We start from the raw sequence: 137,500 nt of genomic DNA, 5'->3' as shown, positions 1-137,500 counted from the left end.
TGACCCTGCTTCCCTTCATCACTGGAAGTGTGGTCTGGAGGAAGAGAGATGTGCCCATAGCCTTGGTATGAAGGAAGGAGCTCTGCTCATAGCCTTTTGGCCTGGAGGAAGGGACTCTGTTTATAGCCTATTCCTGGATGAAGGGGCTCTGCTCATAACCTTTTGGCCTGGAGGAAGGGACTCTGTTTATAGCCTTGGCCTGGAAGAAGGGACTCTATTCATAGCCTTGGCCTGGAAGAAGGGGCTCTGCTCATAGCCTTTTCAGGTGCTCCAAGACTTGTGGGACTGATGTCATAAATTTTTCTCGTGAACCATTACGGCAATTACTGAATATAAGACTAATGAGATGGTGGTGGTGGTAGTTGTGGCCTCAGCTCAACCTTAATTGACCAGTGCTATGATTAAAGACATTCCAGCCATGATTATCCTGTATTATCTTTTTCTGATATAGTGAATGTAGAACTACTACATTTAATGTGTCTTTTAAGTTATGATTTGAGGGATATTTGGTTGTTATTTCTAACAGGTCAAGCAAAGTGGTGTATTGGCAGAGTTATTAAAAATTAGATATAATGTCTTGTGGCATTTGTTCCAGCCAACTCCTGCATTCTGAATTCAAATCCTAGTGAGGTGAACTGTGTCTTTCGTCCTTTTGGGGATCAGTAAATAAATTATAAATTCCAGGTTAAAGGTATGACAGAAATATTGGAGCATCTGACAGGGTACCTTATTTCTCTTCCAGTTGTTTGCATTCTGAGTTCAAATTCTGCCTTGGCCTACTTAGTCCATAGCCCAGTTTAGCACCAGAACCTGGCTCTTGGATGCCTTTAGTGGACTGTCCTCTGTTTAGCAAGCATTCAGGTCATGTGATGGAAAATGGGACCTTCAGGGTCTTAAAACAACTGGAGTTAGACATTGATATATTGATAGCAGCAACATCTTGGTCACATCAATATGTGTGAATGCAAAATAGACCCAATGCCTGCACTACAAATAGCTAAAACAGAAAATGGCATTTCTATCAGGTTGAGAAACTTTGGAGGGTGTGAGTTTTTTTGTTTGTCTGGGTTGAAATAAAGGAAAATATTATTAGAACGGAATTGATATCGCTGTTTTGAAAGGTGTTGATGTGTCTGGGGCTATTTGCACCTCTTCACCTGGTCACTTAGTATGTTAGCAGTAGCAACTATGTCTCTCTCTCTTCAGCTACCACCAGCAAACCATCTCAAAATCAGGAAATGAAGCATCATCATGATTATTATTCAGTGTCCGTTTTTCCATGCTGGCACCATTGTCTGTTCTGGCATGGTTTCTATGGTGGGACGCCCTTCCTAACACCAACCACTTCAAAGAGTGTACTTGGTACTTTTAACATGGCACCAGTACTGTCAGGTTCACCAAGTAACTTGTAAGACAAGTAGCAATTCTGCTGTGGCGGATAGATCTTCTTGAGTACAGCAATGTGCCAGATATCAGTTCTTGGTCGTCATCTTCATAAGGCTCAATGTCTTGAGATTGGCTTTCAGTACTTTGTCCCATGTCTACCTGGGTTTCCTTCTTCCACAAGTTCCATTCACTTTAAGTGATTGGCACTTCTGTATGCAACTGTCTTCATCCATATTTATCACATGACCAAACCAGCATAGTCCTCTCTCTTGCACACTGCATCTAATTTCTCTTATGCCCAACTTTTCCTTTCTAAACACTAGCTCTTTGTCATACATGTACAAGGTGGGATTAAAAGGTTCCCGGACTAGTTATGTTTTATAAAAATAACTTATTTTCCTAAGTTTTAACATCTGTTCCCTAAAAATAGTCATCTTGCACAGCAATACACCAGTCTCAGCATTCCTACCACTTTTGGAATCCAGCCTGGAAATTGTTTTCCATAAGTAAGTCAAGGACATTCTGCAGTTTGCTCTGGATCTCAACAACAGTGTTAAAACGGCAACTTTTGAGCTGCGTTTTCATCTTGGAGGAAGAAATGGCAATCCATAAGTGCTGAATCAGGTGAATAAGGCAGGTGCAGGAGTGATATCATGTTGTTTTTGGTGAGAAACTGATGAGTGAGGAGATCTCAGTGAAGAATCCAGTTCTTTGCACCCCACAGATCCAGTCGCTTTCAGTGAATGTCCTGTCAAATGCTTCAAAATGTCGTAGTAGAACTCTTGATTGATGGTCTGGCCCTTGGGAATGAATTCTCAATGTATGATACCACATTTCTGGTGGTGATGCTCATGGCAGGTTTTCCAGATCATTCATTGTCTTCCAGGGATGTTCTTCCACTTTTGAAGTTCCTGTGCCACTTGAAACATTGTGTACGATCCATTGCCTCATCGCTGTAAGCTTGCCAAAGCATGCTCAATATCCCTGTAGCAAGACTTCCTAAGTTTAACGTAAAATTTCACATTGGCTGTTTATTCTTGTCCATGACAAAATTACAGGCTATGGCTACATGTGATGACAAAACTACAAATTTCGTAAGTTGTGAAGTAAACACAGTAATGTCACTCAGCACACTGTCTCATGAAGGTCACTGCGAGTTCTCACTGTGCACGCAATGGTATGCTGCCATCTGTTGGCTGACTACAGAACTAGTCTCACTACCACGTAGCATTGCTGGTCATATACATGTATCATACAATCTTCTTTTCTTATGGAGAGAGAGAGAGAGACCCTTTGGTTGCCAACAGAGGTAAAAGTTCTCAAAATTTTCTGTATCCTATTCTTATTCTAGTGATTACACTGTCTGTGCATCCTCCCTCACAGTTAATTAGATCCCCGAGGTAGCAAAAATTATCCACTACCTCTAAAGAGCCTCCAGGGCATTTGAGAAAATTGATCTGTAGTTTTTATGACTCCTGTGCATCTTCCACATACAAACGCTATCTTCTCTGATAACCATACTGAAACATATTGGAAATTTAAGTCTAGAAATATTATGCATGAGAAATTAAGATGGTTGGCTATAACTGGAATGCTAATTAACCTGTAAAGCAGTGGAGAAGGAAGAAGACTAACTTATAGTTTAGCACCAAGTATGAACACCACCAAATGGCAGTGCCTCTTCGCAGCTATTTCCTTGTGTATCTTGGTTTAAAAATAGATACACTATGTCCTTGTAGAGGCAACTAAAATATTTAGCTGTAGGGAGGGCATTTGGTTGTCAGACATTACCCTTAAAACCTGTCTGAAAAAGCATGGAAAACGGATGTTAAAAGAAAAAACAAAACAATGTTGACGTTATTGCTAATTTTGTTGATCTCTTTTGAACTGTCTGTGAATTGTCTGATAATGAAGTGATATGTTAAAAATAACATAAGAAAGATCGGTCAAAGTATCTGCTTAAAGATAAGTAGACAAACCACATTGTTTATTAATTACAAACGAGGGATTGTTCTTGATTAGTCATGATTGTGCTGTTTATGATGACATTACATTCAGCACTCACTCACATTAAAATAACAACAAAAAAATAGGAGAGAACTCAGACGAGATTCAATAATTTATACAAGCAGTTATCAACATTTTGCACCACCTTTTACAGAATGTCATGGTTTTCTACATAATACCGGATTATCTTAAACAAGAGCTATACTCTCTTTAGATATTTGCATATTCTAGTGACCCCTTTGTTAACTTTTGTATGAATTACTAAAAAAAATGAAGATTATAATGTAATGAAATCCTATTGGGTCTTGATGCATCATCAGTCATGTTCTCTACTCACTGATAACTATCTAACTCATATGTAAGCTTGATAAAGAGTTGTTTTGAAAATATGTTTAAAACCTATGTACTGTACTTGGTTTAAATATTCTAAGAGAAATCATAATCCTTTAAACATTCATTGCCCCCACTTGTTACCTTTTTATGAGCTCACAAGGCTTTTAAGGGAGTACTTTTACCCAGATTAAGGACTCCTTAGGACCAGCATCCAATCATATATATCTGTCACACATCTTTGCTTCCCTTCATTCTTTCCTCCTTATCTCTCTATGTCTCTACACACACATACACACACACACATACAAACAAAACATTAACACCAATCTCAAAGGGAAGAATGGCATAGTTGACTTTGGCAAGATTTGAACTCAGAGCACAGAGAACTGTATGGTATTCTGATATTTTAGCAATTCAGTCAATTCACTGTTTTCAATGGAGTTAAGGATCATCCATCTTTAGAGAAAGGGGTTTGAAATGACTTCACTGAGGATCAAACTTACAAATCTGGCATGTTATAAACCTTTTATCACTCTTGTATGTGTGTTTGTGTTCCGAGTTCCAATTCTGTCAAGGCCAAATTTTACTTTCATCCTTTCAGGGTTGTTAAAATAAAGTATCAGGTAATTACTGGGATTGATGGTATTGACTAACCCCATCCCCTCAAAATTGCTGGCCTTGTGCCAAAATTAGAAAGAATTATTTTTATTGAAGCCCTGGACCAACCACTACTACTACTACTACTACTGTAGTGAGCTTGCAGAATCACTAATATGCTGGACAAAATGCTTAATGGTTTTTCTTCTGGCTTTGCTTTCTGAGTTCAAATCCTGTCTACATCGAATTTGCCTTTCATCTTTTCAGGGGTGGTTAAATAAGTATCAGTCGAGTACTGGGGTCAATGAAATTGTCTAGTCTCCTTCCTCAAAATTTCACTACAAGTGGAGTGGATTTCAAGCAGAAGTCAAGTTACCATACAGTGGCTTTCCATTTTGGTTTAATATATTTCTTGCATTGTTTGTTGTAGGTGTAGGCATGACTGAATAGTTAAGATGCTTGCTTCCCAATCATTTGGTTTCAGAGGGCTTTGGGCAAGTGTCTTCTCCTATAGCTCAAGGCTAATTAAAGCCTTGTGATTGGATTTGATTGACTGAATGTGAAATAAGCTTGTTTTTGTGAGTATGTCTGTGTCTGTTTACATTTTCACTTCTCTGAAAATCACAAGCGACAAGTGGTGGTGGTGTTGTCATTTCTCCTATCAACCAACCATCTGCTGGCTTTTGACCTTCAAAGACATATGAAATAAGAAAACCCTTACTTGAAAAACAGATAAGGGTTAGTGACAAGAAGGGTATCCAACCATAAAAACAATGCCTACATAATATTTTTTTCTCCATAATGTATATGAAGAAACAGATGAGAACAAAAATATTTAGAAAATGTTTTGACCGGGAAATTAGTATTGGTAGTGATGTGATCAGTAGAACTGTGAATAGCAAAACATTCTAAAATTCAAATCCTGATGATGGAGCAAGTTTGTTTTTTTATTCAGCTAGGGTTCCATAAAATTATCAGTGATACTATACTAGGACATCATCCTTCCACAAAAATTACAACCTGTACCAAATAGATGGAACTCGTTTTTCTGACATAGACCAGGTATGGCAAAGTCCAGTGGTCATGGCCAGAGCATGTAGTGAAATATTTGGAAGGAATAAATTAGTGAACATTAAGCATCACACACACACACACACACACACACACACACACACGCACATGTATATACATATATGCACACACATACACAGGCACACCAGACAGTAAACTAGACATATACACATTAAATTTGATACCACATAAGCATATTTGTTTTAGCTATAAAATATTAGTCACAAGAATAAACCAAACCACTAGCTTGGGAAAATTTGGTGAAAAGCAGCCCCTGAAAATAATATGCATACACTTACATTTGCACATATAGCAGCTTGTATACACACATGCATACTCACTCACACACACATATCTACACACAAGTGTGTGAGTATATAAATAAATACACACACACACACACACACACACACACACAGAATCACCAGCTTGAGTCACACATTATTATTTGTCACCGCATTACACCTTTTTGTGAGAGACTTTTACTCACACACACACAAGACATCCTTAATACTCTATTGACTTCAGATAAACTGGGAGCTACCCAAAAGGCACTAAAAACTGCTAGGTACCACTGTTTACTGTTGTTGGATATAAGTCAAGGTTAAAGAAACTTTTCATAACTCATAAAAACCAGTAAGGCCAGTTTATAGTGACAATAAACAGTTCCTCCTCCTGTTTTATGGCATTCTTTTCTTTCCATGCTAGCATGGGTTCACCAGATATATTATTGGAGCATTATTTTACAACCAAGATGCCCTTTTTGTTGTTATCCATTATCTGTTTTTGAAGTAAGAGTTTCCCTATTTCATATGTCTTTCAAAGAATGAAGCAAGCAGACAATTTTATTGACAGGAGTGACAACACTGCTTGCTGTTGGTGACTTTCACAAAGCACATTTATTTTTCATATTTTATCTGTTTCATTCTTTCAACTGTGGCCATGTTAGGGCACTGCCTTGAAGGGTTTAGATGAACAAATCGCTCACAATACTTAAGCCTGGTATTTATTTTCTTCCATTTGGGCCCCAATATCTTTTACTGTGTCATCCTCCCATCATTTTGGAAGTCTTGTGATTGGTCTTTAAAAATCTCTTAGAAACCACTAAATGATTGCATGTGCCCAGCTGTTGTTTCGGAGTTTTGCAACATGCCCAACCCAGCAGAGGTTGTGCATTTGGTATTCCACAATCACATCATCTGTTCCACTCTGTTCTTGAATTCTCTTATTTTTGATATACTCCCACAATAATACTCCAAACATGGATATTTCCATGGCCAGTTGTATCAGAGCTAGTTTTTTTTATTTTTATGCAGTAGTCCATGTTTCACATGCATATAAGAGCACAGGTAGGGCTGTGTTATTGAAGAGATTAGCACATAGGGTCATGTCCAGATATCATCATCATCATCATCATCGTTTAACGTCCGCTTTCCATGCTAGCATGGGTTGGACGATTTGACTGAGGACTGGTGAACCAGATGGCTACACCAGGCTCCAATCTGATTTGGCAGAGTTTCTACAACTGGATGCCCTTCCTAACGCCAACCACTCCAAGAGTGTAGTGGGTGCTTTTACGTGCCACCGGCACAAAGGCCAGTCAGGCGGTACTGGCAACAGCCACGCTCAAAATGGTATATTTTATGTGCCACCTGCACAGGAGCCAGTCCAGCAGCACTGGCAACGATCTCGCTCTAATGTCTTTACACGTGCCACCGGCACAAGTGCCAGGAAGGCGACGCTGGGCACAGGTGCCATCCCGATTTCGCTTTCGCTTGCCCTAACAGGTCTTCGCAAGCCGAGTTTCGTGTCCAGCTTCTACACTATTCTTACATTGTGACATTCCAGTGTTCATGTCTTGGCATATATTTTCTATTTATTCCAGGTAAATGTACTTCTTCACTTCCTCAAGTTCATTACTTCTCACCACTATTATTCTTATGCTTTATTTTCAGACCTCATGTATTTTGTTTCCATAAGGTCCACTGATGAACTTTGGGTATCCAACTCTATCTGTATGATCTGCAGCAAATATGCAGGAGTCTAGAAGTTTGATTTGTTACTTAGACAAATGTTCTTCATAAAATTCTTGTTGCTTTCTTTCACTCATTCTTTTTTCTTTTTATTTGTTTTTTTTAAATAATTTATTTTCTTTCTTTATCTATTCTAGAGTCACTCAGCCGAGATTACCTCGAAAAAAGCAAGCCTCCATTGCAGATGGCTCTTCATCCTCTGATGAAGATGGTGATATAACAATGGTGAGTATCACACACACACACACTACTATTATTTTCATGTCATATAAACACACATGTATAACTACTATTCTTATATCATATAAATATACTTGCACATGAGTGTATGTATATATATATATATATATATATATATATATATATATATATGAATTCTCAGATTCAGTATGATCATGTGAAGAAAGTATACTCATGGCTCATCAGTTCAAATTCTCTGATGATTCCTTTGTTTCTGAGCAAAACTCTCAGACCATGAAACACAAACCTATTACCAACCAGATGTTGGTAACAGGTCCTTGATTTCTTCATGTTTTTCTTTTAAAGGAAAACCTTGGTAAGGATGATCTTTCATTGATATCTTGATGACTTGTAGACACACATTATTTCTTTATGCAACCATTATATGCTAAAAAGTATATTAAACATTTGAGTTAGCAGTGCTCTTAGACCACGTGTTAAGGTCAATGCTACAGAGTTTTTATAGAAATTATAGCCAGCTCTGATTTTGAGATGTCTTGGATACAAAACATCATAACAAAATCAGTGCCGGCTATAATTCTATAGAAAATTTGTAGAGATGACTTTAATACACATCATTGATATCTGTTATGGTGAAATTTCAAGATTTGTCTCTGTCTGTCCATAACTGGAAAACTGTTTATAATTCCTAACCTATAAATTGTGTTGTTTCCACATAACCTTCACTGTTTGTTGTCACAGCAGAGACAACACTCAGTTTAACTAGATGTTAATAAGTCCATCAAGTCAAGTGGTGGTAGTAGTGGTGGATGACAAACACAAAGACACCTGCACACACATATATGGTCCTTGTTTGTCCCCTCTGTATGTAGCCCCTTGTGGGCAGTAAAGAAATAAGAAACTGTTCTATATAATAGAGTGCTCACACACTTTGTCTGGTGAGCGCAATAACTTTAATTACTCAAGGCTATAATCTTTATCAAGGTGAGGTACACATTATTGAACAAAACTTAAAGCAACCAAACATTGGAAAGGGAAACAACTCTCTAGAGTTCCAATTTAATTAATACTGAAATTGGCAATATGGTGGGAAGAGGGTTAACTTTCCTTTCTTGAATTTCCTCATAGCAGGAAATACATCTTGTAATTTTTATGCATACTTATTTCTGCTGTTGTATTTATTACTTGTAATTTACTAAGCTACAACTGTTACTTACTCTCTTTTATTTAATCTGATGGTCTGAAAAGGGTGCTCTGTTCTCCTTATCACCATACCTACAGCAGTCATGGGTCTCTGTGTCAAAGCTGAAGATTCAAGACATTTTCTTGGGAAAGATACAGCAGTGGTGTTGCTTTCTACCATTTTATTTAATGTTTACACTGATAGTCTCCTGCTTTTCTGAGTTTACTTTTCAGAGACAGGCCCTACTTAACCTGTAGGCAAAGGGACTGATTCACACGACATCAGGGCATGTCCACACATCAGTGAGCCTATGTGACACATTTCTAGGGATCAGCCCTCCTCTGCATCCTGTTTGCCTTGACCATAGGACCATCTTCTGCAATTTGACCTGTAGGTGTGGCCCTTGACAGGTACTGCCCTCCTAGGCCAGAACAGACTTGAGAGTAAGAGTAAAGGTAATGGGATAATGAAGGTGTAACCCTCTCCTCCCCAAAACTTCTGAATTGGAACCTCATCACAGAACAAGACAAAACATAAATTACAAGCTTTCATTAAAAAGGACTTTATGGACACCTTGTGTGTGTGTGTCTGTAGTCTTTTATTTGTTTGCCATTTGACTGTAGCCATGCTGGAGCACTGCCTTGATGCATTCTAGTTGAACAAATTGACCCCAGGACTTGCTTTTTAAGCCTATAGTACTTATTCTATCGGGCTTTTTTGTCAAATTGCTAAGTTACGGAGATGTAAGCACACCAATACCAATTGTGATGGGGTGACAAACAGAGACACACACACACACACATAAATATATACATATATATATACGTATGTATATATATATAAACAACGGGCTTCTTTCAGTTGCCATCTACCAAATCCACTCACAAGGCTTTGGGCGGCCTGAGACCATAGTAGAAAATACTTGCCCAAGGTGCCACACAGTGGAACTGAACCTGGAACCATGTGGTTGGGAAGCAAGTTTCTTACCACACAGCAATTCATATATATAAATAAAATCATCATTTAACAGCAACGTTTCCATGGTTGTATGAGTTTGATGGTATTTGTTGAGGCAGATATTTCTACTTCTGGATACCTTTCTTGTCACCGACCCTCACCTCGACTGTTTCTGAGCAAGGCAATATTTCTTCATGGTCACACATAAGACAGGGTACATGCAAATACATACATATCTAGTCAATGGGCTCCTTTCAGTTTCCATTCACCAAATCCACTCACAAAGCTTTGGTTGGCCCCAGGACTACAGTAGAATGCATTTCCCAAAGATGTCATGCAGCAGGACTGACCCCCATGGCTGGCAAGCAAACTTCTTTCCCACACAGCCACGCCTGCACACACACCTCTCTCTCTCTATATATATATATATATCTCTCTCTCTCTCTCTCTATATATATATATCTCTCTCCCTCTCTCTATATATATCTCTCTCTCCCTCTCTCTATATATATATATATCTCTCTCTCCCTCTCTCTATATATATATATATCTCTCTCTCCCTCTCTCTATATATATATATATCTCTCTCTCCCTCTCTCTATATATATATATCTCTCTCTATATATATCTCTCTCTCCCTCTCTCTATATATATCTCTCCCTCCCTCTCTCTATATATATCTCTCTCTCCCTCTCTCTCTATATATATCTCTCTCTCCCTCTCTCTATCTATATCTATCTCTCTCTCCCTCTCTCTATCTATATCTATCTCTCTCTCCCTCTCTCTATCTATATCTATATCTCTCTCTCTATCTATATCTCTCTATCTCTCTCTCTCTATCTCTACCTCTCTCTATCTCTCTACCTCTCTCTCTCTCTCTACCTCTCTCTCTCTATATATCTCTACCTCTCTCTCTCTCTATATCTCTATCTCTCTCTATATCTCTATCCCTCTCTCTCTCTCTACCTCTCCCTCTCTCTATCTCTCTCTCTCTCTCTATCTCCCTCTCCCTCTCCCTCTCTCTCTCTCTCTCTCTCTCTCTCTCGAGAGAGAGAGAGAGAGAGACTATGTGTGTATATTCCACACAATTAGATATAATTGATATTGTTTGTCTTCTATAATAAGGATTTCTTACTCGAATATACAGAGCACCACATAAATTTATGAGAGAGAAATAATTTGTTGTAAAATGCCAATTCAAATCTGATTAAGCAAACTAATAATCAAAGATATTCCAACCATGACTATCCTATGTTATTTTCATTTTCAGAGACCTACATTTAAGACTGTATCATTTAATGTGTTCTTTCTTAACATGTCTAGTTAGTCAAACTACAATTTTCAAACTTTTTCAATCCATGGCACATTGAATGAGGAGGTGCTAAAAGTGTTAGATCACACTATCAGGTCGTTGTAAAAGTTTGATTTTTAATAAAAATATAACTAGTACAATTGAAATTATTTTAGAACAGATGCATGCATGCATTGCACTTTGTTACAAAGGATTTGGCTCAGGTGCCAGCTGTAGAAACCAAACCAAATCACACTGGAATCTGGTGCAGCTCTCCAGCTTGCCAACTCTGGTCAAACCATCTAGCCCATGCCAGCATGGAAAATGAATGTTAAAGGATGATGATGATAAATATACATACACTGGTGCAGTGCATTAAAGAACAACCCAGTTTTCTGAATATCCTAGCACTTTCTGATTTGTCACAAAGACTTGTGATGCATCTTGAGACTATTGTGGTGTAAGTATACCATGACCTAATGGTCAAAAACATGAGAGAGATGTTCTCTTGTTAGATTGCAGTTAGTTAGTTGAACCCCAATTATGATTGAATAGAGATACCACCATCTGCCACCTGAGCACATAATTTTCCATTGAAATAGATGCTTTATGTCCTCCTTTGACCATACTTACATATTCCAATCTGATGAGAGATAAAGTGTTTTTAAAGTTTTCCTCTCTTGTATGCATTCAATCACATAACTTGTTACATAAGTATTCAATATCAAAGTTTTCTCTCTGTATATATAGATAACATATATTTTCTTTTTCTCAGTCTAAACAAGGAATGCGTCAGATATTACCAGCACCAGGTAAACCCGACTGCGGAGAGTTGAAATACTTGGACTTAAGACTTGACGACACTGCTGAGACCCCAAGTGGACCTCCTCCTTCTTGTGAATATCGGGAGATAGACTTTGTAAAGACCAATGCTTTGAGAAATGTAAAAAATGCCAGGGTGCTGGAATAATGATGATGGAATTTAATAAAAAAAAAAAGGGGGGAACAGAAAAGCAAAAAAAAAAAAAAAAAAGACAATTGCTGTAGGGTCCTTCAACTGTCATATTTTTAAATGTATATATACATATGTATATGTGTGTGTGTATATATGTGTGCATGTTTGTGTGTGTGTGTGTGTGTGTGTGTAACTACAGCTGCAGTCAAGGATGATTTGATAGCATTTCCTATACTTTTGCTAATGGTTTTTAGGCCCATGTAGTCGCAATAATGTATATACAGATACATATATATATATATACATATGCACACGCACATACAATCATTCATAGATTTCTGTATATATATACAATCACACACATGTATTTATACATACTTTTATGTATATATACAAATATATATGCACATGCATACACAGATTTATACATACATTCATATGTATATGTATATAGAAACACACACACACATGTATACAGATATACATACTTCAGATTACTTCAATGAGAGGAAAAAAAAAATTCCTTTTTTATCATAAAAACTAAAAAAAACAAGCAACAAAAATTATCCCACCGAAAAATGAAGGGAGAAGCTCAGAAGTGAAACTTTTTTTGTATATTTTCAAAAAAAAAAACCCACAAAAGTCATTCTTGATTGAGGACAAGAGAAATAAAGAACATGGTATTATTAATGATAATAATAATAATAATAATAATAATATCCTTTTTACACTTTCCTTACATGTTGCTGTTTTATTATTCCTTTTCCTACACTATCATCACATCTACCTGTAAAAGAAAAAGACAGATATTATTTTTGTTTTGAAATTCCAAGAAATGAATAATTGTCCAATTCCAACTTTGTGATGGTAAATCTTCAACTGACTTTTTTTCATTTTTTTTTTTGTCTTCTTAATTTTCAGCCAGTCCAGCCCACCCCAACAATAACAACTAAGCATAAGAAAATACATTGTTTCTGAAACACACACACTTCCTTGTTTTTGTTATTTTTTAATGCGTGTGTGTGTGAGAAAAGCAAAGGATAAGTTCAACAGTCAATAAACAGAAAAAAAAGTGATGAGGGTTTTTGAGTGGGGGTGGGGTGGGGTGGTGCAGTGATTGATTCGTTAATGTGTGCATGTGTGTATTTACACGTGTATAGATAGACACGTATAATGAAGTATTTAATATACACGTATATCTGTGTGCATGTACATGTAAAAGGTCTTTTGGTGTGTGTATGTATGTATGTATGTATGTATTTATAGATTTATACCAAAATTTGGTAAAAATATTGTATCTGTTATCAAACGTAGCAAAATACTCACATGTGAATTTTTGTATATATATCGATTTAAATAAGAGCTAAAAGATGATCCATTTTTTTTTTACAATAGATCATATTTTAGCTCTTATTTAAATCGATATATATATACACATACATACACACACACACACACTTAAATTTACAAGTATTTACACCATCCAACAAATACACATCCTTACACAATTACCCACGTGTATCCAAGTTTTTCAGAATTATTTTTTACCAAAACCAGCAGCATCACTTATAAATTGTCAGTATTTGTTCTGGTTTCTGAGTTCAAATCCTGCCTAGCTGAACTTTACCTTTCAACTCTGCTAGGTTGATAAAATAAACTACCCTGAAAATTACTCTGTCAAAAGCATTAAATAATACTAGTAGTAATCATGATTTTAAAATATTGGCACCAGGTCACATATTTTGGAGAAGGGAGTAACCAAACAGAAAGCCCTAGTAGATGACTGGTACATGTTTTATCAAACCCAGAAACATGAATTTTTTTTTTCTTTTAAATGGTATATTTCTAAAGAAAAAAAATAGGTAAAAGTCAACTTCATTAACCTCAGAATATTGTTTTTTGTTTTTTTTTAATAATTTTATCAATGATGAAAGACAAAATTGGTCTTAGTGGAATTTGAAATTAAAAAATAAAGAGTTGTAACAAAACAGCCAGCACAATTCTGTCATCCACAGACAAGCTAAAAATAATGATTCTTTCTAAATTTAGTAATTAAAGTGCAAATGAAATATATTTTTGTGTGTGTGTATATATACAATATATATGTGTGTGTGTGTTTTGCAGCTTTAAATCCTTTCACCTTAACCAGTTTCTGATTAGAAAAAGACATTTTCCTTCACTTGCTTCAGTCATAATGATGTGACCATGTTGGGGATTTTTAGTCAATCATATTGACTCCTGTACTTGTTCTGTCTTTCTGCCAAATCACTAAGTTATGAGAGCATAAACAAGCCTACACTATTTGTGAAACAGTGGGAGACAAACACACACACTCATATATATTTATGCACATACACATATGTCTTAATTAGTAAATGACAAAAGACTTTGTTAATGAAAATGATCATGTGACTCCTGTTCTTTTGTCATTAAATAATTGATATTATGCTCTGTACTGACCTAACTTTACTCTAAAGCATAAGTTCTAACAACAGGTTATTAGTATCGCTATCCCTAAGCAAATTCATAATATATGTATATATAATATACACATACATACATATATATATATATATGACTGGCTTCCACACAATTTCTATCTACTGAGTCCACTTACAAACCCATAGTAGGAGGTAATTACCCAAGTTGCCACACAATGGGACTGAACCTGAAACAACTTGGTTGTGAAGCAAACTTCTCAGCCACACAACAATATCTTCCCTGGTTATTCTTAAACATTTTTCCTTTGTATGTTTCTAAGATTCCAAATCTCTGATATCCAGAACATAAGAAGGAAAGTTTTTCTTTGAAAAAAATAATAAAAGAAAGAAAGGGAGAATTTAAAGAATCCATGCTAAATCCAAGAAGGGGGTTATTCAATCACTTTTATTCTTTCCCAAAATGTGTTACTTTGTGCCAATTAGGATTGTTGGCAAAAATGGTAGTTACAATTTTTTTTTCTTTTAGTTTTCTAATTGTTGTCTTATAGTTTTGTGAAGAAAATGGAGAGCATCTATCCATGGCACCACTTCTGTATTGTTTTTCAGGGCTTACTAGAATGCCCTGAATGCAATAAGGGTGAACTCTGCTGAATGTATCCAATGATTAGGTGGTGGTAGGTGTAAGGGTGATGGATTAAATCTACCCACGAACAAGGGTGTGGTACAGCTTCCATTTACTCAATTTCACTTTCGCACCTGATCTGCTGCAAATCGCAGTCAAATCTCTCACAAATCACATTATCTATAATGAGAAAAGATATGTTAATGTAATTCTGTCACACACCCAAAACAGATGGCATGGTCACTGATGGACAGCCTCTGACCATAAGTTTTGCTCTATCAAGATTAACCTCAGGTTAACAATCCAATTCCACTCACAAGTTTACTTATGTAGAAGACATTTGTTCAAGGTGCCACACAAGACTGAATCCAAAACCACTTGATTACATAAACTTATGAATCACCTGGCCCATCTCTGCACTCGTAGACATGCTTAATGAACTTGACTTTTATTTGGCATAGATTTATGACACTGGTTGAAGGCTATAAATTGTAGAGGTAACATTAGTCAAATTGATCATTATTTAATCAATCGAACATCAATCAATCAATCACTAACTGAAACTGCTCTCTCAATTCCATTATTCACCATTCTTGCTTTTAGTAGGTGCATTGACAACATTAATGAAAAAGGTTCACTTAATAAACATTTACGAAGAATTCTGACAATTCATCAATTTAAGTTGTAAGTCATTGCACTTACTATCATCTTTAACATCATTTTATGTCTATTTTCCATGCTGGCATGGGTTGGACAAGTTGTGACAGTCTGGATCAGTTCTCATTTGGAGTTTCTGCCTTCCTAGATGCATTGACATCCACATTTCACTTATACATGTCATTTGGTTGGATGCCCTTTCCAACATCAATCCCTTTACAGTGGACTAGGTGCATTTTATTGTAGCACCAGCACTAGAGGAGATGTCTTGCCTCAGCAAGATTAAAGAGTTCTCACATCTCTGTTCATTCATCAATCATTTTACAAACTGCATCAATTAGTGACACCAGCATAGAGAGGTTGATGACTAAAGGTACCTTACTACTCCTAAGTTATCTATTCAATGTAGACATAATAGAGTGAGTATGAGCATAAGTATGAATAGATTAGATAGTTATTTGGATTATTGAGGAGGGAGTAATAGAAGAGAAACAGTGATAGGTGGCTTCATGCTGGGTGAAGACAGGATGATGAAAGAATGAGTAAGATGTGTGTGGGTGGGGAGTCAACAATGATTTGAAAAATGGTGATTGACTGGTGAAAGGATAACAGTAAAGATGGTGATGGTAAGAGTGTGTGGTGGTGTGGGAGAACAATGACTAACCATGTCTCTTCACATAAACACCATGATGATAGAGTAATAGTTGAAAGCAACAAAAAGGGAAGTAGAGAATTAACAGAAATAGCAAAATAATAATAAAAATATACATCCTAATCTCTTTCACGACTACCATTTACATGCATGTGTGTGCATATCTTTCATTTCAGTCATTGGACAGCCATGATACAGTACATCCTTAAAGAATTTAGTTGGACAAATTGACCCCCAGTACTAATTTATTTTTGTTTAAGTATGGTACTTATTCTGTCAGTCTCTTTTGCTGAACCACTAAGTTACAGGGATGTAAATAAACCACATGGTTACATAACAAGCTTATGAATCAGGTGTTAAGTAGTGAGGAGACAAGCAGATACACGCATTATATATATACACACTTTCTACTAACTTCTACACAGTTTCTGTGTACCAAATCCACTCACAAGGCTTTAGTCAGCTTGGGGCTATAGTAGAAGATATTTGCCCAAGATGCTATGCAGTGGGACTGAACCTGAAATTATATGATTGGGACTGAAGCTGCTTACCACACAGCCATGCCCATACATATATTTTTGAATGTATGTAAAATCTCTTTCCTTTCAGGTGAAGAAATAGACCCAATATATTAGAACTGTCATCTCTCCCCTAACATCATACAAACATATCTAACTTGATGGTAGTCAGAGCTGATACAGACCAAAATCAATTTTCTCAGACTCCATTTTGTATGTACATACATGTAGGTTTTAATATTTTTAAAACTTCCGAGGTCTGGGGGGAAAGGACAGTACTCATGGTCTTTGATGATCTCTGCAAGACTTCCTAGACTGATGAGATTGAAGAACCTTTCTAAGTCAGCCCCTGTGAAAATGATATGAGCATAAAAGAAATTCCAGAGTGCTGACGTCTTGTGGGGGAAAAGACTAGGTGTAGTGATTAGTGTAGGGCTTGGAGTGAAAAGAAAATGTGTGATATTTATGCTGCACTTCATTAATAATATAAAATGGAAATGCATCTGCTGGAATCAGAACAAGACTGATTACTTTATGTTCTGTGTCCAAACCTAAAGAAGGTCTACATTATCTTTCAGGGATGGGAGGGTTAGATGTTTGATAAATTAGGGACAGGTTGAACTCCTCAACTATACTGGTCACCCAAATATCTATGACCATAAGCCTCTGTTAGAAATAACAATTATAATAATTTAAGATTTTGGCATAAGGCCAGCAGTTTTAGTGAGAGAGGTAAGTTGGTTACATTGACATACCCACCTGCCCAGAAAGATGAAAAGCACAGTCAACCTCAGCAGGGATTTGAAATCAGAACAAAGAGCAAGAACAAATACCATTAAGCATTTTGTCCAACATGCTAACAATTCTGCTAGCTCACTGCCTTAGTAGTAGTAATAATAATAATAATAATAATAATAATCCTTTCTATTATGGGCACAAGGCCTGAAATTTTGTGGGGAGGGGAGCTCGGTGGAATAATAATAATCCTTTCTACTAAAGTCACAAGGCCTGAAATTTTGTGGGAGGGGACTAGTTGATTACGATTGACCCCAGTGTTTCAAAGGCACTTAATTTATCAACCCAGAAAGGATGAAAGGCAAAATCAACCTCAGTGGAATATGAACCACTAAGAATTTCATCCAGTGTGCTGCTTTTGTAATAATTATTATTATTATTATTAATAAGGGCAGTTGGTATGCAGAATCGTTACAAGTGTCGGAAGAAAAAGCTTAGTGGTATTTGTTCTAGCTCTTTCCATTCTGATTTCAAATCCCATTGAGGTCGACTTTATCTTCCCTCCTTTTAAGGTTGATAAAAAAAAGTACGAATCAAGAACTGGGGAGGGGGTCAATGGTATCAACTACCTCCTTCTTTAAAAACTGCTGGCTTTGCACCTAAATCAGAAACAATCGTCATTGTTATTGTATCCCCACCACCAAATTTCAGGCCTTATGCTTATATCAGAAACTATTATTATTATTACTGAGTGAGAGAGCAGTGCATACCATCAAAGTGACACTGGAGTACAAATATACGAAGCCCAATATACCCAAAACGACTACCAGTCTCATAAGGGTACACCAGGCACATGCATCACAACCATATATATATGATTTGGTGATCTCATATCAAGATAAAGAGTGCATGACCTTGCCAGTGGGGACCAGTTAGAATTTTCTTCAGGTCAAATAGCCCATTCCACTCAAAAGGTCCCTGAATAAGGATTCTTTAAGGATGTTAAACGAAACACCTATGTTTCCAGAAGTGAATTATTCAAACCATAAAGAATTCCTATCAACACATGGCTATGATGCTTCCCCACTACTTCTACTCATGATCAGAGATGCACATAATGTCATCATTATTGTTATTATTATTATTATTAAGGTGGTGAGCTGGGATTGATGTAATTGACTTACCCCCTCCCCTAAAATTGCTGGCCGTGTGCCAAAAATTTGGAATAATCATCATCATTATTATTATTATTATTATTATTACTACTACTACTATTACTGTTGTGGTTGATGGCAGAACTGTTAGGGCACTGGATTGTGATAGTTTGCTAAATCCCTTTAGATTCTGAGTTCAAACCCCATCATAGTTCACTTTTTCTTTCATCCCTCCAAAGATCAGTATAATAACCAATAATCAAGCATTGTGGTTGGTTGATTAAATCAGCCACATTCCTTTCCTCAAATTAGTGGTTGTGTGCCTTAAACATTATTATTATTATTATTATTATTATATTATGATTATTACAATTAAGGTGGTGGATTGACAGAATCATTAGTTTTGGGTATAATACCTTGTGGTATTTAGTTACACCTCTTTTCATTCTGAGCTCAAATTTCGCCATGGTCATCATTGCCTGTCATCCTTGTGGGGTTGATAAAATAATATACCAGTCACATACTGGGTTTGATATGACTAACTGTTGTCCCTTATTAAAATTGTTGGCTTTTTTGCCTGTGTTGGAAATTGTCCCATTTTCCATAATAATAACAATGATTTCTGTTGTCATAGAGGCATCATTTGAGGGAGACATCACAAGAATAGTTTACAATTTGAGTGTACGGTGGTGGTGGTGGTGGTGGGTTTTTTTATAAAAGATGAGTGGAAAAAAGGGAGATGAGGGAAAATAGGATAATAGTATACAAAATATGTGAGCACATCTTTGAAGCAGTCCTCCTAATGCAAGAGGGCCTCCAGCTAAAGCCAGTCAAGGAACTCCACAGGCTCCAGGATCACCTTGACCACTGATAGAGGAGAACATGCAGCTAAGTACAATCAAGGAACTCTACATATCCAGGATTACATTGACTGCTAATAGTACAAGCCCATGCCTGACTGTTATTTTCTAGTCTACAGGTACATGCTTAGAGTAAGTCTGGTTTCCAGTTTAGGCCCAAGACCAGCAATTCTGAGTATAATAGGTGTAATCAAACCATCAACCCCAGTACTTCACTGGTACTACATTTTATTAACCCCACAAAGATGAAGGGTAAAGCTGACTTCTGTGGGATTTGAACTCAGAATGGAAAGATCTGTAACTCATTTAAAAATTATGTAAGCCAGTCATATCTGAAATCTGTCCCTGTCCTCAAATGAACTCCTACTTCACAGAACTGAATATTCTATTTTACTCAGACAAACAAGCCCCCTTTCATTGGTCTTAACTCTTCTACAATTTTCTTTTTATGTCTCATCAATATGCAATGCTATAAAATTTCACCAAATTTCTGTAAAATAAGTCTATGCCGCTGTACCATCAAAATGGTATTTACATTTTCAGTATTTTTATAACAATTTATGGTTATGCATGTGTAGACAACACATGCACACATGGCCAAACACACACACACAAGTTCAACTGTGGTTTTTAGTCAGAACAAGCACTGACCTATATGAAGATAGTAAAGGTGTATAAAATAGTTTAATGAGTTATACTCCAAAGGTGATCTCCTATACTCTGTACATAGATACACATACATGCACATATGTATCTATAAGGGTGTTTGGGTGAGTATATATGTGTGTGTGTGATGCTGATAAAGTATCTTTGTAAAAATGAATTACATGTGAGCAAAGGTTTATACAAAGAATAATGCATATGAGCATACAAACACACACGCATATATATATGAGAGTGTGTATGTCAGCATAACTTATGTGTAAATATATGTAATCACAAGTAGATGAATGATTGTATGATATAAGTGTCTATTGAATGCTTGTGCACAACTCTGGCAGCATATACACACTGGATTCTTTGACCAAATATACAGGAGTTGATTTCATTGTATATGTTGTTACCTGTATAGTGTATTAACTGTTGTAATATATGAGAGAAGTGCTCTTGTAAAACCATTTTCTTCATATTTCCTCCACACATCTTATATTGTGTTACTCCCTCTCTTTCCTTTCTTCCTTCCTTTCTCACACACACATTCTCTCGTTACTGTTTCCCAATGTGATATTGGAGAGATACATGTAATTAGTCATGCAAAGTGTGATCAGCACTGTTGAATGAGCATCAGAGACTATGGCTATTCCAGAGAAAGGGTCAGCAAAGCTGGTGTGAACAACAAAACTCTACACTAAATGCAATAAAATACTTAGTTTCAATCCCCAAACTTGCAGTGATCAACTTTACTTTTGTATCCTGCCAAGTTGGATAGATTAAGTAAAAGTAATGATGTACCAGGAGTCAATTCAGACATCATCCCTTCATCATCATCATCATCATCATTTAGTGGCTGTTTTCAATGCTGGCATGGGTTAGACAGTTTGACTAGAAGTGGTAAGCTGGAGAGCTGTACTAGGCTCCAGTCTGGTTTAGTACGATTTCCATAGCTGGATGCTCCTCTTAATGTCAACTACTCCCAGAGTATAGTGTGTGCCCTTTAACTGTCACTGGCACAATTGCCTTTTACATGTCACCAGCACACACACACACACACACACACACATATGACAAGTTTCTTTTGCAGTTTTCATCCATTGATTCATTGAAAATTTAATCTTTTGCTTAAATAAGAATGTAATCTTATTATATCAGAGGTTTAAGAGATAGAAGTAACCTCTCTTACTAGGTCCTCAACTCTTTAGATACCAACCTGTCTGAGACAGTCCCTGGTTCTTTGATACAAACTGATGAAAAAATTTAATTTAGATTACTTTTAAGACAAAGTTTCATGTTAAATTTAAGTGCTAAAACCCAGCTTGATAATGACAAAGTTACTTTAATAAATTCTTTATTATTTTCAAAATTAAATAAATGCAGAATATATAAATAGAAATATGGTAACAAAATGGTTTTATTTGTAGGGCATCTGTAGCTGATTCAAAACCCTACCAAAAGAAAAGTTCACTTTTCTTTTAAACATGATGCTTTCTTTGTGAAGATGGGTAACCCATAAAAAGTTTCCCCTTAAAACTTTAATATCTATGTATATATATATATATATATGTTATTTCTACCAGATGAAAAAATATGTCCTATATAATTCTTCCATGTTTAGTTTCCTCACATGTCTGTGTGATTTATTCAGAATTTTATAATATATGAATGTGCTAGAAATTATGAAGTACTGACATATACATTATAATCGTTTTAATGACCACTTTTCCATGCTTGCATGGATCAGACAATTTATTGATGCAGAATTTCTATGGAGCTGGATGCCCTTCCTGTCACCAACTCTCAGTTAGGTAATATTTTCCTTATGTCCAGATATATTTTCATGGAAGATTGGAAATGAATGACACCACTTGCATAACAGTGACACTCGTTTACAACCACCATACAATGTCAAGGTAAGGAGACAGTAATACACATACAAGCACATATACACACACACACGACAGGTTTCTTTCAGTTTCCATCTACCAAATCCACTCACAAAGCTTTTGTTGGCCTGGGGTACTATAGTACAAGATACTTGCCCAAAGTGCCATGCAGTGAGACTGAACCCAAAACTATACATTTAGGAAGCAAACTTTTTACCATATATATATCATCATCATGGGTTGAGACAGCTCGATAGGATCCAATAAGTTGGAGGATGGCATCTTACTCAAGTGTCTCAGTTTTGGCATGGTTTCTATGGCTGGATGCTCACCTTAACAATAACCACTTTACAGAATGTACTAGGTGGGTTTTCCTATAGTACCATTACTACAGAGGTTGCCTTGCCATTAGCAAGTATAAAGAACCTTCTCAAGCCTGCTTTGTCACAACTCAATTTGGTTTAGCAACACACCAAAATGGCTTGCCGGTAATAACAGTTTCTCTCTTAGCTCTTGCATTATTTTCTGTTTTATATTTGATAAATGGAAGCTTTCTCCAAAATATATTAGAAGCATTAAATAAGCTGCATAAGGTAATACAAAAGCTTATCTTTGTCTTCATTTCTTGGCATCACCTTATACATATTTTACTTAATTTCTTGCCTGCATTGCTAAAGTAGTTTTTCAAACAGTTATACCATTTACACACACACACACACACACACACACACACAAGATGTAGTTGTGTGGCCAAGAAGCTTGCTTCCCAATTACATGGTCTCAGGTATAGTCACATCGCATGGCACCTTGGGCAAGTATTTTCTACTATAACCCCAAGCCAACTGAGTCAACAGAAACTGAAGCTTGTCGTGTGTGTGTGTGTGTATATGTGTGTGCATACTCTTGTCGTCATGTCATATGATGGTTGTAAACGAGCATCACCATCATACAAGCACTGTTGTTCGTTTCCTGTCTTCTGTGAAAGCATGTGTGGTCATGGGAAAATATTAACTTGCTTGGCAAGAAGTGAAGGTTAACAATAGGAAGGACATTTGGCCATAGAAAATCAGCCTCAACAAATTCCTTCTGACCCAAGCAAGTATGGAAAAGTGGACACTAAATGATGATGATGATGTGTTGAAAATCTTGAAGAATTATATGGAATCACTATTGATTTAGATAAGTATTAAAATGGATAAGAAACCCCCATAATATGATTTATGGAAAAGATCATGTACTCTCCTCACTCTCCATGTATAAGTAAGAATTTATATATTTGTAAAGATTAATTAATAAATGTTCTTAAATTCAATAATTAACAAGTCAAATACATTGAAATGGTGACTCAGTATTGAAATATGTATTAATTAATGTAAATTATTAATAATTAGTGGATGACTGTTACTTCAGCATTTTAAAATTAACTGCTCCAAATTTATTTTCTTACATTTATTAAATTATACATAATTAACAATGCTAACATAGGATGGTTGTGTTCTCTGTGTGATTACGTGGCCTGTGAGAAACAACAGCTAAATTTCTCTCAATTTACATTTTACTGTTTCGGAAGAGAAACAAATATATGGTTTGGCAGAAAATCCTCTGATATTTTAGACAGCCATTGGTGTGGCACTAGTGAAGTTAGGTAGCTGGTAGTAGTGTCTTTGTGTAGCTAATGCTTAACCATTTTCTTTTAGTTACCATCATGGTTTGATTTGGTGCATATCATATATTTGCTGTTGAAAAATATGTAAGGTTTTTGTGACACACCCTGCATATCCAAGATACATTTTGCTTTGAACAAAAACTGAATAAAAGTTGATCACAACTTGTATTTATTTGAATAATATGTCTTTATAACCAGATATGAGCCAGAGTTTAACTACAACAACAATAGTAATCTAGCTCATGCATTCTGAGTTCAAATTCTTCTAAGGTCATCTTTGACTTTCATCTCTCTGGCATGAGTAAAATAAAGTACCAATCAAGTACTGAGGTTAATATAATTGCATATTTCCCTTCCTGTCACAATTTCAGGCCTTGTACCATGGAAACAGAGGTAGCAAATTGACGGAACCATTAGTCAGGAAAAAATACTTAGTAACATTCTTCTGGTTCTTTACGTACATAAGTTCAAATCCTGCCTAGGTCTACATTATCTGTCATCCTTTAGGGTTGATAATAATCAGTACCAGTTGAACATTGAAGTCGATATAATTGACGTTTCCCTCTCATTAAAATTCCTGGCCTTGTATCAAAATTATAAAATTATTATTATTATTTAACTGTATTTGATCAAGGTCAGTATGGAGGGAGATATAATAGCACTCCCCCCACCCCCCACTACACACACACACAAATTGACAGAGGAATTATTTGACAGAATTGTTAGAACCATATTTCTTTCAGTTCTTGAGATTCTGAGTTCAAATTTCACTGAGGTCAAATTTACCTTTCATTCTTCTGGAGGTCAATAAAGTCCCAGTCAGGTACTGGGATTATTTTAATCAACTAGTCCTTCTCCCAACATTTCTGGAATTTTGCCTATGTTACCAACAATTATTATCATTTAAAAAAACAAAAAAAGAAATCATCATCATAATTATTACTGCGATTATTATCGTCATGTACCCTCACCATCATTGCCCTAATTATTATTATTATTATTGTTAAGGTGGCAAACTGGCAGAATTGATAGCACACTGGATGAAATCATCATCGTCATCGTTTAACGTCTGGTTTCCATGCTAGCATGGGTTGGACGATTTGACTGAGGACTGGCAAGCCAGAAGGCTGCACCAGGCTCCAATCTAAATGCTTAGTGGTATTTCACCTGTCACTACATTCCGAGGTTAACTTTGCTTTTCATCCTTTCGGGGTTGATAAATTAAGTACCAGTCAAATACTGGGGTTGTTGTAATTGACTATCCCCTCCCCCAAATTTCAAGCCTTGTGTCTATAATAGAAAGGATTATTATTATTATTGTTATGTACCCTCACCCTGTTATTGCCATCATCATCATCGTTATTATCATTAAGGTAGTGAGTTGGCAGAATTGTTAGCACTTCATGCAAAATGCTTAGTAGCATTTTTTTACTGACTATGTTCTAAGTTCAAATCCCACCAAGGTCAACTTTGCCTTTCATCTTTTTGGGGTCAATGTAATCAACTTGCTCCATCCCCTCAAAACTACTGGTCTTGTGCTAAAATTATTATTATTATCATCATCATCATCATTATGTTATCCCTCTATATTCTCTGAAAAATTGCAGAAGTACAAAACAATAGTCAACTAATATGAATTCTATCCATACCTTTCCTTCCAAATGACAACAGCTTAAAACATTTAAGTATGTTAAACCAAACCAATGGCTCACCATACCTTATTATACATTACTACTTTAATATGACCAAGGAGAATATGGGTAGCCCAGTGGTTAAGTTATATAGCTCATGATTAGAAATTCATGGGTACAGTTCTTTTCCTTTGAAGCTGTCACATCCTTGATATTTTGCTACGTGAAGAGTGAAAATGACCAAGAGTTTGTTTGGTTGCAACTGCATAAAAGTATGGTAGAGGGTACCAAACATTACTTGTGTGTATGGCTCGATAATAGCAGTGTTTGTACTCTCTTTTCTATTATCTCTTTCGGTCTCTACTTTTTCCCATATGTATTACTATCTCTCTCTATCTCTCATACTTGTTTTTTTTTTCTTTATTGTAATGGCAGAATCATTAGAGTATTGAACAAAATGCCTTGCAGTGTTTGCTATGGTTCTCTATGTTTTAATTTCAAACCTCACTGGCATTGTTTTTGCCTTTCATCCCTCTGAGGTTGAGAGCATAAGATACCCCAGTTAAGTACTGGGTCAATATAACTGACTGTTGTACCCTCTCCCACCCAGTTTCAGCCTCTGTGTCTAAATTAAAAATTATTGTTAGTAAACTGTAAGAGCATTCCAAAGAAAGAGAAAGACATTGCACATGCATATATATATATATATCATCATCATCATCATCATCATTGTTTAACGTCCGCTTTCCATGCTAGCATGGGTTGGACAATTTGACTGAGGACTGGTGAAACCGGATGGCAACACCAGGCTCCAATCTAATTTGGCAGAGTTTCTACAGCTGGATGCCCTTCCTAATGCCAACCACTCAGAGAGTGTAGTGGGTGCTTTTACGTGTCACCCGCACAAAAACGTCCACGCTCGAAATGGTGTCTTTTATGTGCCACCTGCACAAGAGCCAGTCCAGGGGCACTGGCAACGATCTTACTTGGCTTGCTGGGTCTTCTCACGCACAGCACATTTCCAAAGGTCTCGGTCAGTAGTCATCGCCTCAGTGATATATATATATATATATATATTAATTAAAATCAAGGATAAAATCTATATGTGATTTTATCAGGTAATTAGCATGTAATAACCAGTTAAGGTAAAGATTAATAGAGTACATAATTTTATAAGTATAATTATAAAACTACATTAAGGGCAACTGGTGAGTATTTCGACAGGCTAGCACACATGCTAAAAGATTCCAAATTCTCTCTCTCTCTGTATATATATATATATATATATATATATACGCCATGATTAATCGCTGACCAAACACCATTCAATTTTTTTTCTCCTTGTTTTCTCCGTATTCTTTCTGTTGAAGAGCGTAGCTCAAAACGTTAAAGACTTTCTGTATTCCCAAGCATCAAACTAATACATCCTTTTGTTGTTTACACCACCTGTCCTCGTCTGTTGTTGTTTTTTTTCGTACATTCTCCCATATATATATATATATATATATATATATATATATATATATATATATATATTATATCTCCCTCCATACCCACTACCTTAAATATCATATAAATGTGCGCTGAAAGTGAGGGATTAAATAAAAAAAGATTTATGAAGAGGTTCAGTTTTGTATCAATTGATTTCAGGATTACAGAGGAATACTCATTTTCCTTCTTCAGTGTGTGTTTATGTGATATTTAAGGTAGTTTAGGGCCATTTGGTGTCTTCTTTTAGCATGTGGCCTGGCATGTTGAAATACTCACTAGTTTCCCTTAATATAGTTTTGTAATTATACTTATAAAATTATGTACTCTCTCTCTCTCTCTCTATATATATATATATATATATATATATATATATATATATATATATATATATATATATATATATATATATATATATATATATATATATATATATATATATATATATATATATATATATATATATATATATATATATATATATATATATATACGCACACAATCACCCAAATATACATATGTATACATATATGTATGAACTGAACTGGCATTGTCAGTTATGATGACGAGTGTTCCACTTGATCCAATTAACTGAAAAGCCTGCTTGTGAAATTAACATGTAAGTGGCTGAGCACTCCACAGACAAGTGTAGCCTTAATGCAGTTTTCAAGGAGATTCAGTATGACAGAAAATGTGACAAGGCCGGCCCTTTGAATTACAGGTACGATTCATTTCTGCCAGCTGAGTGGGCTGGAGCATTATGAAATAAAGTGTCTTGCTCAAGGACATAGTGTGCTGCCAGGTATTGAACTCATGATCTTACAATCAGGAGCCAAATACACTAATCATTAAGCCATGCAACTTCATACATATATGCAAATACATACATACACATATCCAAAATGGAGACAGATTTCCAACATTTTTAAGTTGAATGTTTGATAATTGCAATGTATCACATGAAACCAATGATAGTATTGTAAATCCTCAAATTATATATATATATATATATATATATATATATATATATATATATTCTTTTACTTGTTTCAGTCATATGACTGCGGCCATACTGGAGCATCGCCTTTAGTCGAGCTAATCAATCCTAGGACTTATTCTTTGTAAGCCTACTTATTCTATCAGTTTCTTTTGCTGAACTGCTAAGTTATAGGGACGTAAACATACCAACATCAGTTAATGGTGGTGGGGGGAACAAACACAGACACACAAAGATATATATATATATATATATATATATATATATACGATGGGCTTCTTTCAATTTCCATCTATCAAATCCTCTCACAAGGCTTTGGTTGGCCTGAGGCTATAGTAGAAGACACTTGCTGAAGGTGCCACGCAGTGGGACTGAACTTAGAACTATGTGGCTGGGAAGCAAGCTTCTTACCACGCAGCCATACCTGTGCCTATATATGTATATATATGTGTGAGTGTATATATATATATATATATATATATATATATATATATACACACACACACACAAAGACAAAAATATATCTATGCATACTTATACATACACACTTATACACACAAGCACTTTTGTGTACACACAAATACCCTACCTTCTCACACATCCCAATCCTTCTCACTCCCCCACAAACATACCTAATTCTGTAATGTTACAACCTTGTTTCATTGTCCTAGTGTGAGTTTTTTTTTTGTTGCTTTTGTTGGGGATTTTTTTTTCAGTTGTTTAATATTTTCCAAATCTTGTTTCTTTCATTGATCATCAATAAACACTGTTGGAAGGGGAATTTTTGTTTTATATTTTTTGCTTGTTTTTATTTCTATTCCTCCACCCTCACCTTTTCCCAGTTTTTATTTTAGTTATCCATTTACTTATTTCTCAACAGTTCATGGGTATTTTCCCAATCAGTGGTTCAATTCATGTTGGTTTATTTGTCATCAGTTATTGTTAGCATAAGATATGTGTAGTAATATGGTAAGAGGTTTGCTTTCCCAACCACATGGTCCAGTTCTACTGCATAACACCTTGGACAAGTCTCTTCTGCTATAACCTCAGGCTGACCAAAGCCTTGTCAGTATATTTAGTTGGCAGAAACTGAAAGAAGCTTGTATATCCGAGTGTGATCATTGCCTGAGCAGCTGCCTGGCTTCCGTGCCGGTGGCATGTAAAAAGCATCATTTGAATGTGATTGTTACCAGCGTCGCCTTAGTGGAACTTGTGCCAGTGGAACGTGAAAAAAAAAACATTTGAGCCAGGTCGTTGCCAGTGCTGCTGGACTGGCTCCGGTGCAGGTGGCACATAAAAAACACCATTTGAGCGTGGCTGTTGCCAGTATCACTTGACTGGCTCTCGTGCCAGTGGCACGTAAAAGCACCCACTACACTCTCGGAGTGGTTGGCGTTAGGAAGGGCATCCAGCTGTAGAAACTCTGCCAAATCAGATTGGAGCCTGGTGTAGCCATCTGGTTTACCAGTCCTCAGTCAAATCGTCCAACCCATGCTAGCATGGAAAGCGGACGTTAAACGATGATGAGGATAAGGGACTGGCAGATGTGGTAATTTGCTGTACTTGATAAGACATGTCAAGCTAAGTAAAATCACTGTCTTCCACACATACAGGTCTGTCCTTTCAGGTGTCGGTGCCACTTAAAAAGCACCCATGATGGCACTGCATTAACACACCCATACCAGTAGCATGTCAAAAGCACCTAGCACACTCTGCTAAGTGGTTGGTGTTAGGAAGGGCATTCAGCCATAGAAACCATGCCAGCTCTCTGCTAGCCAGCTCTATGTCAAACTGTCCAACCCATGCCAGCATGGAGAGTGGACGTTAAACAATGATGATGATGGTGTATGTGTGTGCATGTGCGTGTGTATCTTCATATTTATTCCTCACCACTGTTTGACAACTGGTATTTATTTATGTTCCCTCTAACTTAGTGGTTTAGCATAAGAGATCAATAGTACCAGGCTTTAAAAAAAATTAAGTACTTGGGTTGGTTCATTCACCTAAAACCTTTCAAGGCGGTACCCTAGCATGGCCACAGTCTGGAGATGGAAGAAATAAAAGATACACACACACACGCACACACATATCATGTGATAGTTGTAAACAAGTGTCACTGTCATATAAGCAGTGTTAATTTCCAATTTTCTGTAAAAACTTGTCTGATCATGTGGAAATATTACCTTGCTTGGAAACAGCTGAGGATTGGTGACAGAAAGGGCATCTAACCATAAGAAATCTGCCTCAACAAATTCTGTTTGACTCATGCCAAGCATAGAAAAGTGGACATTAAAATGAGCCTAGCAGAAATTGCACCAATAATGATTATTTTTCAACTTAAAATAAATTCTTCACCAGAAACACCAAATGTACCCCTAGAATTCTAACATTTCTCTCAGGTTAGGAATTGTTGATCTAAACATATATCAACATGGTTGTAGTAAGACTTGAACCCACAACCTGTTGATTAACAATCTATATGTGTTATATAGAGATTTCTGGTATCAATATAAGACTAGAAATTTATGAGTGCAATAATTAATTGAATTAACCTCATTATATAGCTGATATTTATTTTGCTAACCCAGAAGGCAAAGTCGACTTCATAAAGGGATACCAGGTATTTAGTCTAGCGCTCTACTGTTTATGCCAATCCACAAGCCTTTGTGATTGTAGAATAGAAAACAACGTTTCCAGTAACCTGAAGGTATAAAAAGCTGGTGTTTTTAAGACCCAACATCAAAAGACAAGGTGGATGTAAATGCTAAATGTCTTTCCAGCCATCATACTATACACTTAGACAAGCAATCTGTCAGCAGACAAGTCTGTTGTTTACTTTAAATGATGCTACTGGTCTTACATCCCCAGCTAGAAGTAGCAACCAGATCTTCCTCAATCACAGTGTACTCGCTTAAATAAAAAAGATATAATGAACAGAATATCAAAATATCATTATCCAACAGATGGTTTCTCTAACGGTCTGGTGAATGTGAGGAAAATATCCATTTATAGTTGGTCCCAGTCCCCATCCACCCTGTCATAAGTTGAACACCTCTGATGATAGTCTTGCTCAATCAGAACAGACTTTCGGTGGGGTAAACAACATGTAGGACCCATCAACTTGTGTTCTGGCCACATTTACATGTCAAAATATCGAATTCAACACTGCATGCCAACTAAATAGTTGTTTCTTTTATACCCGACAAAAGGAACATAACAGAGTACAAATAAAAACCATATCAAGGTAGACATTTGGAGCATGACACAGTTCTTGAATCCATTGGATTCTGTCAAACTGTCCAACCCATGCTAGCATGGAACATGAATGTTAAATGATGATGATGAAACAATCTGTGTATATATGTATGTGTTTTTTTAAAGAAATTATTTTTTAAAATTATACAAAGCAGACATGTTGCCTAGATAGGCAGTGCTTACTTTGAATAAAATAGATCAATAGCAATATTTTCCTTTTATGGCAAAATATGCACCTTATTCAATGAAATTATGAAGGTTACTCTGATTACTATGCATAAAATACAAAATATTTTATATTTTTGTAGATTAGGCAGGCATAATTCACCCCTGCTTTTCAATCTCAGTATTTAAGCTACACATAGTACTGCTGTGGTACATGTACTGTGTACACTCGTACAACACCGTTTTCTTTACATGTTATAAAGGCAGAAGTAAATCCACTTTCAACTCAGTTGCGTGCCTATGTTTCGCTTATTTTTTGTGTGTTTTACTACATAAAATGTGGAGGTGCAATGGCCCAGTGGTTAGGGCAGCGGACTCACAGTCATAGGATCGTGGTTTCGATTCCCAGACTGGGCGTTGTGAGAGTTTATTGAGCGAAAACACCTAAAAGCTCCATGAGGCTCTGGCAGGGGATGGTGGCGAACCCTGCTGTACTCTTCCACCACAACTTTCTCTCACTTTTACTTCCTGTTTCTGTTGTGCCTGTAATTCAAAGGGTCAGCCTTGTCACACTGTGTCACACTGAATATCCCCGAGAACTACGTTAGGGGTACACGTGTCTGTGGAGTGCTCAGCCACATGCATGTTAATTTCATGAGCAGGCTGTTCCGTTGATCAGATCAACTGGAACCCTCGACGTCGTAAGCGACGGAGTGCCAACACACACACACACACACACACACATTACTACATAAAGGTCACCAACTGCCTACCCTGAGTAATTACTGATGGTACATGCCTGATACAAAGATATGAAATATTCTGCAATCTGTCATCACATCCACCAAACCTTTCTTTCTTGTGAACCATTATTTTTGCTGATCAGCAAGTTCACTTTAAAATATTGGTTTCTGTTGGCTAGATACAAAACCAGTTTTTATAAAAGAGAGGGCAAAGATGGGGGTCAATCGACTTGCACTTCAATATTAGTATTTTTCTATGAACCAAAGAGGAATGAAAGCTTAAGTTGACCTTGGGGTTAAGATTTGAACTAAAACATTCTAAATGCCATAAATTAATGATAGATCCATTGAAAACCTAAAACAAACTAGAATGTTGTTCACAAAAATACATTATATAAAATATAAAAACTCCAAATGATTTCATCTAGCATTTTATCTCTACTGCTACTACTATTACTATCACCACCACCTCAATCTCCCAGGGCCATTTTAGCAGCATTAAAAATTCCTTGGCAAATTAGTGCACTGGGCCCTATAATATGTATTTATTGACAGAAAGCCACAACATAAATAGACTAAAATTCCCCCTAGACCTGTGAGGCCACTAGGCAACTACCCAGTATACTCATGCCTGGAGATAGCACTACCACCACTACCCCATCTGCTACTACTTTTAGCAAAAAATATTTTTTAGTCTGAAATATTAAAAGGTTTCTTGTTGACTGTCAACAACAATTATTTTTTTTCGCTCTGAAGAAATTTAATTTATTAAATTAATTAAATAAAATCAAAGATAAGGCAAAGTAAATTCAGTATATCAAAGGATGTTGTTCATCTTAATTCTTTTGAAACCAACCCACCTAAGGCTATCACCTCTGGCTTCATAATACAATACACTAATCTTCAAAGTATTCATATGAGAATTAAAAAAGTTTTCTATTATAATTTTATGTAAGAATTTTTATTTTAGTTTCATTACAAATACCAACTTAATAATTGTTTATGATAAAGACACAGGACCTGAAATTTATGGGAGATGGGGCTAGATGATCACCCTGCTTCCCACCCAGTATTTTGACTGGTACTTTATTTTATTTACCATGGGAGGATGAAAAGCATAAATGACATTCACAACATTTGAACTCAGAACATAAAATGCCATAACTAAATACTGCAAAGCATTTTGTCCAATGCCCAAACAATTCTGCCAACCTATCACCCTGATGTAAAAGTAAATGATATTTAGTCTGATGATCTACTGACATGATGGCAATGTTTGATATTTCATTAAGCATTTAATTATATTGATAATTAAATTAAGCCCATGACATTGTAATTTCTTTTCTGTCATGTTGTTGCTTTGTCCCAGGTGAGGTTTGATCAAACAGACCTATGAACTATCAAAGACATTCCAGTTGTGACCATCTCATCTTGTTTATATATCCAAGACTACACTGTCTAATGAAGAGTCCTTCATTTATTATATTTTTTAAGATGGTAAGGTGTGGTTTGAAAGAGATATGGCTCCCTAGATTGGTAGTTAGCTTCAAGTTAGCCTAGAATAAACAGACCATGATAAAAGACATTCCAGTCCTTGTTTATTTATGCTTTTTGGCTAACATAAAATATCTGGGATTACATTATCCAGTGAGTGAGAGATTCTATGTGGTGACCCAATCTGCTTGACATAGCAGCTAGATATCTCTCACCTCTCATCCTGCCATGATTTTCTTGTAGATGGTAATGCATAGATGTTTGAACTGAGCATTAACCTTATCGATGTCCCCAGTTCAGGAGGACCCACATTTAAAGATTCATAGGTGCAACCCTTTCTCTCTAGACTCACCAATAAAAAAATTACTTTCTAAGATGTTAAAAGACATTTGATTTTAGTTGCCTTTCTTTTATATCTTCGTTTAACTGTAGAAGAAAAAGGAATGTTCTTAGCTTTTGAAGAACTTTACAGACTGAAATAAAACTGAGTGTGATTGTTGCAACTATGTAAAAATTGAACTTTTGGTTTGGGCAAGGTGAGAGAGAGTTCCAGAGAAGTTTAAGATGTAAGAGAGTGGAATTAAGTAAAAATGTTGGCATGAAAAATAGTCAAGAAGATGTCAGACACAGTGATATAAATTTATTCTTTTGTGGCATTGCGCTAATTATTATTATCATTATTATTAATATTATTATCATTAATGATTGATAAATGATCAAGATAAAATATCTTGAAATTTTTCCCAGGAATTATAATGCAATGTCCCAGCATGACCATAGCTGTGATGACTTAACTGACAAAATGAACAAAGATTACATAATAATTTTGCTATTTACTTACTGCAAAATGTTTTTTTTTTCTTTTTGATCTTTTCATTTTTCATTCCTGACAATTTGGGATATTCTATGAAAAATAAAAGATTAAAATCATGGCAAAAATATTTCCAAACTATTTATTTTTATTTTTTTGCAATTCTAAAGAAGAAAATTATTTTGCATGGATTGTGGTTATATTGCAACAGGCAAAGACAAAAAAAAAAAAAAAAAAAAAAACTGTCCAAGAAAAAAATCTGTCCTCTTTAGCTTCAAAACATACTGAAAAATTATTTTTAAAATCAACTGCTTTTTCATTATCAGTTTTTTTCTAAATAAATAAAAATATTAACCTTACAATGCTTTTGTTTTAAATATTTATTTAAAAAATGTTCTCATGTCTTCAACATGTTTTTGGTTCTTACTTTCAATAAATAAATGGTAAATCAAGGACTTTTAGCTGCCATAAATCACAATCAAAACCTTATTCCATCTATGACACCACCACACTCATGTTCATTCATATCTCAACACTGATGAAATGTTGGTATTTAGAAAATGTGCTGAAAATTATGAACGAAATTTGAGCTTTTTGCATGTGTTTTTTGTTTTGTTTTCCCAGTTTCACTGGCTTCCTCATATTGTAGGAAAGAGAAAGAAAATGTTATTAACATACTGATATTTGAACTCCACAAAGAAATGAACAAGTCTAACTCCAGTAATACCTGATCTTTCACGAAGCAATTTTAATTAAACACTGTAAGTCATATAGCCATGTATTTTACTATATCTGTCATCTCACCATCCTTTGAGTGATAAAACATATGTCATCTATTTAAATGTCAGTATATTACCCAGGCTGTGTGGTAAGAAGCTTGCTTCCAAACTGCATGATGCTAGGTTCAGTCCCACTGCATGATACCCTGGGCAAGTGTTTTCTACTGCAGTCTTGGACCAACCAAAGCTTTGTGAGTAGATTTGAAAGAAGTCCATTGTATGTGTGTGTATTATTGTCTCTTTATGTTCACATTGCTTAGTAGTTGTAAATGAGTGTCACCTTCATGCAGGTAGTGTCCTTTATTTCCAGTCTTGTGATCATAAGGTTGTGAGTTTGATATATGGTAGTGTGTTGTGTCCTTGAGCAAGACACTTTATTTCACGTTTCCTCAGTCCACTCAGCTGGCAATAGTGAGTATTTCGTATATTTCAAAGGGCAAGCCTTGTCACATTGTAAGTCATACTGAATCTCCCTGAGAAATATGTTAAGGGTATGCATGTCTGTGGAGTACTCAGCCACTTACACATTAATTTCACAGGTGGACTGTTCCATTGATCAAATCAACTGCAACACTTGTCAAAACAAATGGAGTACCAGTATCTGATGAGCCAGATGACCATGTTGAGCTCCAATATTTTACTTTGGCATGTTTCTATGGCTGGATGTCCTTATTAATGTCAACCACTTTACAGAGTTACTACATGTTACTATTATAACAAATTCTGGTGAAATATTACAATATATATATATAGGTTTCTCTGAAGTCAAACATAATTCTAATAAAACTTTACCTTTTCCTATACAACATAAGATGTAAATATGTTAGGGAGACGTAAGCATGTTTAGTCCTTTGAGATAAACTGTTGGGGCTTTCTGAGTGGACACAGGCATTGATGTGTGGTTAGGAGGTTTCCTGTTGCAACAAGGTGGCTCTTGATTCCATCTCACTGTGTATTACTTGGTTAACTTGGTACCAAGTTTTTTTTTTTTTCTACTGAATCCTTGAGTGAATTTATACCTTGTGAAGGAAATCTGGTGAATGAAAGCTATGCAGAAGCCCACTGTGTGCATGTAATCCTTCATTCATTTTTCCATGCTACCATGAGTTAGATGAGTGTGTGTGGAATTGTTTCTACAGATGGATGTTTTCCCTACTGTTAATCCTTACTTGTCTTTCAAGTAAAGCAAAGCAGTTTTCATCTCATTCACCTTCAGAAGTGAAGAGATTTGATGCATTCTGTTGACAGGAATGTCAACAATGCAACTGCTTTTATGACCATGACACTCCTTTATGACTCTCATGTGATGCCAAAACAAGGAGCTATACACAAACATATCTTTTAATTGTTTCAGTCATTAGACTGTGGCCATGCTGGGGCACCACCTTGAAGAATTTTTACTAATTTTTTTTGGTACTTTATTGTATTGGTCTTTTTTGCTGAGCTGCTAAGTTGTGGGAGCATAAACACACCAACACCAGTTGTTAAGTGGTGGTGGGGTCACAAACACAAACGCACATACATATGGCAGGCTTCTTTCAGTTTCCATTTATCAAATCCACTCATAAGGCTTTGGTTGGCCTAAGGCCTATAAAAGACACTTGCCCAAGATGTCATGCAGTAGGACATCACCATCGTCTAACATTCATATTCCATGCTGATATGGGTTGGATGGTTACACAAGATCCATCTAGCATGAAGGCTGTGTTGGTCTCCAATGTTTGATCCTGCAACATTTCTACAGCTGGATGCCCTTCTTTATGCCAACCAATTTACAGAATGTAAAGGTGCTTTTTTTTCTTCATGGCACCAGCACCAGTGAGGTCACCAAGTAATTCACAAGACAAGACCCTTTGACTGAGTTGGGGTGTAGTATTGAAGGAGGTGGCTTTCTATCAGGTGTAGAGAAGCTAAAGAGGAAAAGAGTAACAGGTGTTTTATTGTAGAGGAGATAAGTGGCTACTCTAACAGGAAGAGAAGAAACGATGGTGGAGATTGGTGCTAAGGTATACCCTCAAGGTAAAAAAAACTGAATAGAGGGAGAGAGTAGAGGCAGAAAATCAAGACTGGCTGGGTGAGTAAGAAGGTTCTTGAGAGTGTGGAAGGAGAGTAACAGCAGTGAATAGTGAACATGGATGATGGATGGCAGTGTAGGGAATGGTGAGCCCAAGTGTGGGGGAATGAAAGGAAAATAAAAGATGATAGGTAGTAATATATACATAAAAAAGTGATGGGAAGAACAGTATAATAAAACCCATAGAATGATAATAGGGAGATGAAATGAAGTAGAGAAGCAGGAGAAGATGCATAGTGACAGAGTTAAGAGGCACATCAGGTGTGAACATAGTGAGTTACAAAAAAGGGGAGTCAAACGATAGGTATCAGAGGATGTTCAGTTGACATCTAGTGGTAAGGGATGATGCTGGGAATGTGAGATGGGTATCAAAGGAATCCAGTACTCAAGACACTTTCAGTTTTATATCTATTGTTATTGGAGCAACAGGTTATGTCCCAACCCACTTGGATCAAAGTATGGCTGAACTTGCATCCATGGGCAGGGAATGCAACTCCTTAATTCCTATACTACAAATGATCACAATATCTGAGACAATAAAAATCTACAAGATTTCTCATGTCATTTAAAAGATGATAAATAAAGAAAGATGTTTTCTTTCACAATCTTGCTTCTAAGTTGGTGGCCAGTTGAAATTAAATTAACAGTGGTTTGGCAAGAAAGTTTGATAGAATAAATAGCAGGCTTAAAAGAAATAAGTATTGGCATTGGTTTGTTCAGCTAATCCCTTCAAGACAGTGCCCCAACATGACTGCAGTCCAATGACTGAAACAAGTGAAACATAAAAGATACAGCAAAAAAGTATGTTGTTTAAGAATAACTTACAGAAACTGGTGAAATTGTTTTGAAATTTGCTTGTAAAATGTTTTTTAGTCGTGTAGGTTTTACAGTTATCTTCATGTAGAGATACTGGTCTGGTGCTGCCTGTGTTGGTTCATTTATGTACTTGCGGGTCTCAGTGGCAGTTTTTGTCTGGTTAGAATACTGTTGAGAATATGAATAGTTTTACAGGAACCAGTGTATGTATTGGTTTCAGGTTTTGGCACAAAGCCAGCAATTTCAGGGAGGGGATAAGTTGAATACATTGACCCCCAGTGCTCAACTGGTATTTGTTTTATTGACCCTGGAAAGATGAAAGGTTAAACTTGCTTTTAGTGGAATCTGAACCAGTATATGTATTGCCATTTGTAAGTTGTGAAGTGGCTTAAGTTTGGATGAGATTCATTCCAGTATTCTTTTAACTGCTTCATGGAGCAGATAATGAAATTCTCTCAGACTTTTCCATTACAGTGAAGAATATCCTGATTTAATTACAAAGAACAAGTAAAACGAGAAAGGTACTTACATTTTCACAGATAGCTCACTCTTGCAGTAGTGGTGTTGATGCCAATATTGGTGGTAATCTGTTATTGCTGTCAGCCACGAGAGTATAAATGGAATTCCATGTAGGGGGAAATATTCTTTTAAAACTGGTATGAATGATGCTAAGTTGATGAGTACAAGGTGTTTTTCTTATTTGTAAAAGAAGGAAAAAAAACTGTTTGCTGATATTATTATTATTATTCCAACCCGGGCCACAGCAACAAAGTCCACCTGCCACACTTCATAGTCCATCATTGCCTCAAGGTCCCGGATGCATTCCACGACAGTGTCTGCAATCAAGTTGTCGATGCAAGTGTGACAAAGTTTTCCTCTTCTTACATCACCACGAAGTGGGTTCCATAAGACTAATTTGGATGCCTGGAGTTCAGGGTGGCACATGCAGTGACCAGATAGTCACAGCTGTCCTTGCCTGATCTTCTTGCTAACTTTCAAGCAGTTCTCCATAAAGGTACTTGCTTCTCATACATTGTTGCCATTTCACATTTAGGGCACTTGTAGCATCCTTGTGTAGCAGCCATCTAACTTGTTTGATAATTTCTTTGTCAGTATCCATGTTTCACTGCCATATAATAGCATTGATATGACAGTTGCAATGAAAAAATCTATGTCTGATCTTGCTGGTATAGGCTTTGTTTTAGTTCAGCCTAGTTGCAGGGAAAACATTCAATAACACATTTTAAATGATTTTCTGCACCCAGAACATCTTGCTGGTGGTCATGTTTGATGAGAGTGGGATGAAGATCAACTCCTCTCGTGATAAAACTTAAAAAACAATATTGCTAGAGAAGGCATGAAAAACGTGAAAACTGGTATTGGAATTTCAATACTTGCTAGTATACTGCTGTTGTTATCCTGGTGGAACAAACACCTGGGAAATACTTGCAAAGTATGTTGCAAAGAAATAATTCATCAAAAGCAACTCTGTTGGGTAACAATTGTAGAAGAAAACACAACACATTTATGCCACAGAATAGGGTAGTTAGATGCCATTATAAAGTATAAAGTTGGTGGTAAGTTCACAAAACACAAGAACACCTCCTGAGAAAGCTATCAAAAGTGTACAGAGATAGTATTCAGAGTGTTGAGGTCAATTTAATAATCTTAAAACACCAACTCAAGGCTCAGAATAAAACATTTTGCCACTGCAAAAAAGTATTACAGTAAAGCAGGATACAAGTTTGCTTTTAACCTACAAACCGTATGTAAAGACACTAGGGAGAAAAATATTGTGAGAAGAGTCCCTTCCCAGGGAGATCTAAAATCATTTTGGTTAAATGAAAGTAAAGACTCTAAACTGCAAAATGGGTAGATACAATAACTCAAGACTAACTGTATCAATATCAGCAGTAAAACATACAATTGATGGCAAAACTTTACCCAATGCTGTGGGAAAGCTAGATAACAAGAATGCATCAGGAAGAGACTCCATAGTCAGCTACAGGTATAAGGCACTGACATTTTATAGACAGTCACTTTATGCATGTTTCAATAAACTATGGAAGACCAGATAGACATACTGAACTGGTTTGCCATAACACAAACAAACTTTGTGGCCAAGAACAAAAAAACATTGCTTTGACAGAGAATAACATAAAACAAAAGTGCATTTTGTACTAAAAAGCCAATATGAGAGTTGCTCTCATGGTAACTACCACAGTAAAGTTTGTTCTAATAGAATATCTACATTGAAGTAGGGATAAATATTACCTCTCGGTATTAATACTGTCTCTATTGCTAATATATATATATATTTGATAAGTTAACTGGCTAATTGCAGCTGTCTTTAGCAGTCGAGTGTCCATCATTTACAAGACCAAACAAGGTTGAAATCACATAATATGGTGGTCTTGGCGCTGGAGTTAGCAGGGATTTATCTCCCCACTCGAGAGATAAACAGGAGTGCATTTTGCACCAAAAAAACCATTATGGGAGTTGCTCTCATGCTAACTTCCACAATAAAGTTTGTTCTAATAGAACATCCACATTTAAGTGGGGAAAATATCCATGGAACATTCCCATCAATATTTCTTCCCAAGTACATACATAACGGACATGTGGAATAAAAAAGAAAAGTCATTTACAAATTTAGTTGCCCTGCAGGTGTGAACATCTCTTCTAAAGTCAGAGTAAAAGAGAATATCCATAGAAAATTCTTTGAAACCTGCAGCTCCTTTAACTGGATTATAAATTTATAAATCCTAGAAAATATGAAATTTTCATGTAGAGACTGGCTAACATGAACTTTACACACACAATCTGCAAGTGAAACTGTAAAAATATGCAAGACTTTCTTTAAGTTCAATATGTTATAATAATCATTGTTATCCAAACTCCAATTATTGATCTTTTGTTCCTTTGTTGGAAACCCATTCCTTTTAGAAAGAATGGTAATAAATAAAAAGACATACAAACAAAATGAAAACAAAACAAACAAATAAAGAAAACAAAACTCAAGTTACATTTGGAAGATTTTATATATAATTTAAAAATATAGATAACAACGAGTGAAGAATTTGTAATATTTAACAACTAAAGAATGGATATGAGAAGAAAATGGCCAAGGGAAATGGGACTTCTGAAATGGAATATTTATGTTTGTGTGTGTTTATATATAAGAGAAAGAGAGAGAGAGAGAGAGAGTGTGTGTGTGTGTGTGCATTTGTGGTTGAGTGTATGTAGAAATTGGAGTTCAGAATGAAGTAAGTAAAAGAGAGGGCTTTCTCTCCAGGAGTATTGTTTTCAGTATTGTTCAATTTGAGAACAAATTGTAAGAAGGGAGACTCAGCAAAATTGGGAGAAAAATATCTTTGGAAAGAATCATTTTTACATTTGAAAATTTGTTTGGCAGTTTGTGTTCTGGGTTTTGTTGTTGAATGAATCACGGCATTTGAAAATTAGCTCTATTCCATAAGTAAAAGTGAGAAACTTTTCTCCAGGTGCTCTAGAATGAGGTTTTGTTTCAACAGCAGCAGCACCACTATTTGTTCTTCTTGGAAAGCGTCAGTCAACAGAATTTAAACTGTGTTTGGGACTTTGAGGAGGAGGCCTACTGACATAAGTTTCCATCATTTACTTAGATCTTGGAGATTATTTGAGAATTAAGTAGTATATTTGCTGTCATAGACTTGACAGAATTGGTAGAAACGCAAATATTAGGAGGTTAAATGAAGATGTGTTGTGTGAGATATTGATGTAGGATGAGATGTAAGTGGGGTTGAGGTAATTATCCAAGAATCCAGCCATATTGTAATGTGTTGGTGAAACTAGGGAAGAGATGTCAGTACAGTTTCTAGTCGAGTTAGAAAAAGGTAAATACAAAAAATGACTTTGGAAGGGTTAGAAATTGAAAGAAATGTAAGTCTTTGTTGTAACCAATTAATGCAAATAGGTGGCATGGTACACAAACTGCATCTAACCACTTTCTTTATCTTTTGTGAAGATACCTGTACTAGAGGGCATATTATGAATGTCAGACAGGAGGAGGAAATTGAGGGCAGGGATTCTAGGTTTGTGACTGAGAAGGAATGGATTAATGTTAAGGTAAAAGAGTAGGGATCACATGCTTTGGCTTGGATAAGGTGAAAGGGTTAAAATGTAGCACAGTAGAAATCAATTTTACGCCTTATCATTACAGAAGAACAGACACATAGAAGACCTCCTTTGGTCATGAATGACCATGGGATTGCACCTAGGAAGTTCGGGCAAAGTTGCTTGGGGAAGGCCAGCAGTTGCCCATGCATTCCACCCTGCCCTCTCCACACCACCAGTGTTATCCAAGGGAAAGGCAAAGACCTATACAACTTGGCACCAGCGACATTGTAACTCATTTCTACAGCTGAGGGAACTGGAACAATGTGAAATAAAGTGTCTTGCTCAAGAACACAGCACACAGCCCGTTCCAGGAATCAAACTCACTACCTTATGATTGTCAGCCTGATGTTCTAATCACTGAGCCATGTGCCTTCACAGCAAAACATACACATAACCTAGTAGATATGTGTGTATATATGGGTTTATAATTTTCATTATCATTATCACCAACACCATCATCATCTTTCAACTACATCTAGGAGATGGATGAATGGGTCCCCACCACTTTCAACAATGAGAAAATTCAGTTGTTCAACCAACTGAACTACCTGTTCATTGGATAAGTGTGTAAGTGGCAGAGTATTTCACAGAAACATATAGCCTTATCTTAATTTTTTGGCAGTATTGATGCAACACAAAGCATGACAGCTGTACCTTTTGAATTACAGGTATCCAATGAGCTTCAATGCAGTTTCTCTCAATCCAGTTTCATTCACAACATATGGGTGAAACCAAGGTTTTCGAAAATGACATTTACTCAAAAGTGCCATGTAGTGAAATTGAACCTGGGGCCCTCATGGTTGTGTAGCAAACTTCATAACCATTTATTTGATCACACTTCACTACAACTAGCACTAGTGTCATTATTGAAAGTATTTGCAAATTATTCACAAATACATACACGATCAACAAAGACATATGCATACAAATAAATATCTATATTTATGCATGTATATTTACACAATAGCAAATAAATAATTTTCAGGTTTTTGTTTCGTTTGTTATTGTATTACAAATGAATGATGAAATCATTATCAATTAGTGCCATTAACAATTAATAGAAATTAGAGAAGAAAATATAGAATTGATGTGATAACTTCTAATGATATAAGCAGGACATTATAATGGTAGTGATACTAGATGGCAGAATTGTGATATATCACTCTGTTTAACTTTGAAATTCTAGTAGAAATTTGTTGGCATTTAGGAAAGAAGAATTCCTCTTCTTATTAACACTTTTATTACTATATTTCTGCTGAAACATTTATGTATTTGTTTTGCAAGATTCCTGATGTGAAATTGTGTGTTGAAACAGATATTGTAATATTTTGGGACGGTCATTTGTTTTTTTCTGCCAAATAAACACATGCACTGTATATTTGTTCTTCACTTCAGCTTTATTATGGTTCTTATTTTAATGTCTTTTGTTTGAAATCTTTTGTCACATATCACTGAAGAGGTCACAGGATGTGTGACAAAAGATTTCAGGTGAATGACACTATATAATGCATGTGTTTATTTGGCAAAAAAAAAAAAGGCGGGGGAACCATCCTGAAATATAACACTATCTGTTGAAACACTTGTTTGAATTAATTTTGAAAATAATGAATTTAGTAAAATAACTTCGTTGTGATTAAGTTGGTGTATTTAGAAGATTTATTAAGATGAAATTTTGATGGAAGATTTTTATTTAGATCACTTTAAAATGAAGAATTTGTATGATAGAACTAGGGATGATTTCAGGAGGGTTGGTATCAAAAGGATTGGACATATTTTCAAAGAACAGAAAAAAGAATGTTTTCAGCAGCTAAAGATGTATCAACCATGTTAGCAGCATGGATAACCTTATGACTGTTGTGCTAATGAAGGAGCTTCTCAGTGGTTGCTTCACATGCAAGAAATAACAACCAAATCACCCTCATATCATACTCTACAGTCTTAAATAAGAGCATATTGAATAAAGTGGTCCTGAATGCATTGTACCATGGAAAAACCTGGACGGCCATGGCTGAACTGCCTCTTATTGTACGTCAGCTTGATTAGAACTGACCTGATGCTAAATATCTACAATAATATACTGGCCATTCTTCATGGCAATGCCATTGCGGTCATTATTGTCAGGCACAGCTGAATACACCATCTGTTCTGGGATATGCGGCCCACTTCCCCCTCCCCTTACATCTTCTGCTGCTTTACCCCCCCACCTCTTTTTCCCTTTCTTTTTTTTTATCTCACTCCTTTTGTTTCTTTGTATTTAAATGTTCTAATAATATAAAGATGTCTTTTTGATTGAAAAATAAAACAAAAAAAAAAAAAAGAATATGATGCTTATATAGAGCACCAAAAACAAACAAGAATAATAGAATTAAGTAGATTATCCAACATGGTTGAAGAAAATAAATGGAACAGGGGAGGTTTTACTCATTTGTTACAATATTTCTACTGAAATATAGATGCTTTTGATCTAGTTTGGATTCTTTGCCACCAAATTTAAATTCTTTGCCATCAAATTTGAATTCTTTGCAATCAAATTTGATGGCAAAGAATCCAAACTAGATTGAAAACATCTATATATGTCATTTGCTTTAATTAATTTTGAAAATAATGAAGAATAGTAAAATAACTTTGTCATTATGAAGCTAGCATTTGCAATGTATATTAACATATTTTGATTGAAGATTTTAATTTAGATCACTTTAACATTTTTGTTACCACATTTCTGTTGAAATACAGTAGATATATTTTAATTAATTTTGTCGTTAATCCTTTTGTTACTGAATTCCTGTTAAAATACAATGCCTTTGTTTTAATTGATTTTTGGTAATAATGAAGAATTTAGTGAAATAACTTTTAATATGGAATTTTAATGGAAAGTTTTTATTTACTTTACTTTGAAATAAAAAAAATCTGTATCTTAGTTCTATGGATGGTATTGGGTGATTTGGTATCAAAAGGGTTAAACTGCTTTTTGGAACATAAATCAACATGGAATTTTAACGGAAACTTTTAATTTAGGTCACTTTCAAACAGGAAGTATATATATATATATATATATATATATATCACAGAACCAGGGGTGGTCTCAGGTGAGTTGGTATCAAAAGGGTCAAATAGATAGGATTTTTATTCATAAATTCCATTGTAAAATATTTATACACTAACATAGCTAAAAGGCCCCAAATAGGGTGGTCTGCTCCAAGCATTATTTTTTTAGAGCAGCATTATATATGTTTTTTAAGAGGTGCTGAAGTTGGGGATTTAATAAATGCAATGAAGTGGTAATGGGTGAAAGATGTGATGACGAGGTGTGAGGGAGAGGTAGGAAGACGGATGAATGAGAGACTAAAACTCCACTGAACCCAGCTGACCTCAGTGATTAACCAGTTTATATTCATGCTTAAAGAACTTTGTGAATCACCCTGTATAAATATATTTATGTATATGTGTAAATAAACATATGTATGTATATACATATGTGTGTGTGTGTATGATATATATATATATATATATATATATATATATATATATCACTGCAAGAAGAATTAATGTTTATAACTGGATGTTTATTATTTCACTTTTGATAGCCCAGAAAGAACTGCTGTGACTATTGTTAAACCGAATGCTAAAAACAGGATTAACATGTTTCTGAGTCCCTGAAATATAGAAGAGAGAAAAGGATTGGTTAATTTCAGAAAAAAACAAAAAACAAAAAAAAAAAAACAACTTATTCTATACATTTATTGTTACATTTGTAGTTGTTGTTGTTGACTTGGGAGAAGACCACACGATTATCCACCATCTTCATAACATCAACTTTGGCCACCTTTTTCAATACAATAGCTCTACTACCCACATCATTTTAATGTCCCCTTTTCCATGCTTGCACAGGTCAGACTGAGTATATTGGGGCAGATTTTCTATGGCTGGATGCCCATCCTGTTGCCAACCCTCATCTATTTCCGAGCAAGGTAATATTTCTCCATAGCCAGACATGTTTTTGCAGAATATTGGAAATGAATGACACCACTTGTATGAGTGTGACAATTGTTCTACAACCATCACACAAGGTCAAGACAAGGAAACACAAACAACACATGCATACACACACACAGACATATATATATATATATATATATATATATATAGTTTTAGGGAAAATAACCAATTTTCAAGAACTCATCGATGAAAATTCACTATCACATATAGAAAAATTAATAATTAAAAGCACAATAAATGAGTATAATATAAAGTAAAGTAAATATCATAAGATAAATATAATAAAAAGATTACACGTGTTTCATAACCAATTTTCAAATAGAAAAGAAATTTAAATCGATTAAAATCAATTGAAATTATCGAAAATAAGTTCTATTCAAAAATATAGCTACTCGTCAGATCGTAAGTAGAACAATCATTAGATATATATCTCAACCAACAATAAGTACCAAATGAATTAATATGAAATACTTATTATATAAAAATAGAAAAATTATTTAAAAAATATCATAATATCAAAATAATAACCATTCAATAATCATCCCTTCATCATATATATATATATATACATACACACATACAAATGAACCTCCCTCAGTTTCTGTCTACCACATCCTCATGTTATAGTGAAGGCATGTGGCTTAGTGGTTAGGGCATTCGGCCCACGATCATGAGTTCGATTCCCAGCAACGCGTTGTGTCCTTGATCAAGACACTTTATTTCATGTTGCTCTAGTCCACTCAGCTGGCAAAAATGAGCAGTACCTGTATTTCAAAGGGCCAGCCTTGTCACGCTATGTGTCACGCTGAGTCTCCCTGAGAACTACGTTAGGGGTACATGTGTCTGTGGATTTCTCAGTCACTTGCATGTTAATTTCACGAGCAGGCTGTTCCATTGATCGTATCAGCTTGGACCCTCGTCGTCGTAACCGACGGAGTGCTCCTTCCTTCCTTCCTTCTGTTATATTACACACACACACACACACACATTCAGTAGTATGCTTTACCAGATATCTTAATATTTCACTGAGGTAGTTGCAAGCTTAAAATTCAACTCCAATTTGAAAACTGCATCATAATTGTATTATCCACATAGGGACAGGCTGGATTCTTACTAACTTGGATCATATATTATTAGAAATAATCACAAAACCAATTATTGATATTCTGAATGTATTATTTAATACGTATATTTCAAGTAATTATGTAACAACAATTTGTTATGTGTCACCCTCATCAGTCAAATACACACAAAATATTGCTTCTGATCAACTAATAATGATGATACTTAAGGAGTAAATTGTTACATAACCCCTTGAAGCAGGTGTATTAAATAAAGCATTCAAAATATCAATGATTCTAAATATTCTCATTCAACGCAGCAGTTGTGGGCTGGAAGAGGCCTTGTGGCAGGCCTGCACCAGATGGCCGGATGTGATTGGGAAAGATCTTCAGAGGTTTGACATTACCTTGGTTGATGCAGAGGGGCTGGCATGGGGTCGTCAGAGATGGAGAGCACTGGTGGAGCTGGTTGGCTCTACACATGATGACGCCTCTGAGACCACTAATCTGTGATGACCACAGCTGCATCAAGTAAGAGCATGAAGCCAAGAAGAAGCCAAGTGAGTGTGTGTTGGCTGGCTCAGGGTTATACGAGAAGATATTTGCCCAAGGCATCACAAATTAGGACTGAACCCAAAACCATGTGATTGGGAAGTGAATGTCTTAACCACACAACCATGCCTGTGCCTTATAGAATGGCAAATTCCATAATCTATCATGTCATAGAAATAACACTAAAGCCTCTGTCTTTTAGCAGGGCAAGTTAGCTTCATACTTTCCCAAATTGTCTATCAAAATGCAGGTATGGCTGTATGGTTGAGAAGTTGAGAAGCTCCTGTGTGCACATAGCTTGGAATGGTCAAAGCTGGAAGCCCTTTCATCAAAGGTCTACTCAGATAAGTTTGAGCTAAAACTAAATAACATTAGTAACAACAACAACCATAGCAGCAACACGACAGACTCATCCAAGCTGAGCAAATATAAAAAATTATAAAGAAAATTAAAAAGAAAAGATTTAAAAAACAACGAATCAGGCATAGGTGTGTGGTAAAAAGCTTTGTTTCCCAACCACATGGTTTTAGGTTCAGTCCCACTGCTTAGCACCTTTGGCAAGTGTTTTCTACTATAGCCTCAGGCTAATCAAAGCCTTGTGAAAGGATTTGGTAGGTGGAAACTGAAAGAAGCCCGTCATATATCTGTGTGTATGTGAGTATGACTGTGTCTGTGTTTGTCCCCATCACCAATTGACAACTAGTGTTGGTGTGTTTACATTCCCATAACTTAGTGGTCTGGCAAAAAGAGACTGATACAATAAGTACCAAACTTTAATGAAAAATAGTACTGGGGTTGATTCGTTCGACTGAAATCCTTCAAAATGGTGCCCCAGCATGGCCGCAGTCAAATGACTGAAACAAGTGAAAGACAAAAGATAACCATAACAAAATAAAAAAAAATTAAAAAATAAAAAACATTAAAAAAAATTGTAATTTACCTTAATTTCTTTAAAGAGCAACACTCCCCATGCTGAGGCAATCAACATTGGCCCTGATGTAATAATGGGGAAGGAGACTGGTTCCAACAGAACTGCATTGGCCACAAAGAAGCAGGCTGTGGCAACACCCCACATTATTCCTGATATGATCCCTGGGAGAATAGCTTTAGGGTAAACTACAGGTCTGTTACGCATGAAAATAACGTAGATACAGAAATATGTTGATGCAGTCAAGTAAATCCCACAGAAATGAGCGAAAACATAGTCCAAACCTAGAAAAAAAAAAAAAAAACAGAAATAAATAATTAAATAAAACTATTTGTTGTGCTAGGGGAAGGTGTGGCTGTGTGGTAAGAAGTTTGCTTCCCAGCCACATGGTTCCAGGTTCAGTCATTCTGCATGGTACCTTGGGCAAGTGTCTTCTACTATAGCCTTGGACTGACCAAAGCCTTGTGAGTGGATTTGATAAATGGAAACTGAAAAAAGCCCTTCGTATCTTATATATAAATGGCAATTTCCGTCTTTGTCTGTTTGCACATCTGTCTGTTATCATTTTCTTGCCCAAACCAGGGAACCAATCTTCACCAAACTGATTCAGCCCATAAGAAAGGAACAAATAATACAATGTAGCTGTAGAGCATAACACTCAGGCAACGCTGGGATGCATTGCTGGTCATATATAAATGACAATTTCTGTCTGTTATCATCTTCCTACCCAAACCAGGGAACCAATCTTCACTAAACTTTGTATACATGTTGAACTAACATCCAGTTCAATTATAGGCTAATTGGATTTCAATTAAAATCGATAATGGACCAACTATGGGGGTTGGGCTATTACATAATAAAATGAGAGGGGTGCAAAAGTGTTAGGTTCAGGGAAATGTGGCATAATGAGTGGGGCTGATATCAGCGAAGGGGAGGAGACAGGAAGAGACAGACACATGGGGAATGTGAGAGACAGAGAGAATGACAGACAGGAATGTCTTCCATATATATAAAAGAGAGTTTGCATGTGTGTGTGCGTGTATCTTCTTTATGCATTCGAAAACTGAATTACCAATTTTTACGTATAGGGTATCAAAAGATTCAGTAATCTTACAACTACCAAATAAACTTCATTTTCATTTACCTATCTTTTGCATTACAAAAATTTTACATTATAATCATTTCTATAAGTCAACTATTGTAAACATATTATACCACGATGACAACAACATCACATTTTCCATATGAGTGTATACCTTAAAAGACATCCATTTCTCTATATGTGATGATGACAAAATTGAGTCACTCACTCTCTTTCTCTCTCACATGCACATATTTATACAGAAAAAATGTATGCATGTGTATTTATGTATATGTATATGAAAGATGTGCGTGAGAGAGAGAAAGAAAGAAAGAGAGACTGAGTGAGTGCCACTTACACATATATGACAACACACACCTTCACTCACCCTATCTCCTTCTCTCTCTATCTCTCACGCACATGCATGCACACACAAACACGTCCAATTCATATATACAGACATACATCATTCACTTTCTACTCTCTTTCATTTTCTGCTCTCACTTCAAAGCAAATGTCGCGGTTTCACTTTCTCTTCTCTTTCAATTACTGTTCTCTTCAAAGCATAAAGAAATAAAAAAAATTTTATGGAAATTAACGAATACATTTGAAAACTGAGTTGCCGATTTTGATGTATGGGGTATCAATAGATTCAGTAATTAAAATATTGAGAATGTGTTTTGGAAAGCGGGGAAGTTCCTTCAGAAATAATGTCATTTACCTGTTGTTTCTAGCATGTCAAGTTTTCTGGTGGTGCTCTAATATTTTTTATGTCAGCTATTTCAGTACAATTCTACACATGCGTGAAAAAGTAGACGAAAGTGAAACATAGGGTAGGTGATGGGTGGGCAAGGTGGGGGAAGGGACATTGAGTGTTCTTTAAGAAAAATTAAACTTTTAAAAAAAGAATATATTTCCCAGATTTTTTACATGGATGAAAAAAAAAATTTGTAAAAAAAAAGTTGAAAATTAAGAAATTGCAGTGGGGATGGGCAGAAATAAAATATTGAAAATGTGATTTCTGGGCAAAATCATATTAACCCTCTTTTATACAATGAAACAATACATAGTTTGTGATCCTTCTTAAGAACAAAGCACTTTCATGCAAACCCATGCAAATTGTACCCCCACCTTCGATTTTAAACAAACAATAACTTCCATTATGCCAGTAATCCAGTTCACTATATATCAACTGTGCTGATTCTGTCCATAAGAAAGGAACAAATAATACAATATATATGTGTGTATGTTTGTGTGTCTGTGTTTGTCCCCCCACCATCGCTTGACAACCAATGCTGGTGTGTTTACGTCCCCGTAACTTAGCAGTTCAGCAAAAGAGATCGATTGAATAAGTACTAGGCTTACAAAGAATAAGTCCTGGGGTCAATTTGTTTGACTAAAGGCAGTTCTCTAGCATGGTTGCAGTCAAATGACTGAAAGAAGTAAAAGAATATGTATATATATAAACAATATATATAATATAAAGCCAATACTATTAAAAAAGTTCCTTCATTAGTGACATGTACTGTTCATGAAGTTTTTGTTAGTTTTTCTGATGAGTTATAGTGTACCTGAGCACTGTATACAAGTTCATTATTATTATCCTATTATTATTATTATTATTATTAACTTGTTATATTATCTATATTTTGTTAGCAGAAGACAAAGACAAATTTTAGGCCGGATGATGTAAGTCCCCTTCTTTTTTATTGTTGAAGACATCTGTTCTACTCTTTCATTGCCATAGTTCTTTGAAATATATTGCTGTTGTTTCAATTGATTTTTGAAAATAGTAATTTTGCTGTTATTAAGCTCATGTTTAGAAGGTAGAAGATGAAATTTTGATGGAGGGTTTTAATTTAGATCACTCTAAGAAAGGAAACTTGTATCATAGAATCTGAGGGCATTCTCAGGTGGATTGGTATAAAAAAAAAAGATTAATATAATGGTTCTATTGTGAAGTCCTGGTTTTGTGAGTCAGTTGATATTCTAAAGAGGAATTTGAAAAAATATAAAATTTTCTAAAAGGAGAAATTGCCTAAAATATCTCAATATAGAAAAACAGCTATTTTTCCCACCTACCATTAGGACTGGCACCAGAATAATGATCTTGAATATAGATAGCTGGAACAAAGTTGAGACCATACAGGCATCCAGAACCCAGAGCTAAAACAGTTCCTCTGAAATGAAGAAAACAATTGGTTTACAGAAACATGAAATATTCAACTGGTGTCATCATCATCATCATTTAACATTCACTTTTCTCTGCTTGCATGGATTAGACAGAATTTGCTGAGGCAGATTTTCTGCAGGTAGATACCATTCCAGTTGCCAACCCTCACTTATTTCCAAGCAAGGCCAGACATGTTTTGTTGTTTATCTTCTGGAATTTTGCATGATTAAAGGCATCCCAACTTGGACCATCTTGTCGTTTTGTCCTTTTTTTCTTTCAATGCTTCCGTTTTTATTTAAGATGTGTATGATTTGAAGGAGATTTGGTGACTATTTCTGATGCATTGAGCTCCTACTTAGAGCAACCATCATTGGCTTGAACTGATATATTGACTATCATAGCAGCTATTTTACTTGCACATTTAATTATTTGTCACTTGTGTAGATAGAAAGTTTCATATTTGTATATATTTCTTTATTGCCCACAGGGGAGCTAAACATAGAGGGGACAAACAAGGACAGACAAAGGGATTAAGTCGATTAGATCGACCCCCCAGTGCCTAACTGGTACTTATTTAATCGACCCTGAAAGGATGAAAGGCAAAGTCGACCTTGGCGGAATTTAAACTCAGAGTGTAACGGCAGTTGAAATACCGCTAAGCATTTCGCCCGGCGTTCTAACAATTCTGCCAGCTCGCCGCCTTTACATATCTATAGCAGAAGAGAAATGGATGTTGTGATGCTTATGCCTTTCCCAGGAACATTACCTACAGGAGTGAAATGGAGTTAATACAAACTGAGTCAAAACTGGCTCGAAAATGACATTAATACTAAGAAAGCTCAGAGCTGTGGATTAGCAGAATCGGTAGAACACCAAGAAAAATCCCTTGCGGTATTCACCTGCAGCCATTTACCTTTTGGGTTCAAATCTAGCTGTTGAAAAAATTCACTATTTCATTTTCCTGAGTTTAAATCCTACAAGAGTTGTTTCCCCTATCAATATCTGGCTTTGTATCATGTCATCAATATGGATTGACGAAATCGTTAGCGTTCTCACGAAAATGCTTTGCGATGTTTATGCTATGGTTCTTTACGAACTTTCGAATCCCACCAAGATCAACCTTGCCTGGTAAACTTCTTGGGCCCAATAAAATAAGTTCCATCCAATATCATATTTTATATAAGTTATATATTGTTCAAGATTCACAAACATGTATCTGTGTGAGAAATCAATATGATAAACACTAAAGGCAAGTTATTTGAAACGTTGAACATTATATTAAACAAGTGCGATCATGTGAATTTTTAAGAATTATTCTCTGCTAAGCAGAGTTTGCATCTCCTACTTCCATTAAAATATAGCCTAATAACCTTCTGTTGATGTTATATTGCATTACATCTTTTAATTGGCATTCACAGCTGGTTAAAGTGGTGACATTAATTCTTACCTGGTTCTTAAAAGAGGATCTGTGAATATTCAATCTGGCCTTAAAGGAACACTTTGTTGCCCAACATATTTCTGTGCATGAAATTGTCTTGTTGGTGTTGGCTGATGTTACTTCTGCTTTGTAACCCATGGCTTTTGTTGAATATATATGTGTGTGTTGGCACTCTGTCAGTTATGACGACGAGGGTTCCAGTTGATCTGATCAACGGAACAGCCTGCTCGTGGCTGAGCACTCCACAGACACGTTTACCCTTAACATAGTTCTCGGGGAGATTCAGCATGACACAGAGTGTGATAAGGCTGGCACTTTGAAATGCAGGTATGACAGAAACAGGAAGAAAAAGTGAGAGAAAGTTGTGGTGAAAGAGTACAGCAAGGTTCGCCACCAACCCCTGCTGGAGCCTCGTGGAACTTTAGGTGTTTTCACTCAATAAACACTCACAACGCTCGGTCTGGAAATCGAAACTGCAATCCTATGACCGCGAGTCCGCTGCCCTAACCACTGGGCCATTGCACCTCCACATATGTGTGTATGTACGTATAAACACACACAGACACATCCGATGAGTGAGAAGATGCTTGTACAAGTGTACCATAGATGAACACTAGATTAATACTCAGAAATGTCCAAAACTCTTAAAAATCCAACTTCCTAATCAAAATAAAAATAATTCCACAGAACACGAGCTGGCTATTAGAACAGTGTAGTGCAAGTGTGTAATAAAAACACAAAAGATGGACAACATTTTATATATGTGGCATTACTATATCATTTATATTAGTTACAAAAGATGTAGTATAATTTACAAAAGGTGTAGCTCTTGTTGCTTTGCTAGTTATGTTTGTAATGAAAATACTACAGGTCAGCTAAGTAATTCGTCAGTCATAATTTCTATGAAGTTCAAACATAATGGAGAAAAACCCAATAGCAGCAAGATTACTTTGATGTATACGTGTCAGGGAAGCGGAATTGACTAACAGAGAGGTGGGGACAAAACTAATTACAGTAGTTGCTTTACAGTATTTGATTTCATCCTTCAACTTTTCTGTATTGAAGTCCCCCTGAGGTCAATTTTGCCTTTCACCCTCTCAGGGTCAGTTACAAAGGCATCTGCTTATAACTAAAGTCCATTCAATTGACAGTATACTCTACAAAAATTAGCCAGGTTTCTAGTGAAATGAAATAATTGTTATGAAAATGTACAAGCTGGCATCATAGGTTAAGACAGGATGCTCCAGGAGAGCTGATGTCTCACTTCTCAATAAAGGCCAATATTTCTTCACTGATGTCAATAAGAAAGGCATGAACATCACAATAAGACATTTTCTACGCACCCTTACATCCAGTCTAAAAGAATGAATATCAAGTTAACTTCAAATAACTACATAGAAAATAATGTAAGGGAGATAACTGACAGAATTTCCATATCTCTAGTTATAAATATGTGCAGTGGAATTGAACCTGAGACCACATGTTTGGAAGCAAGCTGCTTAACCACACAGCCACATCTATTATAAACTTTTAAACATTTCACATCACTAATGCTGCACAGAAAGGCATAAATGTCACTGTATCCCATTTCTTGCTATTGCAGTAATAGTAGTGATATCCCAAAGATGGATATTTTTGGTTAGACAACATCAAAGAACTGACTGTCCTGGTGAAAGGGTTAAATGAATGATTATCCTTTCTTTTTAAATCAAGCTATGTTGGCAAAAATGGCAGATTCTTCAATTTCAGTGTGGTTTCTTCACATTCAATTATATTCTAAGATTTATTAGATGAATTTTTTTTGAATACTTATAATATTGAATTTTTCGAGTAATTTTTGTAGTTTGATCTGTCAATACTCCTCATTATTCTGAGAAAATGTTCAAGTTATGGAAAAAAAGAGTAATGAAATAATCTACTTTTAATATTTTAGTTGGTTAAAAAATTAAATTACTCAAAATAATTATCTCCCTTAGATGCTAACATTATTGTCAAATTCCGTTCTGCAAATATTCTTACCAACCCATCCACCACAGCAGAAGTGTTAAGGCGGTCCGTCCTGGTGAAGAGGATTGGCCTGCAAGAGTCCTGTGCTGGTGCAGTGCAACACATTCAATGCACCCAGCACACACTGTAAAGTAGTTGGCATTAGGAAAGCCAAATCAGACTGGAACCTGGTGCAGCTCTCTGGCTTGCCAACTCTGGTCAACCCGTCCAACCCATGCCAGCATGGAAAAAGGATGATGACGATATGTATGTGTACACATACACATTAAGATGATACACAGAGAAACAATATGCACTAACTATGCACTAACATTAACATCCAATGCAGTAACATACAAAAGTGAATAATTAGTGGTGTGGCTGTGTGGTAAGAAGCTTGCTTCCCAACCACATGGTTCCAGGTTCAGTCCCAGTGTGGCACCTTGAGTAAGTGTCTTTTACTATAGCCTCCGGCTAACCAAAGCCTTGCGAGTGGATTTGGTAGACAGAAACTGAAAGAAACCCATCGTGTGTATATGTGTATATATATATATATATATATATATATATATATATATATATATATATCATCATCATCGTTTAACGTCCGCTTTCCATGCTAGCATGGGTCGGACGATTTGACTGAGGACTGGTGAACCAGGTGGCTACACCAGGCTCTAATCTGATTTGGCATATATATATATATATATATATATATATATATATATATATATATATATGTGTGTGTTTGTCCCCCTATCATCGCTTGATAACTGATGTTGGTGTGTTTACATCCCCGTAACTTAGCAATTTTGCAAATGAGACCGATAGATTAAGTACTAGGCTTACAAAGAATAAGTTCTGGGGTCGATTTGTTTGGCTAAAGGCAGTGCTCCAGCATGGCCACAGTCAAATGACTGAAACAAATATAAGAGTAAAAGAGTACTTACAAAATCCGTTTTCTTGTGGGAGATAGTTTATCAATAATAGTAGCACCTTCATTGACTTCGTTCTGGATTACCTGCAGGAAACAGAAAACATTGTAGAAATACAGGCTAATTAACCAATGACTTCAGTGTTATAGTCTCTTTAATGACAACACCTAAGTGTTGTACTCAACTGGTACTTATCGACACCAAGAAGATGAAGGGTAAAGTTGACCGCAGCAGAATTTGAACTCGGAATGTAAATACAGATGAAATGCTTAGCATTTTGCCTGGCGTGCTAACGATCCTGCCAGCTTGCAGCCTTAATATTAGTAATAATAATCTTCAACTTGCAATAATTATTCTTTGAATAATTCTCTTTAACTAAGTGGTAATTAATTACAAAATGGTACACTGACAAAATTTGTAGGACTTCAAACAAAATGGTTTCCGTTATTTAGTTATATCTCTACATCTGATTTTAAATGTTACAGTAATTAGCTTTGATTTTTCATATTTTTTGGGTATATACAATAAGTATATATATTTAACTGGCTGTATACTCTATAAGAAGAAAAAAAAAAAACTGCCAAAGGTGCTGCGCAGCAGGACTGATCCTGAGACTATGTGACTGCAAAGTAACCATACTCAATCTTCACAAAACAATTTGTTAGTCACTTTGTCACTTTGATACTAGGAATTATGAATGGCAGCTTGTGATAGTGTAGAGACACAGATCACCTAGATAACGGAAGCTATCAACCACTTCTAGTTTTTCCCACTGGCATTTGATGGAGTCTATTTTCTGTACATTTGAACTTCATCCCATAGTGGTTCAGCTATAAGGGCAAGGTCATCAGCATGGAGGAGCTCCTAGGGGCAGCCCATCTTAAAATTCCTCTGTTATTGCCTGGAGGACTATGATGAACAAGAGAGGGCTGTGGATTGAAAATCCTTTATTTGGTCTGTTTGATTAACATTTCTTGTACTCCAAATTCATTGCTAATCTTCACCTTACTGACAGCATCCCTGTACATGACTTATACAGCTCTCACCAGCTACTCATCTATCCTTAGCTTCTGCATCAACGACCAAATAAGGGAGCTTTACCATGTCGACAAAAACTAGATACAGGGGTTTATTTTTGGTTTGATATTTCTCCTGCAGTTTCCTAACCAGGAATATAGCATTAGTTGTGCTCCTGCCTGCCACAAACCCAAACTGCATCTCCTCTACGCTAACTCTCTCCCTAATTGAGCTATGACCCTTTCAATGACTTTCATCACTTGGTCCAGCAATTTGATGCCTCTGTAATTATATATTCTAAATGAAATAGAGAAATACAACTGACAAACTAAAAATTTATTTACATCATAATATAATATACTATAAAAAATATAATATAAGATAGCATAACTAATTTAAAAAAAAAACACATATAAAGCCAACAATTTGTTTAGACTTATATACAGTAGTGAATTTATAAAAAAATCCTATCTATGCATACAAGCCTCTTCAAGGCCTTGGCTAAAAGAAAAAAAACATACAAAATTCCATGCAAAGACTGCCAAATTGCAAAAATACTGTTTCAAATACATAAGTACAATAAAAAGAAAAAAATTCAAATGGATAAAATGATTAAGTAAAGAAAATTCACATCATCATCGTTTAGCGTCTGCTTTCCATGCTAGCATGGGTTGGATGATTTGACTGAGGACTGGTGAAACCGGATGGCAACACCTGGCTCCAATCTAATTTGGCAGAGTTTCTACAGCTGGATGCCCTTCCTAACACCAACCACTCAGAGAGTGTAGTGGGTGCTTTTACGTGTCACCCACACGAAGGCCAGTCAGGCGGTACTGGCAACGGCCACGCTCGAAATGGTGTCTTTTATGTGCCACCCGCACAAGAGCCAGTCCAGGGGCACTGGCAACGATCTCGCTCGAAAATCCTACGAAGGCCAGTCAGGCGGTACTGGCAACGGCCATGCTCAAGTTGGTGCATCTTATGTGCCACCTGCACAAGAGCCAGTCCAGGGGCACTGGCAACGGTCTCACTTGGCTTGCCGGGTCTGCTCACGCACAGCACATTTCCAAAGGTCTCGGTCAGTAGTCATCACCTCGGTGAGGCCCAATGTTTGAAGGTCTTGCCTCACCACGGATCTCCAATAATATTTATCTAAAAGTATTTTAATTGTTACTAATCATTGACCATTTTATGGCTTTACAATATGTAATATATTAGAAAATTTATGGTAGCGTAGGAAATATATTTTATTTAAAATTACTATATATTATAATGAAAATAGATATATAAATAAGGATCTTTATAATTCTGACACTAAATTCAATAAAAAATTTCTTAATCAATAATTCATTCACTCTATATTTTACCACCAAATATACCGATGTTAAACAAATGCATAAAATTACAATTATTATAAAACTTTCCCAATATTTACATAATAAAGATAATATATAAATAAATAATCAGAGTTTTACAGAAGGAAATAAATTATGTTAATCCAATATTTTTATTCTCTAAATTTATATGGGTATACATGTTCGAAAGAGTATAATATTATATCTACTTAATAGTCACAAGTACTACAATAATATTCAAATATGGATAATTATTCAAAAAGATATATAATTATATATAATAACTACTCTCATTATTTATTCTTACTGATATAAACATTATTCTAAGTAACTAACAAGTATAAAATACTAATTTATTTAGTTTATGAGAGGAAAATCTCCATAATTCAAAATTATCATAGCTCTATGTTTTTGTTTATTTTATTTATATTATTTCTTAAATAAAGAGAAAATAAACTATAAACAAAAAAATAGTAGAAGACTATAGTAAAACCCAGAACCATGTGGTTGAGAAGCAAGCCTCTTACCACAGAGCCAATACATGTGGTTTGAGATCCTTAAATGAGTGCCTCATACCATATATATATATCATCATCATCATCGTTTAACGTCCGCTTTCCATGCTAGCATGGGTTGGACGATTTGACTGAGGACTGGTGAAACCGGATGGCAACACCAGGCTCCAATCTAAATTTGGCAGAGTTTCTACAGCTGGATGCCCTTCCTAACGCCAACCACTCAGAGAGTGTAGTAGGTGCTTTTACGTGTCACCTGCACGAAGGCCAGTCAGGCGATACTGGCAACAGCCATGCTCGAAATGGTGTCGTTTATGTGCCACCCGCACAAGCCAGTCCAGGGGCACTGGCAACGATCTTGCTCGAAAATCCTATATATATGTATATATATATATATATATATATATATATATATATATATTATTTATTATTTAATTGAACGCGATGCATCCATTTACAAGTAAATATATATATATACCCACATCAACTGGTAAATTAGAAAATCCAGACACGCAATTAAATTCTCTCAATAATAATTAGCAACAGACACAAATCCTATGACAACAGTAAACATCATAATGATAAACTCTATGAATATGAGCACCATAACCATAACCCCACTAATAGAATGAATAACACTACAGATCGAGCAGGGCCATCTACCTGAAGGGATTTGTGGTATGTCTGCCTTCCTACTTATTAGGACTTTGGTTTTAGCTTGGTTGACTCTAAGGCCCTTCGATTCTAATCCTGCTTCCACACCTGAAACTTCTCTAGTTCTGATAGTGACTCAGCAATTAGAGCAAGGTCATCAGCATAGAGGAGCTCCCAGGGGCATCCTGTCTTGAATTCCTCTGTTATAGCCTGGAGGACTATGATAAATAGGAGGGGGCTGAGGACTGAACCTTGGTGGACCCCTACCTCTACCCGGAATTCTTCACTGTACTCTTTGCCGACCTTCACCTTACTGACAGCGTCCCTGTACATGGCTCGCACAGCTCTCACTAACCATTCATCTATTTCTAGTTTCCTCATTGACCAACAAATAAGGGATCGAGAGAGAGAGGGGGGTTGGTGGTCAGAACACGAAGGAGAAAAATATTCTTTTGGGATTTGTGTAGCATAGTATAACAAGACAGCAAATGTTGATAATAGTAAAATAGAATTGAAAAATCTGAGTTTTCGGTCAGCTAATCGGAGACAAAATTAGAGAAATGAGTGACTGTGTGATAAACTTGAATAAATGAATGAATGAATGAATGTGTTGTGGTGATGACATGGTAATGAAGTAGACAGAATAGTGAAAAGAACTAAAATAAGGGGTTTATGAACTACGCAGAAATAGAAGAGTATATGAACGAGGTTGAAAAGACAAAACTTCTTATCTGAGCATCTTCTGAGATTCGTATTTCTTCGACAGAGGTATTAAAATCGAGTAGGGGAATCAGAGTGCATGCGTTAGTTTATATAGGGTGGTTGTGGTGGTGGTGGAGGAAGTCCTGGCGAAGTGAGTGGTAATCGAAAGAGAGAGTAAGAGAGACAGAGTAAGGCACAGAGAGAGAGAGGGGGGTAGGTGGTCAGAACATGAGAAAATATTCTTTTGGGATTTGTGTAGCATAATTTAATGAGTCAGCAAATGTTGATAATAGTAAAATAGAATTGAAAAATCTGAGAGTTTTCAGGCAGAATTAGAGAAAGAAGTGACTGTGATAAACTTTAATAAATGATGTTGCAGTGATGACATGGTAATGAAAGACAGAATAGTGAATATGTGTGTATATATATATATATATATATATATATATATTATTTTGTTTAAAAGAGTTCCAACACTGTCTGTTTTTTTATGTTTTATTTATATTCCTGCAGAACCAATGTGGGGTATAGAATATGGAATATACAATATATAATATAATATACAATATATAATATAGAATAAAATAAAATAAAAATGGATGGCACCATGAAAGAAAGTATTGAATGTAGATGAAATATTGAGTGTTCAATATAAAGGATCAAATATATAAATATATAAATATAAATATATAAAGGAGACTCGAGTTTCAGGGCTATTTCCCTTCGTCATGGCCGGTATGACAGACTTTAATATATATATATATATATATATATATATATATATATTATATTTTAGTTCTTATGATAAATGCTTTATATGGAATGTATATCACTTAATTGCTTATCTCCATATAGAGAGAATGTTTCTTAAACATTTTCCACTTATATTTCCAAATATCCGTTAGCCGCATCAGTTATAGTTCATACACAACTAGACTCAACACTACCTAAGCATATTTTTATCTTTCATCTTTCATAATCAAATTATGAATATCCGAACATGTTATATGACACTCACTCCACCTAGTATTCTGTAACAATATAAAATTCTTCTTATGTATTCTTTTTGATGTATTTTTCTTTCCCACTGAGGAGAACGGTAATATGTAATTAATTCAATTATAATTAAATGAATTTTTTCCATGTTTCTTACATGTTTATATTACTGTTTGAACCAATTGTATGCATGGATTAAAATTTTATAAAACTTTTAACACCACCTCTTCTCCACCTTTAATTGTCTGTTGAGTTTCTATAGCTTACGTGTTCTAGAAATGTTCATAACACAGCTTATACTTGTAACATTTTCATATTCGAAAATTACTTACAATAGTAAGCTACCAATGTAATATGAAGAATCTTTATTAGAAATCTAACTTTGGAACCCGCTAAAAGTAAAGGATGAAATAGAACTCAACCTTTTCTTATATATATATATATATATATATATATATATATATATGGTGTGAGTTTCCATTAGCCAAATTCATTCATAAGGCATTGGTTAACATGGGGCTATAGTAGAAGGTGCTTTGTAGTGGGACTGATCCCAAAACCATGTGGTTGCAAAGCGAGCTTCTTAACCACACACCCATACCTGATCAATCTTTACAAGATAATTAGTCAATCACTTAGCATGAGCAGGACAGGTTATTTTACTAATGACCTATGCAGCAAGGTGTCCCAACTTAGTTCTGCATTGAGAAATAATTCCATGAATAAAATTAGGCAAAAACTGCATAGCAATTAACTGATAAGTATTAGATTAGTGAAGGCCTATGGCCAAGTATTTAGGAGTTGGGGATCACAGCTGTAAGCTCAGGAGTTCAATTTCTGGGTTGGACAGTATGTTGTATCCTTGAGCAAGGCACTTCATTTCACATTGCTCTATTCCACTCAGATGAAAATGAGTAGTCAATAGTTAAAGGATGGGGGAATGTGCTAATCCTGAGATACACTGACATCTTGGTTCAAGGTGGGTGGGTGGGTGGAGCATTATTGTAATTTCCATTGCTTAAATACTTCAGCAACTGGGATAAGCTCTGGTCTAAGCAGCCTGTAGGTTTGAGACAGACCTTAACTAATTCTGGCTTTTAATTAGACCATTACTGGGGTGGGTAGCACCTTGATATAATCAATGATATACCTTAACATACAAATACTGCAAATGGAGGATGTAAAGTGCAATATACACAATGACGATGGCAGGAAAGATGATACTGATGTCAAAAGTAATGATGATGACGATGATGATGACAATGATGATGGTCATTTAAAAGTGTTCAACAAATATTCACAAGAAAATGGATTAGAATATCTTACCGGAGCAGAATTTGCAGAAGCAGTAATATCTGGGTCATATTCAACCTGAAGTTAAAAAGTACACGTGTGTGTATATGTGTATATGTGTATATATATATATATATATATATATATATATATATATATATATATATATATATATATATATTACTAGCAGTAATACCCATTGTTGAGTGGATAATTACTTTTGCTGTTTCTCAGGAACCATATTCATAGTATTATTATATATATAATTTACTCCTCTTGTATGTGTGTATTTTTATAAGAGAAAAATATGTAATAATTGAAGTAGAAAACAGATCAATTTCATACATGAATTTCTGTTTGTTTATTATGTGACAATAATAAATGAGTTGTATGTGTTATTTTATTGATTAATACAGTAATAGCAATTATATAACACATATATGCAACTGCTTACAATAATAAAGATTACTGTATAATTTCTTCTAAGTTCATAATTTTTAGTTTATAATATTGAAAAAAAATATGCCACCAATGATAAGATCTAATCTCTCCAGAAACTGGTATAACTGGTATGCGAGGAATGAAGACGGCACCACCTTTACCACAACCAGTAAGAATATTTGCCTCAGTACAGTTCCTCATAGGTTTGTGCACAATTAGTGTAATACCATTGCATAATTTTTGTTGAGACAAATTAGGCAATAGCATAATAGGAGATGCATAATAGTTTCCCTTGAACCATTTACTTTCATTTTGGAGGACAAACAAATGAACAAACACACAAACGGACAGAATGTCTCTTTTATATATCTATAAATAAGATGATATAGAAAAATCATAATAGTTTTCCTTGAACCATTTACTTTCATTTTGGAGGAAAAACAAATGAACAAAAACACAAACAGACAGAATCTCTCTCTATATATATATATAATGTTTGTCCCTCCAACATTGCTTGACAACCGATGCTGGTGTGTTTACGTCCCCGTAACTTAGCGGTTCGGCAAAAGAGACCGATAGAATAAGTACTAGGCTTACAAAGAATAAGTCCTGGGGTCGATTTGCTTGACTAAAGGCAGTGCTCCAGCATGGCCGCAGTCAAATGACTGAAATAAGTAAAAGATAGTATATATATATATAAAAGGTATAAAGACTGTGTGAAGGAAAACCTGAAGAAACTAGATATGAACAAAAGTGATTGGGAAACTGATGTTCTGGATCAGAACAAGTGGAGAGGTACTGTTAAGACTGGTTGCAACAGATGGGAGGAAAAGATGATTCAGTACTCTGAGTTTAAAAGGGCCGGTCGGAAAGGAATAAATGGAACTGAAATCAACAGTGAACATTGGATATGTATTATGGGTGATTGTGTTCTGTTGTCAAAAGTGGATCCTATGAAGTCACATGAAAATCGAAATACCCAGGTAGGTAATGATCTTGAACACCAACTGCCTCTAATGACTTGTGTTATATGTCAGAAAACTTGTAAGACAATATCGGAGATAAATTTTAACAAAATCTTATGTGGACCCCAGTTGAGACCCTTGCGTTAGAATATCAGGTGAAATGTACTGTGATATTTATTCTAGTTTCAAGCCACACAAAAATTAGTTTCACCTCTTATTCTTCAGGGGTTCGTAAATTAAGTTTCAACCAAGCGCAGTGGACTTATGAAACTGTTGGTGCCTTGTGGTACTTGTTCTGGCTCTTTGTATACAGAGTTCAAATCCCACTGAAGTCAGCTGAGATGGTAATTCAATCTGTCCCGTCTTAACACTATTGCCTTGGATGTTTCTAGCAGAGCCCACTCTGTTACAGGCATTCAGGCCAGGCCTGCATTTTGAAGATACCTCTTTCCCACCCTTGCACCAGTCTTGGAGAGCTTGTGAAAGCACTGCCTAACCCATCTGACACCAAAAAAAAAAAAAAAAATTCGTCCTGGCAGAACCGAACACATCCTATTCAATTATCACCTAAAACCAACAAGAGATCTTTTAAGAGGTCATCCAACCTGCTAGAAACAACAAGCGAAATTTCCCTTAAATCACTGTACAGTGTTAAGAAAATAAAGATAAAGTGGTGAATGTAGTCCTAGATGTATAAAAATATGTTTGCCTATTTAAAAAATATTTAACAGATGTAGCTTAAGTATCATACAAGCAAAAGCAGCCAATTATAATTGTTTATAACTGAATATATACATATATACATACATATATATATATATACATATATATATATATACATATATACATACATATATATATACATATATACATACATATATATATACATATATACATACATATATATATACATATATACATACATATATATATACATATATACATACATATATATATACATATATACATACATATATACATATATACATACATATATATATATATATATATAAACTGAGATCCAACAAAGCTCCTGGGCTGGATGGTATTCCAGCTGAAATTCTGAAAACAGGTGGGGATCACATCTCCTCCGAAATTCATAGCCTGTTGTGTCAAGTTTGGGCTGAGTCCTCTGTGCTACAGGAATGGATAAACGGCATTCTAATCCCTATATACAAAGGTAAGGGACCCAAATCAGTGTGTGGTAATTCCAGAGGAATAACTCTCCTGGCACATACTGGGAAGATACTTTCGAGGATCATGTCAGAACGTCTCGTGGAGAATGTGTGTCCACATGTGATTCCTGAGGAACAGTGTGGTTTCAGACCCGAGCGGGGAACGATGGATATGATATTTTCTGCAAGGCAGGTTCAGGAGAAATGTTTAGAGGAACAAATGCCACTATACCAGGTTTTTATAGATCTAACTAAGGCATTTGACTCGGTAAACAGGGACGCACTGTGGATTGTTTTGTGCAAACTTTGTTGCCCGACACATTTTGTGAGCCTCTTCGAGAAATTGCACAGCAACATGAAAGCTCAGGTAGTTTTTAATGGTAATCTATCTGATGAATTTTCAGTGTACAACGGTGTAAAATAGGGAGATATTCCTGCCCCTACACTTTTCTCTATATATTTTGCCACATTGCTTTGGTATGCATTTGAGGATTGTAACAGGGGAATTGGAATCAGATTCCGGACATCTGGTAGCATATTTAATCTGACCAGGTTTAAATGTAAGGCAAAGGTTTTCACAGTACTTGTCAGAGAATTGCTCTATGCTGATGATGCTGACTTGCTGGCACATACAGAGGAAGATATGCAACATTTAATGGATAGATTTTCCACTGCATGTACATATTTTGGACTCACAGTAAGTCTGAGAAAAACCAAGGTAATGTTTACCCCCACACCTGGACAAATATACACTGAACCAAACATCTTCGTGAATGGAACAAGATTAGAAGTCATTGACACCTTCGTTTACCTTGGAACCACACTGTCAAGGGATGGTGGTCTTGATGCAGAAATATACCATCGAATAGCGAAGGGAAGTGCTGCATTTAGAAAGCTTGAAAAGCGAGTATGGGCTGATAGAGATATCTCCCTGCAGACAAAAATCAGCATCTACAAAGCGTGTGTATTGACTGCACTTCTTTATTCAGGCAAAACATGGACCACTTACAAGCGTTATGTAAAGATGCTAGAAAGGTTTCATCAAAAGTGTCTAAGACGCATCCTAGGAGTAAAATGGAAGAGTTTCGTAGCAGATACAGAGGTTTTGCGCAGGGCACACTGTAGCTCAATTGAAAAACATATTATCCTGGCCCAAATGAGATGGACTGGGCATGTAATTAGAATGAAGGATGATCGTTTGCCGAAGCGCTTATTTTATGGTGAGCGACCGCGGCAGAAACTGAGAAAGAGGTATAAAGATTGCATTAAACAAAACCTAAAAAAACTAGATATGTATGAAAGTGATTGGGAAGGAGATGTTCTGGATCGAAGCAAGTGGAGAGCTGTTGTCAGGACGAGCTGTGATGTCTGGGAGGAAAAGATGCTTCAGCAACTTGAGCTTAAGCGGGCCTGTCGAAAGGGAAAAATTGTAAACAGTGGAGAGTATAGGATGTGTACTGTATGTGATCACGTTCTTCTGTCAAAAGCAGGATATGTGAATCACATGAAAACATATGAGGGTAGAAATTCCAGACACCCTAAATACCAACCGCCTTCTGCGACCTGTGGCGTATGTCACAAGGTTTGTAAAACAATACCCGGACTTAAGAGACATATGCTGGTTCACAGAGGCGTTTCCTTAGAATCAGATACCAGCGAGCAAGGATCAAGAGGCTTGAACATTTGTCATCTGTGCTGTAGACCTTGTCGCTCAGCAGCCGGACTTCAAAGTCACTTGAGGGCTCACCAACGGAGTGATTGTACTGCGTGATGATATGTGTGGATTGTTGATGGGATGGCTATCGTCTGTCAAGATGGAGCGGTCGTCATATATATATATATATATATACATATACACACACACAATTAATTATCTCAGTCAAATCAGGTGATGACCTCATTAACTATATGCATTAATTATGCAAAAATTGTGATCATATGATTACTGATTACATGCTAATGTGTAATCAAAATTATCTCTACCGTTAGGATGAATATGTTTTCATATATGAATTATGTTTATAATTGCATGTGTGAAGGGAATGCTATTGAAAGTGAAGTTTGAGAGAGAGATGAATTAAAAAAAAACATACTATTTGGTTTGTTGTGACACAGTTTGTCTTTCCCTCTTTCTTTTATATACATGCATATATATTATCATCATCGATCAACGTCCATTTTCCATGCTGGCATGGGTTGGACGGTTTGACTGAGATCTGGAGAGTCAGCAGCTGCACCAGGCTCCAAACTGGTCTGCAGAGTTTCTACAGCTAGATGCCCTTCCTAATGCTAACCACTCCGAGAGTGTAGTGGGTGCTTTTCATGTGCCACCGGCACAGGAGACAGTAAGGTGGGTCTGGCAATGAACATGTTCGGATGGTGCTTTTTACGTGCCACCGGCACAGGAGCCAGTCAGGGGTTACTGGCATTGATCATGATCGGTTGGTATTTTTTACATGCCACTGCGCAGTCAGGCAGACTTGGCATCAACCATGTTTGGATGGTGCTTTTTATGTGCCATCGGCACGGGAGCCAGCTAGGGGACACCAGCCCCAGCTATGATATTGGTTTCACTTAGAAAGAAAATGGGAAAAGATGGATGTATGAATAATTTATTTGTTGAAATTTCAAAAAAAGTTACAATACAAATAATAAGTTGTAAGGCTCAAAAATAAAATAGGAGATGCATAAAAACCTATATATATGTTTCAGTTCTAGCCCCAATTTTGTATGCATCCTTCCAAGAAACATGTTAACTTCTGTTCTATAAGCTCATAATAACCCTGAAGAAGTTCTGCCCCAAATAGTTGAAAATTATACCATTCTTAGTATATAACCAAATGCTTAGAATTGCATATCAACTAGGGGTTAGAACTGAAACATATATGTAGGTTTTTTTGCGTCTCCTATTTTATTTTTGAGCTTTACAACTTATAATTTATTTGTATAGTAATTTTTAAAAAAATTACATCTTTATATCATATAAATGAATTATTCATCCATCCATCTTCCTCCATTTTCTTTCTTTCAATATTAATAATATGTATTACTACAATAATCCCTAACATATTGCAGAGACATTCTCTTTATATGATAGTGATTAACCAGTGGAATTCTTTTGATTATATAATCCCTAATGTGGATATAACATCCTCGAATTGACTATATATATATATATATATATATAAGTGTGTGTGTGTGTGTGTCTGTAAATATACACACACACACACACACATTTAAAAAAACACATATGCACATGTAAATGCATATATACATATACATATTTATATTATACGCATATGAACACATGCACACATACATGTACATGCATGCAGACACAAGCAACATAAAGGAGAATAAGGTAAACAAAGTTAAGGGCAATTCATTTGAACCCAAACACTGGATTCATTGCACCCTTATGATGTTGCAAGAGAGCAAAAATTAAAATGAAGTCTTACCTCTCTGTATGGAGGGTCATGTGAGTCTGAAGTTGTTACTTCACTTTTCACCAAAGTGTAGGTAATTCCACTGTAAAATAAATACATCATCATCAATGTTGCCACCACCACCACCATTTTAATATCTATTTGCATGGATCAGATGGAGTTTATCGAGGCAGATTCTCTAATGGCCAGATGCTCTTCTTCCTGATCACCCCCAAGCAAGGTAACATTTCCCCAAGGCCTGACATGTTTTTTCAGACTATTGCAGCAACACTAATTTACAACTATTAAACTATGTCAAAACAAAGAGACACAAACACATGTATATGGTGGCCTTTCTTTCAGTTTTCATGTATCAAATCTACACACAAGGCTTTGGTTGGCTTGGTGTTATAGGGGAATACACTTGCTTATGGTGCCATGCAGTGGGACTGAACTGGAACTATGTTGCTGGGAACTAAACTTCTGAACCACACAGCTATGCTTGTGCTTACAGTCAAGCCTATATCTCTGTAAAGTGGTTGGCATTAGAAAAGGCATCCAGCTGTAGAAACTACAGAAAGTGGATATTAAATGATGTCTACAGGCATGCCTGTGCCTGAATATATATATATCTATAGTTATTTGGCTCTACGTCAGCCCTAACTGAGCAGATGGATAATCAAAGGTGTTTCAGCCTTTGATCACAGGCCTTTTCAATGAGGATCACAGTCTTATTTTTGGCATTGTGAATATCAGTGGGTAGCATTTGAACATGTATTTTTGTTGTAGTAGTAGTAGTAGTAGTAGTAGTAGTAGTAGTAGTTATTTAGCCTCAGACTAGCACTGGGTGAGCAGACCAATGATAAAAAATGTTTCCACCATGAAAACATTATCTTAAATCTAGCAGTGATCAGTATGGCCTTTTTCCTGTTATAATTTATCTAGGGCAACATTATCCAATGTGCCCTTTCTCTTTTTTTGTAAAGATGGTCAAGATGTGAATTGAGGAAGGATTTGTTGCTATTTTCAGTAGGAAGAAACCATGTCAAGGTTCCTTAAATGGTTGCTATGTCTTGATAGCATAATTTATCATAATATGTTAATGCAAGTCAGGATTGTTAGCACGCTGGGTGGGATGCTTAGTAGCATTTTGTCTGTCTTTACATTGTGAGTAAATTCCACCAAGGGCAACCTTGCCTCTCATCCTTTCATGGTCGATAAAGTAAGTATCAGTTGAACGCTGGGGTTGATGTAATCAACTTACCCCTCACATAAAATTGCTGGCCTAGTGCCAAAATTTGAAATCAATATTACGTTAATTTACCTCATGACAGCAAAAGCCAGGGCAATGTAGTTCATGACCATGTTATGCGATTTCTCTTGGTTGATGCCAAACCAACCATAGCTGTATAAGAATTGGAGACAATATTAAAGAATGGAAGACATACATAAAATTCACAAAACTAAAGAAGGTAAGAACACAGCAAAAATTAAAAATACAGTGAAATTTCATTTTGTGAAGAAATTTAATAAAGATTGGGAATTTGAACTGGACTGTGGGTCATGAACTCTGGAGAGCATTTTCAGTAATTAAGACAGAAATAAATATTAATTGCAGAATGATAAATATCACTACTGCCACTATAACAGCTGCTGCTGCTGCTGTTGCTAGCAGCAATAGTAACAACAACATTTTAATGTTCACTTTTCCCAGCTTGCATAGGCCAGAATTTCTATGGCTGGATATAAACCTTTGTCTGTTTCCAACCAAAGTCATATTTTTCCATGGCCAGACATATTCCTCATGGAGGACTGGAACACAAACATCACCAGTTTGATGGTGATGCTCATTTACAGGTATCAGGTGATATCAAGACAAGGGAACACACATTATATACAACAGGCTTTTTTCAGTTTCTTTCAATTGAATCCACTCACAAGGTTTTAGTTGGCCCATGGTGAGGAATTAATCATCTTAACCACAAGACTGTGCACTGAAACCAACCAACTAACCCGCTCACATCCCTCCCTCCCACTCCCTATGTATCTACTTACTTACCTACATAAATACATGTTTTTGTTTTTTTTTGCGCCCTTTTAAAGCCTAGCCAGGCTCATGGGCCCGGTCTCCCAGTTTCAATGGCGTATGTGTTCCCCAGCTGGACGGGACGCCAGTCCATTGCAACATTACTCATTTTTGCCAGCTGAGTGGACTGGAGCAATGTGAAATGAAGTGTTTTGCTCAAGAACACAATGTGTCGCCCGGTCCAGGAATCGAAACCACAATCTTACGATCATGATGCTGACACCCTAACCACTAAGCCACTCACCTCCACACATAAATACATACATGTATATAATTTGTGTGTGTGCCTCTGCCAGGGGTGTAGCCAGCCCACTTATGCGTACCTTTCCTTCATTGGACACTAAACTCCGCTTGCAAAGACCTGTTGAGGCAAGTGAAATCTAAACCGAACTAAATTCGATGACTGGCACCCATGCCAACGTTGTCTCCTTCATTGGACACGAAGCTCAGCTTGCGAAGACTTATTGGGGCAAGCAAAAGCGAAATCGGGATGGCACCTGTGCCCAGCGTCGCCTTTCTGGCACTTGTGCCCGTGGCATGTGTAAGGATTTTTGAGCAAGAGCGTTGCCAGTGCCCCTGGACTGGCTCTTGTGCGGGTGACACATAAAATACACCATTTTGAGCGTGGCCGTTGCCAGTACCGCATGACTGGCCTTCGTGTTGGTGGCACGTAAAAGCACCCACTACACTCTTGGAGTGGTTGGCGTTAGGAAGGGCATCCAGCTGTAGAAACTCTGACAAATCAGATTGGAGCCTGGTGTAGCCATCTGGTTTCACCAGTTGTCAGTCAAATCGTCCAACCCATGCTAGCATGGAAAGCGGATGTTAAACGATGATGATGATGATGTGTGTGTGTGTGTGGAAGGGTTGAACAAACTGTTAGGTAAGACTTGAAGTCCCAGTCAAATTGATTTTCACTATAAATTTGATTAGTCTCACTATAGCATCCTGCCATCAATAAATGTTATTATCATTATTTTTATAATAATAAAAAAATAATAATCCTTTCTACTAAAGGCACAAGGCCTGAAATTTGGAGGAGGGGGACTAGTCAAATACATTGACCCCAGTGTTTCACTGGTACTTAATTTACTGACCCTGAAAGGATAAAAGGCAAAGTCAGCCTAAGCGGAATTTGAACTCAGAACAGTGATGGGAGAAACACTGCTAAGCATTCTGCCCGGCGTGCTAATGATTCTGCCAGTTTGCCGCCTGAATAATAATAACAATGATACTTTAATATACATATGTGTGTACAACTTTCCATCAACTAGTTTCTATATATCATCAATTGCTAATTTCACTCCTTCAATTCACTCATCACAGGATCCACAAATTCTAGAAAGATAAAAACACCAACGCCACTCACATCTTCTGGATGGTCTTGTATGGGTTTGTCAAATCAACTTTGCTACACAAACTTCTACCTCTGCCTTCTCTTCACCTCTCTTTCACATCTTCCATATGCAGTTTGGCTACTGCACATAACATGTCCCCTCTTTTTTGATTGGTACCCCTACCACTTTCCCTGATCTCCCTGTCATTGTCCTTGCATTCCACATCCAAATCTCCATAAGGGACATCAGGCATTCGGCCATCTTAAATGAACTAAATTCACCTCGAGTTGTGATGAGAGGGGTCAGGACTGTCTCTATACCATGGGGTACTTTGGGCTGCATGTCACCCTTATCTAATTAATTATAGTCATCATGGGGTCCCTTTTTAATGCAGTTTTATGGTTAGAAGTCCTTCTTGATGGTAACCCCTTTTAGTCACCTCTTAATACATGGTATATGGTGTCATCATCGTCATTGTTGCCATCATCATCATTCTTTTAACATCTACTTTTCAATATTTGCATGGAATTCATATAGAATTCAATGAGGCAGGTCTTCTATGGCTGGGTGCTCCTCCTGTCACCAACCCTTACCTGTTTTAAAGCAAGATATTTCGCCATGGCCAGACATGTTTGCCACATAAGACTAGAAGTGAACCATATCACTTCTAGAATGGTGATGCTTGTTTGCAACCATCATGTGATATCTAGACAAGGGTACACACACACACACACACACACACACACACACACACACACACACACAGAGGGATGAGCAGCTTCTTTCAGTTTTCATCTCCTGAATTCACTCCAGAGGGTGCAAGTGCACCTCCTAAAATTTTTTGCCGTGCAAAATCAAAGTTTGCACTCCTACTTATTTTTCTCGGGTTTAGAAAACAGTGAGTAAAAAGTGATCCGTAAAAATTAGCTTCAAGTTAGGTTTCTTCTCAAAGAACAAAAAAAAAAAAAAGAAAAAAAAACAAGAAAACTTTGGAAAAAAATTTTGGACCCGGGTTTGCACTCTCTAGGCAAATTTTGTTCCTGAGCCAGTGCACAAGGCTTTTTGTCAGTTCAGGGCTATAGTAGAAAACACCTTGCCAAAGTGCCACACAGAGGGATTGAACTTGAAAATACTCGACAGAGAAGCAAGTTTCTGAACCACACAGCGACACTAGTGCCTATAATCCTAAATACATAAATGGCTGAACAAGAACAATAAGCAGTCACAAAGTGTGTGCCCTCATTCCAAAGTGCTGTTTGTTTGGAGGTGTTAACCTTATTACAATACATCATAACATGATAAGAGAAATTATTTCAATCAATAAAAGATTTACAGAATTAATTAATGTTCATTGTATTTGGATCTGGTCAAAGAGTGCTATAGAAAAGAGGTCATACATGCAAACAACACTCTTAGCCTGTTAAAAATAGCAGCCAAATTTCTCTAAAGTCATACTCATTTATCTTAAAAATGAGAAGGAAACATCATATGTTACAGTTTTACATAAGCCCTAAAGAGACATGATAGTAGTAATAGAAAAGGTAGAGAGAGGAAAAAAGCACACTTGTGATCCAGAGGCTGGATAATGTCTGAGCAGTATGCATATAGGCATGCACAGATGTATTTTGTATTGCTTTACTATTTTGAAACTTGGGGTGCCCACCACAGACATCTCAAAATTCTAGAGAATTTTCATCAACAATGCCTTTGTAATATTCTAGGTGTTCACATATGTGATTCTGAAGTATGTCAAAATGCTGACACTCTTATCATTGGAGCTCACACCTATAAACACAGACTCTGCTATGTAGGCTATCTTATTTGTTTAGATGGCAGTAGAATCCCCAAACAAATTTTATATTATGAGCTAGCATCTGGTACGAGACCACAGAATGAACCAAAATTGTATTTTAAGGATTATGTCAAAGACTGAAATTTCAGAACTAGACAGAAATAATTGACATGCAAAAAAATAACCAATGACATCAGGAAGTTTCAGAAATCTACATAAGAATGGGTTAATCTAAAGTGAGCAGCCAGGAAAAGAAAATCTGTTGGTTCAACAGTCTCACAGTTTGTGTGTAATGAATGTGGACAAGTTTTCCTCTCCAGAGTTGGCCTCACAAGTTACCAATGCAAATGCAATGAAATGCCTCAAGTTGAATAGAACCAATTTCAAGCAACTAATCACATATGTGTCTATGTGGTAGGGAACTTTCAGCCAATAGGGGTTCATAAAGCATATGAAAGGACACAAAGTACTGCACCAAAAGAGTACCCAGTTACAACACATAAACATGAATGCAATATCTGCAGCATAAAATGCAAGTCACTTACTGGCTTTAAAAGCCACTGTAGGTCACATGGTCACTGAAAAGAATAGAAACAAGATGATTTGTCAATGATGGTCATACTAGTCTAACGAGACAACTGTGTGTGCATGTGTCTGTGTGTTGCTTTTACATTTGTGCTCTACAAAACCCGCAAGTTATGGGTGGTGGTGGTGTTGTCACATTTACTCGTCAAAAAATTAACGACAGAAAGGGAATCTGGCTGTACAACAATGTTGCAATAATATATATATCTAAACCATTCTAGCATGTAAAAACAGATGTAAAAGCAAATGGATGAATGAAAGAACCAATAAAGTTATGTCAATAAATTTGATAAAACATAATGATCAATACTTGTCTGTGTACAGGTGTTATCACTCTGAACCAATACTGAGAGACATCTGTGGTATACATCAAAATATAATTACTCAGAGTAGGCAACCCCAAAAAATGTCAATGACCTACTCTTATTTTTCTTTACCTTCTCCCAGCAAACAAAGATTCACCACTGACCATGTTTCCATCCACTACAATCATCTCCGTCCTCATCTCTAGCCCTTTCTCCATTCTCCCAAACCTACCCATCCAGCCATCTTTGGTTCTCTGTCCCTATTCTCTCTTATCCATTTTCATGTACGTTAGGGGTACATTTTGACACCACATCTCCACCATCCTTTCTCCCTCTCCTGCTAAGGTAGCCCCTCAACACCTGGCGTAACTCCACCTCTCTCAATACTGCACCCCAACTCAGTCGAGTTGTCTTTTCTTGTGAGTTACTTGGTGACCTCCCTAGTGCCAGTGGTAAATAAAAGCAAAAACACTTTGAACACTTTGTAAAGTGGTTGACATCAGGAAGGGCATCCAGCTATAGAAATCATGCCAAAGCAGACAATGTTGTGCTCTGGCTCATCAGATTCTGTTTAAGCTATCCAAAAGAAACAAAATCCATGACAGAGAGGAAAATGGATGTTAAACGATAATGATGATGATGATGATATATCTGTTATCCTAATCGTTTAAATGTCCAATTTTCCAAGCTTGCATCAATCAGATGTAATTCACTGAGGCAGATGTTCTACAGCCAGACATGTTTTCATAGAAGACTGACTGAAAGGGACACACCTTGTTTGATGGCGACACTCACTTATAACTTGTAGTACATTGGAATTCAACACAGTCCTCAGGCTTGTTGGATCCTTGTTGAACCATCCAACTCATATGCCAGCATGGAATATGGACGTTAAATGATGATGACCATAATGATGATGATGATGGTAGTGATGAGGTGAAGGAGAAAGATATCAAATTTGTTGCCGATGTCTTACCTTGAACTGAGCCAACCCATCAATAGACTGGTTGTAGCCCAAATACACAACCCCAAACTGAGACCAATAGTTTTCAGTATTGGTACAACACACAGATTTCCTAAAGAAACAGACAAAAGTCAAAAAAAAAAAAAATAATAATGTTTCTAATATTGACACAATGTAAAGAAAGAAATATATACAAAAAACAAACACATATGCATACATACATGGATATGTACATACATACACACATACCTATATACATACAAACACACATATACATTCAAATAGACACATATACATACGTATGCAAACACACACACACACACATATGCACATACAAAATTACATACATGCATATACATACATATGCAAACACACACACATACATATGTACATGCAAAATTACATACATGCACATATATACCTCTGTTGAACTATTGAGAAATTTACAGCTACTCCACTCGGACTACCAGTTTAGATTTAATACATGTAATTATTGGGGCACTTGAATATATAACCAACTACCTCAGGATCAATCTTGAGAAATTAGGGTTCCCAAAACCAGAAACAAAAAAGCTAATTAAAAGACTACAGATACAAGCCCTCAATGGAGCTATATGCAAAACTTTCTAAAAGTTTAGCATATAAGTACATATGAACATGTCTAGACATGCAGCTAAATGTAAACAGAAGTACATATGCACATGTATAGATATGTAGTTATATGTACACATGCATGAAACAAATACAGATGTATATATGTACTGATGCCAAATACTTGCACATATAAACACATATGCACAACAACCCTGTTGCTTTTGAATTTCCAATGAAGGAACCTTGGTTCTAAGTTAGAAACTAGCTCTTTCCCCATTAGCAAAAAATCTAGAAATAAGCCTAAATCATAGCAGGCATACATACATACATACATACATACGTACGATTCTCTCTATTGTGTTAATGTACGAGTTAAATACATATTTATCCTTAATCTATTTCGGTGTACAATATAATAAAGTATAACTTAGTAGATAACTGTATAGTTAGAATATAGTGCAGATAAATATAATAGAGTACAATATTAAACAGTACAATATAATATAGTTTAGTAAAATACGGTAGACATGTTCATAGTGTACTTAAACAGTGTTATGATAACCTACATTTAGAAGCAGATATGACAGAAAAAAATGGGTATAAAATAAACAATTTATAAACATCAATAGGCAAAAACACTAACTCTTCCACAGTTAACTTGCTAGAAATAGAAGCCAGATATTTCTCAAATCACAAACTATTATGTGAGAAACAAAGGAAGGACATGTTAGAGAATGTAGTCCTAGATACATTTATATATCTGAAAGACAAGATGTCTAGAAGTCCTTAATCATAAATCTACTGAATCAGGTGAAAATAACAATGAAAGAGGCAGAAAATGATGATCACCTGTTGCCCAAATGACGCCGCCAACCATTGCCAAAGGGTAAAAGACACTTTGGTTGTAGATGTTGATGATAAGTCCGACAAGGAATATACCAGAACTTAATACCCATTGGAAAAACATTCCTGGAAAGAGAGAAAACAGTTTATAATCTGTAGAATTTAGTGTTTGTAAAGAAACATTTGCATAAATGAAAATGCTTGTAAGGCCTTTAAGGGTCATTTAAGGGCTGATTCTTTGTGCAGGTTTTAAGATATTGGGTAGATGGGAGCTGAATTTCTCCTTGAATAGGGTATAGTCTGTTTCAGTTATCTGATACTTTTTCTGAATGTATCCCATCATTTGAACACAAGGACAAATAATTCTGCAATTTTTGTCCTTGGATAACAATAGATAACAACCGATATTTCCTATTTGTTTATCCCTAGAAAATATGAAAAATGACTATTTCCTTCAAACTTTGCTTTTGTTACATTTATTCAAATCCCAAAGAATCCCTCTCAACACATAGCTATGATGCTGCCCCACTATTTCTGCTCATGATCAGAGATGCACATATCGTCAGTCACCAAGGGACATGCTCAAGTGGATAAGGTCAAGCAACAGACAGACAAATCTGTTGTATTGAGCAGAATACTTGCTATAATGATATTTCTGCTTTAGCAATTCAGCGCTGAATCTGTCTGAAAACATGGATGTCCAGGTCACAAAAACAAAATTTGAAGGGAATAGTAGTAATTTTCTTTGATTTCTGGATAGAAGCAAATAGAGAATTACACTTACAGACCAAAAAAAAAAAAAAGTACAGTGTAATTAAACATAAATATCACCAATGCAGTGAAGAATGGGGGTGTGAAGGGTGTGGTGCACAGCTTCTTGTTGGTATTTAACAAATGGAAAGACAGAACATCAATGTGTTTGTCATTATCAGCTGAAATTAATCTGGAATATATTTACATTTCTTAATGTCTTTTGTCAGGTCTTTTAATTCTTGACAGTGTCTCAGGTGGACTGAGACTTCAGCTAGAATTGAAGGTCCTACAAAAATACATAAAGAATTAGCTTCAATCAATTTGAACTCAAGACTTATGGACTTGTAGTTCAACATTTTTATACAGTACAGATGAAAGAATAGAGCAACATTGAGGTCTGAATCCTAGAAGGCAATATCTCTCCTTTTTTTTTATTGTTTAGTCAGATGAGGAAGGGGAACATTCCTGACCCTTTTTAAGGGACTCCAAGATGGGCGGGAGGAAGGGAAGAAGTCATAGTCATAACATTAACATTCACATTATTCTGTCAAAAGTAATGCTTATTTATTCAATTTATTGTAGCTTTGCAATTTTAATGAGTTAACTGTTAATTTTTAAAATGACATTGTAGGGTTGGTGTGAGAGGCCACATCTAGCCAGTTTGAACGTAAAACAGGTCTAATATTTTGGCTGGGTATAGTCGGTTAAAACTGGGCCAGAATGAACTCTGCTAAAGGCACCCATGAGACAAGTGGTTATATTAAACCAAACATCAGATGAAATATACCACCCAGGAACTTGTACAGTCCCTTCAACAGACTTCTGTACAAATTCTATCTATCAAATTTCATTCACAAGACTTTAGTTGACTCAAATCTATAGTAGAAAGCAGTTACCTAGAATGGGACTGAACTCAAAGCCATGCAGTTGCAAAGCAAACTTTTTAACTACACATCTACTGTGGATATTATAATAAAACACCTTCACCATTTTACTCAACATCGCCTTCATGCTTAAATGTTGCCTTATTTATTACACATGCAAAAACACAGATGGCTTTTGTCCCTTCTCTGATTCTTTGGTTCTCCTGGATCTTCATTCCACCCCAAAGAAAGTTTTGACAGGCTGTGTGTTAAGAAGCTTGCTTCCCAATCACATTGTCCTGGGTTCAGTCCCACTGTGTGGCACTTTGGGCAAATGTCTTTGACTTTAGCCTTGGGCTGACCAAAGCCTCGTGAGTGAATTTGGTAGATGGAAACTGAAAGAAGCCCATTGCATATATATACATCTATCTATCTATCTATCTATTTATATATATATATATATATATATATATATATATATATATATATATATATATATATACAGGGCAGGGAATCGTCTTACTCTTCTCTACTGTTTTTTGTTCTGTGTGTATCAAAAATATCGCTATCAATCTAGAGTAATAATTTGTAGTTTTGAAATCAGTAGTTCTTTGACTGCTATTTCTGAATTCTCAGTATGTTGGAGAAGCAGGTTACTGTCAATCCCTATATATTTATGATATATATATATATATATATATATATATAAGTTCAAAAAAACACAAAAAACAATAACAAAAAAGTGAGGACGTGATACGGATAGTGTTATTGGACGCTCGGGAAAGGAAAGAGAGAATATATATATATATATATATATATATACACACACACACACACACACATATATCTATGTGTGTGTGTGTGTGTCTTTATGTCTGTGCTTGTCCTCCACCACTGCTTGACAATCAGTGCTGATGTGTTTATGTCCTTGTAACTTAGTGGTTCAGCAAGAGGTTGATAGAGTAAGTACTAAGCATAAAAAAGTAAAAATAAGTACTGGGGTCAATTCATGACTGAAACCAGTAAAAGAAAAAAGATAAAAGATAGAGCAATAAATAAAAATCTGGATCAATAAATTCATAATTTTTAAAAAGTCAATTCATAAATCTGAAAGACCTTTAAACATCCAAATCAATATAAGGCCCATCATATTGACATAATGACAGATGGAGAGAAAACAGTTGTTATACAGAATTTCTTCTCTTTTTTGTTGCAGTTTTGTTGCTATTTTTTTCTTGTTTTGTATTTTATTTTCCAAGCTTGCAACCAAAGCTAGCATGATCTACAATGTAGTGAAATGTTATAAGCCAAGGGATTTTAATTAACTGGTTCCAGGTTCAGTCCCACTGTGTTGCACTTTGGGCAAGTGTCTTCTAGAGCCCTGGACTGACCAAGGCCTAATGTGTGGATTTGGTAGTAGACAGAAACTGAATGAATGAAGGCAGCGAGCTGGCAGAAACGTTAACACGGCGGGTGAAATGCTTAGCGGTATTTCGTCTGCCGCTACATTCTGAGTTCAAATTCTGTCGATGTCGACTTTGCCTTTCATCCTTTCGGGGTCGATAAAATAAGTACCAGTTTCGCACTGGGGTTGATATAATTGACTTAATCTGTTTGTCTCCTCTGTGTGTAGCCCCTTGTGGGCAGTAAAGAAATAAGAAACTGAATGAAACCTGATTTGTGTGTGTGTGCGCATGTGCATGCTTATGTGTCTATGTGTGTAAGTGTGTCTTTGTGTTTGTCCCCCACCATCCTGTGACAACTGGTGTTGGTTTGTTCATATCCTTGTAATTAACTTAGTGGTTTGGTAAAAAAAAAGACCAGTAGAATAGGTACCAGACTTTTAAAAAATAAGCACTGGGGGCTGATTTGTTTCACTAAACCCTATAAGGTGGTGTCCCACCTGAGTGTATGATATTGGACATGTTTCAGTTTTATTACACCTTCTCAGTTGAACTTATCATTATCAATGCTGCCAATTAAGTTTGTTGAGTCAAGTAGAGGGACATAAACTTCATAGCTCTTAAATCACAATCTTTATTACAGGACACCTGCATAAACCTAGGCATAACCTTAAAGTAAGTGTGATGACAGACTTTTAATATCATTCCTCAAAAGGTTCCACCAATCTATATCACTCTTCCAAACAATTTTAACTGCATATATTCTTTCTTTCCTGTTTCTAGTACCTTTCTCTCACTTTAAACCGAATGTAATCTAATTTTTCCTCCACTGGTCTCAAACTATCTATATCCCTCTCCCATTTACTTTCCGTCTCTTTTTCCTCTTTTACTTGTTTCAGTCATTTGACTGTGGCCTTGCTGGAGCACTGCCTTTAGTTGAGCAAATCGACCGTAGGGTTTATTCTTTGTAAGCCTAATACTTATTCTATCGGTCTCTTTTGCCAAACCGCTAAGTTACAGAGATGTAAACATACCAGCATCGGTTGTCAAGCGATGTTGGGGGGACAAACACAGACACACACACACATTATATATATATATATATATATATATACATACACACGCACACACACATATATATACGACGGGCTTCTTTCAGTTTCCGTCTACCAAATCCACTCACAAGGCTTTGGTCGGCCCGAGGCTATAATAGAAGACACTTGCCCAAGGTGTCACGCAGTGGGACTGAACCCAGAACCATGTGGTTGTTAAGCAAGCTACTTACCATACAGCCACAATTTTTTTCTTTTTTCTTCCTTTCTTGTCTACAGTTTATATTATTATTTGTTATGGATATGCCTCATTCCCCTAACTAAAGCGAGCAAATAACATGACCGCCCAAGCTCAAGGTCATTAGTGAGACACTACTTTACATATGAATGTACTTGATGTGACCCAGACTGCAAAATTGATTCAACACAATATAATGCACAGCATCCCACCCATAAAGGACAGCCCCTGGATGGGTTGAAATGATCGTTGTACAAAATAAAGAGTTATACCAATTCCATCTTCTGTTTACTTAATCGATTATATATATATTAGATAAATATATATATATTATTGAACAAACATACTCAATGCATGTACTTAGCTTGTCTGCCGGTAGGCTGTGGTTTGATGTGGTGGAGATGACTCAAAGCACCAGGTATGAAAACACCTGAAAAACATAGACAAGACAACTCATCCCAAGTCTCATTCATGAGCAAATGGACATCGATATTTCACCATTTTTGAGGCATATCAACATCACATATTTGAACAGAATTGGAGGTGAACTGAAACAGCCCGTTCATGACTATCATCATCATCGTTTAACGTCTGTTTTCCATGCTGGCATGGGTTAGATGGTTTGACTGAGGACTGGCAAGCCAGAAGGCTGCACCAGGTTCCAGTTTGATCTGGCAGAGTTTCTACAGCGGATGCCCTTCCTAACGTCAACCACTCCGAGAGTGTAGTGGGTGCTTTTTACATGCCACTGACACATGAGCCAGTCAGGTGGGCCTAGCATCGATCACGTTCAGATAGTACTTTTTATGTGCTACCAGCATGGAAGCGAGTCAGAGGGTACAAGCCGGGAATCGAACTCACTACCTCATGATTGTGAGCCTGACACTGACCACTGAGCCATGTGCCTTCTATATATATATATATATATATATCAAGGGTTGAACAGAAAGAACATAACATGGAGAAAAAGTTAGACTAAAGCAGAGCAAATGGAATACTAGACAAAAACTTAATAGACAGGAAATATAGACAAAGACATGATACACGGAATATTCGCAGCTGAGTTTTCCTCATCAGTTAATAACCCAAAATATCATAGTGATTTTGCGCCATTACCATTGAGACCACTTAATTTTGGAGGCACCAGTGGTGTTATTAAGCTACTGGAAAAAAGTTAGCAAATGCATACTAAGATAGAAACAAACAAGATATTATACAACAGACAAAGAATTATGTATATATAACAGCATGAAGCTTTACAGCTATATACAACAGAAGAAAAATAATAATTATGCATATACCACAGATACAAAAGAAAGAGCTTTGCAGCTATCGAATGAATTTAGTGGGGTTGCGCAAAGATGAAATGGAGTAAGTCCTAGTGGACGCAGCAGAAGCTCAGACCAGTCTGGTCAAAAGCAGAGCGAAAAAGAACAACACTGCCTTTACTGGACACTGGTCATGTGGTACAGAAGAGGAAGTATTAAGAGGGAAAAATGGGAGACAGAGAGAGAAAGAACAAAGGAGTAGAGGGATTGGGGAAACAGAGTGAAAGAGAGAGAAGAGTAGAGAAAGGTATATGTGTACATAATGGGCCTCTGTATAATTTCCATCTACCAAATACACTTACAAGACATAGGAAAAATAAAGAAAAATATTAAGAGATAGATGAAGTCTTACCATCACCCGTTTCATATTGTTTAACAGGTACAAAGTTGCTACCATAAAAGATGACAGATATTGCTGAAGATATGTACCCAGCAGATATTGAAAAGTTCGTGTTTGATGTATGATTAGCACCTTCTGTGAGAGTGAGCATTGGCATCAATGCTAAAGCTGGGAAAAGTAACTGCATCATCACTGGTTTTCTCTAGAGGAATATTGTACTGGAAATATAATAGGTATAGAATATTAAAACACACAACTATTCATAGAGATACATTGAATGTATAGACATACATACATATTTATTGACACATATACACATACAAATATATCATGCAGCCACATCAACCATACTGACATATACACAACACACGCACAAACATATTTACTGTACTTGTGAGATCATACAGAAGTTTTGGAATAGAGAACCCACATAAGTTGAATTTTCTGTGTTTTGACAAGGATTTTTCAAACTGTTTTCACTACTCCCTCACGAATGATGGAGGGAAGCTTTTTATGAAAAAATTTTTGAAAATTTATGAATTTCTTCAGTCTCTTCCCTTCCCCGCTTAGTTCTGATTTTGGTGATCATCATTACAATCCCCACTTCCTTTATTTTCAAATAGTGTATTTTTTAAAAATTACATTTCATTTTCTATTAAAATAAATTATCTTTAACATACTTTTTTAAAATCACTGTTGCTCTTACAAAATTCCTCTCACACACACAAATATTGAGTGAGTGAGAGAGAGAGAGAGAGAGAAAATGTAGTAAATATATATATATATATAGAAAGAGAGGGGAAAGTTTACAATGACAAAAGTGAAAAATGAAAGAGAGGGAGAGAGGTCTTTTCTGTTGCTGTCACAGATTTTGAAATTCTAAAATTAAGTGAAAATTTTCAAATCTCATATGCTGGTGTACTTTTTCCCACTGAATCTGATATTGTGATTCATTTATTCCAGAAAATTTCTAGAAAAATGTTACAGAGGTATATAAAAGTATATAGCTCACTCAGTGCAAGCTATATATATTTATAGAGAGTGAGAGAGAGTGTGGTAAATATATATATAGGAGTGGGGGAGTTTACAATGAGTAAAGCAAAAAATGAAAGAAACAAATAGAAAAAGATCTTTGTTGTTGTTACAGATTTTGAAATTTGAAAATTAAGCGAAAATTTTCAAATTTGGTACATTCATGTACTTTTTCATGTTGAATTTGATTTTGTGATTCATTTATTCCAGGAAAATTTTAGAAATTGTTACAGAAGTTTAAAGTTTGATAAGTTTTACTCAATTAGAAAACAGGATTTGTCTGTAATAGTAATGCATCATAAAATGAAAGTAAACATTACAAAACAGTTTTAAACCAAATGAAAGCAATTACATTATATGAAAAGAGAGATGGAGTGACAGCATGCATGAGAGATAATACATATACAGAGAGTGATAAAGAGTGCAGAAAATATATGTAGAGAGTGGAAGTCTGAGAGATAGAGAGTAGGAAAGCTGTTGATCTAAAAGTTGAGCTATTTCTTATAGTAAATTTTATTTTTTGATTATTATTCACGGACAACCTTCTCTTTGCACATATTTTGAAAATCAAATTTGTTTTCTCAAGGATGCACTGTTTTAGAGCCTTTCAGGACTAAATACGCATGCATAACCACATACATACACTTGCATTTACGAAGGGTGTATGAAAAGTCTTGAGCCTTGAAAAAACAAAACATGGTACAAGACTTCAAGGCTCAAAACTTTTCATACCCCCTCATATATAGTAGAAGATACACAACAGGCTTCTTTCAGTTTCTGTCTACCAAATCCATTCACAAGGCTTTGGTTGACCTGAGGCTATAGTAGGTGTCATGCAGTGGCTCTGAACCTGGAACCATGTGATTGAGAAGCAAACTTCTTACCACACAGCCATGCTTATGCCTCTGTATGTGTAGATATATACATGTGTATGTTTGTTTACATGTTTACCTTTGTCCAGATGCTTAGTTTTAACAACACACACACATATATATATGTATATATATATATATATATATATATATATATATACATACATACAGGAGTTGGACAAAATAATGGAAACACCTAGCATCGTAATTTTGAAATATCTATAAAACCATCAAAAGCTTGTTTATTTTTGTTTTTTGATTTATTATTAGTGTTGCTTGATAAGTTTTGCTAAAATTGCTGTTTGTTTTCAGATATCATCAGAAAAGAGTAATTAAAATTCATTAAAATCACAGATCTATTGGACTTTCAAAGAGGTCAAATTGTTGGTGCTCGTATGGCAGTGACTAGCGAAACGAAAACAGTTGAAATGTTTGGTGTATCAAGAAGTACTGTCTTGAAAGTAATGACAGCCTTTGACAAAGAGGGAAAAACCTCCTTGTTGAAACAAAACTCAGGAAGAAAACCACAACTTTCAGATAGCGAATAGTTAGAAAGGATCACAAATGTACAGCTCCCAAAATTACTGCAGAGCTTAATGACCACCTCAAGAACAGTTTTCACAAAAATTGTTTGCTGGGAGCTGCACAAAGCTGGATTTCACGGGAGGGCTGCAATCAGAAAACCACTACTTTCAAAAACAAATGCCTTGCAAACCTTTTTGGCAAATGGAACAAGTTGACTTAGTTTGCTTGAATACTCGTGAATCATTTACTATGTGTTTCCATGAGTGATAAGTATATATGTGTATGTGTGTGTATTTTTATCCTTGCATATGTACATTGGTATATTTACATCTTTTTCTTGTTGTCTGATACTTAATCTATTAGTCTCTTCTGCTAAACTGTTAAGTTATTGGAGTGTAAACAAACCAACACTGGTTATCAAGGGATGGTGTGTGTGCATGCGTGTGCAACAAACACAATCACAAAGATGCACATAATCGTACTACGGAGGACTTGCGAAAACTTGAAAGAAATTAAGCTAGCATGCTCCACTGGATGGGTAACGTCAGTGTGCATGCACGGCAGTGTAAATGGATTAAGAGGAAAACTGCGTATAAGAGGTATCAGATGTGTGCAAGAGAGGAGACTGCATTAGTTTGGTCATGTGATGCATATGGATGAGGACAGCTGCATAAAGAAGTGTCAAGCTCCAATTGTGGAGGGAACCCCTGGAAGGGGTAGACCCAGGAAGATGTTGGATGAAGTGGTGAGAAAGGATCTCTGGACACTGGGCCTCACTGAGGAAATGACAAGGGACTGAGAATTGTGGTGATTTGCTGTACTTAAGACACACCAAGCTAAGTAAAATCGCTGTAGTCCATACATACAGGCTTAACCTTTGCAGGTACTGGTGCCACAAAAAATGCATTCATGCTGGTGCTGCATAAACACAACCATGCTGGGGGCAAGCTAAAAGCATCCATGCCACAACAGGCAATTGTAGTCTGCACAGCTCCCTGGTTAGCCATCTCCTGTCAAACCATCCAACCTATGCCAGCATGGAAAACAGACATTAAGCGATGATGATGATGATGACATACACAACAGGATTCCACAGTTTTTGTCAACCAAATTCATTCATGTGACAATGGTTGACTTAGGACTATAGTAGATGACACTTGCCCATAGTGCCACACAGTGAGGCTTGATGTGAAACTATGTGCAAAGTGAGCTTATCAATTCCCTATCAATTGTATTCAAAGGCTGTTAACACCAAGAGAGTAGTAACACTATCTGAAATGTTAAAAAATACAGAAATCCCTGAGATAGCTGGGATAGTTTTTGTCATTTGTTCAATATATTACATTTTCTCATTGTTTGTCCTAATTCCTTCCATTTATGATGTAGAGCATAACTGAAGGAATTTTAGTAGTGATTTAGTTGCTATTTCTAGCAAACCAAGTGACTGTATAGAGAATTTTTCTTCTACTGGGATATGTCTGTCACTAATTGTTGTTGATTAGCCTTAGGTCAGCTTTGACCCAGCAGATTTATGATGAACGACATTCCTTCTATGACCATCCTGTCTTATTTTTAGGACTTATTTGTTTATTGAAATTTCTATATTGATGAGGAATGTAGCTACTATAACTAGCAACTTGGTTAACAGCTGCACATACATACACACCACCTCCAAACACATAAATGTAGAGGGGGGGAAAATTGGCAACCAGGACAAAATGAGTAATTTCTGATTTCATGTCATTGTCACCCTGTCTGTTTCAAATCTTTACATTGCAAGTATTGCATCATTTTATACTGTTGCATCATCTCAGAGTAAAAGTCGATCAGCATAGTTGTTGAAGTTGATTGAGTTTGAAACATAGTCAGGTGACAGGCACTTTTTTTTCCCAAGAAATTTCTCCTCAACTTTGACCCAATTGTAATTGAGATTGCTAATAAAGTATCTGGATAGTTTTTGGTGTTTAACAATCAATATTTTCAATGTTGGATTCCAAGTCAATTTTTTTCCCCCCACTAATGTTTATCATCGTCGTTTAACGTCCGCTTTCCATGCTAGCATGGGTTGGACGATTTGACTGAGGACTGGTGGACCAGGAGGCGACACCAGGCTCCAATCTGATTTGGCAGAGTTTCTACAGGTGCCCTTCCTAACGCCAACCACTCCGAGAGTGTAGTGGGTGCTTTTACGTGCCACCGGCACGAAGGCTAGTCAGGCGGTACTGGCGACGGCCATGCTCGAAATGGTGGATTTTACGTGCCACCTGCACAGGAGCCAGTTCATCGGCACTGGCAACGATCTTGCTTGAATGTCTTTTCACGTGCCAGGGAGGCAACGTTGGTAACTATCACGCTGGTGCTATTTACGTGCCACCGGCACGGAATCCAGACAGCTGCTCTGGCAACGATCACGCTCAGGATGGTGCTTTTAGTGCTCCACTGGTACAGGTGATAATTTTCACTTTTCAAAACGATGTCTAAAATGGGGCAAAATAAATAATGACTAATTTCAATAATTTTTCTCTTTAACTGCATGGTGTATAAATGTATCAGGAAGAGGGCCACTCCAGCAGACCATGAAGATGCTATAGAGAATATTTTAAACTGAATTTTAAGATTTAGTTAATTACTTTAATTTCATTGAATTACTTTTATGTCATCTTTTCATATCATATGTCATCTTTTTATGATCCTCTTTCATTTGACCTAGATATTTAATATTTTTGTTGCATTTCTGATCTTTCTGAAAATTGAAGGGTGGATACTGACATGTATGAGTTTTTATTTTCAAATGTAACTCTGGAGAATTGAAGTGGCAAATTTACCTTATCTTGTCTTACTCATTTTCATCCAGCTAAATTTGTCTTTTATATGCTCAAACTTTTCAGTAAAGTAACTGCATGCATTTAGAACAAGCTACTTTGCTTGTTGCAAAATCAGTGGCTGAATGTGGCTTATTTATATATTGTGAACTGAGACGAATGACTGCCATGTCTAGTAGACAGGTGTCCAGTACTGAGGACGGGTAAGACCCTGAAATCAGATCTCGTCTACTGGTCTTGTCACCGCTGGATGGGAGGGGTTCGTTCCCTTGCTTGCAATATACAGGACACTAGTTTTGTGTTGTTAACCAGCCGGAGGAGGTGTCCTCCTGAGGTTAAAAAAGAGTAGTAACATTGTTCCGTACGGAACAGCCATGGTGATGTGGCAACAAACATCAATTTTCAGTAGAGTTAGTACTTGCATTTCTATAAGAGATTTTAGAACTAGCCACTTTGCTTGTTCTGAAGATGTTATAGTATTATTAATGCATTTAGAGAAGCTGATATAGGTTTTGTAAGGTAGCGAACATTTATAAGTAATATATTTTTCATAAAGTTAAAAATTGAGTAAATCTTACTCGTTGTGCCTCTCACTCCACGCAATGTATTACTAATTACTGTTGTTTAGCTCCAGGTCAGCTCTGATGCAACGTTCAAATGATAAAAGACGTTTCACCCACGACTATTCCATCCTAGCTTAACCTGGACAACATTATTCAATAAACTGTGACGAGGGATAGTTTGGAACGCGACAGTTACGATTGGAAAGCTTTTAAAAATAAAATTGTCACGGCTGGAATCTCTTTAGAATACAAGATGGTTGTCACGGCTGGAGCGCCTTTAAAGAAAAATTGGCATTTAGAGAAAAAGAAGCATGTATTTTCGTGTGTCCGCACACCGCGAACTCGTAATTGAATCGATGTTATTTTCCATTTTGAGCTTTTTTTTTTAATATTTCAGCTGCTGACCTATGACATGCCAGCTAAAGGTTTAAGAAACCTGAATAATGTGGTCCTAGAGACACTATGCCAGAAAAACGAGCAAAAAAAGAAAAGAAATAGGGGAAAGAAAGAAAGAAAGAGTGTCAACAACATCAAAATCCCACATCGTTAAAAAGGTAGAATGAAAGAAGAAAAGAGTTGTCAGATTGTCAAAACTGAAGATTGGGATTTGAATTTGTTTTGATTTTTAACAAATATTCTTTCTTTGTTTCAGTCATTTGACTGCGGCCATGCTGGAGCACCGCCTTTAGACGAGCAAATCGACCCCAGGAATTATTCTTTGTAAGCCTAGTACTTATTCTATCGGTCAAGATTTTATACATTTCTAGTCACGATGGTTAGGAATAGGGAGGGGACTCACAAGTAGAATAGCCCAGGGCCCATTTTTGTCCAATTCCAGACTGCACGAAACAAAACTAACTTATACGGGGTTATCACATTTAATATCCAATATCACATTAAATGCTGTTTCAGAGTCAAATTTTGGCTGCTATTTCTAGCGTGGTGGTATCTCTTGGATACCCTTAATTATGATTTTAATAATTATTACCTTTGAGGTTTTTATTCCAATGCTAGCCACCTGATAAGATCGGTATTTTAAATAACGATCTTATCCTTAGTTATATAAATTTATATATATATATATGTATATATATATCTTTATACATATAGAAATAGGAGGAGTGGCTGTTGTAATGCCTTTATGGTAAATATTTATGAAATAAAGTAGCTTGCTTACCAACCACATGGCTCCGGGTTCAGTCCCACTGCGTGACATCTTGAGCAAGTGTCTTCTACTGTAGCCTCGGGCCGACCAAACAAAGCCTTGTGAGTGGATTTGGTAGACGGAAACTGAAAGAAGCTCGTCGTATATATATATATATGTGTGTGTGTGTGTGTGTTTGTGTTTGTCCACCCACCCCCGACATCGCTTGACAACCGATGCTGGTGTGTTTACGTCCCTGTAACTTAGAGGTTCGGCAAAAGATACTGATAGAATAAGTACTAGACTTACAAAGAATAAGTCCTGGTGTCGATTTGCTCGACTAAAGGCGGTGCTCCAGCATGGCCACAGTCAAAAGACTGAAACAAGTAAACGAGTAAAAATAGAGAGATAGAGAGAAAGTAATAACGAGTGAATGAGAATAGAGACGAAGGGTTAAAAAAAAGCATAAACATAATTGAAAATGAAATAAAACTGAAGCCGAAACAGCAACCAGTTCTTCCCCTAGTACCTTAAAAATGTCAGAATGGATAATGTCATCCTAGATAAAAAGGATGACGGGATGGTCAAGGCTGGAACGCCTCTGATTTCAATCGTACTATACACGAAATATATAAAACAAAATAGCTAAACGATTACTTACTTCTCAGAAATAATTTCCTTTCTCGGAAAGACGTAGGGAGTAAATATAATCGGAAGTTCGACCACAACTCAAACAAAGATCTATTATCGATATTTTACTTTCAATTAAGTCATGTGACAAACGAGGTTTGCTTACAAACACGAGCTATACCGGTGTAGCGCGAAAGGTCATTCCCTTGTGTAATGATTACCGTAGCATGTGACATTACAGTTGCCGTCATAATCATTATCACACTTATCACCAAACTGCTCTTCCTTTTTTTCACCACTACCACCAATATCATCATTTTTAATATATGATGTGACTGTAGTTTATTACTTGAGAGGCCAATCGTAATTTTCCTTTAGTTAAATCAATAAGCTCACATACATACATACAGACAGAAGAGGTCGACTGTTAAGATATTTGCGTGGCCCAGTGCTTTTGGTAATTACTAAAGACGGCGAAGAAATTATATTGGACCTTGGTACAATATTTTTGTTCACTGATAGCACAGTCTCTATCTACTCATTTTTTGATCTGTAATTTTTGAAAGGAAATGTGTCATAAATATAAATATTGAACCTAATTCAAATACTTTATTTCCATGAAAAATCCCGACCGCTCTAAACACCCAGCGCCTTCCTCATCCCATAGTAACAACCGCGAGGCCTTTTCTGCCCCTCTGCAAGTTTACAACTCTCACAAGAGCCTCATTAAGTTAAGAACCACCGATGTAAACTTATCTAATTCAGATGTTTAGTCTTTGCAGTAGTTGGATTTTGATAACAAAGGGTTATAATTAATTGATATAGGGTCTATAGTGCAAGCTGGGATAAAAATGAACTTACATCGCTATCGAGACAAAATTGTAGAACAAGCTGTTTGTCACTTGGAGCTGTATATTTCTCTTACACAACAACACTTGAATGCCTCTATGTTGTCACTTCACCTGTTAGAAATAATAGTCACATTTCTCTCGAACCGCACTATATCGTCTTTAAAATGACACATTAGACAATGTACACGTTGATACACTATGCCTTTTGGAAGAAAGCTGGTTTAGAACTGATAAGATAGGTTACTGATATTTTGGTTACGCTGGTTTAGGATGCGTGTTGTTACCCATATGAAAACCAAGACCATTTGAAGTTTTTCAAGAAAACATTTGTTTATTCATAAACATTACAATGATTACAATAGTAGGTTGCCAGGGGCTATATCTACATATATTACAAGACAGAGAGAGGAATTTCCCTCAAGCGTACGCTACACTCTCATTGTTCACATCCATTTAAAAAACTTCTAGTTTCATTTCAAAAGCCTTTATGTAACCAAACATAACATCAAGAGTTTTACTAGAGCCCTGTAATTTAACATTCAAATCATTTAAATGTTCACAAAAATGAGCAAAAAAAAATCAGTCTGCAAACCGATATGTCAAACAATTCTTGATAACATGTTGGTCATTCAAAAAGAGCTTTATCTCATTTAAGCATTCAACAAATCGTTTCAGAACAAAACCTCGGCTAAGCCATCGAACATTGTTGTACATTTTCAGTCCATTATACACAGTCCTTACACAGATTCTACCCCATTCAGTAAAACTTGAAATTGTCTCTTATTTAAAGCCTGAGCAGAAATGTAGTTAACAACCTTGGTAACAGTCTGCAGCACTTCCTGAAGTTCCTTCAGGCCAGCTTTTGCACATAAAACATCCTCATGTATAATGCAATGAAAGCCTATCAGTGTATGACCAACTTCTCTTTCAAATAGATTTACAAATTTTGCCTTCTTACCGGTCATGCTGGAGGCATAATCTGTTGTGACGGATACTACTTTTGAAATGTCAATTTGTCAAGAATAAAATTCGTTCACAGCTGCTTTACAGATTTCAGCCCCAGTAGTACGCTCAGGCAGTGTTAGAAGGGCAACCATATCTTCACAAAATCGAGACAAAATGGCTAACCTAGCTGATGATGTAATGCCCGTACTTTCATCAATACAAATAGAAAAAAAAAAAAACGTACATGAAGACAAATCTTTTGTCAATTGTTTAGAAGCATTCTTCTCCAATTTAAGTATTCTAGCCTTAACTGTTTTCCTACTCACAGACAATTCTTTAATGTGTTGAATAATCTTTTCCTTTTCTGAAAAATTGTCAAAAAGGAAAGGTGCATACTCTAGCCAAGCTTCTTTAATATATTCCCCATCACTGAGTGGCTTTCCATGTTGGGCAATAACTTTTGAAACCTCAAAACTAGCAGTAACTAAGTTGGAACTGGACTTGCCCGAGATAAAGGTTATAAAAGTATTAACCTGTTTTTTTTCTTTGGTTTCGCCGAGTTCAAGAGAAATTAATTCTCTTTCTTCCTCTTCAGTTTTATTGCTAAGTTCTTATGAACACTTATTGGCGTGCCAGGTTTGGCAAGCGTGCCAGGGGTTGCCCACCCCTGGCTTAAGGTATGTAACTCACCATCCTAAAGTTGTGTTTAGACTGCACGGTACCTTGTATCCTTGAGTAATGCACTAATTCCAAATTACTCCAGTTTAATTAGTTGCAAATGAGTACCAGCTGAGTATTGGCCAGATGCTTGATATTCTGCCGAGTCAAGAGTAGGAGGATCATCAAAAGGCAATGTCTACTCGCAACTACATAGGTATCTCAAATAACTAGCGAAAACTTGGCACATGTTACGAAGCCATACCTACTCCTGTGTATTAGCCAACTGTACTTAGCCTGAGTTCAAATGCCATCAATGACAACTCTGTCTTTCAGCCTTCCGGGGTCATTAAAATAATGTACCAGTGAAGTACAGAAGTCGACTGCTATAATGCGTTCTATATGTAAATGGAATTATAATAGAACATCCTTCTTTGTAAATAAATAGATCTTTATTTTATGAGCAGTGGAGCGATGCGGTGTTCTGTGCCAGGCGAGCGACGGAAATATGGGGGCGAAACTTTTGGCTGTGTCGTATAAGCCTGTATACGAGGTCGGTGGAAATCTCAAGAGCTATTCCAGGCAGCAACACACTCTAGCCACTCCACTGCACATAGCTTAGTTTTGAACCAAAGCATTTCTCAACAAGTTTTTCTGTACCTTGAAGTTCAGTATTTCTGATAGGGATGGATATGAGAGGATAGATATTGACATGCTTTAATATATTTAAAAATGTTTTAAAATTTTTCAACATACTGAATGGTAATTGAAATAACGGGTTGTGGTTTAAATAATAATAATAATGAAAGTGCGTATAAAGCATATGCAGTAATGTACAAACGTCTGGAAAGGGAACAGTGTATGTTAGGCAGGCCCGTCGTCAGACTTTGGTGCCTGGGAGGTGCTTCAGAATCTTCTAGCTGGACACTAACTTTTGTAATCTGTTTTTTTCTAAATCTGAGGGTGCACCATTGAATAATGATGGGGTGGTGAGATGCCGTCCAGTGCTCCACTTAGCAATGGGCATGGGTTTCGGCTCGGCACGAACATATTTCGTACTAAACCTCATTTACAATCAGAGAACAAAACATTCACCACCCAATCCGAAAAAAAAAATCATTGTAATCATTCGATAGATTAGCATAAATCATTCACACACGTCCTGTGTCCTCTTGCTATCTTATTTTACGGCTACTATAATGGCATCCACTCGTACGACCTCACTCAAGTTCTCCCGATCCACTTCCCTATTCTCTCATTACCCATGTTGCGTTCAATCCTCACCCCAAAGACCTGCATTAATCATTACTTCTCTCTCAGGATTGATCTGGCGCTAAACAACAGATTTAAAGTTATAAGGATTCACGGTGCTGCCGTTTCGCTCCGAGTCAGCCTTCACCAAAAAGACCTAGAGCTAAAAATGTTCCAGTCAGGATCACCCCGTCCCATTTTCAGACATTGTAACAAAAACGGCAAAGAAAAGAATCTGGACTCATTTCACCGACGATTCCTACAGAATATCCTCGAAGTCATACGCAGATTTCGCTCCCCTACTCCAACCAAAGACTGTAATGACGTAGATAGCAGAAGAATGACATTAGGAAAAAAGCCAGCTTTCCCAAAACACTTGACGTTGGACATTCCAGAACAACACCAAACGCACTAAGACATGTTGGGCTTGAAAGCAGAGAAAATTGTAGCAGATGGACTACGCTTGTATAAGCTGGGAGAAAGACAAATCTAATTTTATTTCTTAGAGTAGATAATTTAATCATTTTTATTGTGTAGCAAGTGACAGATTTTCAAACATTGGTCTAGTTAGAAATTGAAATGTCCTTTATTTGCATTAAATTTTGTTCAACACTTGTTTAATAATGTTAAGCAAACATCAAGAGTTATTTACTCCTGAAGGCTATGCGACACGTAGCGACAGAAAGTTGAAAGCATGGGTAATCAAGGGAGATAATAAATCTGTTTGTGTTTTGTCTCGCTATTCATTTTTGGTGTTGTTCCCAATTCTTCGCCGGTCACCAGTTCAGGTAAATGAATAAATAATAAATGCTACTACTACCACTGTTGTTACTACTAATATTATTACTACTAATAAAATAAAAAAAAAACAACAACACGAGATTCGGTTTAATGTTTTATAATTATCAACAGCCATTTAAAATTATAAAGCTTGTAGCTTTCGTTTGTTCTGTCATGTTTTGCCTTGTTAGCAAAATTTGTTGTTAGTAGGCAGCTTACATATAAACATTTAGTAGAGCACTCTTTTAGACCATCCAAGATTTTACCATACTTCTCACATTAGTTTCATCCGTTCTTACCCCTCGTCCACTTTTCTTTGCAATAAGCAGGGTGATAATCTTCTTTAGTTGTATATAAATTAGTAATTACTCATAACGAACACAAAGGTTTTAAACATGTTTAACCTAATTTGCTTCACTCAAAAAACACTTGGTGACACGATCGCCCAGCCTGCTCGAAATAATAACAGCCAAATCTTCCTCAATTACACTTGGCAACGTAGTTTCTGTTTAAACATGAAAAAACAAAAAAAAAAAAACAAAAACAAAACACGGGATGGTTACAGTTGGAATCAGATTTGGTTACCCTTAATTAGGATGACCAGAGACTAACCAATAACGTGACAACATTCACGTACTTGCTTCCAAACTGAATTCCGTTTAAAAATTCTTTGAACCTATTCACAAAACGTAATATTAGTGAGAATTTCCAACTTAGTTTATAATTCAACATTTATCAATTCACAGTTTTTATGTAATTTTTACACGTTTTATATAATATTCTCAGTTTTTATGTAATTTTTACACGTTTTATATAATTTCTGCACATGTTATAATTGCTTTATAACAGTTCTGTTTGTTTTGTATAATTTCTTTTTGTGGCTTTGTGCTAGGTGATGAAAGGTTAAAGTATGGTAGAGGGACAGAAACATGTGTCTTGCTATAGAGGAGATACATGCTACCCTGTTTTTGGGGGATGAAAAAGAGATAGTGGTGAAGATGTGTATCAGGGCGTACCCTCAAGTTATGTCATTGCGTGTAATTATATGGCGAAGGTAAAGAATACACACACCACCTATTTTCGGCGTTTTGGGTGGTGTGCGTATTCCTTACCTCCGCCACATTATACATATTTTATACAATTTTTACATGTTTCATATAATTCCAACACGTTTTATTTACATTCTAGTTACCACTTCCACCTTTGCCAAACAACAGAATACCTCTATGCTATAAGCTATATTTGTCTTAAATTTAATGTCCCATGGCAATAATGACCTTTAATTAAGGAGCTACTTAAGTAAACCAGTAAAATACTTTCAGTCATTACATTTCAGTGGAATTTCAATAATTTTTCCGCTTCAGTTATTTTTATTTTCATCCTTCCAACACTTGCTGGTGTGTATGAATGAATGCGTTACAAGTAGCTTTATTGTTGAAAATGTACAGGGTTGTCAAATATATGTATTTCATCATGATGATGTACTTTAGTTTTTCTCCACACATACACAAGGGGTAATATATATAAATATGTTTTTAATATTTCACTCAGGCGTTGCGATACTAATAATCTGGTGCAGAACCCAATATACGTATACTGCTGAACGAAGCATTAAATGGGTACAGAGCGATAATAAGAGAACTCAGAATGTAGCGACGGGCGAAATACCGCTATGCATTTCGTCCTGCGCGCTAACGATTCTCTCAGCTCGCCTAAAATAATAATCCTTTCTACTATAGACACACGGTCTGGATTTTGTGGGGAGGGGGACATGCGATCGCATCGACGCCAGTACTCACCCCGTACTTAATTTATCGACCCCGAAAGGATGAAAGGTAAAGTCGACCTCGACAGAATTTGAACTCAGAACGTAGCGACGGTCGAAATACCACTAAGCATTTCGCCCGGCGTGCTAACGATTCTGCCAGCTCGCCTAAAATAATAATAATGATAATAATAATAAGAGCACTCAGAGAGCGCAAACTTCTGACAAGGCAACACCAACGTCCTCTCAACGATTAGCCGGAGATGATTTTTAAAATGAGAATATCTGAAATAAACTTCACTGCTCTCATAAACGGGAATACTAAAAATGAACCCGACTGTGCTCAAAAACCCTAACCCGGTACCGCATCGATCCCAAAATCTAATCAGTTCGTGCCAGTCACGAGGCCAAACATCTCTGAAAGTTTCATCTGAATCCATCCAACTGTTCAGATATCTTGCCCACGGACGAACAAACAAACAAACGCGACTGAAAACAATACCTCTGCCTTAATAATAATTATCATTTAACGTCCGTTTTCCATGCTGGGATGGGTTGGACGGTTTGACAGGAGCTGGCTAGGCAGAAGACTGCATCAAGCTTCACTGTCTGTTTTGGTATGGTTTTTTTATGACTGAATGCCCTTCTTAGCACCAACCATCCCATCAAGGCTAAAGGATATTGAAATTGAGACATATTGTTGGCCTGCAGAAAAGCGCAATCCTGTATGCTGCAAAAATTCCAAGAAAGATTCTTGAGACTTAAGGATTTTATCTCAAGAAAACATCGCTGCTGATATAGCATGTAATAGTTTTATAATGGTTTCAAATTTTGGCACAGAGCCAGCAGTTTTTTGATTGGAAGTCCATTACACCGACCCTAGTTCTTGACTGATACTTATTTTACCGTCCCTGAAAGAATGAAAAGCAAAGTCGACCTCAGCAGAATTTGAACTCAGATCATAAAGATGGACGAAACGCTGCTAAGTATTTTGTTTGGTGTGCTAACAATTCTGCCAATTCGCTGCCTTCAATAGCTTTACAATAATAATGAACTTATTGCATACAGGCTCAGGTGCACAACTCTTCTGAAAAAGTGTAAAAGCGAAGATAGAAAGCGGCAATAATGTAAACTAAAGACAGCAATGAAATTCAAAAGTTCATGCTTGGTACATAGAAAAATAACTAGTAAAAGAGACGTTTTCTTTTAACTTTATCTCACTTTTAGCTTCTGTCTATATATTGGTCATTGCAAACTCCTGTTAGAGTTATTGCCACTTCTACAATACATTTCGTCTACATACAAACTGATTGCTTGAACACTGACGCGTTCTCTTCGTTTTGGAGGACATTGCATTTTTTCCCATTGTTTAAAAGAGAGCGAAGTGTTTTACCTGAAACCTTCTCCGTAACTAATTTAGCTATGTTACAGCCCACTCTCCAATAATTAGTTTTCTCTCCAGTCTTCGTTCCCATTTCAAACTAAATTCATTCATTCAATATATTCGATGTCTCGGTTCAGTCTGTAAATTAGCAGTTACGTCCCTTTAGTCTTTACTATATCAGTTTCTTTATTAACGCAATCTTTGTTCTGGTGACGAAAACTTTGTGATAACAGTTTAACACTTTTGTTATTGTCATTTAGCCCTAGGTTGCTCTGATCGATCAGAATCATGAGCAAAAACGTTCCAGCCGTGACCATCCTGTCATTTTCCAGGCACATTGCATACAAGTCGCTATTATCCAATGTGGCTTTTCTAAGGACTAAGGTGTCATTTGAGAAAGATTTAGCTCCTATTTCTAGCCACTTCATCAACTACACAGATTCCAATAACTGATCTTGTTTTCATTTTCCATACTGATTTTGTTCGAAGTTGCTGTTGTTCATCTTTTTGTCCAGCATATCCTCCATTTTAGAAAGTAAGCTGTAATGTGAAGGTGATTTGTCTGCTACATCTAGCATATCAAACGACAGGGTTGCAGTGTCCTAGTTAGCTCGTTAATAGTAACTAATATGAAATAATTAATCTGACCAAAGACTCGAGGTATTTCGTGTTGCAAGACAGTGTAGGAGAGAGAATAGTGATGTTGTAGGAGAGAAATGTGTTCGCATGGATGATGGTACGCTTGCATTAAATGAGGATGCAAAGAAAGAGGTCTGGAGATGCCACTACGATAGATTGCTTAATAAAGAGAATGAATGGGAGAAAGAGAGCCTGCCGTATGTCGACCCAATGGAGGGACCAGCTATCCGAGTTGATAGTACCAGGGTAGATAAAGCAATTAATAGTATGAAGACCGGGAAAGCCCCCGGCCCATCAGGAATCACTGCAGAGATGCTCTAAATATCTGGCAGTGTTGGCTATAGCCTAGTCACCCGTATTACGAACCAGGTGATACACGAAGGAGTCATACCCAATGACTGGTGTAGCAGCATCATAGTCAACTGCTACAAAGGTAAAGGTGACGCTTTAGATACAAATAATTACAGAGGCATCAAGCTGTTAGATCAGGTTATGAAAGTTACAGAGAGGGTCATAGCCCAACTAATTAGGGAGCGAATCAATTTAGATGAGATGCAGTTTGGGTTCGTGCCAGGTAAAAGCACTACTGATGCCTTATTTCTAGTGAGACAGTTGCAGGAGAAATACCGAGCTAAGGATAAACCTCTGTACCTGGCTTTCGTTGACATGGAGAAAGCCTTTGACAGGGTCCCCCGATCCCTTATCTGGTGGTCAATGAGGAAACTTGGGATAGAAGAATGGTTAGTGAGAGCTGTGCGAGCCATGTACAGAGATGCTGCCAGTAAGGTGAGGGTTGGAAATGAGTACAGCAATGAATTCCGGGTAGAGGTAGGGGCCCACCAAGGTTCCGTCCTCAGCCCCCTCTTATTTACCATAGTCCTCCAGGCAATCATAGAGGAGTTCAAGACAGGTTGCCCCTGGGAGCTCCTCTATGCTGATGACCTTGCCCTAATTGCGGAGTCACTATCAGAACTAGAGGAGAAGTTTCAGGTGTGGAAGCAAGGTCTAGAATTGAAGGGCCTTAGAGTCAACCTAGCTAAAACCAAAATCCTAATAAGTAGGAAGGTAGATAAAACACAAACCCCTTCAGGTACATGGCCCTGCTCAGTATGTAGAAAAGGAGTAGGTAGTAACTCTATAAGATGTACCCGGTGCAAGCTATGGACACATAAGAGGTGCAGCAACATCAAAGGCAGGTTAACTAGCAAGTTAGTTTTTGTTTGTGGCAGATATTCAGGTGCAATAAAGACTGCAAACAAACAGGAAACAACTTCTATCTCATTCCAGGGTGAAAAACTAGAGGTAGTCGATAGCTTCCGCTATCTGGGCGACCAAGTTAGTAGTGGGGTGGGTGCGCTGAAAGTGTAGCTGCTAGAATAAGAATAGCCTGGGCAAAGTTTAGAGAGCTCTTACCCCTGCTGGCGACAAAGGGACTCTCACTCAGAGTAAAAGGCAGACTGTATGACGCATGCGTACGAACAACCATGCTACATGGCAGTGAAACATGGGCTGTAACTGCTGAGGACATACGTAAGCTCGCAAGGAATGAAGCCAGTATGCTCCGTTGGATGTGTAATGTCAATGTGAATACCCGTCAGAGTGTAAGTATCTTGAGAGAAAAGCTGAACATTAGAAGCATCAGTTGTGGCGTGCAAGAGAGACGATTGCGCTGGTATGGACATGTGGTGAGAATGGATGAGGATAGCTGCGTGAAAAAGTGCCACACCCTAACAGTTGAGGGAACCCGTGGAAGAGGTAGGCCCAGGAAGACCTGGGCTGAGGTGGTGAGGCAAGACCTTCGTACATTGGGCCTCACCGAGGCGATGACTACTGACCGAGACCTTTGGAAATGTGCTGTGCATGAGAAGACCCGGCAAGCCAAGTAAGATCATTGCCAGTGCCCCTGGACTGGTTCTTGTGCGGGTGGCACATGAGATGCACCATTTTGAGCGTGGCCGTTGCCAGTACCGCCTGACTGGCTCCTGTAGGATTTTCGAGCGAGATCGTTGCCAGTGCCCCTGGACTGGCTTGTGCGGGTGGCACATAAAAGACACCATTTCGAGCGTGGCCGTTTTCGTGCGAGTGACACGTAAAAGCACCCACTACACTCTGAGTGGTTGGCGTTAGGAAGGGCATCCAGCTGTACAAACTCTGCCAAATCAGACTGGAGCCTGGTGTTGCCATCCGGTTTCACCAGTCCTCAGTCAAATCGTCCAACCCATGCTAGCATGGAAAGCGGACGTTAAACAAAAACTATAAAAAGAATTAGTGTAGTACTTATAAGAACCAGCCTGCTGTAACTATTAGGAATTGTGGGGTACTTTTTGATTCTTGCTGCTATTTTAAGAGCTACAACAAAAATAATGTTTTAAGTTGATGATCAGTCTTTTCTAACATGCGCAGGTGTGGCTGTGTTGTGAGAAGCTTGCTTCCCAATCATGGTCCTGGGTTCAGTTCCACTGCGTGGTACCTTGGCCAAGTTTCTTCTACTATGGCCTTGGGCCAACCAGAGCCTTGTGAGTGGACTTGGTAGATGGAAACTGAAAGAAGCCCATTGTGTATATATATATATATATATTACATATATATATATACACATACACACGTGTCCTCCACAGCAAAAGTGTTAAGGTTGCAACCCCTGGTGAAGAGAATTGGCCTACAAGCATCCTGTGCCAGTGCCACGTTTAAAGCACCCAGCATACACTGTCAAGTGGTTGGTGTTAGGGAGGGCATCCAACCATAGAAACCAAGCTAACTGAAACTGGAATACGATGCAGCTCTCTGGCTTGCCAGTTCTTGTCAAACCATCCAACCCATGACAGCATGGAAAACAGATGATGATGATGATGTACGAAACTCTAAAATTATAAGGAAGGTGTCTAGTCAATTAAATCCACTGCTAATATATTAGTGATACATATTAAGGACCCCTGGAGGAATGAAGGGCAAAAATCAACCTTAGTAGGACTTGAATTTGACATAAAGAGATAAAACATAATATTAAGTATATAGTACATGAAAAATTTAAATACATGGGACATACTAAATTGATCACACTTTAAAGATATTGACATTAAATTCATAAAAGTGGAGTTAGAGTAATGTTAAAATTCTTTCACAACAGATGAAACATGAAATATAATTTGTATAATTTGGTTAAAAAATATTTAATTTTGTGTGTGAGTGTGTGCAAGTTAAATGCTTGTATTTTTAAAAATCAGAACATATATTAACTAAAAAACACTTTGGGTTTTCATATTTTTCACACGTTCCTTTTTTATTTTTTCAGTTGATAAAGAAATAGAATGTATAATTTGATAATTATTTGTACAAATAATTCTTGAAAATACAGTTTCCAGCAAAAATTTCATCTGCAAATGTATTAAGTTTAGTTTTGAGTGCTAAGACCCATTGGGCATATAAGTGACTGAGATTGCCTCTGAATGGGAGACCAGTCCATTGCAAGGTTACTCATAATTGAGTGGACTGGAACAATATGAAATGAAATGCTTTTACTCAAAAACACCATGCATCACCTAGTCCAGGAATTAAAATCACAATCTTGTGATCCTGAGTGCAACCTCCCCTAATCATTAGGCCACATACCTTCACAATCTAGAAGTGTTTGTAAAGGTTTCAAATATGCAAATTAGGCCCAATCATTTTTCCAACTCTATAAATCAGTTATATATTTTACCATGTTTGAAAAGAAATGTATGGTTATGTCCCTCAGTAGCAAACCATCTGTTTCAATAATAAGCACCAAAAATGCTAAATAGTACTAACCTTTCTAAGTTAATACAGTTGGTGCAACTAACTTGTCTCTGTTATTTCCTCATGCATTGCTCTAAATTGTACAGAAAATCTAAATATTCCAGTAGAATACCTGTACTTTGTAGGTTCAAAATACCTTTTAGGTTTTTAAAAATCTTTTCACTCGTTTCAGTCATTAGACTGTGGCCATGCTGGAGCATCACCTTGGAGAACTTTTAGTTAAAGGAATCGACCACAGTACTTACACTTTTAAACCTGGTACTTATATCAGTCTCTTTTGCCAAATCGCTATATTATGGGAACACAAACACACCAGCACTGGTTGTCAAGCAGTGGTGGCACACATACACATAGATATATACAATGGGCTTCTTTCAGTTTCCATCTGCCAAATCCACTCTCAAAAGAATTTGGTTGGAGTGAGGCTTTGGTAGAAGACACTTGCCCAAAGTGTCACACAGTGGGATTATGCCCGGAATCATGTGGCTGGGAAGCTAGCTTCTTACCCCACAGTCACACCATACTGTTTTTTTAAAGAAAAATCTATCAAAAACAAAACAAAAAACACCTACAAATCCAACAATTTTAAGTAAGGTACTGTATTTGATGTCATAAAAGACACACTGGCATATTAGACATATTCCAATTCCAATCGTGCATATTCAGATTAAAAAATCTTTAGTGCATTAAAGCATGTAATACAAGACCAACTTTGCCGAGAGGATTTGGGGTGATTTTTTTTTTTTAAAGATATTTTTTGGAAAATAAAGTGTTTCTTATATACTATCATGTTGTATGTCAAATGGTTGAAAGAAACTATTTTTGAAAACTGGTCATGTGACAATGGGTACAAATGTTGACATGCAAGAAATAACAGCTTATTCTCTCTCAAATCATGCCCATTGTCTTAAAGAAAGGAAAACCGCTTCAGATAAAGTATTCATAGATACACAAAAAGAAGTGATAGCTAAGTCTGCATGTGGATGAGGAGAGCTGCATAAAATAGTGACAATCCCTAATATTGGAAGGAATCTGTGGAAGGGGCAGACCCAAGAAGAGATGGGGCAAGGTGTGAAATGTGATCTTTGGATGTTGAGTATCATGGGGCTGATGACATGTGACCAGGCATCTGGCGAATTGCTGTGCTTAAGAAGACTTGTCAAGCTAAGTGAAATTGTGGTCATGGCCTAGTACTGGTGACATATGAATGGCACCAGTACTGGTGACATATGAATGGCACCTGTACCATTGACAGATGAGAGGCACCCATGCCAGTGACTTGTTAAAGGTACCCAGAACACATTGTGGAGTGGTTGGTATTAGGAAGGGCATGTAGAAACCAAACCAAAACAGACAGTAGTCTGGTGCAGCTCTTTAGCTTACCATCTCAATCAAACCATCTAACCCATGCCAGCATGGAAAATGGCCATTAAATAATGAGAGAAAGCCTATGATCAAAAGTTTGCACAAGTAGGAGTGAAGAACAACCTATTGTATAATTAGGTCATTTAAAGCAGGCCACTTAAAACAATGAACTTTACCAACTGCCGGGACATGAGTCAACCTATTTTAATGTAATTAGGTGTCAGGTGATTGTTATGAGTATTTGGGAGGGAGGGAGGGAGGGAGACCTGGTGGGGAAATATATGAACCATTACTCCAATAGTCCCTGGCACCATGTCAACCCAGAAGACAGCTGTGATTGTTAACTACATTGTAGCTGTACCTTCGTTTGGGTTGTGATTTGTCATTTACTCCAAGAATTGGATTAGTATTGCAACAGACTGAGCTGATGAAAAGAGCTTTTATGAGGTTGTCTGACATGCTAGAAATAGCAACTACATCTTTATCACTGTCTTAAAAAAAAAAAAAAATGAAGGGACACTTGATAATGTAGTCTTAGACATACACTGCCAGAAGTGAATGACCAAATGTTCATGGTTGGAGCACCTTTGATTGTAGGTGACAACTTGCTCAGGTTAAATGATATTTGCATACACACTTATTTTACACATGATTAATGATATTTCTACGTGGCTGTCATTGCTGGAGCAAATTCGTTTTTTGCCAGGTTAGATTTTTTTTCTCCACCTAAAATAACATTTGAAACCGTTTATCTCCAATCCCAGCTGTTCTCAAACTGACAAATATGCCAACACCACCAATATTACTAAAGCTAGTTGCACCCACTCTTTTGTTAACTGGAAAAACAAAATAGTTTGCATCTATATATAATTGTTCTTACTTTATTATAGTATTGGGAACAAGTTTAAAAAGTTTAAAACCCTCTCAATTTCATTAAACTTAGCAGTTTGTTTGTCCCTTTTTTTCAGTACTCACAACCCCTTTCTGCGAGAAACACTGACTACCTCTTCCCTCATTCAGTTATGCAGTTCTTAGCACTGTGAGACAAATGTTTCTATGTAAATCATTTTTCAATCTTGACAGCACTTGTTTAGCTGGCCAGTGGTTTTTTTGTTTTTCAGCATTAATTTTTTACTTACGATGATTTCTATCAGCTCTTTTTCTACCACAGTAATGAGAGATATCCATTCAAAGTTTATTTACCCTTTACTGTGGAAATTTATATATCAGTTTATCTTTTGTTGAGGAATGTCATGTTTGAAACGACTTTTTTGTTGAGATATGTTCGGTTAATTGAGGCAAGATGACGTAGAGAAAACACCAGTTCTATTTTCTGTAGATATTTAACATCATTATTGAAACAACCATGAAATTTAATATTGTAGTTAAAGGGTTACCAGATAAAATCACAACGTACGACAAAATGTATGTCTTCAACCGCCCCCCCCCCAATATACTGCTGACTTATTAGCTTGGCATATAAGTTTAGTTTCCTAAGACTAGGGTTGGCTTTATCAGAATCGTTTCCCATTGCTATCTTTGGCAGAGAAAAGGGAAGTTGTGATGTTCATATCTTCTTCAAAAACTTTAAAATGTCAATGAATTGAAGAATGATTTGGAATTGAAAAACCCATTGTTGGCATGGTTCATCAACTATTTACTTCTCTTTGATTCACTTGCACAATGAATGTTGAACATTTTCAAAGTTATTTTGTCAATCTCAAACTGGGAATTTATGTTACATTTTACATTTTAGTTACTCTATTTCTATTGAAATACACTGCCTTCATTTTATTAATTTGAAAATAACGATTTTTTTAATTAATATGGTGTTTAAAGTGGTGAGCTGGTAGAATTGTGAGTTAAGCAAAATGCTTAACAGCATTTCCGATTAAAATTCTATCATGGTCAACTTTGCTATTTATCCTTTTGGAATCAATAACAAAAGTGCTTGTTGAACAGTGGGCCAATGTAATCAAGTTACCCCTCCCTTCATCATCATCATCATCATCGTTTAACGTCCGCTTTCCATGCTAGCATGGGTTGGACGATTTGACTGAGGACTGGTGAAACCGGATGGCAACACCAGGCTCCAGTCTGATTTGGCAGAGTTTCTACAGCTGGATGCCCTTCCTAACGCCAACCACTCAATTGCTCATGTTAATCTGGTGTTTGGAAGATAAATTAAGTTGAAATTTTAATGGAAATTTTTAATTTAGATAATTTTGAAATAGAAAATTTATATCAGAACCAGGGGCAATCTCAGGTTGGTATCAAAATGGGTTGAATACGACTAAGGAACCTTTCAACACATATATATTAAATCATCTCATTTAATATTCAGTTTATTATAGACATATTCTTTTCTATTTTTATTATTTGAATTATTATTCTTTTACTTGTTTCAGTGATTTGACTGTGGCCATGCTGGAGCACCACCTTGAGAAGTTTTAGTCGAACAAATCGACCCCAGGACATTCTTTGTAAGCCTAGTATTTATTCTATCGAACTCTTGTTGAACTGCCAAGTTATAGGGACGTAAACACACCAACATCAGTTGTCAAGTGATGGTGTGGGGAACAAACACAAATATATACACACACACATTATATATATATATATATATATATATATATATATATATATATATATATATATATATGACAAACCTCTTTCAGTTTCCATCTACCAAATCCACTCACAAGGCTTTGTTCAGCCCAAGGCTATGGAAGACACTTGCCCAAGGTGACATGTAGTGGTAATGAACCTGGAACCATGTGGTTGGGAAGCAAGCTGCTTATCACACAGCCATGCCTGCACCTACTTTGTTATATTATTATGTTATGTATTCATTTATATCTTGTGTTTGTGTCATTGGTTAGAAGCTTCCCATAAGCCTAGCTTTGGCTCATTCTTTATATTGCTTTCATTTTCTCTTCTATTCTAGACTCAACTGAATGTAATTAATGAGATACAACAGCAGATCTTGAGAGGTGCCATTGGTCAGTTTCAAATGGCAGCAGCCAATCAGAGCCTCCGGCCCAAAGTTGTGGCCTTATATAAAACAGTATGTAAATTAATCTCAATTACCCCATTATTGTGTGTGCATGTGTTTTAGGAAGTTAAAAGTTATGACAGGTCATAGAGTGACCATTAGTTTCACACCTACAAAACACTTGGCAGTATAGGTGACTCATCGCTTTATAGGAGTCACTATGACTGGCCATAACAATTAACTTCCTAAAGAATATATGACTGCTCTAATGCTTTAGAGTATGCTTCTTTTTCAGATATATGAACTACTGACTATATATCATCATTTAGTGTGTTTTCCAAATCATCATTTAGTGTCTGTTTTCCATGCTGGAAAAGCTGGTAAGCCAGGGAGCTGTACCAGGCTCCAATCTGATTTTGGTTTGGTTTCAACAGCTGGATGCTCTTCCTAATGCCAACCACTGTAAGAGTGTTGTGGGTGCCTCTTATGTGTCACTGGCACGGGTCCCTCCTACTTGTCACCAGTACAGGTACCTTTTATATGTCACTGGCACTCTCCATGAATACAATTTCACTTGGCTCGATGAGTCTTCTCTCTTGCACACCACATCTGATGCCTCTTATGCCCAATTTTTCTCTCAAGATGCTTACTCTCTCATACATGCACACTGACATTGCACATCCAGCAACACATACTAGCTTCATTTCTTTCAAGCCTTCACATCTCCTCTGCTGTCGCAGCCCATGTTTCACTGCTATGTAGCATGGCTGTTTGCATGCAAGCATCATACAATCTACCTTTTACTCTGAGGGAGAGGCCCTTTGTTACCAAAGGTAGAAGCTCTCTGAACTTTGCCCAGCCTGTTCTTATCCAAGCAACTAAACTTTGAGCATCTACCTCCACTGCTGACTTGGTCACCCAGATAATGGAAGCTGTCAACTACTTCTAAGTATTCCCCCTGGCATTTGATGAAGTCTATTTTCGGTACATTTCTAGTGTTTATTGTACCTATACATCTGTCACACACAAAGACTGCTTTCTCTTAACTTTCCTCTGATATTGCTGTACCTCTTATGTGTCCATAGCTGGCACTGGCTGCACCTTATGGAGTTTCTACCGCTGTCTTTTCTACATGTCAAGTAGGAGAAACAATACAAGTGAAGGGAGAGGAGAGAAAATAGTAATTCAGTGAAGGAGAAGTAGTGAGAGTAATAGCCATGACTGAGAGGGAGTGAGAGAAAATAATAGCAACGAGAGAGAGAGGAAGTGGTAAAGGAGTGTCGCCTGCAAAGGATTCTCGTTTCACAGGCAAAATGTTTTGTTTACATTTTACAAAGATCATTTTCTCTAATATTTCGGTTCCAATGTCATCATCATCATCATCATCGTTTAACGTCCGCTTTCCATGCTAGCATGGGTTGGACGATTTGACTGAGGACTGGTGAAACCGGATGGCAACACCAGGCTCCATATTTACAGTATATAGTGTTTGTTATCAATTCACTGATAATTTTAGTTATCAGTAATCCTATAACCTATATACAATATATGGTGTTTAACCCTAAACCCTGGGTGTGTGTATTCTTTACATTCGCTGTGTTTGTTATCAGTTCACTGATATTTTTAGTCATCTGTACTCGCATAACTTATTTGTTGTATATAGTGTTTGTTATCCATTCACTGATATTCTTTCTTCTGTTATGGAGAATGAAACAGACAGAAGGCGACTGTCAGCCAGAGAAAGACTACTGCGAAGAAGAGCCAGTCTCACTCAGGAAGAACTGGATGCAAGAAGATTAAAAAATATATTAAATCAATCACAAGAGAAGAGTACAAGATGCATGATGACAGGCTCGAAGACATCAAAATGAAAAGGAGAACCTCATTACACCAAGGAGAGATATCCAAAGACAGAGAGCAGCACAAAAGCACCAAGATGAAACAGAAGAGCAAACAGCAGAGAGGAGAGAAGACCTAATAATGAGAGCATTGCAAAGGCGACAAGATGAACTGGAAGAGCAAGCAGCACAAAGAAGAGAAATCGAAAGAGAGAGAACATCGCAAAGGTGCCAAGGTGAAATGGAAGGGCAGGCAGCTGAGAGGAGAGAGGGTCTATGAGAGAGAGAGAGAGAGACTAAGACTAGAGAATGAAGCTGAAGAAGCAAACGTTTGCAGAGAGCGAATGAGAAGAAGAATGGAATAATTAATTAATACTGAAATGGAAGAACGAAGAAATAATCGAAGGCAGTGAAATGCGAATGCCATGAGAGTTGTGCAAAGAGTTGGAAATCGTGTAAATTTAGTAAATATACTTATAAGGAAGAGAATGTTTAGGTTCATAACTGTTGTGACACGAACACATTGTGTCAGTTTTGTAGAGCCAAACATTTTGCTTCAGAGCGACCATCAGATGGATGCTTTAGTAGTTGCTGCCGTAAAGGGAAAGTCCTGCCTCCAGCTAGAAGAGAATTTCCTCCATACTTACAATCTATGTTGTCAGGCCCTCAACATCCACATCATGTTAACTTCAAAGAAAACATAAAGTCATACAACTCTGCTCTATCTTTCACATCTATGGGTGCTCACATTGATGACGAGGTCCATTCTACTTCAGAGTGCATGGCCAAGTTTATCACAGGACTTCCCACATGCATCCTGTTGAGAGCCAACAGAGGCAATTTGCTCAACTGTATGTTGTTGACAGCATTCAAGCCACCACAGTGCAGACTCAGTATGCAGCAAATAAAAGATGTATACCTGAGGTGATACACAGATTGGATGAGATTATCAGCGAGAACAATGTCTATGCTGCATCTTACAGGACATTACGAGAAGTAGAATTGCATGAGGAGCAGCATGTCCAACACGAACAGAGGCCTATGTCTGTCATAAATTTAATCTTCAACAGGGGTCGCACTGCTGATAGGCAGAAATACAATTTACCAACAGTTACTGAAATAGCTATGGTGTTTAGCAATACTGACAGCGAGCCACCATTCAACAGAGAAAAAGGCAAGAGGCTGGAGTTTCTCTCAGCAGCTAAAACCAGTTGAAACTCGCTACAACACTTTTGGACGGGAGCTGTTAGCTATGTATTTAGCAGTCAAACATTTCCGGCACACACTCGAGGGACACCAATTCAGGATTTTTTTGGACCACCATCCACTCACCTTTACCCTGTACTCGAAGCCTGACAAGCCAGGCACTTGGATTTCATTTGCCACCAACATCTGACATATCTCTGGTGTAAATAACACTGCATTCACTGTCGTCACCCACAGACATCGACCTGCATCTCCTGGCTAAAGATCAACCTCGCTTAGAGACAATTGATATATCTTCACCCACCTTTGCCACATGCAACTTCAAGTACTTCCCAGTACCCACATCTGACGCACATATTTTGTGTGATACTTCCATGAATTCTCGTCCTTTTGCTCCGGAGACCTGCAGACAAACAGTCTTCAGCACACTGCATAACCTGTCACCACCACAGTGAAATTCATTTTGGCTAGATTCTCTTGGTCAAATATGAGACAAAACGCGTCCCATAAACACCAAGTGCACATGTCCACAAGCAGGTGCAAGTGGTGCAAAACGTCTGCACCTAATATTGGGTAAGGGAGATCTGCAACTGTAAAAATACACTTGAAGTCGTGTCGCAGATCTAAATCCAACGAACGAGATATCTGGCTGAAAGCTGGAATCAGTGAATGGTTCACTGCCTGTGGTTTGTCCACGAGGAGTTTTAATGGCCAGATACTGCAGGCAGCACCTGTATCTATGAGGCAGCGGATGTTGGAAAGAGTACAGGGTTGGGTACATTTATATGCTGAAGCTCCAAACTTGGCATAGTACCAGCATATGGATGAATGAACAGAGGATGAGCGACTGTGAGGTGAGAAGGAGTGATCGAAAGAACGCCGTCTAGGTGAACGAGACCTGGAACTGAGGAGGAGCTGCACTTCTCTTGTTAATTCAGCTATCGCCTTTAGGATAGCATCCAAGGCAAGGTTCTTATCAGTGGAAACTTGATGCTACTGGTGGGTGTGCAGAGGTATCCAGTGGTACTGAGGTCGGCTTGTTGGTGTTGCCAGTATACTCTATGATTCTGTCAGCAGTGGAGGCTATTTACTCAACAGGAGTTGTCCCCACCCTAGAGGCTAGGATGGCTTGGATGTTAGAGGGCAACTGGGAAAAAAAGTTTCAATAAAGCACTATCAGCAGGTGCATTTTGGGCCAATTCCTTCATGTGGCACAGAAGTTGCAAAGCTTTATGGTCGCCCAAGTGCTCATCATTGATGAGGGTTTGAAATTTTCTTTCTTCTGACAAGGATGTGCATCAAAGAATCTCCTGCTTAATGCTCCTATACGTGGCATCATGTGGGGGTTCAGTTATCAGGTCCCGCACGGTGGCTGTCAGAGACGGTGGTATTGCGCCAAGTAATATATGGGGCTGTTGGACTTTGAAGGCAATGTCGTTCGCGGCAAATGTCGATTCGATCTGTGCAAACCACACTTTCACGTTACCCGTGAAACAAGGTTAAGAACTGTTATTCATGGTGAGATGTGTAACAGAAAGATGTCAATTACTGGGGAAAAATTTGTAAAATGACGTACAACCATGCTATTACATGAAACAGAGAGCTCAGGCAGCTGTGTTGTGTCAATGTGGGGTATTCAAAATTAGCGTGCATGTGCAGCTTGAGAAATGGTATCAAAGTTTAGGAAGAAAGACAAAATGGCGATGAGCTGCATCATGGTGTATCAATTCACATGTGCAAGAGAAAAAAAAAAAAAAAAAAAAAAAAAAAGAACATTTGGCTAAGTCCAAACAAAAAAAAAAATTTTTTTTTTTTTAGCCTGACTTGGCTACAAGAACAAAAGTGAATTATTTCTGGGTGTCGACATCCTAGCAACAGATTGTTCGTATTTGAAAATGTGTTGTGGTGTATTTGAAATATGGAAATGTAAGTGTGGTGTATTTGTAAATGACTTTGGTGGAGCTGCAGAGAAGATATGTGTTTTTGACCGAAGCCGTGCAGGAACTGAAAGTTCTTCCAGTGTAGCTCAGAACAAGGCTACTGTATCTAAGCGAGGCTAGATGCCTCATCGATATATTCATCTGCTGTGCAGGTTGACTCATATATTACAATGTAATATGTAGCTCTGCTACAAACTCTTGAATGGCATCACTAAAAAACATATATTTGGAATACTCACTGCTTACTGCTGCACCATTGAATTTAAAAAAGAGGCTTACCACATACCCACCTGTTGATCATTTTGTGCCCTGATGATAAATTGGATGATCCTGAAAGAATTAATCAAATTGTCTGTACCGAGATCCTGGATCCCATCATTGAACCTTTACTACATGAAACAGTAAAAAGGTGCATGATTCATGAGTCCTGTGGTGATCTCAACCCTGCTGCTCGCTGCATGGAAAATGACAAATGTCTTAAATAATTTCCAAAGGAGTATCAACAAGAGACAAGGATAAACCCAAACGGTTACCCATTGTACAGGTGACATTGAGGGGCAACAATGCAATAGACATTAGAGTTTACAGCCATGCAATAGACAACTGATATGTAGTACCCTACAATAAATATCTGTGCTGTACGTTCACTGCATATATTTGCGTTCAGATTTGCCTCTTCGTTTCCTCTGTGAAATATATTTACAAGTATATCTACAAGGGATATGACTCCATCAATTTCGTCATCAATGAAACAGCTTCAAACAATGAGATTGAACATGATGAAGTACGCAACCATTTAGATGCTAGGTATGTGAGTGCTCCTGAAAGTATGTGATGCTTGCTTGAGAATAAAATGCATGACAGATCTCATTCAGTTATTCGTCTGCCTGTCCATCTGCCACAAGAGCAACTTATATACTGACAGGTACTTGAGAGAGCAACACAGATGAACACACCACTGACTGCTTGATAACTTCTGAATCAAACTGATGAAAATGCCAGGAACTTGCATTATTCGGATGTTCTGTACAGTTATGTCTTCAATAAGCAGATTACTGTATGGAAGTGTAGACAAAGAGGAGGCAATAAAGTCATTTCCAGACTGTACACCATTAGCCTGAAGGATGGGGAACAATTTTACTTGTGACTGTTGTTGTTCCATGTTGCTGGAGCTCAAAGTTATGAGGATATGAAAACAGTAGATGGTGTAGTCTGCAACTCATTTAAAGAAGCTGCTCTCTTAAAAAATTTAGTTCAAAATGATGAAGAATGGCACAGGTGCATAGAAGAAGCGTCCTTTACAAGTATGCCATTTCACCTAAGACAATTGTTTGCTCTTATTTGCATCTTCAACACCCCAGCTAACCCTTCGCTGCTGTACAACCAGTATATTCACAAGCATGGTTGGAAAAAAATTAAGTGAAATAAGAATTGCATCTTACCTCTGCAACATTGCAAGAAGGAATGTTGCAGAGAAATGTGGCTTTAGAGTGTTGACTATTTTTAGCAAAGCTGGGGCTTAAAAAAGCACTCATATATAATCCTATATATATATATATACGTATATATAAAAATCTGTTGTTTTAATTTGAGCTTTAAGTTGTTACAGTGTCACTGTAATAGTTATGATAAACAGAAACTCAAATAACCTTAACATACCTCTATGTGTGACTGTATGACAGTCACAAGCTATAAGTACAGTTATTGTTAGTTCTCCTGTCCAGAAATTGTTTGCTCATTTCACATCTTTGAAAACCTGTGAAATAACAGATCTTTTGCTTGATAAACAGATAAGGGTTAGTGACAGGAAGGACATCCAGCTGTAAAACAATGCCTCAGTAATATATTCACGTAACCCATGCTAGCATGGAAAAAAATAGATGTGAAATGAAAAGATTGCAACTTGTTTTTAATTTTGGACATTTTGTTGATGTTTAGCCCCAAGTCAGCAATGAGATTGAGCAGCCCTATGATGAAAGGCATTCCAATTGCAGCCATCGCCACTTTTATTTTCAGATGCAGTGTATCTAAGAGCACAATATCCAATGTGTTCCTTTTTTTTTTTAAGATTATAAGGCATGGTTTGAAGGAGATTTGGCTGTTTTTTTTCTAGCAGCTACAAAATGACAACATTTAGTATTATTGCTGTGTCCATGTTCTGCTGGGAAGAGATAAGAATGACTCTTAATGCTTACAGGAAATGCACTGGATTTTAGAGGTCCAACCCATACTCTAATCTACATAATATTGATGTATATAGATAATTGTTTTAATTATTATGTCTAATATTAGATCAGTATGCCAAAATGATTGTTAGAATATTAATGATAATGGTAAATGCATTAAATACTTCTATTGTCTAAGAATATTCTTGAAAATGTTCCTGATTCAGTGGATATTTTCTCTCCTCTCTCTGATTGATGTCTTATTTTACTATTTTCTAGTTATTACACTTGGGAAAAGATTATCCAAAAGGTTATGACTATTTCCGGACCAAGTTAAAGACTGTTTTCCTTAAGAACCAGAACTTGACAGACCCCAAGGACATTGAACTGATGATTGCCCGTGGTGAATATATTGTTAAAGAACTTGAAGCTTTATACATGCTGAAAAAATATCGCACACTGAAACGACGTTACAGCGATATAAAGTAGTCACTGTGTGACTCTACAAGTTGTTTTTCTTCAAACAACAAACCATGGCTAAATCTGCGACCCAATATCTTTGGAAACATGGTTTATTGTTTGTGGAAAAATTACCTAAGACATTATTTGTCTTTCAATGTCTTTAAGTGAATGGTGCAGAGTTTGTTAGTGTATCTTTTCTTACATTGGTGCTGTGGGAAAGAATTAGAAAATATTGTTTCGAATAACTAAAATGATAATTAGTTGATTTTGGACAACAAAGTCTTTTATTATGAATATTTGGTTAGCATTGTTTCACTGAAGTAAAAATAGAGATGCATTTATAAATAATTAAATAAATTGATGATAGATCATTCGTTATTATTGGAAAATTATATGTAATTATTAAACTAGTGTTTATTTTTTTCCTTTCTCACTGTTGGTTTTTAAAAGCTGTTTCTTTCATTCCACCCAGAAAAGTTTCAATCTAACATATTTATGGAACTGTAAATGATATTAAAAAAAATGTTATTGTAAATTATTGTCATTAATATTGTTCTGCTTCTCATGGTGTTAATGTGTTGGAGTGTTAAGCATTAAACAGTTTTAAATGTAGGAAAAAAAAAAGATATAATTAAAATACAGGATGCAGCAGAAGAACCTCTTATATTGTACACAGTCAATGGAATGGCATTAGTGAAGTTAGGCAGCTGGTAATAGTGTCTTCATGTTACTAATGCTTTACCATTTTCCTTCAGTTACCATCATGGTTTGATCTGGTGCACATTGTATGTTTGCTGTTGAAACATTTGTTGAGAATGATGAACAAGAGGTTCTTGTTGTTGCATCCTGTATATAACATAATAAAACAATGTCATGTTGTTCTGTAAATTTATGCATCAAAATAGAAAAGAAAATTTATAAGACACAAAATTTCCACAGGTCCCACTAGTATGAAATAATTTGGTTCGAGTTTGTTCCTCACATCAGTTGTTGAGTTATTCTTGTGTCTTATGTAGGACAGAAATCAAAGGTTTGCCATTCTTGCCCATTTGATATTTCAGGGATGTTTCATAGTCTTGGATTCTCCCATTCCACTGTTTGATATTAAGTGTTCCTCATGTTTTGCCTCTGCCATCTTCCCTGTATTGACCAATAAAGAATAGTCCAGGTGAAGATGGTATCACAATCTCTTCAGATGACATGAGTCCATTCCCATCACCTCTAAAGGTTTCCTGCCTTTTTCTCTACACCAAACAAGTAAGTGTTGACTGGAGAAGGTATGAGGTCAGGTGATCTACACCAGTTATAGGCAAACTGCAGCTCACATGACTTTCTGAATGGCACACCTAATGAAAAATTACCTTGATTTTTTTTTTTGTAGTATGGCCTGCTTGATGATGAACCAGGTCTCATGTGGCTCACTTCTTGAAAAAGAATGCCCATAGCTAATCTACACCAAACAAGTAATTGTTGACAGGAGAAGGTGTTAGTCCAGAAGATCCACAGTATCCTTTTGAGGATTTTTATGTGGAAGTTTGAGAACTTGGTGGAGTCACTCTCTGTTATCCTCGAACATTCTGCACCATAATGTAGGTAAGATGCAGTTCTGATATATTCCCAGTTTGTTGCTGTTGCACTACTGAGCAGAACTCCATACATTGTGTAGCATTTTAAACGTGTTTCTTGCCTCAATGAAACAGTTTTTGACGTAACATCCTGCTCTTCAGCCCAAATAAATGGACTCTTCCTTTGAGGGTTGGTCTGGCCTATTAAGTATGACTGATGAAGTTTGGGATGTTTATTGCCACCACCTCTGTTTACTCTTTTTTTTTTTATGTCTGGCCTTTAATCTCAATCTGCTGGGCAAAGCTGCTGAGTCATCCTTATGTTCTGTCCTGCATGTGATGATGGGTCTGAGTGAGAAATGCAAGGCTGTCTCTCAAGTTAAAAAACTTCCTGTTTTGAGAGGGAATCTTTTGAATGCCCCAAGGTTGATATACAGTTGTTTATTGCATCACCCAGTCTTGAAGAGCAGAGATGACATTATGCATTCTTGCCTTATTCCTGTTCTTCACTTAGGAGTTTTTTTCCAACTAACTTCATTTGCTAAGTCAGAAACCACAATCATAGATTCCAATATTTCATGAAATGAATTTATGATATTGTTATGCTAATATTATCATTATTGTTTATAAGGTAGCAAGCTGGCAGAGTCGTTTGTGCACTGGCCAAAATGTTCAGCAGCATTTTATCTGTTTTTACATTCTGAGTTCAAACATTGCCTTTCATCCTTTCCGGGTTGATAAATTGAGTACCAATTAAGTACTGGAGTCAATGTAATCGACTTACCCACTCCTCCAAAACTTCAGGCCTTGTGCCTGTTGTAGAAAGAATTGTTATTGTTTATAAGGCAGCAAGCACGTAGAATCATTAGGATGCTAGAAATAAAATCTTGGCATTTTTTCAGGCTCTTTATGCTACAAGTTCAAATGCCACTAAGGTTAACTTTGCCTTTCATCTTTTCAGGGTTGATAAAATAAGTACTAGTGAAGCATTGGGGTTGATCTCATCAACAAGCCCCCTCTCCACAAACTTTTAGGCCTTATACTTGTAGTAGAAAGAAATCTTATTGTTTATGGATTTCTACAATTAAACATGGCAACTGTTGTACAAATGCTGTTAAATTATAACATTTTGAACAAAATGTTCAATAAACAATAGAGTAAGAGCCAGAGTCTGATGGAACTAGTGGTGGTCTGTGTTAGCTAAAATTATACAGCAAAGTTAATGAGTTTGGATAAATTGGTAAGAAGAGGTGTCTGACATTTTGGAACCATTTCTTCATTGAAGTGTATAATCCTGTATATACATTGTGTGTGTGTGTGTGTGTGTGTGTGTGTGTTCAACTGAATTAATGTGTATATATGTATGTGTGTGTGTACTAAATGTGTATGCAGTGGCTGAGTATCCCTCTGACCCATGTATTTGTAATGTAATTCCGAGACAGAATCAATATGATACAGTGTATGACAAGGCTATACCTCTGAATTACATGTCTAATTCTCCAGATGGATGCTCTTCCATATGGTTTCTGTTTACCCAAATACATTCACAAAGTATGGGTTGATCTAAGGCTGTAGAAAATATTTGCCCAATACATCATCCTTTTAGAGCCAATAGGATACCAGCAACTCTCCTCCTCCCTCCCACCTCTCTCTCTCTCCTTCCCTCTGTCTTTAAGGGGAGAGAAATCAAGAGTAGAAAGGCTGAGAGGATGTTTGTAACTTTAAGAATACCTAAAACCATTAGTAAAATCATGGCATATGCTGATACCAAATAATTTTTGATTAGGAGTAATGACTATATATATGTCATCATCATCATTATTTAATATCCATGTTCCATGCTGCTAACATGAGTAAAGTGATTTGAGAGGATCTCCTGCGCCCAAGGACTGCATCTTGCTCCAGTATCTGTTTTGACATGTTCTTTTACAGTTGGTTTCCCTCCCTAATGGAAACCACTTGACAATGTGTGTTGGTGCTTTTTTCATGCCATTGGCATTTGTGAGTCACCATGCAAGCATATGGACCCTGAGGAGGGTAGCTTTATGCTAGGAGATGAAGAATAGCGAGGGGTAAATTGTGTATATGTCATCATTCAACATTCACTTTCTATGCTGGCATGGGTTGGATAGTTTGACAGGTACCAGTGAGCTGCAAGGCCATGTTGAGCTCTGATATCAGATTTTGTATAGTTTCTGTGGCTGGATGACCTTCCTAATGCCAACCACTTTATAGAGTGTATCAGGAGCTTTTTGTGCCATTGGCAGTTGTGAGGCTGCTGTGTAAACTTGCAAGGCAGGAAGAGAACAGGGAAAAAAGAAAAAATCTCATACTACTAAGAGGGGAGTGTTTGAATGAGGAAGGTGGCAGTGGATGACTTTATGCCAAGTGTTGAAAGGCTAAAGTAAGATAGTGTGACAAGCAGAGGTGTCTTACTGTAGAGGTGAAACATGGCTGAAGGAAACAAAAGGTTGTGAGAGGTGCTAGAGCACACTCTCAAGGTACAAGAGAGTGAACATAAGAGAGGATACAAACAGTGGGTCATAGGAAGGGATGAAAGGGTGGATACTTTCATAAGAGGACAAGTGGGGGTAACATTGTTAAAGATGATGGTAGAGGTGAATGTAGTGAGTGAGGAACAAGAGTGGAAGTAGCTGAAAGGAAATGCCAGAATGGAGAGGTCAGGTGAAAGATATAGGAGTGGGTCAGGAAGAAGAATAGTTCAGAAAGCAGTGAGATCATATGCAAGGTGTAGGAGCAGTGGAGAAGGATATATATATATATATATATATATATATATATATATATATATATGTTCTCTGAGTGGTTGGCGTTAGGAAGTGCATCCCTACACTCTCGGAGTGGTTGGCATTAGGAAGGGCATCCAGCTGTATAAACTCTGCCAAATCAGATTGGAGCCTGGTGTTGCCATCCAGTTTCACCAGTCCTCAGTCAAATCGTCCAACCCATGCTAGCATGGAAAGCGGGCGTTAAACGATGATGATGAATATATATATATATATATATATAGATAGATAGATAGATAAGGGGCTATAGTAAGTGGGGCATGATGATAGATATGAGAAGGTACTGAGAATAGTAGCAGATAAGAGATGTTAAGAATGGTGTATAGTGGTGTGGGGAGAGAGAGAGCAGTGGCTGAAGGCACAGCAAGGAGGTGATTGGGCAAGGATGATAATGGGGAATGGAAGTGGTTCTGAAGGTGGGGTGGGAGAGGGAGATAACCTGCAGAAAGGATGGGATGCAATATGTGCTGATTCTGCTCTCAGGTGGTCAAAGCAGCTGAGTGGTACCATAAGGAGTGCTAGGTGTTGGGAGATGAGAATTGGGTGGGGTGGAGGATACTTGACAGGGTAGAGAGATAGAAAGGAGTGGTTGGCTGGGTCCCCAACAATAAGTGTTCTTTAAATTCAAAAATTAAAAGTACAGAAACTAACTGAATGAATGAGTCAATACTGAGAGTAAAATTTTGATTTACTGATTAGACACTAAAGACAGTTACTTCAAAACTTTCACCCAAAACTGACTTATCAAACAGTGGCAGTATTAGAAATATTTAAAGTTATCTCTTAAAAAAAAAAAAAAAAAAAAAAAAAAAAAAAAAGAATATAAGATTAGTTGTGTACATACTGGGGACCCATGGAAATATCCTGTTTTATGGAGTTGTTCTTTTATTTATTTCGATGCATAAATTTATATACTTTCATGATATTGTTACATTATGTTAAATATTTTAATGATAATGAGCTTGATATCAAATTGTGTTTGTTGAAAAATTAGAATTTATGGAGTAGCTGATTTAATTCACACCAGTATATGACTAAAAATTATTTTATTGTCCCCAGAAGCATGAAAACATTGTCACACTTATCAGGATTTAAATTTAGAACATAACTACAGCTGCAAGGCATTTTGTCGAATATTCTAAAACGTGTACCAATCTACTGCTCTGACTAGTATAAGGAATGTTAAGCATAACTTAGCATTTTATTTTCTACTCATTTAAACTATTGCCTCCTCCCTCCAATTTATTACCTCCTCCTCTCTCTTGCTGTCCTACTGTCCTGTCTGACGCGTAGAGATAATAAGTGGAAGATCTAAGCAGGGTTATTTCCCTTCGTAAGCATAGTATAACTTATGAATTCTTGTAATGACAAGCAGAATAGTATTAATCATAAAAATTAATCAGTATTTATATATTTTAAGGAATATGCGAGTAGGCTCTTTAACATCATTCAAAAACAAATACAAAAAGGGAAGAATGAAGAAAAAAAAAAGCAAAAACGAAAGTAATTAAAGAAATAATGTAAAGCTCATAAATCTTTATCTTTTACTCGTTTCAGTCATTTGAGTGTGGCCATGTTGGGGCACTGCCTTGAAGGATTTTAGTCAAACAAATCGACCCCAGGACTTATCTTTTAAAGCCTAAAACTTATTTTATAGGTCTTTTGCCGTACTGCTAAGTTACAGGGATGTAAGCATGCTAACACCGGTTGTCAAGCAGTGGTAGGAGACAGACAGACACACGACTGGCTTCTTTCAGTTTCCGTCTAACAAATCCACTCACAAGGCTATGGTTAATCCGAGACTTGTAGAAGACACTTGCCCACAGTGTCATGCAGCGGGACTGAACTCAGAACCATGTAGTTGGGAAGCAAGCTTCTTACCACACTTTTTTTTTTTTAAATTCAGCTCTAAATTTCTGGAGCATATTCAAGTATCATCATTAGTATTTCAGGTTGATTGATTGATAGAATCATTAGAGCATCAGACAAAATGCCTTGTGATATTTAATTTCGACTGTTTACATTCTAAGTTTAAACCCATCACAGCTATCTTGCTCTTCATCCTTTCAGAGTTGACAAAAATAAAGTACCGGTCAAGTATAAAGAATCATTAATATAAAGCAGTATTTCTTAACCATTTTTTGTCTATGGACTCCTTTGATTCCTATTTTATTCAGATGGATTCTCAAAGCCATTCGATGTTTAAAAAATCATATATTCTTATAATTAAATATTAGAAATTGTATTAAAAAATTGTGAAAATATTTTGTGTGTTGTAGAAGTATAACCAATTTATTGCATAAACTTTAACACCAAAATCTTATGTGGACCATCTGGGGCCATATACAGGGTGATTCAAATGTAACCATACATAGGAAAATTTTTTTTTTTTATAGGAAACAGTTAAATAAAAAAAAAAAAACTGTTTCTTATAAAAAAAATAAATTGTTCTTATGTATGGCGACTTTTGAATTGTCCTGTAGACCCCAGTTAAGAGTCATTGGTTTAGAGTAAACCCCCAAACCTTCTCAAAGTAGTTTGCTTTGGGTCCAGATTAAGAACAGTTATTAAGTAATATTTCAAAAATGTAAAACAGCAAATACATGCATGCAATTAATATTAATCCATAATGATATCCCATTATCTGATAGTAAATTATTTTTACTTTAATAGAAATGATTGTTAACCCATTAAGTCCCAGAGTACATAAATTTCTGAATATTACTTTTAAATTTTTACAGATGATTGAAAATAGGTTAAAATGAAAAAAATAATTATTAAAATTCCTTTACTTCAAGTAGAAATGGAAATACTTGGTGTCCTATAAATAGGACACTAAGACAATGTGATATAGCTTATTTAATGTTCTCAGTTAGTGTCCTATTTATAGGGCAGTGGGAGTTAATGGGTTAAGGTGTAATTATAAACTGAATTTTAATAGACTACTAAGTTATTATTATTATTATTAAAGCAGCAAGCAGGCAGAATCTTTAGCATACTGGGAAAAATGCTCAGCAGCATTTTGTCCATCTTGTTCAGAGTTGAAATATCGCTGAAGTCAACTTTGCCTTTCATGCTTTTGGGGTCAATAAATGAAGTACCAGTGAAACACTGGGGGTGATGTTCATAGGCTTGTGCCCTCCCTCAAAACTTCAGGCCTTGTGCCTTTAGCAGAAAGAATTATTATTAAGATGATAGCAAGCTGGCAGAATCATTAGGATGCTGGACAATATGCTTTGTAACATTTCTTCAAGCTTTATGTTCCTAGTTCAAAATCTTCTGAGGTTGACTTTGCCCTTTATCCTTTCGGGGTTGATGCATTAAGTACCAGTTAGACACTGGGGTTGATTTAATTGATTCCTCCTTTCTTCAAATTTACTAGCTTTGTACCAAAAATTAAAAATAATAACAATAATAATTATTATTATTATTATTATCAAGCAGGCAGAAAGCTGGCAGTATAATTAGCACACTGGACAAACTGTTAAGTGGTATTTCCTTCTGATTTTATGTTTTGAGATCAATCCCTGTTGAGGTTGGCTTTTGCTCTCATCCTTTTGGGGGTTGATGAAGCAAGTACCAGTTGACCACTAATGTTGATGTAATCGACTATCCTCCCACCCGCTCCACCAAATTTCAGGCCTTGTGCCTATAGTAGAAAGGCTAATTATTATTATTATTATTCACACACACACACACACACATTTAGAACTTGATTTGTTAATTTAATCTATTTCCAACATATTTTAATTCCTCTGTTCGAAAATATAAGGGCACAGATCATGTGTTGTATAGCCAGTTGGAGATGATGTCTCCTGGGGCTAAACAACAGTAGCATTCATCCCAAATGGGGTTGCCACATTAAGTTGGCAAATAATCTTTACTATAATGTCTTGTTTTCGGTTTATTTCGGTTTCGTAGCTATAGCTTTAGAATCTTATAAGTGGTATTGTAATAGTAATTCTGTATGCATGGTCATGTGTGTGAGTATACACATACATACACACATTATATATATATATATATATATATAGTTATATTTAATTACATGTATATGTGTAAGCATGGATGCATGTCTCTCCTTATCTTGACATCTGCAGTATTTGTAAGCAAGAGTAATCATCATACGCTGGTATCCTTCAGGTCCAGTCTTCCAAGAAGATTGCCTGGCCTTAGAGAAGTATTACTTTGCTTGAAAATAGGTAAGGATTGATAATAGGAAGGGTATCAGGCCATAGAAAATCAACCTCAGTGATCCATCTGATCCATGCAAGCATAGAAAAGTAAGTTAAATGACTATGATGATATGTATGTATTAAATCAAAGAGTAAATATATACAAGAGTACTTTTATTATTTGATTTCAAATCAATTACATTTGATGCCTCATTTTTTTTGTAGTGCTTATAAGTTACATGAAGTTTGAAATTATTTACTCATAATATCTTTACACCGGTTTCAATGACCATTAAAAACTTAATATATAAGCTAAACCATACACAATGCTTCATCACTACAGTGTTTTTTTTTTGTTCAATTATTACTTTACAGGAATCTTTTAGCTAGTTCAATATTGCATGTTAGTAATTTGGCTTATTAGCAACTGCGCATACACTCACAATGATTTTAATATCAAGATTTCACATCTTTGAAATATAAACTCGATAGATACAATTCTGAAATTGTCAAATTTGGAAAACTGTTTAGATCATTGATAATGCTTTCCATTTGTTTTTGTTTGTATTTTAATTAATTAGTTTTCTTTAATTAATAAATATGAGGTTTGCTCATATTTCTCACAATATAAAAATGATGATCGATTTTTATAACCAGCAATCCTATTATGTCTTTCACTCTTATTTTGTGATATTGCCACTGTTTGAAGAGCCAATTTTGATGAAACGAAGTAACAGTCTACTCTGTAATGTGTGCGCGCGCGCGTGCGCGTGCGAACGCACACCCATGGCCTATTTGTTGAAGATATGAAAAAATCCTTTTGATTATATTTCAATATGTATTTCAATGCATATCTCCTAACATCATTTAACGTCCGCTTTCCATGCTAGCATGGGTTGGACAACTTGACTGAGGACTGGTGAAACCGGATGGCAACACTAGGCTCCAATCTAAATTTGGCAGAGTTTCTACAGCTGGATGCCCTTCCTAACGCCAACCAATATATATATATATATATATATATATATACATAAATATATATATATAACACTACGCTCATTATTATGTTAGGAGATATGTATTGAAATACATATTGAAATATAATCAAAAGGATTTTTTCATATCTTCAACAAATAGGCCATGCTAACAATTTCAGTTACGCTATATTATGTTTCAAGCTTCTTTTCTGTAGGAGAAAGAAATATACATACATACATATATATATATATATATATATATATATAATATATATATATATATATATATATATATATATACATACACACATATATTTGTCCAGAATCATGCCGGACACAGAAGAGGAGAGAAAATAATAATTCAGTGAAGGAGAAGTAGTGAGAGTAATAGCCCTGACAGAGGGTGTGAGAGAAAGTAATAGCAACGAGAGAAAGGAAGGGGTGATAGATGAATAAGGAAGGAAGGGGTGAAAAAAATGTGTTTCAACTGTGAGTATATGTAAATGTATCTGATTATTATTTACCTTATTTTGTACATTATATATAAAATACTACAATTAGCCATCATTACTGACAGCACATGGTCAGCTAGTTTCTTAATAAAATCCTAGAGGTGCATTTTAATATATAAATCACAAGTTTGCTATACATGAAGATACAGAAGAGCCTCAGAATGTAACTGAATCTTGCAGATAGTTAGCTTCAATGGATTTGGAGAAATATATACAAATATGGGTAGCAGCATTGTTCTCTGAAATTTACAGAAAAAGACACCCCAAGGACCTGTCAATTTCATATACTTTGTCATATTTTATAATTATTTCTCATAAATATTTAATCCCCAACAACTATTCATTGTTATATCTAGGTCTATTGTTGTTTTGTAAGATAAGCTTTGAATGAGAATAAAAAATTGAAATTTTTATTGTTTAAAAATTATTTATCTTTTACTTATTTCAGTCATTGGAGTGAGGCCAGGCTGGGGCATCAACTTGAATTTTAAGTGAATGATTCGATCCCAGTACATATTTTTTAGAAACCCTGGTACTTATTCTATCAGTTTCTTTTGCCAAACTGCTAAGCTACGTGGACTTAAACACACTAACACTAGTTGTCAAGCGGTGGTGGTGGACACACACACACACACGACGGGCTTCTTTCAGTTTCCGTTAAACAAACCACTCACAAGGGTCTGGTCTGCCCGAGGCAATAGTAAAAGACAGTTGCCCAAGGTGACATTTAGTGGCACTGAACGTAGAACGATGTGGTTAGGAAGCAAACTTCTTACCACATAGGCACGCCTGTGCAAACCGTTTATCATATTTTGATTTAATAAACAACCCGCGTAATTTAAGAAATACCTGAACAGTATCGTATGAATTTCAGCTTTGAAAACCCAAATATTTGATGAGACAAGCTGCCTTTAAATTAAATGTAAATTACAAGGAAGATAACTGTTATAACTGTTTAATTATCTCCCTTGTGTTTATTATCCAGTATCGGAAAGAAGATTTATTCCTCGTTAAATTGTAGAATAAAACAAGTAAATAAATTCTGTTTTTAGTGAATGTAGGGTGTGGGGTAAATCGAAGTATAAACCTAGATAAACTAAGCCTAAAATAGATATGCGTTGGTTACAGCTGCAACGCTTTTGATAAGAGATTTTAGGCCTGCTCGGTTAGGACTGATCTTGGGTTAAGCATCAACAACTTTATACATAAAGTATGCATTGTGTGTAAATCGATGCAACTAGGCTTCTATTTTCTCCATGTTAATTGAGCAACACGGTGTGTTTATATGTGTGAATCCTGAAATGAAAATGAACAGCAGAGAAAATTAACGAGTGCTTCGTGAGCGGCGAGGGGAGTAGAATATAATTAACCTGTATTTCATGTGCGGGGAAGGGTGGGTGTATAACCAATGAATATTTCATAAGAGGTCGGTAGGGAACTGAGCAACTAACGAGTGTTTCGTGAGCTGCGTTGTCAAGTTCAAATATGAATCCTTTTAGGATTCACAGATATTAATTCCATGAATCCATATGCATAAATCCTGATATGAAAATGAAAAGTGGAGAGAAAACATCGAAATAACTTCCCAACAACATAAGTAACGCAATTAATGCTAAAACGACAACGAGCATTTGAAATCGAATCGCGAACCCCGGGGTCTTTCTCTGTTCTATAGTTCCTTAACATTCAGTACATAGTTAATCTATTAACATTTATCGCTGCTTATTTGCAAAATCCTTAAAAAGAAGGCAATGTGAATCAGAAACTATAGGACAAAGTTCAAGTTTCAATGGCACATAAGTGTATATTTAACGAGTGTTTCGTGAACGATGAGGGGCGGGAACAGTGTATAATTTTTAAGCGTTTCGTGAGCTGCGTTGTCGAGCTCAAATTCTCCCTATGGTTTATAACTTTTAGAGAGATGAGCACCACCAAGCTAACTCATGCTAAAATAAAAACATGTAAGCGAAGTTTTTGTTGAATCATTAACACTGCCATAATTAATCTAAGTGGTTGGAATGCCTCGAATATCTCTAACTTCTATAATGCCAATGAAACTTGGATTAACTAAATTATTGTCTTCAGTGGCGTAGCTAGAATGTCTGCTGCCCGGAGCAGCTCTTGAGACTGCCGCTCCAACTCGGGTCTCCAATGCTATTCAGGCTAATATAGCAGGCCCGAAAGAACTGTCCCCATAAAAATGCCGCCTCTACCAGCCACGTTATTGTTTATCTTTAAGTTATTTCTTCCTATTTTTTAGTGTTAAATGTTCAGTACAAAGATGAATGTTACTTTGAATCAACGGCAATGAGATAGATGAATTCATTATTGGTTTCTTTTGCCAAGAGCGTCACAAAAAGCAGGAGAGTTACACTTCCTCTAATAAATCGTATGGCCTTTATGAAGTTTTATGTGTTAGTCAGAGACAAAGTGCGTTTCTTTTTTCTATTTAGATTCGCGAAGACAGGCGACACAAAAATGAAGGGATTAATTACAACTTACAGATTGTTGAAGCAGGGAGTATGACAATCTTGAAAGCAAAGACTGCGGAATGAAGCCTTGCAATGTAGTAAACTCCGCTAAATGCAACTATTGGTAAGATGGTGATGTTAAGCACAATGAAACAGTCTACTACTCAGGAATAACTGTGCACCATATGAATTTCTTTCCACAGTTTTCTTCTATTCAATTTCATCACTTACAAGACTTAGATCGATATGAGACACCCGTATAGTGGAAGCCGTGGCACAAAATGGGATCAAGCCTGCAATCACGTGATTATAAAGTACACTCTCTAATCACATGGCTATCCCAACTCCTCCTTTAAAGAAATAAAGTTATTGGTTGGCTATATTTAACCAGGTATGAGGTCGATTTTTCTCGAGGAAATAATGTAGTCATTCAATTGAATGAATGTTAGTCGTGTTGTACATGCTTTATTGGAGGGATTCTGAGTCAGAAAAGTAGGACAGAGAACTTAATATCGTAAGGGCATAGTGTCTAGTACAGAGGTTGGCAAACACCTTACATCTTTGAATCTTTTATGAAATCATTAAAACATATTGACCCCCATCACGCAAATTTCTAAAATAAAATTTATAAGTATTAATTAATAAAATATTTGTTGATTAAAAAAAAAATAATTTCTTCTTTCTTTTGTGACGTTACCACTTTTCAATAAGAAATATTAAAAAAAAAAATCAACGAAAACAGCGATTGTAGTGCGGAAGGCATGAGTTAGTCATTTAGAAACACAAAAAGACTGTGAACTTCACTTAAACATTTATTGTTTGTAATATGGTGTCGAAATTTTCGTCGCTTGAAATTGCGAATAGTTCACTGACAAAAATTTTTTTTGAGATGCAACAAAAAACTTTTGACAGTGAACATGTAGTTTCGAGTGGCGAAAATATTGACGCCAAATAAGTATTTAAGTAAAACCAACGGCCTTCGTGTGTTTGAGAATGGCTAACTTATGTCTTGCATGCTGCAACTGCTTTAGTTTCAGCATACGATGCAAGTACATCTTAATAGAAACAGTTAACAAAATTGATATAGAAGATTAAAAATTCATTTATATTATATTGAAATAGTCGGAATATTAATGTGAAATATTTGTTTGATGAATGCTCGTTGTTGTCTCGATATTACGAGGCAATAACTAGACTTACTAAATTAGAAAGTTTTAGCCTTAAATTACTGTCCTTTTCTAGATTCAATTTACAAATAATTCCTCACCCTTAATGTTCAAAATCATTTCAGGTGTTTAACGACCTCTTGGATAGATCGCAAGGGATCAATATTAACCCGTCTACCAAGCTCTGGTCTAGCGACATGCCGCAGTTTATCTCCATCTACAATACATGTTCTAATTCTAGTTAATTTCTCTTTTTGTACTTTAGATATAACAGTCATCACTTGAGAACTGGCTCGACCTGGTAGCATATACCATGTTTTCGATAAATGCTTTAGGGAGCTATGTAGATGCTAATAGGTATAGATACTTACGATCTTAAGATCTGAATCCAACACCCTAACCACTTGGCTATGCCACTTCACAAGAATTCAGATTTATAGAAGATGGAATGTTTGTGTCACTTTATGCTTTTGTGACTTGCATTAAGAACACAATGAAATGAATTGTCTTAAATCAGTCATCGAAACCAGGTCATAGACCCGGTTCACTGTGGGGATGTCTCGCATAACAATCTTCATCACAAACAAAAGTAAGTTTTGCTTTCTTTTGATTAAAGTACAAAGATCCTAGCGTTTGTGTGTGTGTGTGTGTGTATAGTTACTGTAACAACCATGTCTTGAACTATAGCCATTAGTGACATAACTCCTGACAAATAACCGTATATCAACTTCTTGCTTTACCGTATTTATTACAAGATATGTTACGCATTGATTAAATCCTCTATATGTTAGGTAAGTGGGTGTATAGTCGATTGTAAGGCCTCTTGGCCAACGGGTTTTGGGGGCCCTTACGATTTTGCATGCTCGCAGAAGAACGTATTTAAAAAAAAAAAAAAAAAAAACGCACTCAAAGTATTTTTAAAAAGACACGACTTAAAAGAGCTAATTCCAAACAAAATAAAGAGGTTCCCATTAAATTCAGGACCTCAAACAGTTTGAAGAGGGCCGCCGTAGATTAAGAGTATCTCAGTTAAATTTAATGGCTTGTTAAATCTAAAGAGGCTCAAAAATTTTACAAGAACTCTGTTGGATTAAAAAAATGAAAACAAATAAAAAATATTACAAATTATTTATTGGATTGCTGTACATATGTAGTGGATCTTGCATGTGATGGAGTGGATTCGATCCACCATAGCCAAATTTAAATTAACACTGCAACAGAACTTTTCCCATGGTGGAACAATGGTTTTTCTCTGACAGCAGTCTTATATTTTCCAGATGCCTTTAGCTAGGCCGAAACAATGTCTTCACCACTTGACCCTTCCTAACCTCTTCTACTCCACTAAAAGCTAGAATAGAGATAACAAGACCACCAACTAAATCTATTGTTCTCAATAATATATCTATCCTTCTAGATAGTTATAAAAGCAAGGAAACCCCAAGCAAAAGTTAGTTTAGTCACCAGTCAGTGACGACTCAACCAGTTCAGTCACATGGTGACGACTCAATGAGAACGAAATCTGGCTGACCAGCGAGAATAATAGCCAGAGGGAGAAATGAAGTTTACTGTCTGCAACTGTGAGACAACGTTCCACACCCTACAACTCTCACTAGCTCTAATTCTATTCTCTTACAACATCATTCCATCTCTCTCTGTGATTACTACTAAACAATGAAGAGGACACAAACACAAGCTTTACTTCGCATGTTTATGGATCTATTATAACCTGCCCGTCGTGGTAAGGTATTGTAACGTAACGGTAAATAAATATTAAAAAAAAACTTCATGCTTGTTCATCTTTCCCATCCTACAACATGCTGCAATTATAACAACAAATATTACCCGTTACAATTGGTAACTACACAAAATTATCATCGCTACAAACAAATTATTATCGTACAAGTGGTGACCCTCGACTTCAACTAAAAACTTTATCGTTACAAATTGGCGATCACGACGTTGTACCATAACACACATCGCTACACAAAAACCTTATCGTTACACATATATTTAAAAGATTTTAACTACAGGTACAACCTATTTTTGCTCGCAGAGTAGAACACCGTGAAATAAGCGCAACCGGGAATCGAACTCATGACATTACGATCGTGAGCTAAATACCTCTTACTACTAAGCCACGTGCCTTCACCTAAGAGAAGGTAATGACACACAAATCTTGTATCTGATAACTAGTAGGTTCGTGGGCGTCGGCGTCCCTCTCATTTTTCATATGTATCATCCTTTCATTCTACATTTTGTCTTTGTCCAGCCCTAGCTACGGCCATTCTATGTAAAGCCTATATGGTTAATTAATGAAATAAACTAGTAGGTTAGTGACACTTGTTGCACCAGACCAATACCGAACGTACTCAAAGGCGGCGAGCTGGCAGAGACGTTAGCACGCCGGTCGAACTGCATCGCAGTATAACGGCTCTGTGAATTATTGTGAATACTGTTGTGAAAACTGTGAATTACTGTAAGTTGTCTCTGTAAATAATTGTGATTTTTGTGGAATTATTACGGTTACGTTTCACGCGAGCCGCTGCAATTTTTCCCAGCTATGGCAAGTGGTAGTGTCTCCAGTATGGAGAGCTACGCCAAGGCCACTGCCGCTGGAAACCAAGTTAATCAAGTTGGATATGGAGGAGGTGACCAGAAGCAGGAATTTGATAGAAGTTGAGGGAGATTCATACAAATTGTGCCCTCCAAAAGAGACTAAAGAAAACAAAATTCTGAGGACAGTTGTGTATCGTACACAGGCTGTCAAAACTTGTAAAATTGAAATGGTGATGGAAGAGGAAATCGAGGAGTGCTTGGGTGAAATTTTGAATAAAGCCACGTACATCAACAGAGGAAGAAAGTTCGGTACGGTAGAGGTGAGGTTCGCCACTATAGAAGAAGCAACCAAGCATGCGACCAACATTTTAAAGAGTCAAAAAATAGCATTACTACCAAGTTATAGAGGAAGAAGAAGTGTGAAAATACGTATTCCCAGAGTTACAACAGAAATTGAACCAGAGTGGTTGGTTGCAACAGTGCTGGCTGCAACCAAGGAGGAACTGGAATTGGGACCAGTGGCGGGGCAAGGGTGTGCAAGTGGTGGGGATTTGGACTCGAAATGTGGCTTTTTGCCACATTCGAGGACATAGAAAGAATTCCCTACCAGATAGAAGTGGAGGATGAGAGAACGTTAAATGTTGTAGTCGAGGGAAGGAAACCAAATTGCTACATATGCGGGGAAAGAGGTCATATGAAGACCAAATGCCCCTATATGAGTTCACACAGCCACAGCAAGAGAAAGCACAAGCAGAGGAGGTAAACATTGTAGACCACACTGAGGAAATGAAAGAGAGACAGAAGTGTGAAACAGAAAACAAAGGAGAAGAACGAAAATGGAGCTACTAACCCTAAAAAGCGAAGGAAAAATAAGTCAAAGGAACAGTCAACAGAAAACAAAAAAGAGATAGAAAAGACAGAAACTAATAATGTACAAGAAGAGGAGGGGAGAACTGATAAAGATGTGAAATACAAGGGGGTTTTGATAAAGTACGAGAATTGCGAGCAGATGGAGAGAAAAGTCGAGAGGTTGGAGGAAATAATAAGAGTGAAAATGCCAGAGAAATGTGTTGAGGAATGCATTTTGATACATGAGGAAAACTACTGGGAGTACATAAAAGAACTTGGTGAAAATATAATAACGAAACGGGTATGGTTGGTGGAGACACCACCCACTAGAACTGATTATTTGCAGTTGATAAGGACGGAAGTAACAATAGTTAATGGGAGAAAAGTAACGCGAGTGTTTGAATTTTTTGAGTTACAAAACCGTTAAAATGTTTACATGACGTTGGACGTAAAAGTGAAAAACGGGATAAATGTAACCACCCGACTTCGGGGATTGAGTGGACATTGCGCCTCATATTTTTCATTCTTGCATATTATCATTTTATTTTAATTACCCCGATTTTATGTTTGCGTTTTGTACTGTCTTTATGTTTTGTGATGTTTTAAAAATTCTTTGTATAGCTCTTTATGGGTAATAAAGAAATCGGTATTTCGTCTGCCGAGGTCGACTTTGTCTTTCATCCTTTCGAGGGTCGATAAATTAAGTACCAGTTACGCACTGGGGTCGATGTAATCGACTTAATCTCCTTGTCTGTCCTTGTTTGTCTCTCTATGTTTAGCCCCTTGAGGGCAATAAAGAAATAAGAAACGTTAGCACGCCGGGCGAAATGCTTAGTGGTATTTCGTCTGTCTTTTAGGTTCTGAGTTCAAATTCCGCCGAGGTCGACTTTGTCTTTCTTCCTTTCGGGGTCGCTAAATTAAGTATCAGTTACGTACTGGGGTCGATCTAATCGACTGGCCCCCTCCCCCAAAATTTCAGGCCTTGTGCCTAGAGCAGAAAAGAATACCGAACGTACTCACTATAATAATATCTATTGTGCAGGTTGTTCTAAAAAGCAAGGTACCAACACTCACACTTTCTTCAAAAATCCAATGGCGGTAGGAAAAGAGATGGCGGTGAGAGGTCGATGATGCTACTGGAAGTCTTCAGCTTTGACCCTGCACGCAGCAGCCATAGGGTGATGGCCGTTTTCCACTGATTTGATCTAAGAATACTGTGCAGTCGTGTCCTGTTGAACCCTCATTCGTCGAAACGACGAGGTATTCCATCATTTAGCCACCCACTCGGTAAGATTTGAACTTATATCGTAAATAAACACAACAAAGCATTTATTTTGTCGCCGTAGCCTTTGTTATAAATACATCAACCAACTTATATGTTGCAGTATCTCTGATTAATTCAGAAGTTCGCCTCGCAATCACAAGATCCCACTGCATTGCATCGTGGACAAATGGGTTTTTATTATTTTTTTACATTTATACCTACACCTCAGGCCTACTCCAAACCTTGGGAATAAAACTAACTCGACGGAAACTGTTTAGGATCTCGTTGGGTGGATTGTAACTACAATTTTAAAGATCTGGCTTTGCCACATAGTATGTCATACAGATTCCATCTAAGAATTACATTAACGATACATTTGTCTTCGGAATACTCAGCCACTTAGAATCTAATTCAGTGAAACAGGTAGTTTTGTTGATCGAACAACGAAATCCTCACGATCGGAAGTTTTCATCGGATTCTATATATTTCTTCTTATTGTGCAACTGAAGTCATTCCTGCATAAACTGATCTACGATGTAACGCGTTCCATTGATGACCATCCCGTCTTGTTTTTAAGGTATTTAAGGTATTGTGTCACTTCGACTATATCATAAAATGTGTCCTTCGTTTTTGAACACAGCAGGATACAATTTGAGGGAAATTTCACAACTCTTTCAAGTAGGTAGATCGATTAATAGACGCTCCCTCGTTGGTATAAAGATGTTTTCATTATTGATGAGAAAGGAAAATAATCTTTATGTGTTGCGTTGTTTCTTCTACATCCTGAATCATCATCATCACCACTGCCAATACCATTACCACTCCTACCATCGCCTCCGCTGCCACCACCACCACCACTACCTCCTCCTCCTCTTGCTCTCCCTCCTCCAACTCCACCACCACTTCCTCCTCCTCACCACCACCACCACTGCCACCGCCGCCACCACCATTATACTCGTACAATTTAATTAACTTTATCCAGCCAATACTTCTCGCGACTGAACGATGTGTGAGTTCGGTTAATTTTATTTGTCCGATTTCATTTAATGTCGTTAGTCGTCGACGTCGTCTTTTATTGACTTTATTCACTTAGTTCTCGGCACAATTTATTGTTGTTGTTGTTTTACTGTCTCTTGCCATCGAATCAACGCAACATTTTGTTGTTTTTTACTTTGATAGAAAGACACATCTTTAACCAAGTCACCATATATCGAACGGTTCTATTAATAATAAGTACCACCACCAACAACAACAACTAATATTGATTTCAAATTTTGGCACAAGGCCAGTAATTTCGGGAGTAAGGGGTAAGTCGATTACATCGACCCCAGTACTTGACTGGTACTTATTTTATCAACTCCGAAAGGATGAAAGATAAATTCGACCTCGGCGGAATTTGAACTCACAACATAAGGACGGACGAAATACAGCTAAGTATTTTGCCCGACGTGCTAACGATTCTTTTCTACTATAGGCACAAGGCTCGAAATTTGGGAGGAGTGGGCCAGTCGATTAGATCAGCCCCAGTACGCAATTGGTACTTAATTTATCGACCCCGAAAGGATGAAAGGCAAAGTCGACCTCGGCGAAATTTGAACTCAGAAGGTAAAGATAGACGAAATACCGCTAAGCATTTCGCCCAGCGTGCTAACGTTTCTTATTTCTTTATTGCCCACAAGGGACTAAACATAGAGGGGACAAACAAGCACAGACAAAGTGATTAAGTCGATTACATCGACACCAGTGCGTAGCTGGTACTTAATTTATCGACCCCGAAAGGATGATAGGCAAAGTCGACGTCGGCGGAATTTGAACTCAGAACGTAACGGCAGACGAAATACTGCTAAGCATTTCGCCCGGCGTGCTAACGTTTCTGTCAGCTCGCCGCCTCAACAACAACCTACACTAAGAATTTATTGATCGATCGCGTTCGCAACTTCGATGTTCTAAGCTTTTGGCTACGAAGCTCAACTGTACATCTGTAATAAGATGATAAACCATTTCTTTTTTTTTTTTACTGGAGCGGGAGTTAGTTGTTTGGAGAGACGCTAACCAGGTAGAGTTGGCGTCGAACGGATTGAAACAACTTCCGCCCAAGGCGAGAAAGCGCCTTCAAACAGAAAATTAATTCAGTTGTTGCTAGTACGTTGTACAGTCAACCACGTCACTCGAAGCTTCTCAATCTATCAGCCTCATCTAGAACACTGGGTTGATAAGTTATCCTGAGCAACTCTAACTCTTCGTACCCAATTTTTCACTTGACATTCAAGTTGCATGCTGCAATGAGTTTATTATATCAATTTATCCGGTTTGCGGAATTTGGTCTCTTCAGCACTACTAGCGTCTGTAGTATGGAATTTATATACAGTTTCAGCATAAAAGCCGTTGAACTCATGTAAATATGAAGTGAAACCAAATCTATTTATGTCTTCTCGTCAGACTGAGGTCTAAAATGTAATGTTCGTACACATTAAAATCTCTGTTGCACACAGTTGTTCAGCGTTCTAGAAGTCTGTAAAATAAATTGCTTTATTAGGGAAAGACTTCCTTTTGTAACCTACCATAAAATTCGCACTCTCTAAGAAAAGAAAAACCGTTGATTTTTTGACGCACACAATATTTTAATCATTTAGAAATATTTTTAACTGAATGTGATTTCATCATCTGATGTTCGTTAATTTCCGTAAAAAATTCTTATTTATTTACTTTTGCTTTAAAGTGAAAGACAAGAGAAAGTAAAATATGTATGTATATGTGTATGAAATGGACCTATATATATGAAATGGACCTATATATATATATATATATATATATATATATATAGTCAATCCAAACATGAACAAGCAAGAAAAAACAACAACGCGAGGACGTAGAAAAAGTACAGTGTTATTGGACGCTCAGGAAAGGAAAGAAAAGAAAGAGGATTTCAAGTTTCGAGCGGAGCTCTTCATCAGAAATATAGAAAACGTCCAAAGAAGGGAAGACAGAGTAAGAAAATTGCCAACGATACACGCGCGGTCACATATTGGAATATGTGTGTGTATGTTTGCATACACACCACATATACATTCATACATACATAAAGAGAGAGAGAGAGAGAGAGAGAGAGAGAGAGAGAGAGAGGGAGAGAGAGAGAGAGAGAGCCAAACTAAATTCCTTAATATTTGAAAATACCATCACCAATGTTGGTAAAGGAAATACAGAAAGTAGAACCAGATTATTCCAATTATGGTAGAATAACAATGGGGAAAATAAAAAGAGAAGATTCCGCGAAAAACAAAGAATGACGTTAAGTCATGCACGATTGTATCAAATGTAATGTGAACTTCTCAGAAAATGTCTGAGTGCATTGTAAAAAAGCATTGTGCTAAACATGTACAACAAATATAGTTTGTTTTTTCATTGATCATTTTTCAAATCCAATTTATTCCGGTACAGCTTTTCGATCTGGTCTCGAATTTCTAGACAGGCTGAGAGCTTCAGAATAGTAAAAACAAATAAATAAAAGAAAGAGGAGGATGAAAAAGAAAAGAAGATAAAGGAAAAGAGAAGAGAAAATATATAAAAAAAGGAAAAGCAATGTTGATTAATTTTTTTATTATTTAGTTGGTGCTAAAAACGTCTGAAGCTCTTTTATTGTTATGAAAGATGATAAAAAATGAAGTGGAAAACTAAGGAATCTAGTTGTAGATTGGCGAAGGCAAAAATAGATGAATTTGTTTGTAGAATGATCAAGATGTCTGAAGATAATGGCAACTGTGATGGATATAGTGATACTAATATCAGGAATGACGAAATAATACCAACTGCCACTCAACAAATGAATAAATGAATTCTGTTCATAAAAAGACAAGAATATTTTACAAAATGTTAGATAAGCTTACATCCTAAGATTTTGTTGAGGTCACTGCTTGATCAGCCCTTCATACTTTTCAATGCATCTAAACACCTTGTTAAGTGACATGGTTTCTGTCCCTTGTATTTTCTTGATTAGTTGATTAATTGATTGCGTGTTTATTGTGGATGTTACACAATCTTCTAAAGTTAGAAACTTACAAGGTGCATTCCAGAAGTTACTTAACTTTTTCAGGAGAGGCATTCATTAATTT

The 137,500-nt window shown here is 36.6% G+C and overlaps 3 protein-coding genes across 12 annotated transcripts in view; 2 read left to right on the top strand and 1 right to left on the bottom strand.

Moving 5' to 3' along the window:
* Window positions 1-12,749, top strand: part of LOC106880839 (uncharacterized) — a 173,531-nt gene extending 160,782 nt beyond the window's left edge. For all 6 annotated transcript variants that reach the window (XM_089361647.1, XM_089361650.1, XM_089361646.1 and 3 more), the window contains exons 5-6: window positions 7,565-7,652; window positions 11,835-12,749. In XM_089361647.1, coding sequence (XP_089217773.1) covers window positions 7,565-7,652; window positions 11,835-12,029 — 283 coding nt within the window. In that variant the 3' untranslated portion in view covers window positions 12,030-12,749. The remainder of the gene's footprint in view (window positions 1-7,564; window positions 7,653-11,834) is intronic.
* Window positions 12,750-44,166: 31,417 nt separating this feature from the next.
* LOC106880840 (transmembrane protein 144) lies at window positions 44,167-127,860 on the bottom strand. Of its 4 annotated transcripts, none has more exons than XM_052972429.2 (11): window positions 127,588-127,859; window positions 83,454-83,659; window positions 77,471-77,590; window positions 76,040-76,139; window positions 70,283-70,363; window positions 68,992-69,061; window positions 62,986-63,030; window positions 56,436-56,506; window positions 51,971-52,068; window positions 48,820-49,091; window positions 44,167-45,923 (listed from the first exon to the last, which is right to left on the bottom strand). In XM_052972429.2, exons 2-11 carry the CDS (start codon window positions 83,629-83,631, stop codon window positions 45,837-45,839), a joined length of 1,122 nt encoding a protein of 373 aa, XP_052828389.1. In that variant the 5' UTR covers window positions 83,632-83,659; window positions 127,588-127,859; the 3' UTR covers window positions 44,167-45,836. The 4 variants fall into 4 exon arrangements, with proteins under 4 accessions (XP_052828389.1, XP_014786457.1, XP_089217768.1 ...); XM_014930971.3 differs by lacking the exon at window positions 127,588-127,859 and adding an exon at window positions 91,061-91,218; XM_089361642.1 differs by lacking the exon at window positions 62,986-63,030 and having other exon boundaries at window positions 127,588-127,860.
* LOC106880837 (electron transfer flavoprotein regulatory factor 1) lies at window positions 95,364-125,496 on the top strand. 2 transcript variants are annotated; one of them, XM_089361644.1, is made up of 4 exons: window positions 95,364-95,521; window positions 106,852-106,926; window positions 107,391-108,804; window positions 108,903-114,853. In XM_089361644.1, the coding sequence occupies exon 4, from the start codon at window positions 110,087-110,089 to the stop codon at window positions 110,489-110,491; it is 405 nt and encodes a 134-aa protein (XP_089217770.1). In that variant the 5' UTR covers window positions 95,364-95,521; window positions 106,852-106,926; window positions 107,391-108,804; window positions 108,903-110,086; the 3' UTR covers window positions 110,492-114,853. The 2 variants fall into 2 exon arrangements, with proteins under 2 accessions (XP_089217770.1, XP_089217771.1); XM_089361645.1 differs by lacking the exon at window positions 108,903-114,853 and adding an exon at window positions 114,867-125,496 and having other exon boundaries at window positions 95,374-95,521; window positions 107,391-107,510.
* Window positions 127,861-137,500: the final 9,640 nt, after the last annotated feature.

Source organism: Octopus bimaculoides, chromosome 13 (assembly GCF_046866305.1).
Source record: "Octopus bimaculoides isolate indiv1 chromosome 13, ASM4686630v1, whole genome shotgun sequence".
Classification (NCBI taxonomy): domain Eukaryota; kingdom Metazoa; phylum Mollusca; class Cephalopoda; order Octopoda; family Octopodidae; genus Octopus; species Octopus bimaculoides.
This window is presented reverse-complemented; position numbering and strand designations above follow the sequence as displayed.

Excerpts from the sequence above, each read along its gene's own strand:
- LOC106880837 (XM_089361644.1), top strand. The coding sequence starts at position 110,087 with ATGCATCCTGTTGAGAGCCAACAGAGGCAATTTGCTCAACTGTATGTT.
- LOC106880840 (XM_052972429.2), bottom strand. The coding sequence starts at position 83,631 with ATGATGCAGTTACTTTTCCCAGCTTTAGCATTGATGCCAATGCTCACT. Across the intron at positions 63,031-68,991 it reads ATGACCCTCCATACAGAGAG|GTTGAATATGACCCAGATAT; the intron begins GTAAGACTTCAT and ends TTTTAACTTCAG. Across the intron at positions 56,507-62,985 it reads CTTCTGCAAATTCTGCTCCG|GTAATCCAGAACGAAGTCAA; the intron begins GTAAGATATTCT and ends TGTTTCCTGCAG.